At 39.1% G+C, this 144,179-nt stretch overlaps 1 protein-coding gene across 1 annotated transcript; it reads right to left on the minus strand.

Moving 5' to 3' along the window:
* Positions 1–205: 205 nt before the first annotated feature.
* On the minus strand, positions 206–62,637 carry LOC135473065 (degenerin-like protein del-10). The gene is made up of 12 exons (XM_064752862.1): positions 61,833–62,637; positions 46,784–46,951; positions 35,878–36,036; positions 29,880–29,995; positions 22,579–22,760; positions 19,597–19,741; positions 17,597–17,623; positions 16,491–16,547; positions 14,593–15,689; positions 6,660–6,940; positions 5,693–5,784; positions 206–2,263 (listed from the first exon to the last, which is right to left on the minus strand). The coding sequence occupies exons 1-12, from the start codon at positions 62,291–62,293 to the stop codon at positions 2,136–2,138; spliced, it is 2,913 nt and encodes a 970-aa protein (XP_064608932.1). The 5' UTR covers positions 62,294–62,637; the 3' UTR covers positions 206–2,135.
* Between the last annotated feature and the right edge of the window lie 81,542 nt (positions 62,638–144,179).

Here is a 144,179-nt window from a genome sequence, read left to right on the forward strand (position 1 = left end):
GGCATAAAACTGAGCTTGCATGTGTTGTTACGTGGCGAGTGGCTAAAACAAACAGACTATAATACACTGAAGACCATGCACTACATCTTGGGAGCAGGCCGTGGCAGATTGGTTAAAAACTGACCGTTCCAACGCTTGGTTTCTATCCCAAGAGTGGGACACAAACGGAAATCCCAGGAATCCCGCAAGTTTATATTTACAGGATTTTTATTGTCAAAGCCAGCTTCAATTTGTCACCTACAGATAGAACATGTCCACGCCATATGAAGAATCAATACATAAATGAGCAATTACTGAGCATACAAAAGCATTTAAAATACATGAAGTTAAATAAAATATTTCCACGGTTTAACCGTGCACATCAACAGAGCCAGGTGTAGCAAATATATTTACATTAGCATATATATATATATATATCTGAGAAACGTTGCTTAATTAGGGGCCATATATACAATAATAATAATAAATAGCACAAGTCACATAGTTATATGGTCCCTTATTTTCATCGTTCACCGTACACGCAGTACCCCGCGTCCATAACACAGCTGTATATATTTAATGTTACCAGTATTGTCGTGATATGTAGACTGTTCAGAGCCAGTCAATGAATTCGCAAGTTCAAACTTCCAGGAGGTATGGCGCTATTTTATTAATTCATAGTTCCTTTGTTTCAGCAGGTATATCCATTTACACGTCTTTAGCGAGTCTCTTCAAAGGAAAGTCCTATTTACAGTTATACATAGACTGTGTACAAAGGAAACGCATTGCATGTTACATTCATCACTGTTAGTAATCGCAAATTTTGCGCTCTGTATGAGGAAACAGGTCAGTTTCAGGCCTTCTGGGCGACTGACCAATCAGGGGAGGTAAACAAAGAATAGTCTGCCCACACCATTCCTCCAAGAAAAGTTACCCCATTTAATAATCCCTTTAATCAGGGATGCAATCGTTTCTGTCGTGGCACAGCCGCAATGTTACTAATTGCGTGAACATATATGTTCTACAGAAATTGTGTTCTTCATAGCTGTACGCTCCGTTGTAATTGTCATGAATACGCCAGACAGTTGATCGTACGTGGGATGATATGTCAGGAACCTGCAGATGTTCGTGGCTTTCCTCCCGGCTCTGCCCGGTTTCCTCCCACAACAATGCTGCCTACCGTCCTATGAGTGAAATACTTTTGATTACCGAGTAAAACACCAACCAAATAAATAAATAATGCATTCAAACAGTTGAACGTTCCTGTAATTCCAAAGTTTGTGACTTTGTCAACTTTAACTAAACTTTTCAGATGTTTAAAGTCCGCATCACAATAACGAGGAGAGTTTGGACGAAATTATATAGCGAAACTTCTCTCAAATTCTGATTACAAATTCCTGGCTATTCAACTGCAAAATTTTAAACTAGTTGCGAGTCGATTTATTTTTGAAACATGTGAGGGCGTATAATTTTATCGATCAAATGTTATGTAGGCCTACCACTGAACGCGAGATTGCAATTGCGATTTGTAGTCATTTACCTTGACAACTAGCCAACTATGCACTTTCCACATGTATTTAGCAATTGCACGGTATATCCTCTGACCGGAATGAAATGATACTGCTGTCATTTGGTGGCCGGATCCGCAATATCCGGTTAGGTTGTAACTCACGTCACATCTGATGCGCTTCCGGTTGCCACATGGTGAGCTTAATATCTGTAGGACAGAAAGACGTCTTGGCAACCTAACTGGCGAGTATTTGTTCAACCACTGTCAGAAATCCAGACAATTTGTGTCACTGAGGCCTCTCGGACCTAAGATAACTTCTGTAACCTTGGGTCAGAAACGGTATTGTTTGGTGCAACTTTTAATTGTGTGATCTTATTAACACACTCTAACCCACGGCGCTGGAGCTGCATGTTGTTCCGGTGGCTACCCCCGTTGTTTGTACTGTCGGAAGAGAGTCTGTTTACATCCTCCATGTTAAACTTTGTTAAATATTAGACTCCACATGGACAACTTGACGTCCAAAACTCTTAGACGACGGTTCCCGCCGGCAACAGCGAGTCCATTATTCCGAGAAAGTGTATTTTTTCGGCAGTAGTCTGTACGCTGCATCTTCATATCTGTCTGAGTACAGAACTTCACAGTAACCTCATAAATTCACGTCCATGCGCTTTTGGTTGCCTTTGCAAAACATAGTTCCGCAGAGGAAGTCGATAATCTCGAACAAAGTAAAGGCACTGATTCCAATGTAGAGGGCCAATGTCCCGCCAATATCGCCTGGAAAGACATACACATACAGACGGGTTAGCCAGTTTATTATATATTATTATTTTATTATAGTTTATTATCAATACTCATATCAGACAAGACACAGTTTTACAGTATATCGTGATCGTATACAGATCACAATGATCGTGCATACAACACTTGTGCTAAACAATGGGCGAGCCTTTTTCCGTGAAAACTTTGTTACATGAAACAATAGCGTGTACATAAGCACGGAGTGCAATAGCCTGAAGCCCACCTGACTAAATTCACAATATTTATATTATAAGAGAAATAAATTATGTAAGCCCTTCACAAGGATTAAAAAGGCGGTAATGAGTTTGGTTTTCAGAACACAAGGGTTTGCCACTCCAGTACAATTAGCAAATAGTACATACGTAGTTTTGTCTGGCACGGTTATTATGTACTGTAAATAAACTGGCAAACATCTTTTTAACGTCTTTGTTTTATTATTTCAGAAGAAGTTTAATGGTATCAGTATTGGAAATTCCATTATTTACAATCAGTCATTGAAAAGGTAAAGAAGTCAAGCGTTATGTCCGTCAGTCGTATACCACTCTTGGCCATGAAGTGGTGTTCTACGTGTTTAATGGCAAGTTACATTTCCAAAACTATACACCATTCCCAACGAAATATGTAAGAAATAATATATAAATAGTAAATGATGCTGGTAACGCGTATGTCATCATTTTTTATTTTCACAGGGAAGACAGCTGATAGTCATGTAGTCATGACATTCTATTCAACTTTCAAACTCGTTGTCCGTGGAAAAAGCGTTATAAGATACGGTCTCCTGGTGTTGATTCCACATAGCTATTTCTGCTTGTCAAAATTTAGAATATCATCACAACGGTTAGTTTTTGACACTGGATGTTACAATTTTGACACATTTGCCTTATGTTGACACCGATCTAAATTTCTACAGCCCAAAAATGAAAATCTGAAATTGTATTTTAGATTTTTACTTAAATTAGAAATGGTTATGTAAAATCGGCGTGGAGTCAGAAATGGTTCCATGGAATTGGCCACAGGCTGAGTAATTATTCTTTATACGATTCAGTAGGCGAACAGAAGGTTTGACTATGAATCTCATAAAACTCCACCCCGCTCGTACCAAGACGGCCCAAAGCTATGAACTCTTTCCTTTATTACGTAAAAATTATCGGGGTATGAGTATCCATAAAACAGCTGGCAAGTACACAAGCTCTGCAAGTCTTACAATCACTACATACTTTTGATTTCGGTGGCCGAACTTTCACACAGTACGAACAAATAGTATCACTTCACATGTAAAATATAAACACAAAGTTTTTATATCATTATATAGAAAATACACCTGACTTCTAAGAAAATTTAATTGTGCGGCTCAATATGGCAGATAAGTAAATGGTGTAACCATATAAGTGCTCACCAAGGGAGAATACTCTTACGGTAATACAAGGTTTTGTGAGACAGAAGATTGGTGCGCACAACGACAGCCAGATTTGAGAAATAATGAGCACTGTCCATGTCTCAGATTATTCTAGGAATAGAGACGTTATGTGGGATCCGAAACAAAAAGAAAAAACAAAAAAAAAAACACCTAAATACAGAGAACATTTGAGACTAGGCTATAAACATCTGTTGTTTTTTAGAATGTGGCGAAGGACAGTATGATGATACCATTCATTACGACGAATTCCCACGAACTGTTTGGAGGAGTAATGCTCATAACTGACCATATTCATTATAAATGTAAGAGTGCTTGGAGTTACTATCACATAGACGGTTTAGGTTCGGTTCGTGCAACCTGAATATTTTTGCTGTCGCTAAGTTCGTCTTTTTGATTCAGTATGCGAATAGCCAAGCTTGATTGGAAGCCACTAATATTTTGTCGTGTTGAAGATACTTCTTTTCCATTTATTGCTATCGAAATGCCTTCGGCCATTTGTCAGTTGCAAACTTTGCAGAAATTGTGTTTGATGTATTGGGACATGGATGGCACAAAGGTGTCAGATATCCTATTTATTGGTTCTTAACTTCCCCCAAAAGAATAGCCATGTACAGACAATCCACCACCATGGGTTGTTTTCCGAGACACCTAATAAAAACTAGCTTAGGGCCAGTGTCGGGCAATATAGCGACCATGAAGGGGACTCGAGTAACATCGTCGTTAACATGGCTATTTGCCCAACTCTGGTGTTGCGCGTATCTGCCAACACGGGGACGTCGGCGCTGTAATTTTCTACACCTCTTACACGGTCATTGTTTGAGAATGGTAGCGAAGTGACAAAAGGGATGAGAACGCCTGAGGCAGTTTCTAGGCAAAATTGGCACGGAGACGAAGAAATGGTATCTCGCACTGAACGCCGCTAGCTCAGATTTTCAATTATTGACGTCAGGTTTGCATTGAGAATAATGGTTCTTTGACGGCTTTAAAATAAGATGCAATTTGCTGGCTTTTTTTCGTCCCTGATCATCGGATGAGGACAGAGGATATTCGTGCTCACAGATTACATGGGCTCGAGGGGGGAGCTAGGGTTGTCGGTGGGGGAAGTGGAGGTAGAATTTCCAACGACTTGTAATAAAATCAGGCAAGTTGGAGCACGTGGCCTCTGGCAGAAGACAAGATTGTCTGTCAACCGGAACAGAGAAGTCCAACACGCAGCGTAATTTGCATCCAACAGGCCCTGAGATAAAACTACGTCAAATTTCTCTTCATATAATAACAATGAAATTATGAGAGTGTACATGCCCGTGGAAAAGAGAGGCAAACAATTATATTAGTAATAGAAGAGAGTGCATCATTTCTAGAAAGGCTGTCCGCAGGGGGTTAGCTTCCCTTCCTGTGAATTATAGAAATATTTCCTCCTTGAACTTTCTGCGTGTGTTGAATTATAGCGCAACAGATTATGTCATAGTCACCGACCCATTTGACTAACCGACTCTCATGGTTGGTCTAGAGGTTTTACTGAAACAAAACACGACGTCACGTGTGCACCAACGAAATGTAAGCTATTTAAATCGAGCTTGAGGCAAGGTTAGGAAGTAATATGCAACGCGCCATAGCGGCATAAGTTACGCCAGATCTAATATTATCTCGAGCGAACATAAAAGATGGGGCAAGTATCAATTTGGGTTAGTATTGGAATGCACATAAGTGAACGGGAAGCTTGGACCATTTAGATGATACCCAGGTACTGCAGACCTTCCAACAACCGAAAGGTACAGTTGTAAAGATCACTCTAACTCACTGGTGCAGTCCTCTTTTAATGAATTTCCACAATGGAGCTCACCACAGGCTATAAACTTAAAATCCTTGGTGCATCCTAGATAGAGATTAGCCTTCTGAGCGTTACTTTAAATTTTGCTTAATTAATCTGAACTTACACTCAAAGGTCAATTTTGTTCTGGTTAATATAGCATATATGTTACACTTACATCCAAAATCGAAGAGACCGTATGACTCCAGTTGTGTGATCCTGGTTTCACGCAATTCTTTGAAGTATACATCCACTTGCATGAAGTTTTGTCTGAAACATGAAAGAAAAAACGAAACAGTTAAGAAGCTAATCCTCCCAACGGATCAGTCTGTGAAAGTACTAAAGAATGCATCACTTTTGATTTATTTATTTATTTCATTGTAGTTTTAAGTTACGCCATCCTCAAGAATATTTCACTTTTATGATGGCGGCCAGTATTATATGGTGGGAGGAATCCTGGCAGAAACAGGGGGAAACCCACGAGCATCCGCAGGTTGCTGGCAGATTTTCCCACGTACAACCAGAGAGGATGTCAGCATAAGCTAAACTTGAACACCTCGACCACAGGGGTCCGTATCAAGTTCGCATATGTATATATTTATATTGATATCCATGCAATGAAATCAATTGCCACTCGCTTGTTTCACAGCCAGATTAAGTTAAGGTTTATCAGGTACCTGGCTGAATGGTGGTCGTTTACTATCGTGTCAATCAAAATAAATAGAACAAAAATAGTCCTGAAATAATGCTTATGTGACTTTAAGCCATTTTTCACTCATTTATTCTCCTGACTGAAAAGGTTGAAAACTTCAATCCTAACATTCGATTTCAATCCAGGAACGTCCCTGGATTGAAGATAGCCTGCCTATCTTAATCCCACGTTAAGTCAAACTTCAAAGTTTAGACGCTATTCATGGACCCTAGAAATTAAAATTTTCACCACCGCACAAATGCTATCTTAAGACAAATATGTCAAAATTTTAAATTTCAGTGCCCAAAAATAAGCATTTTGATGAGGTAAAATCAGCTTCAGTTTCCCATAAACTTAACCTGCATGTGGCTTAAATCAGCAGTCAAATAAATGAATTATTTAACCTAACATTCAGTCAGGACTGTTTACAGTGTAGTTAAGCGATGTTACTTACAAATAAAAGTTTCCGTTTATTTTACTCCCGGTTAAATATTCTCTCAGTTCTGATTGGTAGGCGCTGATGTCACTCAAAGTCTTCTCTACTTTCTCGGTAAGTTTCGTCACTTGGGACTTGGTCTCGTTGAACATAAGTTTGTCCAGCAGCCACTGCACTTCGCGTCGACTTTTGATACCGAAGTCTGCGATACGATCTGCGATGGGCTTGATCGATTCTGTCATGATTCGGCTGGCTTGAGTCACTTCTTTTTTCAGGTATCTCGTTTCATTGAGGTACGTCTGAAAAACATAAAGCGTGACACCTATATTACTGAATGAGAAGTCTGTGACTCAGTGAAAAAAGGAAACATACCACGCCTGAAACTGAAGATCTTATTTTCCCATCAAGTGTTTGCAATTTTGGGATTTCATGCCTTTGAAGAGGCCTTTTAAAACTGCCGTGGGACATGATAACTTCATGATGCGTAACCTGGATTGTCATTATCAATCAGTATACATAATTTCAACTAGTAAATAATCGGATGTAATATTTGTATCGGTCAAGCATTATTGTACTTCTAGAAGTATACCGACCCTAAATCTACTTAGAAACTTATTTTCACAGTCATCATGTGACAAGAACATTTTATGTCACTTGCAGTTGTAGTGGTTACATCCTTAAAAAACATGCTGAGTCATGTCAGCCCTAGTCTGTATGACTGTCAAGCTTTTCCTACAAATGCAAATGATCGATAAATGCAGTATTACCTTATTTTTCACTTTTGTCTAAAAACCTGTTTGGTAAACCCGGCTTAAGGCCTCTTTACCTGGGAGACGCGCATTGCCTATGACAATCCGCTAAGTATCAACTCCAGATCAAGCTTACATAGTACGTACGGCTTGAGGTCAACAGGTAAGTCTTTACATTTCACAAAACTAACTAAAATAAATTCCACAGTTAACAGTCTTACATGAAGGGATCTGCATATGATTGCAATGTGTTGAGCATGAACTAGACATCTGCAGTGCGTAATTTCATAATTTCAACCAAACCAAACATTTTGCCAGATTTGCACATGTTCTCACAATTATATATTTGAAAACGTATCATGTGTTATCATAAATGTATAATATATTTATCTAGTTATTTATATTTATTTGATCGGTGTTTTACTCAATAGTTCTCATTCTTCGCGCTGGTACATAACAATTAAGGACAACTGTACCCAGTTTAATTTATGAATTCTGCCTCATCAGCTTCTAAGGGCACATCATATTTCACCTCAATTTCATATATTAAACCTCATGTGAAACATCAACAACAACACTGCAAGTTTGCTTTGACGCTGGAGAGTTCCATCAGAAAATCCTTCTGTCAATCACTAGAAACAGCAGCTACGGAGAGCTAACTAAATAAAATGAAAATGTACCCACTACAATCAGTGTTTACAGAGTTATATGGATGCTCGCAGGAGATAATATTTGATCAAATCAGGGGAATTATATGAACAAATCTCCAGTGAGAAATCCATGCACATTTAATCCATTAAGATCACATGCTGGATATGGGGAGTGCCCAGTCCTCGTTGACCGTGTATTGCTGATATCCACAGCCGATTCCGCGGTATGAATTTTGATTGGCACTAACGGAGGATTTCTCCGACCTTGCTCCGATACAGGATCCTGGCGTGTCACATGTTGGCGAATGTATAAGTGACTTCTGTCCACTCTCTCCTTAATGGCATTAACTTTTCTCCGATAGTTCAGTGTATAGTTTCAGTAGCGGATGCCTCCCTCGGAAGCTCGGATGTTATCATAAGTGAAAACGTATCCACAGACTTGTGTGCCTTATTGAATCAATTTGAAGGCAAATGAAAGACTGGGTGAAATAAGATATCGGGTGCGCTGGAAAATAAACTAAATCGCGTTGGCTTTCTAATGAACAGGAGAAAAAGAGGCGTTACTTTTTTTCTTCTCATGTTCGTCTTTATAAGGTTCTTATAGGTCGCGCAGAAAGTTTCCCCTTAAACAAATAAAGCTGAACAATATATTCCAGCTGCTATTACATCCCCTTGTAACATCCGAGCTTCACTTTATTTTACCAAATTCCGTTCCAGGCACGGTTATAAGGGGTTTGTGGACAGCTGTTTCCTATGTATTTCCATGAACAGTTAGAATAAAACCCGGACAGAAGTAAGTCGACATTCAGTTCGCAATGAGTGACGATATTCCATTTGTCATCATGACATCGTTGTTTTAGTTTCTCTTTGTGCACTGTATGTCTGTTTGTATTATAGGATATAAAAAACAGAGATTAAATGATGAGTGACTTCCAATAATTATGCATTAGGAAATACGTTAATTACATGTACTAGGCACTATAAGGATTCAATTAAAGGTACAAAACATTTCTCCGCCCAGGAAAAAAACAAAACATAACATATCTTACAGTATTCGATATACACCTTCCTTTATTCTCCACTACTTTTTTTCTGGTGTGGACATAGCTTTACTAATGTGTGTTTAAAATGCTGTGATGAGCTATAGCTTTACAAACAACAACCTACCGGGGGCACAGAGGAGAAAATGTGCCCCAGTTTCCTCAACACTACACAAAATTACACACATCAGATGTTATTAAACAGACATATATACATACATACATACATACATACACACACACACACACACACATATATATATATATATATATATATATATATATATATATATATATATATATATATATATGTTATGTAGGCAATTTTTATCTGCAATATGTGCAAGCGGCCAATCGCTGGTTGGATGGGAAAAGCTTTCCTTCATGCTATGCTAGAGTTATGAGTCACGATCTGAAAAGATTTATATACTAGAACTCAGATACAAGCAATCACTGCTAACTCTTATCAGATAAAGACGCTATACTGTTTGAGAGGCGTTCAGAACTCCACAAAGATTACGTTCAACTCTCATCTTTCACTCATTAGTGAGGAGGTAACTTAGTTTGTCTATTTACCGCTTGGTGTCGCTGATAACTAGCGTGGCTTGGCGAATCTAGTTGATATTCAGACGGGTCGTCATTTTAACGGGATTTGATTAGGGTTTGATGAACAGAGTCGTTGGCTGGTTTGGACGCGTTCCCAATTTGTAGGAACTATGTGTGATTTGGCTAAAGACGAAGCCGTCCTAGAGAGCGAGAGTCAAGCCCAACGTGATTACGCGGGCCATCATGGCCCAAACTCGGCTGATTTCGGGTCGGGAAGGGCTCTTCGTTAGCCAGCGTATTGCGGAAATTGAGCGGACGGTAAAGTCCAACAAGACAAATCAATACTGTTTGTATTTTAACGACATTTGGTGATTGTGAAAAGGGAAAGCTAACTTTCATGACTGACAACATCGATAAGGCCAGACACGCTAAAATATCCACATGGAACTGTCTATATAAGTGCAGAAAAAATTTAAATTAAAGGTCACAACCAAAGCAACACAATCAACCTTTAAGTCCAGACACGCTAAAACTTCCAAATAGAGCTATCTGAAATGTTGAAATCATGAGTCACAACGAAAACAACATTTTGTAACCTTTGAACAAATTGCCAACACGAGCAAGGTCAAATTTAATAATGAACGAAGCACTCAGCGACATCCCGTTAGATTTCTATTTTGCATATTTTAAATAATTAATTTGTCCAAATGAAAAAATATATATGTTGCCTGATAATAGCTAGATTATCAGGCTCAAAGAGTGTAATGGGCGAAAAGGAACATGCAGCTGTAATTATTATCTTATCTGTTTATAAATTTAAAACCGTCCAACAACTTACACTGCACCTTTATATGGCTCTTATTCTCCCAGATCATTTACTCATTTGAATTACTGTAACATCTAGCTCGTGCTATAAACTCTCACCAACAGAACACTAAAAATTAAATATGCAGGAAAAGAAATTTATTTAGACAGTTTAGATTTGGGCTAGTTCATTGTAGCTCATTTGCTCAAAAATGATTAGTTTGATTTTTACAGGGCCCCGCAGATTATTTTGGTGTCTTGATGTGTAAAGGTTTCAAAAATAATTTAAATTTATATTTGATATGTGGTACCAAGGGCTGTATGGACATCTACTGTCTACTATGCTCCCATACATGTAAACAGTTAAATTAAAAACCTGACTGAAGTCAATGGAACAGAGGTCGTTTTCAGGCGGCATTGTGTGTCGAACCATGTTCCAGCTATTCGCACTGACGTCATAGCTTTTGTAATTCTATTTACGTTATACGTCTATTGTACAGTGTATCTGCAAACGCTGAGACCCTCAGTGCTGGGTGTACTAAGTATCCCCGGGGTCTGGCCTCCACTCATTATGTTTCATAATGTCTTTAAGGTGTGTATATTTCACAGCATTCTGTGTTTAGCTTGACTAGGTAGTGATGTCTTCTCAAATGCTTTAAATCTCCATCGTTACATACACTTTCTGTACATTTGCACGGGCATTTAGATGTAACTTGACTTGTAAACTGACAAGAGACAGTGTGTAACCGCATCCCAGTTATCACGGTGTTGTAACGGCTCTACTTACTCTCTTAACCCTCCATACGTGTATTTGTAGTGCGCTTTAGAAATAAGCTCCCTATTATTAGTCATATGATGCAAAATAATAAAAATCATGCCTATATACTCCTTCCTGTCGCCCAAGATTTATCTCAAGTGTAGCTTGGTAAATACATCATCAAATCTACAGGAAGACCTAAACCGTCTATGACATAACGAGAGGCAGGTGTAACGGTCTAGGTATTGCTCAAAACTAATTGGATTGTCCTGACAGAGAAGCTCATTTGGCACATCCTAGTCGACCAGCTTGTCGTGACACACGGACAAAGACAGTGAAATAAGCAGGACACAGCCTCTTTCACTCGAGGACAGTCCCATGGGATGATAATCGCAGATGTATAAGGAAGTCTAATTTATTACCTGATCTAATTGTGTCCACTCTTAAAAACTCTCGATCCCTTCTGTAACAGTCTGTCTATTACAAATGGGTGGTAACAATAACAGCTTCTGGCATACCATATTGTGTTTTGGTAGATAGCATCAGTGGAAATATTATTTAATTGTTTCTTAACGCCTTCGTCGGAAATAACCTTTTTATAATATGCAGAAAAGTCTATTTAACAAGCTACATTCGTTTTTTTTTTTGTTTTTTTTTTGATTGGTGTTTTACGCCGTACTCAAGAATATTTCACTTATACGACGGCGGCCAGCATTATGGTGGGTGGAAACCGGGCACAGCCCGGGGAAAACCCACGACCATCCGCAGGTTGCTGGCAGACCTTCCCACTTACGGCCGGAGAGGAAGCCAGCATGAGCTGGACTTGAACTCACAGCGACCGCATTGGTGAGAGGCTTCTGGGTCATTACGCTGCGCTAGCGCGCTAACCGACTGAGCCACGGAGGCCCCAGCTACATTCGTGAGATACTATGACAAAGGTACAGAATCTATGCGTAAAAACAGACATTTGCAAAATATCCGTCAACCAAGATGGATGTTCAGCGGCCAGTTCCCAAAACGACGTTTAGCTAAAACTACCAAAGAACTAAGAATTTATTTATTTTTTTTTTACGCGGTTCTCTCTTATGGTGGTGGGGGTGGGGGAGGGGGGGGGGGGGGGACCAGGCAGAAACCCACGACCATCCGCAGTTTGGTGGCAAACCTTCCCACATAGGGCCGTAGAGGAAGCCAGCAGATGGATTTGAACTCAAAGCGTCCGCATTGATGGGAGGCTCCTGGGTCAGTGCGCCGCGCTGGAGTGATAACCTCCTCGGCCACGGAGGACCCAAGAACTAATAAAATATATAAAGTACGACAGTAGGATCAGACGGTATCATGCAAAGAGAAGCAGTCTACAGTTTTCAATGATGTAGGAAAAAAAAGAAAAAAACATGAGGTTTGTTTCAGAAGCTTTCAGATTTGTAATCTTCCATTCACTAAACATGAACTCTGTCTTTTCGAATGTGCTGTCCTCAACATGTTAAAGCTGCACGCTACAAAAAAAAAACATGTTCCTTTCAATCCTCCCCGTAATACTGACTTCACATCACCTAGTTAATCATCAATAGTAAAGACCATAACGTCATAATTAACAGAAATGTGACACATCGACAGCAAGACCATGTTCGCTAACCGCCATTTTCGATTCGATTCAGCCACACTGTGTTGTATTTGGAAAAAGATTGTATGGAAAAAGATACTTTGTATGACATTTGGACTGTAAGCAACACGTACACGAATAAAAAGGCGATTGACAGTTTGTTTGGTCTTAAATTTTTGTTCTAATAGTGAAAAGAAGAAATTATACGCAACTATTGTAAAAAATTGAAAACCATCCTAATGTTTGGAAGAGTCCACTCTAGCAATGGATTAACGTTATTCTATATGCCAGTTTGCAAGATTCGAATGCTGTTTGAGTGGATTCGTGGCTTACTTCTTAAATACGATTTTAAGGTTTTCACTATTGCTGCGTAATGAGTTATTCAAAATTCACATTCAAATAATGAATTCAAAATTACTTTTAAGATTATCCTTCCGTGACATACAGCTGTGACACTTTGAGGACAGCCCAGGCGTTACCGTTGAGTTCCAGGTCAGTGACCGTAAAAATTCAGAACGTTCAATGCGGAAAATGAACTGGGAACATGGCCATGCGTTCTCAGAGCTAAGAAAGTCCCTGTGGTCAAACAAAGGCCACTTTAAATGACCGAAGTGTACTCGGATCGTAACAAATTCACACTGATGCACATAAACGAGTTTTAATTCGAACGATTTTTTCTTTAATAAGCCAGTGTTTGCTCACTTTTTTTTTGTTTTTAACAAAAAATACAAATCTTTTGTTATCTGCAATGCGACGGAACATGTACGTTTTTAGAATTTATCATATAAACCTTGAAACTAATAAATCATCAACGCCGACTGACAGCGGCGCAAGATATCTAATATTAAAGGTACCGTCCTTGTCACCACTGAGTGGTCACATCAGATATAATCGACTTCACGTTGCATACTTCACCCAAAAGGTTCAGTACCTGATGTAGATCTATTCTCAGTACCTCTGGCAAGTACACCAAGACCGTAGTTAGGCTTCTGGTTTCGAAGACAGTAGCAGGTGAAAAATCAGGGCTAATTTGGAGGGTTTGGCACTGAATACGACCCTGGCGCGGGGCATTTTGTTGTACGGGTTCTGAGATTTTATTACCAAGTGTTTGTTTTCTTGAAAATATCCAAACATTGTGACATGTAATATAGAACACTAACCAAAATCAACTTCAACAACTTGTACACATGCAACATGATATATGATGGACAATGTACAACTTACAATTCACGATTTAATATAATCACAAACCCACATCCACCTGTACAAGCCTATTCCGCGTTTTGCATGCGCAACGGTACTGGTGATAAAGTATGATGCAGACAACGCTTTCGTGAGTGCGATTGCACACATGCGAATAACCGGTCCAACCCTAGATACAGCAATGCATGTTACAACAATGTACACTTTGGTGACAGCCCGGAATTCAGCGTTGTTTTGTGTGTGCGTATTTTGATTATTGACCACCATGGTACAGCATTTTGATAAGCGATTTCATTCATTTGCCTACAAAAGAATCCTTTTGTCTGTTTCCAACATCAATGAAAACTGTTGACTACTTACCTTTGTACGAATCCGCCCTATTTTCATACTTCATATACTTTCTTAGTTCTTTTGTGGTTTGTGCTGAACGTTGTTTTGGGAATTGGTCTTGTGATTATTGACCTTAAGCGTCCAGTTTGTTTAACGGTTGTGATATGAACGTCTGTTTTGAAGCTTAGATTCCCAAGATTTAGACTTAAAGTATGCTTGAAACCATGTAAAGTTTTAGGTGACTCACCTAAAACACACTAAGTATTACTCACCCTCAGGCTTCTCAGTGCCTCTTTCATATCCTCTCCGTTCACTTTGGTGGCCATTTCCGTTTTCCTCAAAAACTTCTTGTCATAATTCAACCTTAAGGTGGAAAAATTCATGGCAACAAGTTCAACTTGTGAGTGCAGCCGCTGGAAGGCTGGTTTCAGGTCGGCTATAGCGGCTTTCAGTCTCTTCACTGTGGCCGTAAATGTCTTACTAGTGTTATATAAGGTCTTCCTGAATTCCACTACTTTTTTCCTGTCCATTAAGTACGTATCTAACAATTGGTTATGATCGGCCTCAAGCCGATTTTCAAATTCTTTCTTTTGTTGGTTAATATCTTCGAAAATTAAATCTAATAAATGGCCAAGTTTTCTGCCACCACTTGCATTTTTGGCAGCGGAATACTTCTCCGTCAAGAGTCGTGAAAGATCTGTGATCGTAGCTAGCATGCTGTCAGTGGTTATATTGTACTGTTTACGGTGCTGTCGAAATTCTCGGTATTTTTGTCCATACCCATTAACTATAGTTTGCTGAAAGCGCAATATGCCTTTTCGAAACTGTAGAATGGGGCTAGAGTCGGACACGGACGAGTCTGGAAGTGAGAGAATCTGTGATAACTTATCAAGAAGTCCACGAAGAGAGATATCAGGAACTGAAGATTTCTCAAACTCTATTTCGCCTAAAAGATTTCTGATCCTTCCATCCAGTGACAAAAAAGCCACGTGTGTCATTTCATCAATGTCCGAGTAGCTCACAACAACGTCTCTGTTCAGGGCGTCTAACGCATCTTGTAAACTCTGTAAAGTGCTCTCATAATCTGTGTGCTGAAAGTTGACATATTCGGCTATCCCATTGTACACATTATCCAGTGATTTGAAGGTGGAATGCAGCTTATCGACGTCATACGCGCATATGGTTTTATCTATCCGGTGGTACTTATCCCGGGCCTTCTGTAGCTTCTGCTCCAGCACATTCCTGTCTTCTAGAGTGCGGACAATGCTCTCGGCAGCGTACGCCGAAAGTTTGGCGTAAGACAGAAACGTCCTGTATTCCACCACACGACATTCCGGCACACAAAAACAGCCCTGGGCCGCCCAGTGATCTGAAAAAAAAAAGGATGCAACATGTGGTTTATCTTCATTAAGTTTATTTCTTTCGTTTCATCAAACACGACTGATATTTTATTATCAATGTCAAACATGGAAAACCTTTTCGTATTTTCGTTTTTCTCTATCAATTCATGATATTCATTCTCCTATTTCTTCATGTCCTGTTTATTAAATGTGATGGCAATCCTCTAGTGATGGATTGTAAGCAATATTACAGCATTTCCAACCTAGTTTTGCTTAAGCCATAGTATTAGGGGATACATAAGAAGCTTATATTTAAGAATTTACATGAACAGTTAAAATAATGGTTATGTTCTACCGTTTGCCAACTAACAGACTGTCGCCGATGCCCTGATTTTACTCTCCACCTTGTGGTCTTTATCACATCTCGTAAGCGAGAAGATTTCTATTCAAGACTTTGGTCAATTTATGGACAGAAGAAACCAGGCACACATGGGGCAACCATCACATTTGTTTAAGTACCAGACAAACCCTCAGACGAAGGATCTTATAAAACAAAGATAATACAAAAACTGGCAGATCATTTTATGGATACCCTAAAAGTGTGACAATCAAACTGTTTAAATAAGTCACGGCACTTTTCTCGATTAGCTGAAAGAGGCATGTACTTGTTTACAAATAAATAAATACATGGTTTGTAATGGGAGTTTTACATTTCTCCACTCTTAAGCTCATATTGTCATTTTTATTTGTTTTACTTTAAAAACTGTATATTTATTATTAGAAATAATTTGATTATTAATGTATTTTTAGATACACATTATATTACATACCTGTGATATTCATCTGGCATTTGATGTATCCTATGATATCACATTGGGGCTTTTGAACTGTAAAATGCCAACAAATACGGGCCATTTAGCATTAAGTTTTGCTAATATTATAAAACTATCATATAAAACGTTGTTTAGTCTATGGACCAGACACTTTTACTGGTCATCAATAAATGTATATCATTCAAGCCTTTAAACACCTTTAAACGATTAATGACATTTACATATTATTGATAAAAAATCAAGAAGACAAAACATTTTCAGATTTATTACAGTTACGTTTACTGATTTTCCTGTTGGAAAGCTGTGTTCAACGATATACAATCTCCCATTAATTAATTATGTTCTGGACATGTCTGATATCAACATAAAAAAAAAGATATCAATTTGCAGTAGATAGTGATGGGAAGATAATACGCCACTTCTTCAGCTCATCTGCCTGGATGAGTTTATCTGCTGCAGTCCTGCATGAGATATTGTCATTTGTTATACATGGACGCCATTTAAACGCTTAGACTCAGGTGCTAATGGTACTTTGGGAGTGACCGGCTATCATGCGTAAAAAACTCCCAACAATACCTAGGGGTTTGATCAACCGTACAAATCCATTAATCATTCATTAATTTAAAAGTGGTGAGCGGAAATGTAGACAATATTCTGAACGTGATGTTTTCAGTTAAAAAGCCAATAAACAAAGGCCATTATGACTGTCAGCTGATTGTCCACACACACGTGTTTCCCGTGTCATGGGACTTGGACACGCGCATCATTGCTGCCCTTAAGTGGACGGATTGCGGTTACAAGTGAATGACACCAGGCTGCCGGGGTTTGCATGACCACTGGAGCAACCATGGCGCATATTGCTTTTGTGTCCACAATCCATAAATTGCTCAGCCAAACTGGCCCCGATCCCCAGCCAAACTGGCCCCGAATCCTCAGCCATCTATCCCACTTACTGCCATCATGACTATTGTTTATCACTGCGGTGTTCATATTTTAGTATTCTAGGAAGATAGTAAATATGAAAATGTTAAAAGAAATATTTGTATAATATATCACTGACTCACAACTTTGAAATCAACGAAAATATGTACATTTTATCTTACCGTTCTCTCTTGGGTATCGACGGTTATCTGGAACAAAAACAACAATGAAATCAAAATTTACCTATATTATAGTCATCTTTTAATTAACTGTTCCTGTCATAATAAGGAAACCTTGGATCGTTTCAGCCTGGGATCTGCTTAAGCCATATTGCTACAAGGAGTGTAATGTTGTACTATGTATGCATTTACATGAACAGTTCAACAAAACCAGAATGAAACCTTCACTGTGGTAAAATGACAGGATGCTTAATTTCTCCTGCCACGTGTGACCAATTCCCAATTATCACACTGTCGTCGTTGCTCAGGTTTTACTCTTCACGCTGTACGTTTTTTCTTTTTTAATTATATTTAACATGAACGAATTTAGTATATACTGGCACTAGGTGGTGCATTAAGTCAAGTGTCAGAAAAGCGGTCCATTAATGTAGCACCATAAATTTGGCGGCACTAGAACCGTTGTGGTGCAATCAGGGATTGTTGGTGCATATCGGAAGTGACAATAAAAGCCACGCAAGACTAAAAAATTAAGCAAATATACTTTTGGCAAACAAAGTGATCATTTGGACAAACACCTATGACCATCTGTTATAAAGGAGGCACCGTTATCCTATGGCCAAAATACCGTTGAAAGTCATATGACACCCCAAAGGTAAATATATTGTGACAAACAAAGCAATTCCTACAGCTCGCACACATTACCATATTGCATGTCCTACACCAACTTGTTCCGCGTATGATTCTGTTCATATTGGAATGATCGTCATCTTCAATTCAGGCCCTATACCCGCTAATCATGTCATCTCTAATTGGATCCTCACGGATCTGGCAAGCCAAATCCTAGCCTCTCACTCAATCTCATAGACACAATGTGATTGCGCTCTTCTCAAAAGGTGGTTAGCTCGATAAGACCCACTGGCCAGTTCAAATATTCAGAAGTCTCCAGCCTGTCCTGCCGTTTAATGTGTAATGTGTGTCTTTATTATTTGGTCTCAAATAAGATCCTGCATCATATTGTTTTGTTTTTGATCGTGGGATTCAACACAACATTTTGAGTATTAACAGACCAGCGAGGGTCCTTAAATGCTTTTTAACACGACTTGCTTTTTTACCTACTTCTGCTTATGTAAGTTGTCCTTGGCACGATGTAAGTTGTTAATGTTTTAAACATTTGCACTTTTAAATTTTAAGTATTTTTCGGAACCAACGAGAGAAATATCATCAGTTACATGTGATCCATTTGTTAAATATCACACTGCCCTCACTGCTCTAGATTTTCTCTGCAATCATACTTGTATGTAATAAGTGAAATATTCTTGAGATGGGCTTAAAAACACCGATTAAATAAATAAATAATTACATCCTACACATGAATAAGGCACATGGGTCAATTCGTTTAACAATAACTTGCCCAGACTTTACGTTGCCAAATAATATGTTGACCTTGTTAAGTAAGAAACAACGACTTTAAACAGATTTGAAATTTTGACTTAAGTACAAGATTGCTTCGTGATCCCGAGATCAGGCCTTGAATAGACCGCATTAAACATGCATGTTAGACTATGAGACGCATTCGTAACCAGAAAACGCATTATTAAATGGATGCGCGTTAATTAGAATTAATTACTTAGGCGAAATTTTTTATTAAAGGCTGAGATTAAGAATGAAATCCCATATTTAGATACTGAGGCACCTGTGAGCTCAAGTAATTATGTACAATAACTGGTTAAACATTAGAATTTTTTTTACATGTTTGTGACTTTTCTTAAGCATTACACCATTCGTATAAAAGATGACCAGTTTATTAACAAAGAAACATTCCAAATATTACCATTCGAAAAAAATAGCATCAGAATCTTGCCTTAGCTTGTGTCAATTTAATACCAAGGTTTAACCAACGCATGCGTATCGTCTCGTTATACATAAACCTCTATGTTATAACACAGATATATAGAATTTTTTTCAACAACTATTCACCAGAGAGCTTAACAGTCTTGTCTCACCTTGTGTCAACTTAACATCAGGGTTTATAGAACAGCGACAGTGGCTCTCCTGGTAGTGTTTCTGGCACTGTGTGAGGCACTGGTCTCGGCTGTAATTATCAGACTGCCTCTTACAAGACGTGTGGGGTGGAGGGGCGTTTCTCCTCTACAAAATAATAATCATCATAATGATAACAACACATCGATGAGAAACGAGGGTTTCTTAAACTCTAAGAAAGACTTGATGCTGAGGCAGTATAGATATGTACTTTTAGAGAAAGCAGGGAAACAGTGATTAAAAATGAACCCACGTCATCCGCTTAGGGAGAGATATGTACAGCCAAATCAATCAGAAATTTGATCGGAATTTTGCGAACATTTCACTCATGCGACGGCGGTCAGGTGTGTGGGTAAAGACATAGAACAAAGTAAGCCCTTACAATCCTCCTCTCGCAAAGTAACGATCGAACAAGCTCGGGCTGGATGCGAACTCATTGCCGATCTGGTGCTGATTCCACGAAGACAGTTTTGACTTAAGTCAAAAATTTAAATTATGAATTTCGAGCTTATTTCAGAGCCCTGTAAATTGAAATTTTAACGGTCTATTTCAACTTGCATTACCAAAAACAAAACACTGTGACAACATTTTAAATTTTGACGTAGGTCAGAAATGTCTTTGTGGAATCAGCACCTGCGACTTGCTTAACTCAAAGAGGAACTAATCAGCCGCCTTGGCTAACACGGGTCAGCTTTATACGAAGCCGTAAAATTCACATATTCCGGTTTGGAAGTCATCTATGTTAAACCTCATACGAAAATGACACGCTCATGCAGAATCAGTTATGCATATAAGCCCTTATTTTACTGCTTGTGTATTTCCCAGTGATGAATTATTGCTGTCATATTTTGATTTACAAGGAAGAAGTAACCGTTGAAAGCAATGAAAATAAATCTTCCAAGAAAATCTTGGGAAAAGTACAGTTTGCCCATTGTTTCAAGTAATAAATGTTTAAATAAAAGTAATAAATACTGATGACTCTAATGACTTTTAATATACACGGTACTCTGTGTGATGAAGTGCTCATGTGCAGAGGTTCAAATATCATTGATAACTATAAACATGGGAGGCATTTAAGCTATTTGTTAACTTTAAGGCAAACTCCTTACGAAAAAAAATATTACTTTCCCGTATGGAGAAATGGTTATTTGTGAGGGAAAAAATTAGTAGAAAAAATTATGAATGAGAGAATGCACGAGAAGATCCAATGGCATTATGGGTTCGTCCATAAATTCCTTCTAACCTTAATGTGGTGGAGGTTATTCACCAGATAATAGAAAAGCTCCGCATAAATTGTAGTTTATATTGGAAGGTTAGATTAAGATGATCGACCGTACAGAGGCTAGCGTGAAATCTAATCTGTGTGTAAATTAATTATTCTCCCTGGGGTTCGTAATTAGGCACACATTTCGAGATGAGTCAGTGCAGGGTTCTAACCAGTAGCTATATCAGTTTATGATCTGGCCCAGAAAAAATAGAAATCTGAGGTTAAACCTGGTTAAATTCGATATGATACGAAGTTATCATGTGACATCTGCGTCACGAGAGTTGCCGGCCCAGCCATGAATTCCTATTTGCCAAAGGGCCGGGAGTGAACCCTGTGGTCTTAGGGTCCGACCAGAGGGTCTGTGTAATCGATAAGTAGCTTTATTGTGACACTGACGCCAGTGGGATCGGTCTTCATCTCATTATATCATATGATATTGTATTCTTGAGTGAAGGAGAAATGCGCCGAGGGGTCAGTACTGAGGGGTCCACATTTGTCCCGTTCACATTTTTCAGCCAACAGCCTAGGGATAACTCATGCATCATTTTCTCTAGCTATAAACAGACGCCAAAAAATAACATCCCAGAGAATTCTCCAGTCCCGACCATCTGCGTGCAAGCCTTCCATGAAATCATTTCGTGGAGCAAGTATCGGCGCAATTCTATTACACGGCGAGAATTTACTGCATGGAGCTACGTCATAAAACTTTCCCCTGGGACGCGCAAAGTCTAGAAAAGAGTTACGCAACGTAATTTTACATCAGCCAACAACGTTAGTTCTAACACAAATGACTCCCTGAACATAAAACCTCACAAATCCACGGACTTTTTATTTTTGTTAGGCTAAATTGGAAGGAAAAGCTAAGAAGATGAGAAATAAATTGTCTGGGTCACGGGGAATGATTTACTCTGCGCCATTAAAAGGATTGGTAAATAAAATTTAATGTCTATGTAATATCGTATGAATGATCTTTACTGCTACGCTGATTCTGACTCAAGTTTTGGCTTGTCCACATGACATAGCTGCATTTTATACCAAATTCTGCGTAATTCATGTCGTTTAGGCATGTATAAGTCGTTTTATGGAAGCACGAAAAGTTAGAATAAACTTAAATGGTTTTATCCGCATTCTTTTTATATAATGGACCTCATTGGGCGAGTACGGTGTTAGATTGGATGTTGTTTATGGCTTAATTCTCAAATTAAAAGTAGATGTTAATTCAGAACTTTGAAAAGCTATTGCATTATTTCAAAACGATATCTTCGCATTACTGAAAAATCTTTCAGCATTTATCATTTAAACGATTACACTGTTAACATAAAAACTGTCGTTTTCTTTTAAACTTCTTCAGGCTAGCAACAATTTCGTATCACTACTATACCTTTCTCAACCTAATGAGAGTCAATCAGGTTGACAAAGGCATTAGTACTGACTTGTCACCCTGAATTGCAAGTTCACTGTCTACAAAACTAGCAGCTATTGTTATCTTCTTAATGCACTCACAGGCCAAAAACACACAAACGCGTTGCGCACCAGAAGGTCATTTTCATATATAAAGCCATGCACTCCCAATAACACACATGTACTGCCAAGGTTAGATCCTGAATTCTGATTTTATTTCATCATGTACAGTTTATCACTGTACAATGTATAAACATATGCATTGTGCAGAGATTACCGTGATAGGCTCCAGCTCCACTGCCGTGTACATGCCCACAGCCAGGTCCACGCCTTTCTCCGCAACCCAGGCCACCTGACCCGGCTCCTGCACTGTGATCCGGGCACCCACCGCCGACTTTGTCCCCAGCACGTACTCATACTGCTCTACGTTCAACAGCAAGGATAGGCCATTGGCGGGACCTGACACAAGAATGAGAACAATGGCATTAATCAGATCAGAGAACGGGAACAATGGCATCAGTCAGATCAGAGAACGGGAACAATGACATCAATCAGATAAATGCAACGAAAAGCGTACAGTTTACTGTCCGATTTTCTGTAACCAGTTAAAATCGGTATTTTTTTGCGTAAGTCTAACATGGAATATTTCTCGAAAAGCCTTTATTCAAGAACTACGTACAGGTATATTGTTATGCATGGTAAATTTATTGCTTTAGCAAAACAGTTATGCTTAAGTATAAAATAAAACGTCTGGAAGTTTGGCGAAAGGGGGCAAAGATTTTACACTGTAATCAAAAATGGGCGTGAAACTGTGTCCGTAAAGGCTTCGGTAATGCTTTATCTCATGCACAGGGGTAGTTCGTCTGTGTGTCTACAGTTAGCATAACCGGTTTGGGGGCTAAAAAATTAACATTCGTTTTTGTTGGCTTCTGCGGGATATGGTGTTACTGATATCTTTAAAACAAAATGAACCATAGCAATTAATATATTAACAACCAACGCACTTTTATTTCCAGTATAACTGATAAGAGAGTTTTCTTTTACATTACGCTGGTTGCATTGTCTGGTATCTGTGTCAGTACCCATTTATTTACACACTTATTTCGATCCACTCAGATAACTACACTACATATCACCTAAAACCCATACAGTACACCTCATAAATACGGCTTGCATCTCTACTTTCAGCATTTGTCGTTTTGGCCACACTCTTTGATGTGTCAGTTAACCTACCCAAAGTCGACTTCACTATCCGTGTGATCAGACTCGAATCTATGCGTAGAAACAGACATTCGTATTCCAGCCGTCAATTAAATTGAACGTTTGGGTCAATAATCGCACGACCAGTTCCCAACAGGACGTTTAACACAAACCACCACATAAATCAGAAAGTATGTAAAGCACGAATTTAGCCCATAAAGGCCGATATTAGATACGAAAAAGAAGACCTGTTATGTACAAGAGGTTCACTTTCTACACTCTCATAATTCTTGTGCTTCCCCTGCCATTCAGTCAATGTTGTATAACTTCCCTCGTAAATCACATTGCATCATGGCGGTATGACCTAGACAACATGACTTACGAAAGGGCAAAAGATATTGGACTTCGGAATCTTTGTGAATGTGGCCCCTGATCACGAGGACACGTGGAAATCCTCTGACCTTTGCTGGGTGTGTAATATGGAGAATAAGATTCCTCCCTCTTTCTATAAAAGAGTCGAAGCAAGGGGAGCTAACCGAATTATTTTGGAGAAAGATATTAATCACAATTTCGATGATCCGAAACAAGGCGATTTTTCTGCCAAGTGGGAGGTGACAACGTGGTAGCTGTTCTATCACTTGGCGTGATGTCTCTCCACTTGATAGCGTTGTCATCAATAACCGCTCATTTTCTCAAGTTTCCACTCTTCTGGTTTTCGTCGTGCACACCATGTTGATACGGCCATGAATCTTATCAACGCTGGGGTGGCATATTTTTTTTAGCTCTTTGTTGCCAAAGGGCGCATAACAGCCATGCAAGAATTAGAAAGTTCATATACTGGGATGAGAAAAGATAAGGCTTGTGTTATACCAAGTCAGAACAAGCGGTCAAGAGCACTCGTGTAAAATATGATCAATAAAAGGACCAAGCAATAAACGGGACTCCTTTCATCTTAATTGATACCAGCAGGAACCGTTACACATTGCTTTCCAGCGAACATCTCTCTCTCTCTCTCTCTCTCTCTCTCTCTCTCTCTCTCTCTCTCTCTCTCTCTATATATATATATATATATATATATATATATATATATATATATATTGCTTAGTTTTTCAGGTGCTATACAGAGTAGGCTAGTGCTCGCATACAAATTACAAATTAGCACGGCTTAGCCAATAGTTGAGATTATTTCATATCGTTTGTGACTATTTATAAGTAATTGCCGTAACTCTGACTAAAAGTTTAAATTAATTGAGCTTGAAATGTACGTGGATATCATACAAGGGAAGCGTTGATTCTAAAAAGCCTTGGGCATGCTTTTCACCAGTTTGTCATCGATACTGACATCATATTTTGCCTTTGATGACCACGCTATTGCATAATGTCACACACGCTGATGGCTGGATTAGAAACCCATACACCGTCAACTTCCTGGAAAAATGGCAAAAACGTGATCATTATGGGTGAGGACTTAGAGCAAAAAAAAAGCCTCACTAAATAGCCGGATCGTTATAATAGCCTAGACGAGCCACTTTGTAGTGTCAGTATGACAACTTCATCAAACTGAAGAACCATTAGGGCAAGACAAACGTGTCTTTTGGAGCCCAATTTAAAGCCTTTTATCGTTGTAAAGACCGTATTTGACAGGATAAAGTGCCAACAAATGTCAACTGCATGTACTTTGTTCCTTTTATTCGTGGACTGCTTCAGTTCTTTGCCACGCGTTGTCGAACAAACGAACCGGGAACGAGTCACTGTGTAAACCTCACATTCACAAGTCGACGATTTAGGACAATTTATCACGTATGGATGTTTTTGATGACGGGCGAATAGTTGGTGGATTTAAACAGCAAGGCCAGTATCAGAAGTAGAATCTGACGGACATCAGAAGGCGGGTATAGCAGCTCCATGATGGATGATAGAGAAAGCGAACAAAGCCGCGTATTCAACGCCACTGGCGAGATTTTCTCGACCAAGGCGCTAGCATTACCGGCAAAAATCACAGCCGAGGTGCCGGGATGTCTTTGCCAAATTAGCGCCTTCAAGGCAGAGGCACAATTGGAAAAAAATGTTCTTCGCAGGACTGTGTGTCACGAGACGCATACTTTAGTGAAACAGCTATTGCGCATTAACCGCCGTTGTATAAGTGGAATATTCTTGAGTACGGCGTAAAACACCAATCAAATAAATAAAATAAATAAGTTAGGCATTAATAAAACAACGGCTTGCAAATACAGCCCTGATTACATAACTATGCTGCGTATACAACGACTCTATATTAAAGTTCGTCAATAAAAATTTGCTAACACTCCTTCCAATACATGTTGCATTACTCAATAAACATAGACAAATCGTGCCATCAAAGCACTGTTGATTTAAACTGGATGTGATAACCCAATACGGTAAGCGTCTCGAATGTCGTAGAGCAAGGTTATAATATGTTATGTTAAGATCACAGTTTAAGTTCAAGCATACCTTTACCGTGGCACCAAGAAAGTGCAGTTAACCTTCATGACTTTCACATTACATGACAAATCAGAAGCCTAACTGTCCTCCACCAAACGTCAAGTACATTTAGAACCACATATCCGGAGACTACCCGTTTTTTTCTGGTGCTAATTACGCCCTCATTGGATGAACGGAGTAAAACACAGCAGTTACATTTGACGGATTAATCCGTATTCTCTAGGGGTTCCAAAGCTCAGAAATAATGCCACCTCTCCTAATGTCATTTGCCTGGCTGACGATCAGCAAATGAAAAATAGGCAGCTGGTTCATTGGAAGACATATCGGCAGCCGGATCTCCAAATCCTTTGGGAAATTCTGAGGCCAGACGCAATCCCGGACACTTGTCGACGGACGTAATATAAGCTCACTGATTTACCGTTTCTGCACAACTCTTCTTAACTTAAGAAGGACTGGTATCAGAGAGTGTAATAAAGTGTAATGCAGAGCTACTGTGTAACAGTATACGAGGAATGACGTGTATATTCCGAAGCCAGTCCATAATTGCACTAGAGCAGATATTCAACATGTCTTTATCACAACGTGTCTCATTCGCAACGTAGTCGTTTTTATATCTTAACATCATTATTTGCTCTCTTTTGTCATGTCTGAACTTTTCAAGTAATCTTAGACATCAAATAAACTCAAACTGATTTATGAAAGTAACGCAATGTCATGATCACACTTATTATATGTTAATCCCGTGAATTATATCCAAATCCGGGTCGGGTTATACCAAAGACTTTAAAAATGATCCTTGCTTCTGTCTTGCATGGCGCTCGCCACTGATGGCGTGCCCTGCCACAATTAAGAAGACACGATATATGTACACACACCTAATACAATACGTTGGTGTTTAACGGTAATAAACTATACACGGTACTTCACTCAAGGAACAGATTTAAAATTCGGACAATGGCACTTAGAGCATACGCCTGAACCTAGACTGTTATCTAGGTCTTCCATGTTTGACAAATGTCAGCAAAACATGTTTTAGCTGATAACTGGCTACAAAGTCAACCCCTGTAGTGGGAATATTGGACTACGAGCATATACGAGAACTGGGTTGGCTTCAGTGTTGGAATCCAAGTAAAATAATGTAAACTTTTCTAGGCTAAATTGTGTTTAAAGTTTAATGTTCAAAGTGAAAATTGCATCACAGGTACTTTTCAAAATATTGCAGTTCTTGGGTTCTTTGATTCGAATCATCTGGTCCAGATAACTAACATTACAATAAATGCCTGACGCTCTGATTTGAGTCTACGTAAGTTTTTGGAACCAGCATACCAGCGATACACAGACGAAGCATTTGCTACGTAAACCCGATAATGTTTTCCTTACTTTCTTTTGTAAACAGACTAATTTTCAGTTGCCTCAAAACCGTTATAATTAATATTACCTTGAAAATGAGGTAGGAAAGGCGTTGTTCTGAACGCTGTTGAACGCCTACGCTCTGGGCTATTCTCATACAACGTTTAGTCTCCAATACGGCCCGACAATTTCGATTTAATCTCCGTAAAAGCTGGCCATGCGTTAAGGACAAACGATTACCATCAGGTAGTTCGATATCGCCATCAAGAGATCAGTAGTCTGAGCCGTAATGGGCGCCAGCGCGGGCATATTGGGCACACCCTAAAGGGGCCTAGTTCTGGTCTATGTAATTCCAACGCTTATGAAAATCAATATGAAGGAAGAGATAATAATCCGATACACCGGAGATTTGCTTTCCCGCTAGGCCCGTCTCATCGCTGTTTATTATGATCTGTACCCACGTTGTAAAAAGCCCGGGGCGATGGCTGACACAGTAGTCAATCTGAACTGCACATTGGGAATTATGAAGCTGGCTTCGAATGACTGGTATAGCCAGAGTGGAATCATCTCCCAAACTGACTGCGAAAATGATAGGCCTTCGGAAAGCTGTGAAGGCACATTGTCACCACGAAGCCATCGACCGAGGAAGCGCTGTTAAAGTACCACTGGGACAGTTGCCACGCCTCGCTTAATCCGCCGTTGAAAGGCGTTTATGACTTTGGAAATGTCCATGGTTCAACCAACACAATAGACACCGGTGTTACAATTGTCTAACACAAAATAATGTCGCTTTTTATGGCGATGGGCATTTTGCCAGTAACACAGATCTTCGTAAGAAGGGTGAAAACCGGCGATGAATGGCTAAGTTATGGAATTCATATTGGCAGCAGGATATGTGGAAGAATGAAAGAAAGTGGGCTTACAGAATGATACCCAAAAATGTTACGAAGAAAGTTGATCAATAGGTATCAAAAGAAGGAATCAAATTGGCAATATGTCAAGTATCAACGACTGTTCATTCCTTTAAAACAAGGACATCTGGTTCCATAATGTTTTGTTCCACACTAATCTCTTCATTAAAGGAGATATTTCTCAGCTTCTCGTAAGGAATATTTATGGAGTCCATTTTTGCAAACATTCTTATTGACCTTATTGACTGACAGCTACATATGTTTCGATTATTATTATGCATTATTCTTTTTAATAGGTACTTCGTGCCCTGGCTTAAGCATTTGTCAGTGTGTTATGTTGTCATACGGTTTCGCTTCCTAATGTTATATCCCTCAGATTGTAAAATGTCATCTAATTAGATTACATGTTTCATATGACTTAGATTCCGCTTAAACTCTCACAGGATTTTCTTTCAATAGCAGTGAGTACGACAATATTTATGATTTGCAACCCCCATTCATTAGAATGACGCTGTCATTAAATCCATATATACCATGAAGGAATATCAACACTTTTTGAATACATATGATGAATATTTTTTGCATTGTGTCCACACCATCCTTAAGCTACATTTCCTTTCGTCAAAGAGCCACTGATTATTGATTATAACCTGTCAGTGATTTTTGTCAGGAAATTTTCACATACCATACTAAAACCATAACTGTAGCATAATAATATTCCTTTTATAAAGTGGATCCCATTATTTTTTTACTTATTTATTTATTTCACTGTTTATTAACTAGATATTCAAGATTGTGCCTTTGTCAGTGGAATACGTTATTCTGTGCTCCTAGGGTTATGTAACTGTTACACAAACCCGGTGGAGTCGCACTTCTGGCTTTTTAGATTCCATTGTGCAATATGAGTGATTGAGTGTTTGGGGTTTAACGTCGTATTTAGCAATTTTTTTAGACGGAGTCCTCAGAGTGCATGTAATGCGCCTCCTTGTTGTAGGACGGATTTCCACCGCTCTTTTATCTAGTGCTGCTTCACTAAGACGATTTACCGAAGGCAAGTAAGCTGCACCACCCGAGCAAATATACTGACATCAGTCTACCAGTCGTTGCACTTACCCTTAATGCTAAACGCCAAGCGAGAAAGCTACGACTTCCTGTTTTAAGGTTTAAGCGGAGGCTCTACGACATCGGGGCTGGTAGTTGTGCAATACGAGCAAACATAACTATGCATGTTAAATGTTAAATCAGTTATGCCTCGTCTTTTCGTGTATTTGCTCACGCGCGTGCAAATTGAAACTATCACATCAAATATATATTTAAAGACGTACATCACTGACAGTAAAACGAGAGAAGCGACGACAGTGTGGTAGCTGGCAAACGGTCAAACGTAAATGTTGAAACACGGTCTCTTTTCAGTCTATCTCAGTCGTTGTTTTATTTTAACTATTCATGTAAAAAATAATTAGGTAATAAATAGAACTCGCATCCTCTGTGTGTTTGTAGGTCAACATTATTATGTTATTCAGCACAAAGTATATACCCGGGTGCAGGAATATTTGATCGAACTGTTTCCTGTGCAGTGTATATTTGTCCCATAAAGACGGCAGTAATCAACAGGTATCTTTGTCTGAACTGTAAACATTAGTCAACCACTTACCTGTTCCATAAACATTTCTTTTTCGTGCCCGAGGTAAAAATGTGTAACACAGCCCAAAGTCCGTGAGGGTTTCCCAGAAGTCCTCGAGATCACATGGTTCATTTTGCCACACACACCTGTTGGTGCAACAATAACATAATAGTTCCATAAAATTACATAACTGGAGCACAAATGAATGATGTTCTTGGTTTAATTAAATCAGTCATAGTACAGTTGCATCTTCAAACTCTGACACAAGATACTTTCCCGGCTACCGTGGTTTCCTCTTGGTTTCTTCCAGAACAGCGTAAAGCATATGGCTTAGTAGTGCTATCATTGGAGAGTGAATCGAAACCATTACTGTGTCACGTAACACAACTCCTTGAGTGGTAAGCTAGATAACTGTCGATGATCAGACCAATAGGTATACTAAAGATCAGGTTAATTAATGCAACTGTCTGGCAAAATTAGACCATTTATTTAAATTGTTTTAGCAACAACAAACAGTGGTTAAATAGACACTGATATGAAAATTTAGTCATGTTAGTGCGATTTACAAAAACAAAAACCGGTGATGACTAGCGAAGAAGAAAAGACTGAAAAGACAGTCATTTTTTTATTTGATTTGTTTTACGCCGTACTCAAGAATATTGTACTAATTGATGACGGTTAGCATTGTGGCGGATGTTAAACAGATGTTAAAAGTTTGTAGGTGTTGTGAATGCGAGTGTGAGGAAGTGTTGATAACTAATAATGGCTGACATGAGTGTGTTAATATCGTGAATGCGAGTATGAGTAAATGTTCATAACTGGTATTGGATCTTGTGAGTGTGCTGGTCTCGTGAATGTGAGTGTGAGTAAATGTTCATAACTGGTATTGGATGGTGTGACATGTTGATGACGTGAATGCGAGTGTGAGTAAATGCTCATAACTGGTATTGGACGGTGTGATGTGCTGGTGTCGTGAATGCGAGTGTGAGTAATTATTCATAACTGGTATTTGACGGTGTGATGTGTTGGTGACGTGAATACGAGTGTGAGTAAATGTTTATAACTGGTATTGGATGGTGTGATGTGTTGGTGACGTGAATGCGAGTGTGAGTAAATGTTCATAACTGGTATTGGACAGTGTGATGTGTTGGCGACGTGAACGCGAGTGTGAGTAAATGTTCATAACTGGTATTGGACAGTGTGATGTGTTGGTGACGTGAATACGAGTGTGAGTAAATGTTCATAACTGGTATTGGACAGTGTGATGTGTTGGCGACGTGAATGCGAGTGTGAGTAAATGTTTATAACTGGTATTGGATGGTGTGATGTGTTGGCGACGTGAATGCGAGTGTGAGTAAATGTTTATAACTGGTATTGGATGGTGTGATTGTGCTGATGTGATTGTGAGCGTGAGTAAATGCTCATAACAAATAATGGCTGGAATGAGTGTGCTGGTGTCGTGAATGTGAATATGGGTAAATGTTTATAACTGATATTGGATGGTGTGAGTGTGTTGGAGTCGTGAATGTGAGTGTGAGGAAGTGTTGTTGATAACTAATAATGGCTGACATGAGTGTGCTGGTGTCGTGAATGCGAGTATGAGTAAATGCTCATAACTGGTATTTGACGGTGTGACATGTTGGTGACGTGAATGTGAGCGTGAGTAAATGCTTATAACTAATAAGGGTTGGTATGAGTGTGCTAGTGTCGTGAATGCGAATATGGGTAAATGTTTATAACTGGTATTGGATGGTGTGAGTATGCTGGTGTCGTGAATGTGAGCGTGAGGAAGTGTTGATAACTAATAATGGCTGACATGAGAGTGAATACGAGTGTGAGTAAATGTTCAAAATTGGTATTGGATGGTGTGAGTGTGTTGGTGTTGTGAATATGAATGTCAATAGCTGATGAAAGTTTTATGATCCTGAAGGTATCGTAAATGTGAGTTCTTGATGCCATCTCCCGGTATGTCGACTACGGCCATAAACAAAATGCTGAATTTTAGATAACAGTTGGTTGAACATTACTGATACTGAATGAAGAATGGGTTCTGTTAACGAAAGGCTAACGATAACTTTGCTCGAAATTTTCCAACATCTTTCTGAAAAGTAATCAGGCACACAGGCCGAAAAGATCGGTCGATAGGTCATAGTCTGAGGAGGAATTCCTTGTTCTTCAGCGCCTTTCGCCCTTCAAGACAAAATGAACGCAGGTGGCCATTGAAGAGTCTTCGATTGTGTTAGAGGAGAATCGAGGGCGGCTTCAAGTGCTACTTGCTCTTCAATCGCCTCGGGGAGAAAACAGCCTTCCATGCTAACAGATAGGTTTGTCTCTTTCCCCACACATCCAGATTGAATGACCAGAGTCGCAAATAAGCCCAGTCACAGCCTATTCTCCTAGGAGAGAAACGACTAAACGGGTTATAATCCAAATGTTCATGCTGTGTGAATTCTGATCCCCTCAGTCACGAATTGCCCTGGATTTATTTTATTTCACACCGAGGCAGTGGAGTTAATTGTCATCGGTGTGATGTTTGCTAGACACGAAAATACGTCTTATATTTCCTGTTCCTCACACCTGCGCACTGCACGCAAGCCAGTGGTGTTCTGAAACCATAAAAAAGACCGTCTTGCTGTTGTTGTTATTGTTGGTCATTGTCTTCTTTTTATGTAGGAGTTTGTTTTCAGTTATCGATCATTGTTATTGATTTGTCTTTATGGCTTCCCTAATCCTGTATTGATAATAGTTTATATAACAAATTCGCCGATCTTTATGTTTTTTCAAATATTAAAATTTGAATGCAACCTTCGTATAAGAAGAAATGTGGTTTAGGCCAACAGCTTGCTTTAATGCCGATATTAAAGCCCATCATATCGTAGCGTATCACGAGCACATTTCACAGATATCATGATTGAAGACGAAGCCTTGTCACACGATTACCTCATGCAAATTAAAGACTACTCAACCAATCAAAACTGTTAATAAGAATGTCAAGGCCCTCGCACCAATTGTCAATTCCTTTAAGTTTGTAATGCGCCTACAGTGATCTGCTGTCCATGTGGCTGCCTCGGTGATTGGCATGCGTGTTATTTTTAAGTGATTTCCAAGATTAGAGGAGCTGTACAAATTGAGTTTTTCTCTCCAGAATAAAGGCCTCTAGAGACCGCGCCTACGGGAGACGGGGGCCAAGCCATCGTCCACAGGAAGGAAGCACCGGAGATTCACTAACTCTGCCTGTCCAGCTTCGGCACAAGACGACATGGCCACGGTAACATGGTCGAGCACGCGTTACAGCTGCGTTTGACAGCTTATTGACGTGCTGCGGACATCATAACGACAAAAGCGCTGGAAGCTAGTCGAGTTTCTTTTCAGCCGCCGTTCAGCTACAATTCAAGTCCTGGGGGCGGTTCCAGTCCGAGATTATGCTCATAGACGTGCTGTGATTGCAGATAGCTACACGTACATGTAAAAAGTAAAGCATGAGTCACGTGCTCATAATCAGAGAAACGGCGAGATTTCTTTCTTCTACATCTAACTCATTCAGCATAGGGATTTTTTGTGACATTTTGGAATAATAATATGTACACATAATTTACAGTTTTATAAATTGGAATTATTATAAATTAGTCATAGACTGTTTCACATATAACATTTGTCAATCTGACGAAAAGCGTGCGCTTATAATACATTTTAAGCCACAACAGCTCAAAAGTTGCTCGCTGGAATGAGACCAACTGTGAAACCATATCATTTCCTTCCGAGTAGGTAAACATGCGGACACATACTATTACATACTGTATAGGAGAGAAGAATCAACAACTCTTACACATCGGTATAAATACTGACCAAAATTTACGAATATTATAATATAATCTATTTGTCTTTTAACTCCGGACAGAATGAAGATACTTCCCTACAGCCAAACAACGCCTCATAACAAGCCTATTATATTGCAATATAAAGTTATAGTCTTAAAAATTAGACGCAAATACGAGATTATTACCACTAATGTGGCACACATTTGATATTTGTCCGTTAACATTTCTTATAATGTTGAATGTATGAATAGGTAAGTAAAATTGAATAAGCTTGGAGTTATTAAACGAAACTGTACAAAGCAGATAATGGTTATTGGGTGAATAAGTGGTAAGAGGAAAGTAAGTGTACTTAAGTGGAAATGAATATGCGTGGAGCTGAAATGCATAAGCGTGGTGCAATCTAGGTGATGGTTATTGGGTGAAGAGTGGGATGAGGAGAGTAAGTGTGCTTAAGTACAAATGAACATGCGTAGAGTTGATGGATGAAACTGTGCAATCTAAGTGATGGGTTATTAGGTGAAGAGTGGGATGAGGAGAGTAAGTGTACTTAAGTACAAATGAACATGCGTAGAGTTGATGGATGAAACTGTGCAATCTAAGTGGTGGGTTATTGGGTGAAGAGTGGGATGAGGAGAGTAAGTGTACTTAAGTACAAATGAACATGCGTAGAGTTGATGGATGAAACTGTGCAATCTAAGTGATGGGTTATTGGGTGAAGAGTGGGATGAGGAGAGTAAGTGTATTTAAGTACAAATGAACATGCGTAGAGTTGATGGATGAAACTGTGCAATCTAAGTGATGGGTTATTGGGTGAAGAGTAGGAAGAGGAGAGTAAGTGTACCTAGGTAGAAATGAATAATGGAGTTGATGGATGAAACTATACAAGTATATGTAATGATTATTGGGTAATTAAGTGAGTAAGAATACTTAAGTAGGAATGAGAATGAATTGTTAGGGATGTGTGCGAAATGTAATTTTGTTGAAAAAGATAAAGATAAAATATTACATACACAGAGCGTTTATAAGCCCTTATTTTGACAAACAATGTTTAATATTGCTCATGGTTGGCAGACTAGCTTTTGTTCAACTAGCCATGAGGAGACTTGCGAACCATATACAACACATGTTGGGTGAATTGGATTGGTGTTCACGTATTCGCTGAACTGGCATCTGTGCTTTGGCGCGTGGATGTAGGGAACAAGTGTGCTAGGCCTAGCTATTGTTTGAGTGCAGTAACAGATGTTTGGTGAAAGTGTGCGGGACTATAAACTGCCCAGTGCATGGGTAATTGCATGGTAATGACTGGGTGCATAGAAATTTGTTGTCAGGGGGGTTAATATTACACGAAATTGGGCAGGTATGATGAATTAGTCAATCGCTGACAGAACAGATAGGCTGATTCCATGATGACTCCATGATTGTATTGACGACTGACTCCATGCTTGTATTAACGAAAGCAACCATGATGATATTTTTTATTTATTTATTTACTTATTTATTTACTTTCAAGTATACGCTGGATTCGATTCCGCCACCTGCCTTGCCAATACAGATAATACAAGAGACTATAACAAAGACATCTTGGAATAGGCTATAAAACTTGGTTTCACCCATTTTTCATTCTGTTCATTTCACGACTCAGTGCTGATGTGTTTAGTGCACTACCTCCCTGAAGTGTCATTATGAAGGCACCAGACAGGTCGTCACGCTCACTGACACCAGTCCCTTTATGGCTTCTACAGTTATGCCCACGGTGAGCGAGAAAAAGCTATGATAGCCAATTTTAACGTCTTTGGTTTCAGCTGACGCTGATACAGTATATATATATATATATATATATATATATATATATATATATATATATATATATATATATACGCCCAGAATTCAATAACAGAACAGTGAACGTCCTTGAGGAAAACACTTAATTTGCTGAGACACCGGTACTCATCGTGTACTTCACGAGTAATACAGACAGACAATCAGAGCAGTATGCACCGAGAAGACTACTCCGAATGTCTCTTTGTCCCACTGGAATGTCTGTGCTCTAAATTGACCAAAATGAACAACCAAACGAGTGTTTGCGCAGACTAGGTTTCATCAATAGAGGCCGTTCATAAGGGACCCACAAATCACCAATGATACCACAAGAGTGGCAGTAGAAAGGAAAACAGGCGAAGCAGTTGGTTTAAGAAAATCAAACACGTTACCCTCTAATGAAGTCCTTCTTGAGATGGGAGACGTTGCGCAGATCTTGTAAATAGCTACCTCTAGGGGCGACCGTGTCTTGCCAGCTCCCCGTGATGTTTTGGCTGTTGTAGATTGCCAGGACTTCTTCCAAACGACCAATATCGGCAAGGCCGGTCAGCCTGGAAAATTAGAAGGAAATTACATGAGTGACCTGTGCAGCATACAGTTCGTTCAAATCTATTGCTACTCAACCGGGAAAATTATCTCGGTGCGGACCAGCCATACATGTCCCGACCAGGCCAGCCCACGTGGAGAGGGATTGAAGACAGATCGATTCGCTTCTCGTTAAATGTTACGCGGGACAGGGAGTTCAGATTAGGGCGTGTATGCGTGTCTGCAGCCTGCTTGGACAGGGTAGACATGCCCAAGTCGTACCATTGAAGTACAATCTGCTTTGAATTACCGTGTAGTCAGGCATGTCAGATGAATTCAATCTTCTGTGGATGGATTGTACCTAAACTAAGAGGAAACCAGCCCAACGTGTAAAGTATACATAACAAACCACGTGTAAAGTATACATAATAAAGAAACATGTAAACTATACATAATAAAGAAACATGTAAACTCTACATAATAAAGAAACATGTAAACTCTACATTATAAAGAAATGTGTGAACTGTACATAATAAAGAAATGTGTGAACTATACATGACAAAGTAACATGTAAACTATACACAATCCGGAAAACTTTGTGAGGAGATAACTAAATAATTTGCCCAAAACCTTGTTTTATCGGGTGATAAAAATAAGTTTACCAGATATCAAATGAATCTAAGAAACAGACATTCGAATACCAGATGTCAACCACCATGTGCATTCCGGATCAAAAATCGCAAGGTCAGTTAACAAATCGACATTGATTCGATTGACTGATTAATGGTTCACACCATTCAGTGTGCTACTTTGGCAAGCAGCTGACGAACGTCCCACACATACAGATTTTTACCACCAAAAGACCACATAACTAGCAATCATATGAACGGCATTTGTATATCTACTATTCAAGCCCAGACATCGCAGTCACAAGCACATCTCGACAATTCTCTGTCTGCAGTTGGAAGTCAACCAACACTGACCGGTTGAATGACATTTAAACGAAATTTTACCTAATTCTACTTAAGCCATGGAGCTAGAGGGCTTATAATTTTCTACTATTTATGCATTTACATGAAAATTTACCAGTTATCATACTGTCGCTGCTGCTCTGGATTTACTCTCTATGCTATACGTATTTAATTATATGAAAATACTTTTTACACTCAACACAACTGATTTCTAGTAAAATTGGATAACTATTTCATATGTAATATTCCCATAGTAAAGAAGGCAAATAGATGGAAATTTTGCACCGATGTGAGCCCAGTTCTTTGTAAAGCGTTGAAGGCATATTGTTTTTTTCAACTTTCATTACATGGCACAGACTTAACTGCCAACGTTGCCAATGTCATTGAGACTGTGATATATGGATAATTAACCTTGACTTCTAACATAGATTTAGAAGGGATAATAAAGTCATTTATTTGGAGTATTAGGCTCTGGCTGATCCACTGGGTACATGGGAGCGGATTTGCTCCCTGATTGAACCACCGTACACTCCCCCTTCCCCCACCATGTCCGCACAGATTGTAAAGTAATCATTGATGGGTTTGATTTCGTGATGAGAATACAAGATTGCGGAACTTGCTGGTCCAGGATTACTGGGGACTGTCCTGACACTCTCCTTGTCTTCAAAGTTGCTAGTAGGCTATTATACAACGTTGGTAAAGAGTGATTTTGAAATCGATGCACTGTTCTTTACGTTGACGTTTAAAGTGTTTGTTTTTGTTGCACTTTTGTCTTTGATTAAAAAAACATCCGCCATCAATGTGACCTACGCCATCGTATTCAGCAGTGATTAGTCAGGCGTAGTTATCTAGCCTCCACATTTACGGTTAATTTACGTTGTTACAAATTAGACTTGGTACCCTTTCTAACCGAACAAGGCGTCTTGAAAACTGCGTTTGTTCACTGATATCACTGTCACGTTTTGTAGTTCAAGTTCCTATAGGCAGATAGTGTTTCTAATGATGCTGTCCTCTTTAGTGGTTGCAAGTATTTTTTAATTTCAAATAGAGGAGGACAAACTAAAAAGACAGTTTTCCCGGGGAAGGAGGTCAAAAAGCACGGCCAAGTACACTATGAGTAAATAAGTAAATGTTTCATGATGTACTGATTGCTTGTGTAACGTTACAGATGGTCACGTCATTACTGTGCCTATTCAAACGAGTGCTTTACTTTCTGTAGTGTTTTCCAATGCAATTAGTGTAATCGGTATGCTGTTGGTGTCGCAACGGCGTTTCTCATTGTGATAACCGATAATGATCTCACAAAATGACTCCTTTTCCAGTGATGACGTCCTCTGTCCACATTAATCTAAATCCAAACGTTGTCATGGCAACTGATTAAGATCTTAGCATATAAATCAGGACAAATCTCTAAATGAACAACTGGTTTGCAATTTGGTGACAAGAACTAAGAAATCTTCTTTTATTCGATCGAATTTAAAGTTTGCTATTTGCATGATTGGCTTCCAAGTTGCAAAACTCTATTGCCCGCGTCTCTTTAGTCTCAACATATACAGCCTCAATTTCATCTCGGACCACTCTCGTTTATTTGCCACAATCACGCCGCGCGGTCTTTCCCAGAAACTAATCCAATGTTAAAGAAAATGCGATTGGGAAAATTGAATCTTCAGGAGGTTTGGATTAGGCAATATAATCGTAGGTGTGTTGAAGGCTGCGAATGTTTGATTTGATTTGACGCAACGTGTGGGGGGTATTGGTTGTGATAAAAGACAGGGGATTAGGTCCCTGGTCGAGCAGCTACAAAACCTCAGGCGGGCATATTTCAGACGAGCTTTATCTCCCAGCGGCAAGCAGCACGCTGATTACACCGTTACACTGATGACAGTTTGCCGATATGTCGGACTGAAACACCCACTTTCCATCTGTGCTCGCGAACACAGCTCTCCCGCGGACGGTGGTACAAAAAAGGTGCCTGAAGTACTTCATAAAACAGCAATTCCATAAAGCCTGCCGCTGGGATACAGCCGGTCTAGCCGGCAGACGGCTAAGGCCGTGGTAATACTGTAGGTATAGTTACATATACTCTCCTTATATTGTAATAGTGGAAAATATGTGTGTAACGTCACATCTGCACACATTATGATTATTTATCTGATTGGAGTTTTACACCGTTCTCAAGAATATTTCACTTATATGGCAGCGGCCAGCATTACTGTGGGAGGAAGCCGGGCCTGGGGGAAAACCAACGACCATCTGCTGATTGCTGGCAGACACTCAAGTGAAAATATTCAGTGACACGTTATAGCAGTTGGTTTGGACAGTTGGTTGGACACTCGTCACAGTGACAAATTAAAATATAGACAAATTGGACAACAGAAGGAAAATGACTGTACACTGGCGGAGATTGTTTGGGTCGGAAATATCTGGTCACATTTGATAGGTGTGGTCTGTATCCCCTTAGCCAAGATGGTATAGACCGGATCAATAAAATAGGTTATACTGTCCCTGACAACTGTTGAACCAATTTTATTTTCTGTCGGTAGCTATCTTTGACGATATTTTTCATGTTTATCACGAATTTGGTGATTTCATTTTAAAATATACCTTCAGTTGTACATAACCAACAGAAAACTGGGAACGATGGTCGTGGGTTTCCTCGAGGCTCTGCACAGTTCTCTCCCACCATAATACTCGGCACTATCGTATAAGTGAAATATTCTTGAGTACGGCTTAAAACACCACTCAAATAAATAAATCAAAAGTAAACACATAGTGTAAACAGAGAGCGAGGAACCAGCGCTCCCAAAACTTGAAGTGGAAACAAAATCCGACAGTCCTGCGATGTATATCAAAAAATAAAACCATAACGATCAGATGCAAATGGCCAAGCTATGTATAATAAATGAACTGATGTTTGGTTGTAGGTTCAGTGCTGATTATAACACCGCGCCCATCGGCCGAGCCTTTCGGTGTTGTTATTTGAGGTTTCAGAGCGGCCTGACCACAAGAGTTCCTCAAACAAAACAGACGCCATTAATTGGGCAACTAATTACCTTTGAAATAAGAGGATTTATTGGTGGAGCGTGCCCCAGGTACGGTATTGTCTTACTCTATTGTTGTCTGGACGATATGGGATCAATCGTTGCTGACAGCAGCCCGTAGGTGTATTATACAGTCTTGCTGGCAATTGCCACAGTCGGCAACACAATACACACCCAAGAAAAGCTTTGTAGGATTAAATGCCTGGATTACAGAAACAGCATTAACCAAATACGCATTGCCCTACGTGCAGTATCCACCACTCTCCGGGATTGTCATTTTAATACTGCCTTTGAAAGACAGGACGCCAATTAAATAACCATCGAAATATTTGATTGTCATTGTCAGCGTACGCATTCTCGTTTTAGGACCAGTGATATCTGGTGCAATGTTGTGATACGTGAGGTCGTGAGTTCGAATCCAGCTCTCTCTGGTTGGGTTTTGAGCGATACTTGGGTTACAAATGTAAAATGACCAAAGAGAAAAAAAAGGTATATGTGGACTGTGTTATTGTTTCATTTCGTTCTGTCTTAATATGCCGATGTATTTAAGTCCACCACTAGTAGACAGTTTATCTGCCGTTTTATAAAAAGCTCAAAATGTTGAAATTTAACCAAGACTTAGATGTTCTTCATTTCGTAGTATATTTATAATACACCTCGTAATTTATTAATGTTTCATGTCATGCACCTACGAATAACCTCCAAAGCAAACTAAATGCAGTTTTCAACAAGCATTCTGTTGGGTGTTTTTCCTGACAACTTTACACCTATATTTTCATTTGTCCAATCAACACAACAAACCGGCAGCGTGAACTAGTTTTACTGACGGGTGTCAGGAACAGGTGTTATGTTATATGCAGTTGCCATGGAGATCTAGGCAGGAAACAAATGTCAGGATTGACTTTCACCTGTCAAGAACGCGACAGGTACATAAATCTATGCGTCGAAACACAGAATAAAATACACACAATACTGTTAGCACGCATCAGATTTCCTCTGAACGATATACGCTGTTGCCATTAAGCTAACTACATATGCAACTACAAAATTTCAAGATGAATGCACATATTTTTCATTATTTCTGATTTCTTTGATTTATTCTCTACATATCTCTTTTTACATAAAACACACCACTGCGAAGTCATGTCTGATGTGTGAAAGGTAACATTGAGCTATGACTGCTTGAGATGTCATGACTGGTGTCACGAGCAATATCAGTATATTTTGGTTGGTTTGCCTGTTATGCCCGATGTTATGCACAAAATTTTATATTGAGCTTCATGGGTCTTGTTGGCTCGGTAGCAGTATACTGTGAATGGTTGGGTGCGATGTCTTGTTGGCTCGGTAGCAGTATACTGTGAATGGTTGGGTGCGATGTCTTGTTGGCTCGTTAGCAGTATACTGTGAATGGTTGGGTGCGATGTCTTGTTGGCTCGGTAGCAGTATACTGTGAATGGTTGGGTGCGATGTCTTGTTTGCTTGGTAGCAGTATACTATAAGAGGTTGGGTGCGATGTCTTGTGTGCTCGGTAGCTGTATACTGTGAATGGTTGGGTGTAATTTAGGCTTCACAACGGCAACCGTCAATCACAATTGGACGCTCCAGGTCAATCATCGCAAATCCATTTCCCTGGTTGAGGCGTCATGACTGGTATGTGCCTGGTATTAGTGTACACTGATGGCGTCCTGGTATGGGTATACAGTGACAGGTTGGGATGTCGTGTCTGATGTCTCCCTGGTATCAGTGCACCGTGACTGGTTCTGGTGTCAAGGCTGATATGTGCCTGGTAACAGTATAATCTTAATAGTGTGAGTGTCATAACTGGTGTCCGTCTGAGATCAACATGATGTTACTGGGTGGGTTTTTATGGTCGATGTCTGCTAAAATCAATATACTGAGACAGACTGGGATATCTCAGCCGATGTCTGTCTGGTATTAGTTAGCCGTGACTGGTTGGAGTGTCAAGGCTGATATCTGCCTCGTATCAGTGTACTGTGACTGGTTATGGTATCATGGCTGATGTCTGACTAGTATCAGTATGCTGTGACTATTGGGGTGTCACGGCCGATGTGTGCCTAGAACCAGTATTCTGTGCTGGGTAGGCGTGTCAAGGCTGATGTCTGCCTGGTATCAGTATATTGCGACTGGCTGGAGTGTTATGATTATGCCAACGTGACACACAGTGGTTGTTTAGGTGGCACGTCCGACGCCAAGTCCTGCTACAAAGTAATATGGTCTCAATGTGAATGAAAAAGTATTGCAAACGATGTCAAACCAAAAACAACCAGTCAATCAAATCGCTAGATAGTACACATTTGAAGCAAAGTTTCTACAGGCACTAAAATAATTCTTTTTGAACCGACGCTCTAAATCCATATATATAGATATCAGTCTTATATATAGACATCACGTTCATCGTATCTGTGTGTTTGTGTCAGTTATAAATCCATATAATCTGCCTTATCTTTCGGCAGCTCTTTTATCGTATCTGCCTGTTTGCATCTGCATCAATCTTTGTGATAGCTGACAACTTGCCGAAAGACAAGTAACACAAGTCTACCAAGTAATAATAACTTAATACTGTCAGTCAACTGATGTCCGGTTAAGCATTATTCGTTGGGTTTTTCCTGTGTTTGTGTCCTACTCCATGACTAAACTAAAAGATGACGCTATTTCGTGTACGGTCACATCTCCAACTCTCTCCAGTTCCATATGCAGATGATTTAGACTTGGAGTAGGGACAAAATAGTCCATAATCGTGCGCATGCGTAATGCGAATGGTAATGCCAACGAATTAAATCCACTATGCTCTTCGAATAACGATATACGGATTTTGCCGCGGATGATTTACATGACAATGGGTAACACATTCTTCCGGTTCTTTCAGAAGCGTCGCATACCCCAGATAAAGACAAGCTCCATGTTTGTGTATGGGAGATCAGCTCCCATTATGCCCTGGCATATCTCACCACGTATTAAAGGCTGATGCGAAGGTTAATATTTGCTGTGCTTTTAAACGTGCACAATCGCCTGAGATAATGATGTTTGATTTCAACAAGTCACGCACACAATATGGTTATGATGGAATACAGCATTGGAAAGCTTTTAGATGAGCAAACGCAATGCATTTAATCACGTTTACTAATTGCTGGATATTATATTATCAATTGCCATTAAAATATGACATGCTAATTTTAATATCCCATTACTGGGCGTTGTAATGCTTTGCTGCTAGATGTTTTCGTACATAGGTTTATACGCTTGAGGTTTTTATGATTTACACAGCAGATGTTTTGCAAGGACATCAATTGCAAGGCATGCTGAAAAAAACTTGTGATGTACGATGTCAATAAGCTATAACTTATTCCGTTAAATTGTCCATCACTGGTTGCACAAACCTTTCCAGCATGAACGCAAGTAGCCATTTTATAACATTTTGTAAACAAAGGTTCAAAATAAATGACAGGGAAAATATTGAACAATGACAGGGAAAATATTGAACAATGACAAGGAAAATATTGAACAATGAGAGGGAAAATAGTGAACAATGAGAGGGAAAATATTGAATAATGAGAGGGAAAATATTGAACAATGACAAGGAAAATATTGAACATCAATAACTAAGCCCGCAATCAAGAATTCTGACCAAACCACTGCTCATGGCCCTGGTGTTGTAAAAAAATAACGAGGAAAAACCTATGGCTAATTGCATGCATAGTTATTTCAAAGCGACGTATTTTGGGATTGAACTCCCAAGCTGAGAAATCAAACCGACAGAACCGTTCTCCTCTTCACCCAGATAAATAACGAATTCCCTTGAGCTGAATCTTACTCTCTGATCACTGACAGAAAAATATCCTAGCAACAGATGAGAACATTTTTAATTTTTGCCTTCAAAGTTTTGAGTCAGATATAGCAAAATGAAAACGAATGTGAAACATAATGTATCCTATATCAATGTTTTGATCTCACAAACTGTTACCTTTTGTTGCTGAACTGTTGTATCGGGAACACAAATCATGACAAAATTAAACAGTTTTTGATGTTTTTGCCGACAGCTGGTCTCGATAAATCAGACCCCCAAACCAAATTCATACAGAATGGAGATGCTATGATGTGGTATTCACGCGTAAATCGATATATGCGTAAATATGTATATATAGTTCATACTCAACAGTTAATTAAAACAGAATGGCAACTTGCATACGAAGCAGCACAGCCGCGGAGGGATTTAATTTACATACGTTCAGGCTTAGACGGCAAAATTAATTCAGCGATATAAGAAAAACAGAAGATGTCTGGAAACTGATATAGTCATATTCACAGTGAGAATTTCATACTTGAAACTTTAACATATAGCTTGGGTTTAACATATAACACGAATGACAAAGGCCATGGATTACTTTACGTATTCTACGTTTATCTATAAGTGATATCCTGCAAAATAACGAGAGCTGAAACCCGCACTTTTTTTAAGAAGTAGTAGTGTACAATCGCAGTCCAAACATTTGCAAATTCCCTGACTACGTTCTGTTACGTGAAAGTCACAATTGCAACGCTGTTATTTCCATGGGAAACCAAATAAAATTCATCCTGTGACATCGTTTCTATGCGGTATGAAGAGTTCAAAGACAAATCGATAAGAATGCTTACTTTCATTGCGCTTATCAGTCTGCAATTTTTACCTGTACCAATAATTTTAAGTATTTAATAAAATATATATTAATATTTAAATATATTTAAGAAATCCCACAGATTGGTTATAAATGTTCAATCTTTCTGTGACGTCATCATGTCACAACTGCTTTCACCAGGAATGGAACGAAAAGTAACGTTGTCACGAGAGGGGTTAGTGGGATATCGGATGTGTTGAATCCATTCATTAAACCTGTGCTGAACAAAATAGATGTACTTGCGCAATCTCAGTCCACATACAGTCCATAACATTTTTATGTCATATTAAATCATGGTGCAGTGTTTCTGCATGAATGAAACAAAGTTAATTTATGTTAATGGGTTCATGTCTGTGTAGTGTTTGAAAGAGCTCTGCTATATCAAGGACAGCGCATCCGTGTAATTTGACATAAGTTAACAGTAGAATATAAAATGTAAAACAAAGATGGCCGATATTAACGTGGGTTTGTTACTGGACTAAAAGGCCTACCAGCAACGCTAGTATATCCCCAGATAACCAACCAAAAGAACATGGGCATGAAAAAAAAAATTGGTCGCTTTGACATGAAACACATGCCACGTATAATTATAGTGCAGATTAGCATGAACGCTGGGAGGGCAGAGCTATTTAGGTCATAAGGGATTACATATCGCCTGACCACTTATCCGTAGTTACATCTCGCCCGACCGCTTATCCGTAGTTATATCTCGCTTTTGTATGGAACAGTACTCACTAAGTTACAGACGGCATGTAGACCCTCTGTATAAAGTAACATGGCCGTCGCTTAGTTACCCACAAAATTATAACTATCGAATGTTCGGAAGGCCGCAACATTTTGTCCTCATTTTAGCCGTATCAAGCCGAAAGGCTAAATCCATATTCATATAATCCCTAATGATTTTAATGCCACATCAGCGACCATATTAGATCGAACGACTTCGTCACGGCACCGAAGCGGGAAAAATGTGGCAATTCTACTGACGCAGACGATGATGAGTCCGGCATAAAGATGGCGTCCGAATGACGGATTAGAAGCGCTCCATTCTCCAGTCTTCTTAGTTCTCTGTTAAAGCCAGACATTCTGATTTCTAGCAATGATAAACATCTTGTCTGGTCGATACATATTGATAGCAAAGCCGATCTGCCAATCTGATCGTATAAAGAGTGTATAATTACAGGAGGACCTAGGAACTAGCTGTCGTGTGCCCAGACTTCAAGGCCGCAACATCCGCCGATCTGGCAGACAACTTTCAGGTTTGATATTCGTGCGCACCATCTCCTTTCTGGATTGTCTGGACACAAAAGCACATTTTACTTTAGCCTCTGACTAGATCATATACACTTTTTTTTTGGCTTAAGCAAAACAATTATATATAAGTTGCTGCCCTAGTATCTGCGATATGGAAAGCCCTGAAACTTCAGTAACTGAGTCATAACTGGATTGGGATTTTGACCTGATTTGTGGTGTTGACTATTACACAAAGTGCTGCGTCAATGAAATGATCTTAGTTTTATGTCTTAATTCATCTACATTAAAAGGGTAGACAAAAATATATAAGATATATAGTATAAAGCATATAGCATAAAGAATAAAATCAGGGCAGTATGATAGCTACCGGTTGAATCTGGCCTCTTGTCAATCCACTCCAGTCAGGGTTTTATTCCGACTGTTCATATATATGGTTAAAAACTGGCAACATAAACACCCTCGAACACTATACCTTATAAGTACAATTAGTTAAAAAAAAAACTGCACTGAAGTTAGTTGTAATTCATTAGACGTCACTGGTCTACAATTACCCAAAATATTGTGCTGTCATCAGTGATACAAAGACTCGTTTATTTTATCTCCTCCATGTGCGTCACTTTCCGTATCTGCTGTCGCATTTGTTTATATATTATGAGTCATTGAAACTAATGACGCTTTTCGATTCGAACGACTCACAGTGTCGGTAAACCCGCTGACGTGTCACGACCCATGGTGTGACGTCACGAATTCATGAATGCGATGTATGTTCAGAAATAATACATCACAAATTATAGAGAGCAATGAACCCATGGAAATATAAACAGAAGAATAACTCACCTGAACATATTTCTGTTGCATATCGTGACGGCTGGAAAGTTAAGGTTACGCACATACTGGGTTTGGATATTGACTTCCGTAGGGAAACTGATAAATAGTACAACACGATCTAACAACTGGAAGATAAGGAGTCCGAGAGCACACATCACTATGAGGAACCACATAAACCTAGCAACAAAAGAAAAACAACGATTAGTCAACTGACAAATACATTGATTCCGTCATTTCACATTTACTTTGTTTATTGATTTTTTCTTTGGAGAAACTACAAATATTGATAAAAGAAAGAAGCGCTTCTTAAAAGGAAATTGAACAACAACAACATTGTCATATCCGAAATGATTAGCAAATTATACATTCAAATTCAGTGTAATTGAAACCTGCAGTGCACAGTTCTTATTTACAGTGTTGGCGTCATAACAGTATCTCGCTTTTGTGTACATCTACGTAAGTTTATTGATGAAATTTGTTAGACTTCGTTATGTATTGTGTATTAAAGCTGTCATGGGATGCTTCCATGACATGAATTAAAATCGGGACACTTATCCATGTCAATAAAGCATATCATAGAGCTTACAGGTGAAAAAAAAGATGAATCTGTGAAAAAAGTAAGTAAAATGTTTTTGATTCATTTTCAACAATCAGTCCGACGATTATTTGTGGTTTCTTTCCTTTTAGGAGATAGCTCCTAAGCGTCTGTGTAAGCAGATGTAGTGACTTACTCTCATTGGTGGGGATATAGCACCACAATGTAAAATGTGGATCCTGATGGAAGGATTAAAATCATTAACCCATTCTACACGATCTCGCAGAAAAAAAGAAAAGAAAAGCAAACTGTGTCGAAATGTTGACCACATAGTTACGGTCGCATGACAAAACCCATATTGTCACCATGGAGCGACGCGAGTTGCCGCAACTCCCGGGCCCTTTTATCATACGGAAATCTGCACATTAAAAGCCATTATTGCTTATAGCAGTTTAATCAAAATTGTATGCTTAAGAGAAGTTGTCAGAATCGTTTTAAGCCGGATATGTTTGGTATTGAGGGCCACCTAGTCCTTCCCTGACGTCTTTTTTGAGCGCCGAATAGGTAAAGGCAGTTACGGACAATGGACCCGTTTGTCCCTTTGTTGTGCTTGTGCTCACATGTCTGCCTGTTTCAGTGTGCGCTTCAGTTGTAGCTATGGTTAAGCCGAGCTGCAGGATGAACTAGCAGATGAAGCCGCTTGTAAAATCAATAAGTCTGCCTTTGTGGGCAGTCAGGGAATCTATCAGTGCCGCAATCAGGGGTGTATTTGATAGCATAATGGAGCCAAGCCGTCACTCCTAGCCCATACGTATCTGTTTGATTTGAAAATGCGTTGGTGACGACGTATGAATTATCCCCTTGTTGGCACCATTACAAACCAGCCCGGTCGAGGGCACGTGACAATACGTGTGGGTCTGAAAAAAGATCCCATTAACTGTATTATAGCGATGTTCTCAACGTAAACCCGCTTCTCCCTTCAGAACGGTGTAAATACTGGCTGGCATGAACCATACAAAAAAATATCCCGGATCACTAAGCCAGAATAATTTAAATTACTAATACGATCAGACTACAAATAATTCCCTATTCTCCACACACGCGATGTAATTGAGAGCTATTGGACACGTATACCGTGCGCCTATTTTTTTTTCATTCCATTCTGTTTCAATAGAACAGAATAGAATATTTGGACAGCATACGTGGATATCTTTTACATCCGTTCTAATATTCTGATAATCTGTTGTAATCAACACGGAATACCAGCCTAAATGCAGGAAGAACACTATTGTGCCAATGAAACTTTAATTGCATCCGATAAAACGGGTAAACATTTAAGACAAATGCCTAATGGATTATGGGTTCATAGGATGTCCACTTGTCCAATTCCATGCAATTAGTATGAACAGATTAACAGATGGGGAGACAATAAAAAAATGCTTAAAAATACGTATATTCCCTAATTTGTCATTAATCACACCCACTCACTGTCTCTCCCCCCCCCCCCCCAAATATTATCACGGTTACATTACCGCACACAATTCAGCCATTTTCGGCTATTTGATACCGTGCATATCCAGGCATTTTTCTTGCGCGGAAGTGTCTAGTAGACGACACGGTGAAACATAATGAGGGAAGTCATCCGGAACTGAGCTGCAGCCGGCCATTATCTGGGAAGTATGTCTGATAATAACCGGAAATTACGGTATATTGTATAACAGATCGACTTATACAGCACACTGCGAACGACAACAAAGCTTACAGTTTATATCTTTTAGAGAGTCGCCTATATTCAGACATCTGTAAAAGAAGTCATACTCGCTACCAAAATTGCCCTCAGTCAGTGACACATAACACAAGCTTTACATATAGGTAAGTTTGAAAATGAAGATAGAGCACTTTTTCTAATTAATAATGTTGAAGTCCATAAGCTCCGTTTCGACCGCAAGAACCAATTGCCTCGCGTGACGTCATAATTATTAAAATATGCTTGGTACTGGGCGAAGATCAACATGTTTGGAAGCAGAGTGACACAAGTTACCTGAACTGCTGTTGACTTTACTGTAAACCCTGTTTCTGACACTGCTATATTTGAAATCGTTCGCACGTTTTAATATAATATAACCTTTATAAACGAATTTTACTTTATTTCTTGTAGTATGTGATCTCGTGGCAATATAGTTTTAGGGATCGATATTAGGAAATTAAAGCGAGCTACTTATTCTCAGAGACAATAGTGTAGGCTGTGTTATTGCATGGAGATTGTTCTTACCGCTTGTTGGTGTAGCCTTTGTAAAACAAAAAACTCTCTACACCCACTGTCCATCATTCCACTTGTCTTTTGAATAATTATGACGTGACTCGAGGGAATGAATTCTTGGTGTCGAAACTTAGCTTACGGAGTTCAACATTATGAATAAGAAAACGTATTCTAACTGCAATTTATTTGTAATAACATGGACGTCCAGCGTAACAATATAGAGCTTGGGTTGTTGCGTGACACTGTCTAAAGGCAATTTTGTTAGCGAATATGACTGATTTTACAGACAGCTGAATATGGGCGACTCTCTAAAAGAAATGGAGGATAGGTTTGGTTGTGCGTCGCAGAGTTTTGTACCAACTTCTATGTATACTTTAACATCCGTATCTACGCGCGTGGAGCCTGTAGGCGCGCGAAAAATGGCAAGTGCCCGCCTGTTCGCGGTTTAGCATGAGAGACGTGGAGAACAGAAAAGCATTCTCACTTAATATAATGTGACTGTTGTCTAAAGCCAAGATAAAAACAGAAAAAAACAACTGACATACCAAATGGAGGGAAAGCGTGAGTTTATATTACTGGACAAGATAAATAAATAAGGCGGTGACCGGTGACACAAGGAAATGAACTTTCTAAACTTGTTAACATGCTGCAATGCAGCAAGGTTTGTGGGCTCAAAACGAACGAATACCTGCTATTCCACTTACATCATTAATAATAAACGACGTGAGCAAACGTTCGCTTGACGCTGTATAGAGTATATCAGATAGTATCTATTCGGTAACACTAGTGGTTGGTATATAAAAACCACTTTTGCGCTAAAGCCTACCTCTAACTACTTCCCTTTAGTTTACACAAGCACCTTTTTGTCAGGTATTAATGTCTACTGTTCTGTCCGTGAATGACACTGTTTAAGTGTCGCGGCCGAGTTGGCCGAGTTAGAAACCCAATCCGCGTTGAGAAGGCGTGCCATGTTGTGTAATATATACTGGAAGGATTCGTATTTGATTTTAACGACCGTTACATGACGCTGTTCCTGGCAATAGAAAGGCGACAGCGCTCTGTAATCGTTGATAATGTTCCAAAGCTAAATAGCCGGAAGAGAGTTGAAAGGCACTTTAATCAGAGTACGCCAATTTTGCTGGAAGTTATGAATTATCCTCGTCACGTTTTGTCTGCAGATAGTGTTTAGCGCTTGGAATTAGCGCCTTCCCAGAGATAGAGAAAGATCATATCAAAAGACAGATAAAGCAAATCGCCTGCCAGCGATGTCATTAGTATAACTCTCAACTGGATCTGCCAGAGCAGATGTTGTCGGACTATTTTCAGTGTGGAAACCTTGCTAAGCAAAATGTATAAGACATGAGAGGAATATGTATAATAGGCGTTTTAATAGCATTCATATAAATAAATACTGTTCCTCGCAATAATAAGACTGATAATGTCTAGACGCATGGTCAACACAACAAATGGTCATATTGCAAGAAGCCTTTGAACACTATTGTTCTCATAGCACGACAACGTCACCATGTAACAGGCCTGACGCAATGCCGTCGTGTTGATAGTGCTCCTCAAAGCAATGCATGTTGGTATGTACGCTTGTATCGAAGTCGGGAGACAGGGTGTCAAACCCGGGTTGGGTCATACCAAAGGCTTTAAAAACGGTACTTATTGCGGCCTCGTTTGGCGCTCAGCACTGAGAGGTTAGAGCAAGGAAACAGGACTGGTTAGTATAATGTGACTAGAAGGGCTGTCATGTCTGATGTCTGGTGCCATATTTCAGTGGTCGCAGCACTTTGGCGGCATGAACTGCCACAAAATGACACAATATATGTACACACCAACTGACTCCTCGTCGGCATATGACTGAAAAATTGTTAAATGCGACGTTAAACCCCCAAACATACATACATACATATATACAAGTTATGTATTTCCTTGCTCTAACCTTTGACCGCTGAGGGCCTAGAAAACCAGCAACAACTATCATTTTAATGTCTCCGGTGTAACCTGGAAATAAACGTTTGAGGGGAAGATTCACTACAGCAAGGGTAAGACAACGTTTCAGGTCAATAATCGCAATACTAATTTCTAGAGCACAGCTCAAACGTGTGCTGAAAGAAGAGGATTGGAATAGAATGTAAATGTTGTAATGTTCAGTTCAAAAGATTTACAACATTGTTTAAAGCAAGAATAAAGCACATGTCATATGAATATAAGAGACACATGTTGGTATTCACTGACGTATCATTGATGGAGACATTGGCGGATTGACTGCTTGTTTGTTTGGAGTAGTCCACCGCTCTTTGGCAACTACGCAATGATCTTTTCAACATGTGATGCACAGATTTTTTTCCCTACCAACCGAGTTCAGTGTGAGCGATATTTCTGCAAGGACACCTATATTTCCAAATAAATTGCATGTAAGACTACCTCAGCTGCTAGTATGAAGGGGATTCTCTTTAAACCTATTAATTAAAACACCCATGACTACTTAATGCTTTCAGAATTTAGCATCGCTTTCTCACAATTACAAGCGGATTGAAATTATGGGGAATCTGAGAATTGTTTGAATGTCGTTCTTTGCGCATGTCTTGGTAGCATGACATCCGAGTGCCAAGAATAACCACACGGCGACAGCTTGTCAAGGAACTAAACTAAAGACGACTGTCATTTCCGCTTAATAATTGGGACTTCAATGTTCTCAGCCCCAAGGCTTTCTTCATCCAAAGAACAACTGGGAGCTAGGCGAGTGTATTTCTCTACAGATCATGTGCTTTTTTATACCAATCTACTCTGAAGTTGGGCAACATTTGATTGTATTCTCGTGGTACATGAATCAAGACAGCTGGTTCAACAGTGGTTTTAAGCAGATACCTGCAACCTAACCAATACTAGTCGCGAGTGAGGTGTGTTGTTGGGAAAATTAGACGTTTAAAGACTGTATGCAGATACTCTTTTAGCATAAGTACAATAATTTGTAGTATTTGGACTAAATCGCTAAAACGGAAACATTTATTTTTGTCTGCACTGTAATTTAACCGATTGTTTGATTCCCTTAAGAGAATAGTTTCTTTTGCATTTCTACAGACTTTGGGTAGAGACTAACAACATGATACAGACAAAAGTGCCCAAGTTACACAAATCATGCCAGTTAGTTAGCGCGCTAGCGCAGCGTAATGACCCAGCAGTCTCTCACCAATGCAGTCGCTGTGAGTTCAAGTCCAGCTTATGCTGGCTTCCTCTCCGGCCGTATGCGGGAAGGTCTGGCAACAATCTGCGGAAGGTCGTGGGTTTCCCCCAGGCTGTGCCCGGTTTCCACCCACCATAATGCTGGCCGCTGTCGTATAAGTGAAATATTCTTGAGCACGGCGTAAAACATCAATCAAATAAATAAAACATATCCTTACGGCGCACGGAGGGCTCTCTGCGCTCGCTTTATATCACTGCCACCAATAGACAGTTTTGATCTCTGGAGTGACGCAGAATCGTGTCAGGAATGCTTTAGATAAAGTGATTACCTGCAACAAGAATAAGTATTTTTAGAAACGAAAGTTCAGACAGAGGTTTAGTGGTGTCCGATATCACGTCATACCTCATCACCGTGACTACAGTAAACTTGGCGTTGTTCAAGATTTCTGTACTAAATTTTCTAGTGATGACAGTGGTGTATGAAGGGAACGTAGATATCGGCGCATGCGCTATAAGGAGTATGCCTCATACTGATTATGCCTTCCTATATTCAATAGGAAGAACGCTATTGTGGCCGATTTGTGAAAAGAGTGAGTCGGGACTTTCAAAAGACTTTCAAAATGATACATGAATTTTCTACTTTTGATTCCAACTTTTCGTGGAAATTCTGAAGAAAAAAAAACTTCGTTATATTTCCTAACCTAAATCTTGCTTCGTTACCCCCCGGAAGACCGTCGGTGGCTCAGAGGACTGGAGTAGTTATTTTTTAGATCGCTGCTTCAAGATTCGACTGTGGCTTTAAGTGAAGATGTTATCAAGTACCCCGTGATGGTTGGTGGTTTAAACACAGCCACGGTTGTATAAGTGAAATGTTCATAAGTTCGGCGACGTTAATAAACCCGTATCAAATAAATTACAGGTTAATAAATTATCCGAGTGTTGACAAGGGTATATAAGATTTAAACCCTGGGTGCGATACTTTAGCCCTGAGCCGCAGGCATAGGGTTAAAGTGTCACACCCAGGGTTTAAATGCAGATAACAATTTTGTCACTACAATATATATCAAACAGAAAACCATTCCTGCTAATATTTAAAGCTGTCTTGCTAAGAAGTTATAGTGTATGTTCACTGCAGACATCGCCGATGCATAGTGGCGTGACGTCATAACGTGAGCGATGGGATATAGCGTCACAAAGACAAATAACGTCATACTCATTTCTGCGTAATGTAATTCTGCTGCGCAGGGTATAAATTTTATAAACCCACGACGTGATTTACACACGTTACGTGGTCGTGGTATGCAGTTCTAGCAAATGTATATCTACATTTTAACCCATCTAATTAGCCAATGGCAACCAGAATCACGGACGTAATGGGAAGAACTTTTCTTTCGACATTAGAGTATATTAATACAGTACATTTGAAACATCAGTTGTACAAAGAAATCAAAGAAATTTAGATTCCTTTGAACAATCTATCTTTAAACTAAGAGAACTGCTTTTCCAACAAAATTTTGTAAAACACTCAACAGAAGACAAAAGAAAACAAATGTAATGCGATTTAAGCGCACGCCCATCAGCTGATTGTGCCATAAAGGGGGTATTTCGAGAGAATGATAGTTAATTAACGGAGATTTCCTTGCTGCAGTAAGACGTGAAACTGCCTAGCAAAAAAGCTTTCAGAGCGTTCATTGCAATAAACTAAATAGCGGCATGGAATGTGATACTGGAAGCTGCCTTGGAGCCGGCGGAATAGAACTTTTACGTTAATTACTTGCGCTGAACGCTAACACGTTTATTATGATAAAATGGCGGAGAATTGTGGTTTACCCGCCCCAAAAGACGTGCAAGCAAATCAAACAGACACAAGTTCGACACTGCTAATCACAAAACATTACATTGTGAGCTTTCTTCAAGGGAGAAATGCTAATGCTCTAACAAAAGTGAAGAAACCTCGTATTATTGCTTCTCCATATACATGTTCAGCGCGAAATAAAACAAACGTTTGGTCTCTTTCGGATCGGCATTTAGAGCCTATATAAATTTCATGAAAAATCCAATCTGTATGTCTCTTCGCCGTGAAACTTTAGTAAAAATACCGTGAAACTGACGCTGTAAGAGGAATTCGAAAGAATTCTTTTGTATTGCACCTTATATAGAAAAAAACGTCGATAAAATGTATATCAGACGTGTGAGCAAGTACATCCTTATTCTTCTAAAATATGGGGCACACATTAGTAGTGTTGAAAGCAGAATATTAAATTTCTTTACCGGCGTTTTAGGAAAAGTGAAGATATGAGTTTGTTGTTCATTAGATGGTCTAGTCATTTGAGAAAAACTTAAAATTCGTGTTAGAATTACACATATACTGGCTAAAATGAGCAGACCAGGTGTCTCAAGAAATAGGGTAATCAAAGATCATTGATGCCTGTAATGTATGCTTGAGGTTTCACGTCATTCGATGTGTGTATATATAGTGTGTCTTCTTGTGGCAGGGTGAGTTCATGCCGCCTAAGTGCTGCCACCTCTGAAGTATCATGCCATAGACTCGAGGCATGAAACCCCAGTTAGTCACATAATACTGACACCAGGCAGTCTAGTCCTGGTACCTTGCTCTAACCTCTCAGTTCTGAGCGCCAAGCAAGGCTGCAAAAGTACTATGTTTAAAGTCTTTGGTATGATCCACCCCGGGTTTGATCCTTATACACAGTGATGTAAGGAAGATATTCACCACATAAGTCAATACCTTCAATGAAAATGCATGGGAGTAAGGAGTTGTAAAATTGCTACAGCTATTGCTAACTATATTTAGTCGAACCATACCCAGATAGCAGCACCAGGCATATAGACGCTACAATATGCCTATATTATGTTGTTTTTGTAAACAATCCATTTCAAGAAAACATTTATGTCTTCATTAAATACTGAATTAATGCTATTACCAGGGTCTCTCTTACTCATTGTAAACATTACCCGAGTTACATGATAAGTATGCACTTTTATGAACGTTGTAGTGCGGATTTACAGTTAATTTACCTCTAGAATCTTATCCAAAAATAATGTGGTTTGTCCGTAATCTCATTAAAAATGTAACAACGACGAGGAAATGTAAAGATAAAATTTCCTCTCGTATTACAACGTTGTAACCACAGCATTGCATCAGCTCCGATAACACCTGAGTTTCAGTGAATGCTGTTTTAAGTATCACTGAAGACTCGTTAAAGTGGATTGTTTTCTACCGGTTACGCCGATCTTTATGGCTCGTTTATGGCAGAAAGTGACGCCTTTGCTTTCCTTTCCTGCATATTGATTTGCTGTATGAAGCTTTCAGGTGCTCGCTATGTTTTAATGCAAAAGACAATTTTTTGTAATGGGCAACGAAGCCATAGGATGTTCAACAGCCATCGATTGTTTGTGTCTAGCTTTCGCATGACGACATAACGAGAGATTGGTATTTATGAAGGATACATTACCGCTTTATGATTTGTATGATGATGACCACCAGGGCCTGCCTGGCAACATTTGCCATGTATATGTCGCTTGGACATCCGCCAACTCCCTGTGCCGCTGAGGGGATTGTCTTAAAGACAATTTTATAAGAGAGGGGAGTTTTTAATTAGACCTTCATTGATTCGCCTGAATAGTTCCTAATAATCATGTTACGGATATTTTTTTTTTGAAAGGAAACAGTAATATCCGGTTTTTGGGCAGATCTCAGGACGACCCTAGATCAGGAAACCCGGCCAGGACTATATTAATAACTGAAGCAGCTGATCCCCGACTGATTAGAGATGTCCCCTCGGCATCAGGCGTCACACGCTCGCACACATCTCGCGGTCCCAGATAAACCGTGCGTGAAATGCGAAGAAAAATTCTATCATGTCTTCGCCAGGAAGCAATTACTCACAGATCAATGTTTGTCTCTCCGTCAGAGATGAGTTGAAAAGAGAGCACTGTACTGCCATGTTCATTTCGACATCAACAAAAACAGCTCTGCGCAGAGAAAGCTGTGATTGCTCTTTAGTTTCTTCATTCTCTCACAGATGTCACAATCTCTGGATCTGTTCCCATGACCAGAGATATGAGGGGTGAGAGTGGTAACGGCCTGGACAACAAACCGATCGGTTATATTTCAGAATTATGTTCCTGTTGGACAGCTTGAATGTCTCTCCGGTTGGAGCAGGGCAAGGCAGTTGGCGAGGCAGTTTGCGCCTCATACAAACCAACCTCTATTGTTCGCCTAATATAAAGACAAATAGTGTTCCCTATAGAACCTTTTCACTGGCAAGGCCTAAGCCAGTCAAAGCTCTATTTAGGATGCATCCAGCGGCCACTGTGGCAGGAAAATGTCAAGATGGGATAAATCTGATTATCGGAAATTAATATTTGATGATTGTTAAGATATCTTATACAGGAAATTGATTTTTTCTTAACCGTCTCCAATATCTTAGCCCATGTTCGCTATGACAGCCAAAGACAAAGTTTCTGAGCGCTCACAAAAAATGACATGCACATGGAATGAATTTGAGGGGATCTTTTTTCCAATTTGACCACGGTCATTATCTGCAGGGTGACATGATGGGGTAATTATGTTTAAATCTTCACCATCGCCATGTCACAGCTAAGGGTTCGCCTCAAAGACAGTTTTGCCCTGAAAAATATGGCCTCTACTCCTGTAGAGATAAGACGTATTTTGGTTTCCACAAAACTCCGATTTCAATCTAAGACATGATCTTCTTTCGTTACAAAGCATAGGGTGACCTTTGAAACGCTTTTCACATTATCCAGTTTGGAAAAGAAAGAAGAAAACTTTGATAAGACAATATAACTTCAGCCTACTTCACTGATGCAAAATTTGAGCCTCTGTTTTCTTGTCTTAAAACAAATAGAGAAAATTTGGAAAATAAACAGGTATCCTGAATTTTTAGGGGGACAAACAAAATGACGACAAGAAGGTTTTAGGGACTAGAAACGATCACATCACTAATAAATATCAAAACATGTAACAAAATTTTTAGAACTACATATCATCTGGTCGTTTCATATTTAAATGGCATCTAATGGATTCTTGGATGACGGAGACGTTAACATGCCTTAGCATCTTTCTTCAGTCAGCAAGGTCGTCTAGTCTTGCTAATTTGATCAATCACAAAATATTCCTACGTTCAACCCCCACCTCATACAGTGTCCACTTTGGAGTAAACAGAAAGTCGAATATCCCAAAATATGGCCTGATGAGTTTACGATTCTAGTAGAATCCTATGAACATGTGTTAGACTCTGGATAAAAGAAACAACATTTGTAAAAGACGTGCTAAAATACCCCAGCTTCTACAATGACTTTTCGTTATCTGTTAGTTTGATTATTTAGTCGATGACGTTTTTAGAACCAAGTATATTATTGACAGAAACTTAAGAAAATTAGTTTTGAACATCTCTCTAATTATCTGAATTATATCCGAATTTTTATGCCTTTTGTTTGCATTTCCAGTTTTGCTTGTGTTAACTGCAAACATTCATTCCTGTATATAATCTGATTGTTGAATTTCTCTGGCCAGTGATATATAATGAGATAACATAGAATGTGGCTGCAGACCGCTTCTATATTACTGTACCAGGCGAATCCGTATAATACAAATTATTGCCTCACTACTTATAATAGTAACCCTGAACACTGAAGTTTTAGCCATCCTTGGGTAACGTGAGAATTATAAAAAAGAATAGCCTGAAGGCCTAAAAAGAATTGTTTCCTTCAACTAGATTTAAAAACTGTTTAAGATGCTTAGTTTTTGGTACTGTAAGCTGAAATTTGACCGCGTTCTTCTTAATATACCATCCAAGAGGTGGACAAAATTTTAATTTTTAAAGCCCAGAAATAAACTTTAAGATCATATTTCAGATCTTGACTTAAGTCAGAAATGGATTCGTAGAGTCGTTGCCAGGTCTATAAGACAACTAATTTCTCAAGCGTAATAAATCACATGAAAGAGGTTTTTGCTATTACATCATGGTGACAAATGTGATGTATTTATGCCAATATATAACAAAAATGCCAAACTTACTTGCTAAATGTAAGTAAGCCGAAAACGTTCAGTGTGTGCAATATTTATTTACAGCCTTGATGGTAGTTAACTTAGATTACCATTTGTAAACATACGTCAGTTTACAGCGAGCTATATCGTTTGCAATTACTTGATGAACATCACAATATCATATGGCAGTAACGGTCGCTTGGTAAACCTGATGTGACATGTATATACCCAAAGGGAAAACAGCGTTTTAGTGAGTTTCCGTTTTGCAATATTATTTTATTACCGGTCATAAACCTCAATATTTTTTATTACTATGGATACATGCGATTAGTTCAAGCTCATTGACCTTAAAACTAAGTATTAATATGTTGGCTCTCATCCAATTTCATGACTATCCATTACATTTTACTTAACACACGACGGTGGCAATTTGGAAACTTTTCAGTATTAAATGTAATATTTAGTCTAACGTATTTAATCGTTGACAGGAAATTTGTTGAATATTTTGGTAAATAACACAGAATAAGCTCTAGTTCTCCAAAGAGATGTGGCATTATCCGTAAACCTTATATTTTACATATAGACACGTATGTAAACCTTATATTTTACATATAGACAAGTATGTAAACATTATATTTACATATAGACACTTATGTAAACATTATATTTTACATTTCATCTCTGCAGTTTCCTAAAAAATAAGCTCTGTAAAAATAAATTTGTATTGAAAATACCCCGACAGCTTTGATTAAATTTGAAAATTTCATAAAAGTGCAAATTTGCCTCATAGTTTGGTTGTAAAAAATTCAAAGGGACATTTTTTGATTTGATGAAGTCAGTTCTCACTGCCAAATTATTTTGGTATCAACGCAAGTTTACGTTTACCACGCAAAGCCATTTGCGTGTAAAATTCAGATATAACTTCCGAGTTAATGAAAATAGTCATGTTTTAAATTTTTGGTATACAATGTACTCAATCCTGAAACATTGACATAAAGGTCACACAAAGATAGAAAAGTAGAGAGGATGGTCTTATGAAATTACTAAGAAGACCGCCCCTAAATTGCTGATCCGCATAAATACAAAGAAGTTTATTCCCACGATAGGAGAAAATTTATACATGTGAAAAGCTATTTTGATGCAAAGTAACTTTATACCAAAGTATGTATTTTTAATTTACTTGTTAATATATGCTGTAAAAGTGTTATAGTACAAAAACTGTTACCTCTAGAACATTTGAAATCTTCGGTATCACACCAAACAAGATTTAGAAATGTGATAAAAGACTTATCAAGTACTATACCTTTAGCGTTTAATCCTAACCATGACTGAAGATGATGAAATATGTGTTAAAAGAAAAGAAATGTTTCAAGAATGTCCGATGCATCACAAATATGCTAAAGCCTGTCATCGACTCGAAAACATGACACAGGCATAGTAAAATATATTTATTTGGTTATTTGATTGATGTTTACGCCGTACTCAAGAATATGGTAAAAATATAAGAGAAAAGAAGTTTCACAATCCAGTATAAGCCTAATATTTTTCTTTAATATTGTTGACAGATTTTATTAATGAAGATGCGTGCTCAACAAAAAAGAAACAATTTATCAAATTAATAAAACTGAGAAAGTTCGATACAGATATGATTTTTCTATACTTATGTTTTATGCTTAAAAAGCAGCTTTTTATTTTGAAACACACAGTATTCAACATATTAAAGTGCTAAGTAAACGATCCTCACTGTTATTTCACACGATGGTACTAATTTTACTCAACTGTGGCACAATAACGTTTTATTTGAGTATGATGGCCTCTTATCATTATCATTTGAGAATCAAAGACAGAAGAAATGGTTTAACTTTTGTCACCAGTATGGAAACATCCATTATAAAAGACTACAGCGTTGTCACTTCCCGTTTCTTAAATGTTGATGTAATGTTCTAAGTACAACAGCCGCCGAATTGCCTGTCATGAGTTCGTTTTCTCTCGGAGACATTTCATGTCCACACATCTGCCCTAATAAATCTTTATTTGATATGATATCCTTTGTGCCATATTCACGATATGATTCCCTGCCTGTCACTGGGCAATAAATGTTGCTTCAAATATTGCATATATTAATGCGAGAGTCGAAGGGAGTGATAAAATTCGCCGAAGTTCCGTCTCGGAGGACGAGACGTAGCGGAGAGAACGAAGTGTGAGAAACAAGAGAGCCACTTTACCGGCAGAGCTCGGGGACTCTTCCCCAACACCTCCCAGGCAATTCTGAAGTTTCCTGTCTCCAGCCATTAGCTACTTTCAGCTCATCCCAGAGCTTTTTCTCACTTTATATATGCTTTATGAACTGTTGATGGAGCCAGCAGTTGTACAGACATGGGACTGTCGACTACTGCCATATACAAATGGATGTTAAATTGAAAAAAGACCAATGCTACAGAAAATACTTTGGAATGCTTTATGCATACGGCTTATATTATTGTGCTGCATGATATATCACATATCCACTTTTTTTAGCTTCCAATCGGCCGCTAATAGTAATTAGTAATTCAAATTCCGGTATTTTGTCAGCGAAACTTGGATTTTGGCCAAGATGACATCGATGTCTGATTACGTTCGAATAACTCATGATTTATCTAGGCAAGCAAAAGATTTGCAACGTCGATCTGCATATATGTACATGCTTTCTAAGCCGTATATTTGAATCTGACGATCTTCAGAAGAAATACAGAATGGGGCAAAGGCTAAAATGTAGCAATGTATACAGTCGCAAAGTGTCTTTATAATGGCTACTTTGGATAGGATATTTTAACTGCTGTATTATAGCAACGGTCTTTTTTAAATTATTCACGTTAAATTGCTAGCGTAGTTTTGATGACGGTTCTGCTTTATACTATCATGGTTTTCTGGTCGCACACTTTACATTTAATACCGTGTGTAACGTGTATCCTGAGAGTAAGAGGAGATCACGAAAGACACGTGTGGACGTCTGTTAGTAATACATGAGGCTACAAATTAATATCGATAAGATAAGTATACTTACTTTCTAAAGCATCCAACTTTTGGATCGAGCACAAACTGTAACCTGTGAAATCCCGCTTCTTGAGCAGACTGCAAAAGGTAATCCCTATTTTCCCGCCTAGTTTCCGAATTTCGTCTTTTACCCTCGATGTTTTCGTACACAAAACTTGTCCTCCTATTATTAATGCAGTAAATCCTGTCCTTGAGGGTCTCAATCTCGGAATGCAGGCCTTGTAACATGTCTACGATTTCCGTCGTGGAATATAACGGTTCTTTTGTTGTCGGCGGCAACGAGGTCGCCTTTTCCGCTTCCCGATTCCCGTCCAGGTTTTCGAAGCTGTACACGGTGAAGTTGCTGGCAGGTGGGTCTTCCTTCCAGCTACATTTACCCCGGTAATCACAGCGATCCGGAGGTGCCGGGGGTAGAGGGGGCTGAAGGGGCTCCTTTAGTTCAGTCTCCTCTACCACGTCTAGTTTGTCCATATTCAGCGAGAAGTACAGTGTGGAATGAATTCTGAAACTTTTTCACGGCAACCACATCGATTCAAATGAATGCAAACAAAAGCCAGATAATTCGGCGACTGTTGTCCTCCCTACCTTCATGCGTTTGCATTAGGGCACCGTATCCAGACACAGTACTCTAAAAACTTTCCTATAGCGATCACACAATCCTGGTAAAAGTATTAAAAAAAAGCCGCTACAGCTTGCCACAAAGCACTTCGATAGAAGTCAGAGGGGAGAATTCCATTGATCACAGAATCACGTAGAATCGATGTTGAATTAAAAAACCAAAAACAAAGAAATGGTTCCGTTATGACATATCAAAGAACCCTGGTCACTGAATGAGTACACTGTTAAAACTTTTGGTTCTTGCTGGAAAGGCTGTTCCGCCGAACACTCACAGCTCGTGCTTTGGCGACCCGCGAAAACTGATCAGTTAACCGCAGTGAGCTGTTTGGTTGACTGCTGTAGGCCCCCTCTCATCCCATCCAAATCTCCAGATCGCTCTGTTCGGCCGACTTGCCGTGAAATTGAATTAGTCGACTGCCCGAATGCCTGTACTTCAGCTCAGTCCACCTCGCCTCGCCTTGATCCGTTTGCAAGCCGACTCCGCCCGTAATTGGCTAGGTGCAAAATTTAATTCCGCCGTGATTTATTATCACTAGCTATTGGCTGGTCTCGCTGTTCCTATTATCTGACCGTCAGCAGTGCAATGATGGAGCGTCACGCCGACAGCGCTACAGTTTCCGCAGTGTTTGATTTCGCGGCTCCTCAGCTCTATTATTACCGGCCACTTGCCGTGGAAACGCCTACTGTTTCAGACAACGGCCCGCTGCAAGGGGCGTCTAATTCTGTTTTTATAAGTATATGTAACCCTGCACATGCTTCACAAACAATGACAGCTGACGTGACTTCCGTGACGGAGAAGAGAAAATAAAACGGTGTCGACAGTTCGGTAGCGGTAGGTTTAGATGTATGTGTAGTATTACACTATATAGTTCGGTTGTAAAACCGCGCGGAGAAATTTCGCAGTACAACGGTAAACAGTGATCGAAGTATTTTTGTGTTGCCGAATTCCGTGATGAACTGGCTCATCTACACACGAGCAATATAGCCAGGGGCCAAGCTCAAATGCGCTCCGCCTGAACCACATAGATTTTACTCATTAAGTCAATTAAATAGCTAATTGCAGATGTGCTTAGCATTAAGGTTGATCGGTGGTCGCTCCTTTGCAAGCACGCCAAGCTAGTCAGAGCTTAGGCTATCAACTCGAGAACAGCAGATGCCCTCATCTAGAAAAGCTATCATAGCCTGTCCAAACACTCGATTACATTAGACATGTCTGGACTGAAAGGGTTCAATGTGCCCCTTCAGCCTTCAATAAATATGTTATCTATCAGGGCATTTCTACTCCACCGGCCCAGCCAATGAGGAATGAAGACATCTATTCGTCTGATGAAGTGGCAGTGAAATCAGGTGCGCTGGTGGTAAGGGAATGACTGCGGTGAAAACCTGATGGAACATGAGTTAAAGAGATGTCAACACTTCAAAACACAACCAACATAGGCTAGAAAGAGACAAATGCTGCAATACTGCAAGATATCAGATGGATAAATCTCTTCTTTCCTTTCACAGTGTGAAAATATCTTAGATCTTACCGGTACCAATCACAACTTTCCTGCACAGTATTGATAGTAGTCCAGGATAGACTTCTTTCATCTGAGTGGCCTGCGATTTGAATCTACTCCAAGTCCAACTGTTTTCACTAGGCAAGATAATCTAATAAAAACAGCTGAATTTAAACCGTATGTATGTTGCTGTATGTTGGCTTGGCATTTTGGTCAGGTAAATTTATTTTGAACTGTTTGTTTTCCTTTGATTGTGATTTCATATACAAAATAAAAGGCCTTGATTTTTTATATGTTTTGTACTAACCTGTTCGATTGACGTATTACATGGCTAATTTAATGGGTAATTATTCCAATACTAAGGTTATAGCCCTGACCGTCTGAAAATGGACTGACGTTTTAAAGAAGTTTGTGATAGTTTTATATCATATCGCTATGGGGGTATTTGCCACCCTGCTGTATGGAAAGGCAATACAGAGCCCACCGGTTACCTTTCACTATAAATACACTCATTATATTGCTCCCTGTAGAGGATTTACATCGCCACATACATGTGCCATGGCCATTAGCCCACATGTAAAACACACTTAATGAATATTGGTATGGATCAAAAGGTTTAACGTTATCTTTAGGGAAAAAATTGAATCAAACCCAAAATTTTACGTTGCCAAGACTTTTTCTTTTCGCTGTAGATACTATCAGGGTTATTCACATACAGTAAGCCTGCACGGTGGTAGAAGCGATCTCTTTGTGATCTACAGAGAGCAAGACTTGAATAGCCTAGAATCGCCTCATTGACGTCTGTGTAGGTTAGAATCCAAGGGCGTGAGTGAAAACACCGCCTGTACAGAGGAGACACATATCGATTGAAAATCTATGCTTTACTTCCGTGCCAAAACGCTGTCACAGTGACAAAGGCTTGGCGGTTGATTCCATTTCCGGTAGACATCAGTCACCCAAGGTAAACAAAATAGCCTGTTAGTTAGTCTTGTTCACCGCGCCCTTCACAAGCGACATGTTCTCGTCGGCAGAAGCCATGCTGGCCTCTTATCCAAGGCTTGTACGCTTTCCAACTATTCGCTATCAAAATATGCCCGATTATGGTTTGGCAACAGCACAGAAAAATTTGTTTATTCAATACACCATTAATGAAAAAAGGCGGTTTTTTTCTGGTACAACCGAAACACCAGTTGTTCTGGGAGACAATAGACCCGCTGACTAAAGCTGAGGGAAACAGGCGTGAAAAAACAACACGGAAGCAAATGTCCCCAGATCAATTAGTGCAGTCTGGCAACACCTGCTCTCTTACTCGTACTTTGTTAGCAGCAAGTACCTTTTGCTGTCTGTGCACTTAACCGCATTAGCAGACTGATTCAGCATGTGTAGTTTTTCGTCGTAAATGTTGTTTCTCGACGTAAGACTAAAGTACAAGGTATGACGAAAGAGAAGTGCTAAAATTAACCCGTAACACCAGATTGATGCTCACGTGAATGAAAGAAGCCGGCAGGATAAGAGCTAACACTAAGGGTTATTATGTTTCGAATTTTGCTTCTACTGAATGTATAGAATACGTTTTGGCTGTACTGACTATAACATGTTAATGCTGATCTGTATTCCGTAAATTAGGATCACTAAAGGGTAAAACCAGCACATCAGAACTCGATGTATCGGATCGGACAGTATGTACACTTTGTCGTGCAATTAAGTTCGTTGATCAATCATTTTCATATCATTTCATATTCAGATCATTTTCGTTTTCACAACAGTTGTTATAAGTTATTTATTGTTTCATAATAAATCAGTTATAAGTCTGTAATAGACGTTGTATGTCATCGTATTAATGGTGTACTCCCGACATCCCGAGAGTATCTTTTTCCGGACTATGCCGGTGGTAGCGGAATCGCGCTTGTCAACGGAGTTGAGTGACTTGAAAGTGGTGCTTGGCGAAGTCCGGATCAAGTTCATGTTTATAGTTACGTGATTGTCTTCATTACTCGCAAATCCATGTAGCAAAGTAATATGAAATAATAATTACTCTGTATAGAGTACAACTAAAAGGTCGAGTGCCAGTGCAAATCCACAGATCTGTGTTGTGAAAGCTATAAATTGGGAGGAAAGAAAGTACATGTAGAGCACGACAGCACAGGCCAGTGAATTACCTCTAACATAAAAATGTCCTATCATGTGTGTTTTTCTGATGCCACTGCAGCTGTTTTGGCTTTAAATAAGCCCCCCAAAAGCCAAAATACTGCCATAATAGTACAGAACTAGTTGGTTGTAACAACTCTTTTTATCGCCGAATTACTGACTGACCGTCAAGTACGTGACAGTTGAAGTCATGGCTACCTACATAAGCATTTCTATGAACACCATGGAATTCACGAAGACGAAAACATTGATGTTGTTCTTTTGTGTTATTTTCTGGATGCTGCAATAGTTTCCCTGTATCTCCAAGTTCCTCCACACTATGTGCCTTTTCCTCTAATGTGTCATATGTAATATGCTGCCGAGAACTTGCATTTGTGTATTGTTCCTTGGTACATCACGATACTCTCGGTGTAGCATCGTGTATATATGCCCCACTGTCTTCTCATTTAAGAGAGTAAAAACTTACGCTGTCTTCAAAGTTATATTCTGTCTATACTTTTGATTCAGCCAGCGCTTCATGGCTGATATCAGGTCGTTAACTTTACATACAGGTTAACACGAATCCTCCAGTATTAAGGTTTATGGGAAACGAACAACAGCTGGATTCGAACCAGATACGTCAGATGTGTTATTTATTCTTTGCTGAGGACAGTCTGTATTTGTGTATTGTTTCTTGGTATTTCGTATTTATATGACGATACTCTCGGTGTAGCATCGTGTATATATGCCCCATAGCCTTCTCAATGACAAACGAATAATTAGTTACAATATTTTCGAAGATTTTGTTCTGACTACTCTTGATTCTGCAAGCGCTTCTTGGATGATAACTCGATGATTCAGGAATCTTCGCGGATAATGGTTTATGGGAAACCAACAATAGCTGGATTCGAGTCACATCAAGGCGACAACTGAGTACGGTGTCAGCGTGGAACACTAAGCAATGTATGTTGCTTATATTCACGTTGAAGTGGGAGTACTCAGCTTTGCTTAACAAGGTAAACATTTTGCCATACTCTTGCCATTATAAAGCTGTCCACAGTTCGCATAGCTGGCATGGAGGGGAACGAAACACCGAGGCAAGGATGTAAAACTGGGTTATTTTTTTTCCTCATTATACAACAGTTATTCATCGAAAAAAAAAAACGCCGCATGCCTTGGAATCGGACAACCGGCTGTTTCGGCAGTGTCAGAGATTTTCATCTTGGAATAATTGATTTTTCTATGATTCTATAACTACAAAACGAGCCATTTTTGGAGGGGATCGGATCGGGCCCGGAGATGACACAGCGAACCGGCTGATGACCCCGTGGGGTCCTAGGGTGTCCTTGAGATTGACGAGGTACACGACAGAGATAGACCGTGTCAATTAATGTCCTGCCTCGGTGGACCTCATTCCCAAGATCGGATTGCGCCGAAATGATAGAACATATCCAACCTCTGGGGCGTGCGGAGCAGAGGTAGGCCTTAGCTAAACTAACATCACTATATTAACAGCTAATGAGAAGTGTTACCCGGAGTACACCCGGATGACCAGAGAGTCCAGCGTTGTCAGCACGCAGCAATGATGGATGACCTGTTTGGGTGGCGGCAAGTGTAAGCACCATCAAATCAGAAGTAATAGAGTTTAGAGAGATACTTTGGCGTCTCTGTCATTGAACACTGGCGAAGGTATGGCTGAGTTTGCGAATGCCACAATGTATGTGAATTCGCTGCACTGGGTCGGATGAGGGGGAACACTGTTGGGCTGGCAACTCAGTGGCCTGATTTTAATCCCGAGCTGGGTTATGCTTAAAATTCATCAGAATAAAATGGAACTTAAGTTTTATGTGAGTATGCTGTTTGTGGGTGGGTCGTTGTCTCTTGGGTTTCTGGGATAGTGTTTCGCTCAGGCAGCGCTATAAATAGGTTGCCGTTAGACCAGACTACTAAGAGGAGATACCGGAGATAACGTTTTACGCGACTTACGTTATACACCACATTATACACCAAACAACGAAAATAAATAAATATGAACCTGACAGCTATTATCACGAAATGGAATAAATAAATAAATAAGTTGACATTTCTTTTAGTACATTCCGTTTAAGCTCTATTAACCAGTAGTGACGAAACCTGTTTATTCATTTTCTAACCTACTTCTCTACAGGTTATTACCTTCAAAATGTAGATACATTATGACCTGTCGGATTCGTTATCATTACCTAATCCATCAATCAAAAAATCAGTCGAGATATTTATAAACCCAGGAGTTAGAGAGCTATTGAACTAATCACCCACGTACTTCAAAATATGCATCTACAAGTGACGATGTGAAAATTCAATTGCACGCATTGTAAATTATTTATGGGCGTTGCCCCGCGCCACTGAGAGTTGTACCCTGCTAGGTGCTACGTATTCGACCCATGGGAGTACACCATATGAATAAGGGCGACATCCCCTCGCTGATCGGTCCGCATTAAACATAGGCTGGGTAAATCTTTATTGGTTTTGCTGGCAACAGTGTGCACTGATTCTCCGGTCCGTGGGGACACAGACCGTCGCTCTGTATTCCCATCTCACTTATTACTGGCTGTATAGAATGAATCCGAATCTGCTTAACAAGATTAGAGTGATTTATCTTTTGGTGCAGCTCACTCAATCAGGGTCCCTAGCTTGCCCACAGCCAAATAACACGCTCATGGAAAAAACAAGATATGACAGAGATTGAGATGTATCGAGGCAATGTAAAAACCACGTCTCTAGCCACTCACTGGCGGTGCAAACTTACTACGCTAACTTCATATTCCAGGTTTCGTCAAAGGGAGGCAAGTCATGATTGATGACAACAGTCATCAAAATCTGAACTTTTTATTATACTCCCAAGAGTTTATGTCATTTGATGACTGTGATTTGGTAATTTTTCATATATACAACATACAGTGTGTGGTTAATTATTTGGTGTATTTGTGTGCTTCATATTCTTAAACTCAGAGTTCAGAGTTCAATACCGTACTCCGCTAATGCGATGGCAGCCAGTTTTATAGGTGGAGGAAAATAAAAGACCTGAAGTGGAAGGCTTTATGACAGATATGTATGTCGGCTTGGGTTTTTTTACGTCGTACATTTTTTCATTCATATGATGACGTGGAAGCATTCGGTGTGTCTCTCTTATATATAGTCTCTTCTTGCAACAGAATGAGTCCATGCCGCCAAAGTGCTTAAATATCATGCTGAAGACACCAGACATGATACCTCATCTAGTCACATTTTACGGACACAGGTGTTGAGCGCCATGCTGGACAACAACAAGTACTATTTTTAAAGTTTGTACTACAACCCTACCCGGATTTGATCCCAGATGTCCCGACTTAGAGACGGACGTTCTAACCAATATAGACAACTAAAGCGGTTGAAGTGGTTTATAGCAAACTTCGTGCTAGATCAGACAACAGAACACTGTTTACTACACCTTGCGAGAAAAAAATGCAAGAAGAAACGTTGAAAACTGTCTGTTTGGATTGGCTTTAAATCTTAACGACAATCCTATACGTCAACTAAAATGAACCTTCCAGATAAATAATCGCAAGGCTAATTCCCAAAACGACGTTTAACAAAAGCCACCAAAGACCTAAGAAAGTAGATAAAGTACGAAATTGGGACGGAACCATTCACAGAGAAGCAGTCAACATTTTCCAGTTATGCTGAAAAGACGCAAGGAACGTTTTAGGCGAATAAGCGAAATCAGTATTCAGACAGTGTACCTCGCTAGTACATAAGTTGTCGATAGTAAAACATATATCCCAGGCTCACTTTGATTGCAACTGCCCATATATCCAACGTGGCGATGTAATCCAACACGATAAATATAATATCCCTAACCCGGGTTAAGCGGAATCGGGGAACTCGTAAAACTCCTTCCTGCCTGTATCAAGACAGTCTAAAGCTGTGAACTCATTTGTTCTTTCCTTTATCACGTCACAATAATAGGTGCTTGTGTGCTCATAAAACCTATATAAAAACGTCACAGAAGATTGTCATTTGTACCTTCTGTGTATCTCGTCCTTGAGTCTGTCATTACACACAGTCACGAGACAGAGTACCAAGGATTCTGGACGCTCTAATCACATTTACTTACAAGAGAAGTATACTCACTGAGAGACTTCAGAAACTTAGAGTGAAGACGTTTGATGGAATAACCTTGACATACTAGTTTTGCAATAATAACTTGAGACGTTGACTGGAATCGTTACATAACACACTGTATGTAATAAATCCTACAGAGATAGGTACAGATAAGATGTAACCTCTTGAGATTATGTGGTTTCTCACTCCTCGTGTGACATAAAGATCGCATATAACAGACCTAGCGATCGGATACACCAATAACCAATAAACGTTCACCCAAACTAAGCTGAGGTAAATTGACAAGGAGTCGTATTTCACCGGTTACGTGTGACCACTTGACAGCGATCACACTGTCGTTGCTGCTCTGATTTTACTGTCTACGCTGTACGTCCATAATTGCATTGTTCGTCTATTGTACTGATATTTGTGGACTAGTTTTTCTGACATTAACGAAAGCTGATGACTGTATCAGTTGTGTATGTAATGTTTATGACGGCTGATAAAAGTAAGACGGAGTTGAGTCATAACTTTTAAAACATCTAGGCAATGAATATTTTGACTAAGTACCGGTATTTAAAAGTAAACGCCAAAGAGTAAAATCGGCCGTACGTGACACAAAAGGGTTCACGACAAGTTGTATTTTATAATAACCCCTTTTAGAACTGTTGGAGTAGTTGCTATAAACATCTCAAGGAACATCTTCCAGGAATTCGTCTGGTGCGTTCCCACATTCTGTACAGTCCATTTTAATGTGTGCCGAGACGAAATGTTTCTCTCCCTGAAGACAGAGCTTATGACTTGCCCGTATATCTTATACACATATGCCTAACACACAATCCTGGATTTTACAGTTTGCGTCGCCCTCGAGTAATGTTAGTATCGCTACCATTCATTATGAATATGATCTTAATGAACGCATAAAAGATTAACGGATTTTTATACCGTGCTATACAAAGCCAGGTGTTCGCCATCAAACTGAGTACATAAGGCACAGACATTTTGTCCCTATTGTTTTTGTTAAAGCGTTTATTTTGTAACTGATGTGATTTGATGGGTGTCTTGAGCCGTATATTTTGTAACTATACAAATACAGGTGAAAGTAAACTTGCACACTTTCATCTGATAAATCAAATGTCCCGAAAATCGCCGATAGCCTGTGTAGGCCTTTTAGGTAGTCGATCTATTGTTAACTTTATTCAGAAAGAATTTTGTAACTTCACTTAACCCGCACACGATTATTACATTACTTTTAGGCAAACGTAGAACAGAAAACTTTGAATTAATTTGTTTCATTTCAGAACACAGTATAGATAAAGGTAATGAAGAGTCTGTTTCGACGCATAGATTCAGATATAATGCAGTAAGCATTAGATATAAAAAAAAACTTCAATACGACTTAAAATGGGATGGAATAGAATGTCCATACATCGGTAACAGGATAACACTTTGTCTAGCCCACAAATACCCCTGTCCCTCAAAGAAAAAGAAAGTTCTGCAGTTATTTTAATAGTTAGGCGAGACTCTACGAGAGACAGTTGAAGGCACGTAATGGCTCAAATTAGCAACCGTTGCACTCCTGCTTCTCACCGACAGTTGTGATATGATGCCATAATGGTGAAATTACTGAGCGTTACTAAATTTACCAGTTTCAGAAAACATTGCCTGTTGTAATAGCACGAGACAACACATTATTGTTTCTTTCAAAATTGTTCATTATTTGTAGAATCCTTGAAGATACATAAGCGACACCACTGTGAAATTTATGGGATTATTGGCCAGTGGTCATTTTAATCAGTGTGGTCGTTAGCAAATATTAATATCGCCTTTCGCAGGACTTTTTATGGATAAGACTTTAACGAGGGCACGTAAACTTAGACGTTGCTTGACAGTCATGCCCTGATGTCAAATTACAAGTCTTGAGGCCCGTTGTGTTCCATCGGACCAGATCCCAAATCCCAGCAGTGAATTTGACGCACAACAATTGCCTCATGCAGTGGCTGTCGTTACAATGGCTCAATAATTTATCACTGTACTGAGCAACTTCCTTTGATTATCGACAGTACATTGATTAGTTTGCTGAGAAATTGCTGCCGAACATATCCACTGTCTACGAAATTAAGAGGTTCCCTCTAGTTTTGCGCCGGCGGATTTGCGCTTGTCCCAGCGTGCTGGACAAAACTCCAAGGCGAGTTGGTCCGTTGATGGTTAATCAGCAGTTGACCTTCGCCGCCATCATGTCCCATGTCCGTCGGAGATTACGCACCGTCCCCGGATAACAATCTCTCCGATTCTGAGACACTGTCTAATTAGTCTGCGCAAGGACATCGTCTGGTGATACCTTCACTCAGCTCGGATGTATCACTATTATGCAAGCCTGAATAAGTCTTAGGGGGTGAGGAAACCATTACTGATATATTTGTTTATTTGGTGTGTAACGCCATACTCAAGCATGTTTTAATTATACGACGTGAGTTAAAGATTTTGGTGGGATAAAACCGGGCAAGGATACATGCATTGAGGTCGATTACAACATTTGGCCGTCCGGAATAGGACGCATAAAGAAAAACTGTCCATAGCATCTGTTTATATATTCAACTGGGCTTTCCCCCGTGTAGCACTGGTTTACCCCCACCCACCCCCACCTCAGCATTATAGTGGAAGAAAACCGGGCCTAGTCCAACCACAGGTTGCTGCAAGGCCTTTCAACGTACGACTAGGGAGTAAGCCAGTTTCAGCTGGACTTGAATCTATCCGTCGAAGCAGACATTCGTATCCCACCCGTCAACCAAGATGGACGTTCCAGGTCAATAATCGTAAGGCAAATTCCCAAAACTATCTTTACCACATATTACCATAAGGTACGAAAATAAGACGCTGTTAAGTCACAGCGATCGCATCGGTGAAAAGCTCCTGAGTCATTGCTTATCACTCAGGCAACGGATAACCCAAACTGACAACAGCCTACAGCACTCGAAGATCCTAGTCCCAACCCAAGCACTGACCTGTACAGACTGACCTATATTAACATGTATGCAAAATCCTTCACATTTTTACATTAACTTTTTTTAATTTTTAATTTTTTTTCTAGTAATGCTGTAATAGTACAGCTATTTCCACTTAGAGACACTTTAATGATTGGCTCTATAAAGTTCCGAGGGTCTTCGCTGGCCGTGCGGTTTAGATCGTCAGTGTCAGGGTGGTTACTTGGTATTTGCCGACCAGATACCATATAGCCGTCTTTAATCGTAGGTTCATTACCTCTTCGTGTGCTTTATATTTAACAGAAAAAATGTTGCACATATTAAACTGTTCTAAGTGCCAAATATATATTTCTTCAGACTACATTCGGCAAATCAGCACTTTCAGTAAGCACTGAAGTCTACTTGTCTTCCACCAATGATGCCTCCCGTCTTAGGTCTCACTGCAATACTAGTAGATCACTTCTTCAAGTTAAAGGATGCCTTCTAGTCAAAGGACGTAAGCTGTTAGTTGATAATTATCAGAAATTATAGTGTAATAAATAATATTCAATAACGTGGTCTGTGTGGCATTTTACAATTTAATTCACAAAACAGACAGATTTTTCCTTGCCTTATTGTGAGGCACGAGACTGATATATACCGTAACTAAAGCGCAATGTTCTTCCTGCAGACAGACTCTAGAAGAATCCTTCCCATGATGAATTAAAATACTGAAAGATATGGAGAGCCTCTTATCTACCATTACCTCGCAACTGGAGTTATCATTGTTCGATATTACGCAGAATTCTTCATTAGACACCAGTGTATTGTGTTTAACTAAACTAAGAGAGATAAGGCGATATTATCCCTTCTGCATTGTTACAGAATTTTGACGTCCAGGCGGCACGAGAGATTTTTCGTTAAGACGTTAGAGATTTTCTGGTCTGATAACTGTCAGTTTTTTGTGGTAGGGATTGGGCAGATTCGACCTGGCACCTTATCTTCGACGAGAGCTTGTGATTAAGCGGGTTGGATATTTTGAGACGGATGGCGAAATGATTGCCATAACCTTGTGACGGCGGAGCTGTAGCTAGCTCAATACGCGATTACAGCAAAGATGTCTACACGGGTCTGAGCCCAGAAGCCGGCTCCAATCAAGGCGTCGTTGCCAAGCGAACAATACCCTAGGCGATACATCCCGTCTTGTGGAGTTACCCGTCCTCAACAGTTCAATCGCCATGCTCGGCCAATTACATGGCATGTCCGTTGCGCCAGATTGGAATTTTCGAGCCCGTCCACTCAATCAAACTAGCGGTATCCGTGGGCACTGTGGAGAGGAAAATGAACTTCTCAGCGGGTGAGGATTCAATAAGCCAGATCGCTGAAACTGTAATAGCACATCTCGGCTTGGTCTTTCTAAGCCCGAGAACATAACCTAGCCAAAGAGACTTGAGCCATCGCTTCAGCAACCCGCTAACACGGGCTTCTGTGGACCGAGACCAGCCCTACCTTATCTGCACGTTTGTTCACCTTTCCAGTCCGGACATCACGCAGGGAATTCAATGAAGTCATTTAACGGAGTTTCGATAAGAATAGTTCCACGCTGCGGGCAAAAACAAACGAACGCTGTGCGTCTGTCAAGATAAGGACAGGCGCCGAGATATTGTTCCCGAACCACGGGAAACCTATAGCGTTTAGGGAGTAAAATGGAATCACTGAGTAGTGCGTGGTTCTCATTATTCAGCTGTAAAAACCTGCTACATTATGGCCAATGTAATGGCAGCGCGCTGTTTACGACGGCTGATAAATACAGCAACTGAAGGGTAGTTTTATTATCCCGGATGATGCTACTAATATGTATCTATCGATCAAAAAAGCCGCATTATTCCACATAAAAATATTTTTATTATTATTATTTTTATGTTTTCATTTAACATCAAGTGATGTATTCAATCATTATATTGACTTATGTATTATATTATATCAATCATTATATTCGCTTTATATATACATATATATATAAATACATATATATATACATATATATATATATATATATATATATATATATATATATATATATATATATATATATATATATATATATATATATATATATATATATATATATATATATATATACTCACACACTCATGGAAATTATAAATTGGTCTGCCTTTCATTGAAATTACTGCCATTCACCGAGTTAGAAAAGACCTTTCCTGTCTTCTCCATTGGCCTACCGGAGCAACCGGAGAAGCAATCAGCTACATCAAAAAGCAAGGGTAGAATTTCGCGTGTGGTCGAGTCAGGTGTCATCCTGAAGACAATTAGCAATCGTCATCCTGGCTGTATTGATTCCTTGTTGGAGTCGGACATTACCGAGACCCTGTGGCAAGTTTTATCAGGTTGAAAAACTCGGCTGGTCTGGTTACAGAACTCGGTGTAATGTTACGCTTACATAATATCACCTTAGCACAAATCGGAAGATCATAAAGCAAGTGTAACACATGCGAGTGTCCTTTATGTGCAATCAGTGGATCATTCGACACCGAATCCCTCAAAGAAGCTTCGCATCGCGTTTCATCGAAGGAAGCCCATCATTTTCATAATCCTCAGGTCACAAGATTTCAATACCAGATCCCGTGAAACTCAAAACGAGGCGTGTGTTTGCTAAACGATTTGAAAAAATTTTCCTTCCGGTAAGTTTGATATCTGCGGGCATGCTCCTTGTGGACATGCTTTCTGCATTAAAACTAGTCGTGTTTCTAATGGGGATTTTCCATCAAAAAGGGAATGTCCTGTATACAATTTCTTACGTGTCTTTTCTGGAGGATTTTCAGTGGAGGAGGAAACCAGTTAAGATCAAACCATAACAGCTCGTTTTCCCCCACCCACATAGTTCGTTACTGTCTTACAAGAGAATAATTCAACATTTGTTTAAATAAATGAAAAAAAAGAAGCAGTGTACTTTTATTAACAGTTTCGAGATAATATAATTAAAGACGTACTGGACAGATAGTAAAATCAGAGCAGCGACTACAGTGTGATCTCTGGGAAATGGCGACACATAAACAACACCCTCTTTGTCAATTTACTTCGGTGAAGATATTATTCGAACTCTTCGCGTAAATGCATAAATAACAGCAAATTACACGCCCCCTAGTCCCATGTCCTAAGCATAATTAGGTCTTAAAAAAATGCAGCGAAGGAGGTCGAACTGAAATAAGGTCTCATGTCAGTTTACCTCATTTAGGGTTTCGTTCTAACTTTTTATGGCAATATTTAGGGATTGATATTTAGAGGCAGTGTGATAGCCGGCAAATTGTCACAGGTGTCCGGTTAAATACGACCTCATTCAAGGTTTTATCGTAACTGTTCAAGTATAAATACTTAAAAAGTTTCACTAGAAATCGGGATGAGGCAGAAGCAGAATGAGATTTTAAAAAAGTTATGTTAACTACATCTTATTAGATGTCACCATTATAGAATTATACTGAAATAGTTTATTTCAATCATATTTCTTAAACAGTAACATGAAAATAATTCAATGGGACCTATGCAGTTGATAGGTCTCCTGGTAATGCTAGTGGTTATTTTAGTTCTGTGAAGAACTCTTTGCAGTCAAGGAAGTTGTGATTTTGGTGATATTTATGATCGCTTACCGGTAGAGATGATTTTTTATTGGAATTATGTCGGTGATACTAAATAATAATGACCAATTTCGGTTCAGTGATGTCGGTTATATATGTAATATCTGTGCTTGCTTTACTGGTTAAATTAAATCAAACTTCTCCTTGTCTTTAGTACAAGACGCACAAGCATTTTGAGGTGCTTAAGCATTTTATGTTGTAGTCGATACGATAACACTGCTGCCGTCAACTTCTCTATATCAGATATTCGTAATACCGTAACAATATTTACATATAAATCTCATCTATATTGAGCTTTCTTCGCCTATTACAATCACAAATTTTCTCAAAGGACACCACAAGTTCGCTCAATATCGATTAATAAGCAGGAATTAATTAATAAGGAATATTTTTATCTCCAGCGGAAAATCAGAGACGCCGCATGAATAATTTCGCACAGAAACCAAACAAACGGAGCCTCTGATGGCTACATGTCTCTATGTCTATGATTCCGTGACTGTTGGACGTCTTCATGACGGTTTTTGTTGTTGTTGTGCGACAGATCTCGACGGAATATAGGTAGAACGCTCAATATCTCGAGTTGCCGTGCGAGATTGATCTATTTGTTCTTGTGCAGACGCCGTGAAATAACCACTGAGGAAACTGAAAATGATAGATGTAATCATGTTTACGGAGGAGATGCGGCTGCCACTGACTGCCTGGTGTGGATGATGTATGCTATATCGTTTTTCATGAATGCCATAAAACACCACAGCTAATAACCCATATTGCTGGAATTTACTTTTACCATTAACTGACAGAATCAGACAGTAGAGACAGAGTTGTAATACACAAACGGACAGTGCATGTTAAGAGTTGGAAAGCCTGATGCATTATTCAGTCATTATTGTGTGGAAGATTCACACGGATCCGAGATTCCGCTGACGTGTGTCAAACGTATACGTATTAGACGTACGTACGAAAAGACATCTTAAATCTGACAGGATTAGGAATTTGACGCCGGTTTCAGCTTCCTGATTGTGGCAGCGTGCGTCAGGAATGCTTCTGTGCGGGTAATGGCAGAATAACCCTGACTAAAAGCCTTATCTCACCGGGGGAGTAGACGGCCTAGTATTACATATGTATCCTTAATGTATGATAAGCTATATCCAAGTTACTGTCGGCTATCAGTTGTGTTGTATCATACGGCTGTCATACAGGAACAACCGTGATGTGCCGACTGTACAATAACATCCATTAACGAGAGGAGTAAAAACTTACTAACGGGTACACTACCAAGCAGCCTCTCACATATACAAGTATTTCACTCAGCCATTGAAACACTTAACAAAATCGGTCAGTCTAGTCGAGAACAAAGATTTCAGAAAAAGTTCTCAGAATGATATGCATACCAGGTAAACGGGAAGCTTCCATATCCACACAATTCCACTCAGACAGTAGAGATCTTGCCTGTCTCATTTCAAGCATCTAACCTTCTGACCAATAAGTTCGAGTGATGGCTGCAGTCTTTAGTTAGATGATTTGTAAAAGGCCAAGCAATTTTTTATTGAGGTGTAGTGATTATACCTAGGGCATGTCCAATCCTTACCCCCAAAACCTGGAAACCGTCATATTAAGAAAGACATTTTTAGTATGGCATTAAATGCCACTGAATAAATCAAGGAATACGGGTTAGTCTTTATGTTATCAATACATAGTTTTTTTATTAATGCCTATTCGGGACCAGTACAAATCCACCTTTACTCTTAAGAAGAAGTCATTTATTGTATCTACAGAAGTTTATTCCTGTGTCCAATTTTGGTTTACCGCTCTAAAAAGCTTTTGCAAAGATATTACAACGATATAATCAGAACCAAGACAGCAGGAGAATGATGGTTGTGGGGAAAAAACGTGGAAGGCAATTTCTGTCGTTCCATCATTATATTGGTGTAAACATTGTATGTTGGAGTAGCGACTGGGAAATGGGATTGATAAAAGCGTCATAAGGGAGGGAGGCCGGTGTGGAGTGGAGAAGACGTGTCTCGCTATTAGCTCAAGGATGACCTCCTTACCATTAATCACTCCGCACTCCGCCAGAAGTATTGACGGGAACTACTTAACCGGGCCTTGAATAAACTGATCTAAACGATCAGGGGCTCTAGATAATGCCTCCACTTGACTTCCTCCGTTGACCCAGGCATCTGCAGACCGGAAGTGGATCCAGTGTAACATCGGGTTGTGTGAACGATGGTCCTCCGTGATAGCGTTACAACCCGGCCGCGTGCCAGTTCAGAAACCTTATCTAGTCCCTGCACGAGGAAAGGGGCCCCTTACTTTCGGTGTTTGCTCAGTTGGCGGAGGAAGACGGCAAAAGGCGGAGCTGGGCAGCGTGTGATTAGGACTTTTCGCCCCCCCTCGGAAATGAAACGCGTGTCTTGGGTCGTTCTTATAGCGCCTAATGCCAATGAAGACATAATCAGCTGAAATTCGCTCTGACAGCCATCGATCACGGCGAAGAAAATCTCTGATTGCGGGCTTATCCAGAAGCGGTGGAAATCTGCTTCGCATTCGGTCCTGTCCCCTCTGATGGTGGAAGGCCAAGAAAGCGAGGACTCAAATCAATATGAATTACAGAGCGAGTGAATCTATTTACCCGAGTTAAGTGACAGTAAGTGACGGTTTGCAAAACAAGGCTCCGCCCTTACCTTCAGGTCTTTAGAACTGGATCCATCCACGTGGAGTAATTGAAGAATGAGTGTCACCAAACATAGCAACTCCGAACTGCTTCGTCCTTTTTGATTTACTTTGAAGACAAACCCTTCGCGTTAGAATAACAAAGGAAATTGAAATGCCACACTGTGGCAAATCTGCGTCCAGTGGCCTTCACTACATCCTGTCTATTTTAACAAAGCAAGCTGTACAAAGAAAGTAAAACATCATTTTGGGTATGGACAGCAGCCTTCAATTATGAGCTAAGTATGTCAAACCATTCCAAGGCAAATAAGAAAATATATGTTTGAAAGGTCACGCTTCACTGCATTCTGGGAAGAGCATTGGAGGATATGGAAGCGACATTGTCCGACTCAGCAGGTTTTGCTCGGTATTGTTTCTCTTAACTTCACACTTCAGTAGTTTTGAATTCATCAACATATACCGTGCTCGCTGAAATCGTATGTTATGGTTTGAAGGCTGCTATACGACTATCTATTTATACGACGGATAAAAAAAGTGAAAAGACGGAGATTTTTAAAATAGTCACCTGCTAAAAAAATATCCTCAATATTGCTTGTTGTTATGAACCTTAACATAGGAAATCTCAAAGCCTTATTCGAAATGAAACATAAATATGCCAGCGACTACTTCCTAGATGGGGCGTTTCTCAGCTGCATTGTTGTATATTTGATCTCATATAGCACAAGAGAAGTTCTTAAGAAAACCTTCAATAAACAATCATTTTCTCTCATTCTCTAACCCTAGATTAAAAACGAATCAAATTAAAAAAATATCGACTCATGACGCGATTTGTTCTTTTTATTGTGGTCACAATTTTCTGGTACTTTCATCCTACTAAACGACTGGAAAATAAAAGCAAAATCAGAACGAAACATGGTTAAAGAACTGTGAAATGCTTAAAGAATAAAAAAAACACAACAGCTACAATATAGGATGTTTATAGGATACATAGCCAGAATTATCTATCACATGGTTGTTGCGGTAGTCTACCGTAAACAGGCGTCGCCTGACTGTCGTGAAATGACGAAATACGACGCGTTATCAGCGATAAGGCAGACATCCATGTGATAGAAAAAGTCCTATATATTTCCGTGCAGCGTCTGTGTTACCTCCAGGTATGCATGGGATTGTCTGGGGACAGGGCAGCGACGACTGAGTGCTCTTAGAATCGATAAAAATCAATTCTCAGAAATCATCGAAATCCTCTTAACGGCTGTGATGCGACAATCGCATTACGCGGGCCAGAACGAGCCACGGGTACATTTTTACGGCAGATGTACGAGCGGAACGGACCAGCTTCGCGTGTCGGATCGAACTTACCCCATCTCCCAGGATAGTGTCATTACCCGGGCCCATGCAATCTTTAATAACCTCCCAGACGACTACTAGCACGTCGATGGGAACACTCCATATTCCGCAATTACACCGTTTGTCTTTTTGATTACATTATCTCTGGGATTTTTCAATTATACGGCGAAGGGACGAAAAGAGGTCGGCCAGTCTTTATGGGACAAGTGGGTTCATAAATATCAATCCGCTGATGTTGCCATATTCGGCCATTTGCAATATTTCCCAGAGGAACCGGAAAAGTGGGGGCTACAGTTGTTGAATGAGTGAATGAGTGAATCAACAGTTTTACATGTACCAGATACTGTTTTTATGTGTTTATTTATTGATTTATTTGGTGTTTTACGCCGTACTCAAGAATGTTTCACTTATACGACGGCGGCCAGCATTATGGTGTTTGGTAACAGGGCAGAGCTGGGGGTGGGGGGGGTGGGGTGGGGACGCGCGACCATCCGCAGGTTGCTGACAGACCTTCCGACGTAGTTTGTGTGTTTATTACCGGGTGTTAGTTTCCTTACATCATATGTACGACAGGTTACTGGCCCCATGACTAGGAAGGCGTTTTAGATTTAAGGCTTGCAGCCTCAGGTATAAATTGTGATTTACCTTTCGCTAATATATAGAGTTGTTTTAGACAAAATTGGAAATGACGAATTAAGCTGAAAGCTATTATCAAGAATAATACTATAACAGATTGGTAGATATCATTTAGAATGTTGATATTTTGATTGACATTGGTATCGTCATTAGAAGTTACACTTTTTTGATATAGCACAAGTTCTAGTACTGAAAACCGGTTGAAACCATTCCCAGTTTCGAACAAACGACCTCAGAGTCAGGCACCATATCACAGGATATTTGTCAGTTTAGACCACTCGACCAATGGATTTGAAGCACCAGTGGCCTCAGACAGAACTTGGACTATATTAAAAACATTTAATCTCGAAGAACGATAATATTGTTGCAGAATACCACAACTTAAGGCTTGCTTGACCTACGTCTAAAACAGCTTTGGTACGTTGGAAGGTCTGTCAGCAACCTGCGGATGGCCGTGGGTTTCGCTCTGGCGCTGCCCGGTTTCCACCAACCATAATGCTGACCGCCGTCATATAAGTGAAATACTCTTGAGTACGGCGTAAAACACCAATCAAATAAATAAATAAATAAAACAGCTTTGTGATCGACTACACAAAGACACTTTTGAATTTAAGTCAGAATTTAAAGTACAATATCTTCAACGTGTAGTCAACAGCCTGATATGTTTTAGATATGTTTTTTGTGTGATGTCAAAACAGGCATAGGCAAATCCATAAACTCTTAGGAAATTTAACTGCACCATACAAGGCAGGCAGCCTGAAAAATAGCCCTGTCATTAAATGAATTTATTTGCACTGAAAGCGTCTTGGTACAAAACCAAAACACTACCGTCATCAATGGAATCAATTTTAATAAACCCTCTAGTTAGAAGGCAACACGTTCATTGTCAGTGGGTTATTTTCATTGTCAGGCCCTTGTTGCGTGTTCGAACCCGGGTCTCGTTCCCTCGGCCGCTCAGTCAGGATGGCCATCAGGTATGCCTGTCGAAGAGCGGTGATTTACTCCGGCACCCCTGTTTCCTCTTTATGTAACACTAACCGCCGTCATATAAGTAAAAAAAAAATTTAGCATTGTACAACACCATTCGAATAAGTAAATATATACTCAGGGCCTTATTGATAACAATAATGTACATTTTCTTGAGTTTGTCATTCTGACAGGACTCAGTAATAAAAGGATAGTACAATATACATGGAACTACAGAAAATCAGCGGCCAGTACATTAAACATAGAAATACAGAAACTCATCTGTTTAATTGGAAAATTTATCATATTGCTCAAATCAATACAAATATTATCATTTGTATCTTACAAAGATTTCATTCCTCTGGAAGTTTAAAACTATGTAATATACAAGTCTACATGCCCTGGGTATGGAGATCAGTGTATATTGATACCTAGAGCAACGTTTGACTGAAGACGGCACTAATCTACGCGTCGAAATTGACATTCCTATACCATCCGTCAACCAAAATTGACATTCAAGGCCAATAAACATAAAAGCAAATTCCCAAAATGACGTTTAACACAAATCAAGAAAGAATTAAGAAACTATATAGAGAAACAGTCAACAGTTTTCAATGATCTTGAAAAGAAGCAAGAAATGTTCTAGACGTCTGAGTGAAATCAATGTTAATGCCGTAATAAAATATTTATCTCCGTAGCGCTTGTATTGCAACTGTTTATATACCCAACGTGACGATCTAATTCACCACGATGAATATACAGGCTCCAGCAGTGAATTATGCGGAATCAGACTCAATCATGAAGCAGAACGTCACACATTCTGGGCGCTGTGTCCATATTTACTTGCAAGATAATTACACTCATCGTAAAACTGAAGAAACTTAGAGTGAAGGCGTTTGATGGAATAACCTTGACAAACTAGTTTTCACAGTAACAAGATGTGATATTGGTTGAATTCACATAACACACAGGATCAAGGCGAGGTATGTACAAGACATATGAAGGACCTTTCTGTATATCGCTTTTCAAATGAGAAATATTCTATGACGGTATTTTAATTTTAAAGACAATCTATGGCAGCCTGTGCTGTTCTCACTGGTTGAAAAGATACGTCGTGACTTTTTTATGAAATGGGGTAGTGCAGAAAGTCTAGAAGTGGATGTTACGTCTCCAACAAGAGTTTAAGAGTAAGTGCATACAACATTGGAGCGTACATGCTAATAGTTGTGTTATTAGAGAGTTACGTATAGCTGTGAATCAACAACTGATTAAACGTCCCCCTCCCATGGCTGCGTTGACTTCTTTGATGACATTTGAACATCTGTGTTATGTTAAAATCGTGTGGATGATGAAATGTTACGTTGACAATCCTCATAACGTCGTCATTGAAGCCATAAGGAAAAATTGAACCAAGCCCCAGCATCCAAAATAGTTCCCGATCACTGATTTTGCTTTCATAACATATGCAATACCACAAAATTTCAACGCAGAGAAATTCCATCTCTACTGCCAACCATTCAGCGTCAACTCGCCTTTAAAGTCCCTGAAGAACTTGAAGTAATATCCAAGTCACTGTAGCTCTTCTTTGCTCTACCCATGTACACCCTTCTCCTCCCACAAACACATACACGCATTGGATCAATGCATGTTTACTTTATTGTTAGACTTTTCATGATGTAAGCCTTATGTAAGTTGAGACATTTTTCATTCTTCGGCCTTATACTCCTCACCTTTCTTCATAACCATGTTATCCTTGTGCGTACAAGCCTGTACATTCCTGTTATCGATATATTCCTGACGATGGCTACAGTAATCGAAGTTACGGCGATTTTGCTTTAAATGTATATATATGATACAAATTGAATGACAGCGTTATTGACATTGTTAATCTGATTGACTGATCAATGGACAGTTATATTGATACTGTATCATATCGTACAGGTCAGCTTCAAGGATCAAAGAAATACATTTATTTACCGTCAGTCGTACCATAAACGTTGTTTTATGTGGGGATGAGAACGTCGCTGGGCAGTAACGTGATATCTGTTTCCCTGGACGCCGGAAAGACCTTTGTGAAGAGCTTTCAATTCCTCATCAGAGGACATAATCCATAGATTTCTGAGGGTCTGGGTTATAAATAGTTTCTAGGATCCTAATGGTATATCTCAGACGTTGGGTAATGTGTTAGATTGACGCATGTAACGTCTGTATTCCAATTGATTTCCGAAAACATTTGAAGATACAACAAATATGACTTCGAGCACTGATAGTAAAACCAGAGCAGCGGTGTGATAGCTGGCAAATGGTCACACGTAACCGCTAAAATACGATATCTTGCCAGTTTTACCTCATGTATGTTTTTACTCTAACTGTTGGGCCAACCGTAGAACTCACATTTTCCATAAATCTTACAGACCTTGCGTTCGAATATTAAAGCAGCAACATACCTTTTGTGCATAAACGGCGTACGTCTATATACGGAGAACTATTTTTCGTTTGTATAATGATGGATAACAAGCGTGTACCATTTTGCTGGAGAAATTTACACGAACATAGATGACTAAGTGATATCATCTTTATCCCCCTTTCTCACAATAGGAAAGTCTACACGAAGAAAAATGAAATATAAACCCTGTGAAGTTCGATGTTATGGGAGATATCGAAGCGTCTTGGGCTCAATCAGGTACGCTGAATGTATGTTATTACTCGTCCGACATTTTGCTCCAAGCTTCACTATGTCATTAGCGGAACTAGATTGGCCTAATAATCCCGTATCGCAGAGGACCTAAGGTTTTGAATCTAGCAATTAGTACTTCCACGCAGCACATTGGCCTAGGAGCCTCTCAGGAATGCGGCCGCTGTGAGCTCAAGTCCAACCCATGCTGTCTTCCTCTACGCCATTCTCCCACCGTAATGCTGGCAGCAGTCCTACAAGTAAGATATTCTTGGGGATGTCGCAAAACACCAATGAAATCAAATCAAAATAGCGTTCCGCTCCTGCTGCTCAAAAGAAAAAAAAAGATTTTTAAATAAATTATACTGGAAATGAAAGTTCATTGCTCACTTGTCTCATAACAACAAGTTTTTTAACATCGTTTTTTGAGATATTTTAAGAACCTACAAGATTCTGAAGACAGAAAAACAAAAACTCGGCTTCTGTATTGGTCGTTACATTGTGAATCTATATTTACATCTTTGACCCGATGACCAGTGGGAAAGCATGCCGGTAAGCCTTTAGTTCACTCATTGTCTGTGCGCATGTATTATACAGACCTGTGTTAACTGCATGGTATGAGGAACTAAAGGCACAGACAGCGTGCTGGAAAGGGGGATCCATTACAGACTATACAATACAGCGTGAAGGAACTGAATATCTCATAGCCTCGCGGCGGTTTAATAACAGGAATAGCTCGTGAGTTTTAGTCCAACTTTCCGGGGCCCGTGTATTTTCTTGTATAATAAATTTGGTGAGAAAAAAAGATTTTACATACATTTTCAAATGGCGCTAAAGAACCTTAAAAATTCCTATTTTTGACAATCAATATTGTTCAAAAGTGTTTTTTTAAAGAGAGGCTTCAAGGCACCCCCCTCCCCCCCCCAAAAAAAAACGATAAAAAAGCTAAGGAAAGCTACTGTATTCTGTGGACTGTTGTGGTCAGGATCACTGAAAAAAATATCACGTGTTAAAACAAGAATGATTAAATGTGGTATGTAACGACACCACTTATTTCAACATGTCTGATACATATGTGACACAGGTACAGAGTTAACATCACATAAATAGGCTCCTCCCGGACAGCATGAAGTGTACCGCTCGAGGAAACCATGGATAACGAGGACTTTCGAAGTATAATCAAAACAGGGGTGCAAAGACAGGGAAGATTCGTAGGTAACAGAAAACCCGCAACCTGCAAAACAGCATCAGGTAGAATCAGTACACTGATACAAGTTCAATCAGAGTTAAGGCATACACTACATCTTCACCATACCTACTAACCTATTATCCAATCTGTAACACACTCAGAAAATGACACATAGGAAGTAATGTATAACACCAGAGTTCTGCTCGTTTCGACAATTAAGACTTACTTAACGTGGATGAAAACAACAGTTTGATAAAACTTTGTCTTGAAGGTCGTCTTTTTTATTGCTTAAAAAGGAAACGTGTATGACTCAAATGGTATTCTTCAGATTTCAGAATTCTAATATTTTCAGCCTCACAGAACCAGGCTAGAACTGTGGGTAATATAACAGTTAGAACCTAGCAGGTAATAAAACGTTAATGATATGTATTGCCATCGTACTAACACGTAATAAAATGTCACACTCGACGACAGTCGGGTAACAGCTCAAAGTAACGACAATAAAACCTTTTTTCGCCGCCTCAAGGTTACTTGGTAAAATGAAATAATTCAACTGTCACTTCATCCACATAATAACTCATGCTTCACCATCTGCCATGAGAAATGTACAAAATTCGTTTCAACGCCCCCGAGAAATAATCAATTTGGACATTCATGAAAAGTATTCTTCTCATAGCAGAACGCTTAAGGCTGAACAGTTAGCATTCTGAGCACTGTGGCTGTGATAGGGGACCTCTGCAATTAGCCATTTATTTTACTCCAGTGTTTTAAACTCTTGTGTGATGTAAGCGACAAGGGTAACTAACTAGATAGGTAACTAGGTCACTGTGAAAAACTGCTGTTAATTTACAGCTAAAAATGTTTCAATTTTATAACCAGTTAATTCGACTGTATATCTACAGTAGCAATGTAAAGTAAACACATGTGTGTATGTATGCTTGGGGTTTTACGTCGTACTTAATTTTTCAGTCATATGACGAAGAGGAGTTGTTAAAGCAAGTCCTGCCGCAAGAATCTGTGCTGCCGCCCAAGCAGTGTCATGCCGAAGACACCAGACATGACACCCCGTCCAGTCACATTATACTGACATCAGGTCATCCAATCCTGTTTTCTTTTTTGCACCAACCTCTCAGTGCTGAGCGACACAAGAGGCAATAAAAAGTACCATTTTCAAGGTCTTTGGTATGACCCGACACGGCTTTGATCCCCAGGTCTCCCAACTTCGAGACTAACCATAAAGAATATATACATAATAAATTGGGTTAACTCGGCACGTTTATATTGAATATAAGATGACTTACTTGGTTCAAGATTATACAATGGTTTTCACTATGTCGTTGTGGAACACGAAATGGCACATGCGACACGTCAAAATAATTCTTTCTGCCTTTCATGTTTCAACCTTAAATCAGTTTTTGTTGAAGTTTAAAATCCCGTTCAAGTCCGAAAGATTTTCTAAAAAAGTGAGTGCTGTATTTTTATCCCCTTGTCATCAATCGGTAGTAAGGGGCTTCCGTGGGTCAGTTGGTTAGCGCGCTAGCGCAACCTAATGAGCCAGAAGCTCCTCAGCTATGCGGTCGGTGTGAGTTCAAGTCCAGCTCATGCTGGCTTCCTCTCCGGCCGTACGTGGGAAGGTCTGGCAGTAACCTGCGGATGATCGTGGGTTTCCACCGAGCTCTGCCCGGTTTTCTCCCACCATACTGCTGGCCGCCGTCGTATAAGTGAAATATTCTTGAGTATGGCGTAAAACAACAATCAAATAAAATATAATATATAAGACTACAGCATGGAGAGTAGTCACGTGGAAAAATTTTTCTGTGATGTTTTTTCCACCATTTCAAACTACATCAAAAGAGCAGCGAATTGGGTAAAGCTCAGGATGACCTTCAGATTAAAGGGACGCGACTTGTACATGTAAGGGACTACCATCTTCTGAGAAGAGTTACCGTTCTTGTTTTTGAATTACATCGAAAACACTGGGCATTGAATATTGACAATGTTAAGTTGTCAAATCCTGGTACATTGAAAACCAATGCAGATTTGAAGAATATACGCAGGATAAAAGGTGTTATGGCGTCTTAGGAGTATGGGGGTGATTCTTACTTATAAAGTTAGTGTATCAAACGCTTCGGGGGCCTCCGTGGCTCAGTCGGTTAGCGCGCTAGCGCGCTAGCGCAGCGTAGTGACCCAGAAGCCTCTCACCAATGCGGTCGCTGTGAGTTCAAGACCAGCTCATGCTGGCTTCCTCTCCGGCCGTACGTGGGAAGGTCTGGCAGCAACCTGCGGATGATCGTGGTTTTCCGCCGGGCTCTGCCCGGTTTCCACCCACCATAATGCTGGCCGCCGTCGTATAAGTGAAATATTCTTGAGTACGGCGTATAACACCAATCAAAAAAAAAAAAATCAAACTCTTCCACTCGAAATTTTTCATTCTTCTAGTTCCGTAAATTTTCAAATGTATTTTTCTCTGGAGCTCATTTACCAAACACTTGTTGTGTTACATCAGGTGCGTTTACCATCGCGACAAATACGGTAACCATGTGTTGTCACGGACATTGTGCGTGGTGCAGATTACAGTTACGTCACGGACCAGGTCCCTTGTGTGTAAACACTGTGTGTCAAGAATTGATCTCTAACATTGTGGGTTATTATTGAGTCTTACCCAGGGCATGAGGATTTATATGCATGAAGTTCGCAACATAGGATACATCGAAGGTTGCAAGCCATGCGTAACTGAAATGCATAGTCTTGATTCAAGACAATTCATGAACTATTATAGTACATGTACGCGATTTGGGTACTATAATCTATTTCTTTTAGTCGGCTGTTTGTAAAATCAACTATACTCCCTACCAAAATTGCCTTTCCTTAGTGACGCATAACATAAGCCTCCATAAGCATGGTTTCAATAACAAGAACTCATTAATTTGGGTGGCGTCATAATTATTCAGAAACAAGTGGCATGCTGGGCAATGGGCGTTGAGAGTAGTTTGTTTTACAATAGCCGCACCAGCACGAACAAACCCCCACTCAGTAACGCAGCTACACTACTGTCTCAGCTAACAGACTTCATTGTTTTTTCTATAACAGAGTTTCCTAACATACAACTTTAAAATCATACTGCTATAAGATCATATTCTGCAAGAGATCATATACTGCAAGTAAAATTCATTTATGAAGGTTATACTATACGAAAACGTGCTAAGAATGTCAAATATGGCAATGTCAAAACAGAGTTTAAATTAAAGTCGATATGAGTTTAGGTAACTGGTGTCGCCCTTCGTCAAAACATATTGGACACCACCCAATACCCAGCATGCCACTGGTTTCTGAATAAATATTACGTCATCCGCGGCAATGACTTCTTGCTCTCGAAACAAGACTTATGGGGTTTAGCCATATGCATTAGAAAAAGGTGTTCTAACTTCGTTTTCTTTGCAAGAAAATGGAGCCAGTGTCGTTACGTATCACTGACTACTTTGGTTTGCGAAAATGACCGATTTTGAAGTTAAATACAGGCCACTGGCTAAAAGAGATATGTATGTAAACAAATAAATGTATGCATCTAGAACATTTATCGTGTCTTACCAGCACTATTGAAAAGGCCGACAATCACCTTAACTTGCATAGCAACGCCCTAATTTCTCACTTCATATGCTTTGTAATTCTATTAGTGATTTGTGCTGAACCTTGTTTTGGAAACTGTTCAAACTGGTTGCCCTTATTTTACCTAGTATATGGATATACATTTATGTGACTACTGACAGATTTTATCATCGTGTAAGTTCTTTGATTGCTGCTTTATTATATCAGGCCATGTCAAAAAATTTTCAGATAGTTGATGGCTGTCAGTTTAATGACCGGATTTTTGGTAAGTTACTCTTTTCCCTCTTTTGCGGCGTGCAAATCGGCACACCATATTAGAGGAATACAAGTGGTCTACGAACTGCTAGAGGGAGGAAATATATAATTCCATGATCAAGGCCGGGTTGGAACCCGCACCCCATGCTCGAGGGTTCTAGCGATTGAAAGGTAAGCATTTTAATCACTCTTACAGTTTATGTAATAATGCATTAGATATATATCCACAAAATATATATGCTAAATATAAGTCTCACTCATTTCAGTCTCCAAATATGAATCAATTAGTCCTTGGTCAGAAAAATGGTTTGTTTTGGAAACCATGAGCCATTCGATTCGAACAATGACTGAGGAGCCTCTCACAATTACGGTCGTTGTGAGTTCAAGTCCAGTTCAAGTCCACCGATGTTCCGTGGATTCCCCAGTGGCTCTGTCCGTTTTACTCCCAGAATAATGCTGGCCGCCATCGTATACGTGAAATATTGTTGAGCAAGGAGTAAAATATCAATCAAAAAATCACATGCAAGCATTACATTTAGCTTTAGCTTATGAGAGTATGAGATGTAAACATATGAGAGTTGATAAAAGCGGGACAACTCCTCGGAACATCAGGTCTGGGTTATCGCCCCTGAAATATAACCCTGTGGAGTAGCGCATAACCTGCTTTACTGTCAGTGCGTGTACAGAACTTGTCTCCAGAGGCCTGTGTTTTTGGAGATTTAGTAACAATCTGTGCCACATTTGTATCTTATTTTTAGGAACAGTTGCAATCAGAAGTGTGACTGGGAATTATCCATGGACAAGGAGTTAGAAATTTCAGATGGATATCATGTCTAGAATATTAAGCCCGGAATTCAACTTAAGATTGCTTTCATTCCAACCATTGGAATATAAGCCAAATACCTGCCCTTCCAGAGAAGAGATCAGAATATCTTCTTGAGGGTAAGATAATAGAAAACACAAAGGTGAAATATTCTTGAGGACGGCGTACAACACTAATCAAATATATGAATAAATAAATAGACATTGGTACACAAATAGTCAAGCGCAATGGACGTGCCAGACTGATACTTGCAAGACCACGTTATATGCAGTTAAATTTGCTTTGACATTGTTCGCGACCGTCGCTGAAGCAATGGATGCTATACAACTGAGTAGAATGTTGGCACAAGGCAAATTTTGCTACGATTCCTCTTACAGCGTGAAGCAGACGACATATTCTACGTGACGTCATTTTAGAATACCAGTGTGATATTTTTAGGTGCAGATCAATAGACCTATGTTGTTAATAGATCTGTTGGACACTTGCCAAACTCATACACTATTCATCTCAGCCCACGGTGTTGCTTTCGACCAGCCAGGTCGCGCTTCATGTTTAAATCATGCAGTGTGGATTATGATTGTTCATATTACAATAAAACGACAATAAAATGACAATAAAACAAATGAATGAAACACTATGTCGAAATCCTGTGCTGTTCTTGTATTAACTACTGCCGTAAACAATGCCATACAATTATTTGGTTATATTCAATCACACTTAACGGCTACTATTAAAAAAAGCTATATGAAAAATTTTTTAGCAACTGTACTTCAAATGTGCAAATGAAAGTTGTATAAACTCAACCAATCCAATATTGTTTTGTATGTTTGTTCCTTTTGACCCCTGGCCAATGAGGTAGCGGGTTCAAATCCTGCTCTTGCTTCCTCCGCTTCTGTTTTAGATCGGGTACCCGGGGAAAGACGGTGGTTCTCTTTACGGCGTTCTTGTTCCTTCTACCCATAAACCTGCCTACCGTCGTATAAATGAAGGATACACTTGTATTGCATCAAACACAAATCAAATGATTTGGAAGATATAAATGGAATTTATTGATTTATTTGACTTATGTTTTACGCCTTGCCAGCATTTTGGTGGGAGGAAACAGGACAGAGCAAGGGGTATAAATGGAACTGAAAAATGTTGAACTTAAGGTAGGGGACCAGTGATGTAAGACAATTTGTCCACTTCAGCGTTGAAGGGCTGAATCTTTTGGGCTTTGAAAGGATCTAATGGATGATATTGACCACACGTGTGGGAAAGTAGTTAACGACCGGAACATCTGAGAAGACAAATTTGTTGGAAAGAAACCCTAATGACTGAACCGGCCGGAATTATTAGGTCGTTATTCTCAATGGTTTCCTTGTTAGGGACCGGCAAACTACCAGTCTGTCGTGATACTTATGTAGTGCCTTTTCAGGTTTATCTAAATAGAGTCTTAAATGAGGCATGGCGGAGACGTCGCAGGCCATCCAGCCAGTGCTACCTCCTTACCACACTGATCAATGTCGATTTGTGATACATCTTTGTCTCCACAGGCGGTAAAATACTGGACACATCTCGGATACCGATCCATCAAACAGCGTCGTCGTATTTATCTAATTCATTAAGCGCTAGGAAATGAATCATTTGTTTTGGTCGCGCCATTGCGCCCGTGCGTCCCACGGGCGGTGGCATGAAAATTAAAGACCACGGAACAAATCAATTTAGAGTGGTGACTTGTCTACGTGTTCTGTGAACGTTATCAGCGGTTTTCAGCTGCAGTTAATGTGATGGTAATGTGCCGCCACCTTCAGCAGGCCTAAGGAGTCAACCCCTTTAGAAATGTAGATAATGATTGTGGTTTCCTTGCTAGAAAGTGTATCTACAGTCTTGTAGAAATAGTCTTTCGAGTCCCATTAGGCGTACATCGGGCAGTCTGGCAGCGTTGGAAATATATGTATGTATGTATGTATGTATGTTTATTTTAGAGGACAGGTAAACGTCAAACCGCGGAAACTCAGTCTGAGTTTACTGGCGACATGTGGGGTATGGTATTCACAATGTTTCGCTGTTCAGTTAAGCTCGGCATATACGGACGCCACTCATCTCTAATTGCCGAGGGTATTAGCGCGCCAGAGCGGCGCAATGGCCCAGGAGCCTCTTAACAAAGCGGTCTCTGTGAGTTCAAGTTCAGCTCGTGCTAGTTTCCTCTCCTGGGAAGGTCTTCAGCAACCTACGGATGGTCGTGGGTTTCCCCTAGACTGTACCCGGTTTCCTCTCAACATATTACGGCGGAGTACGGCGTAAAACACCAATCAAAGAAATAAATAAATCTACTGGTCGTACTGAATTGCTCCCAGTCGCGGGTAACCATACCATTTCAAGATTGAACTTCATAAACCTAACATTACCACGATATGACTGAAATATGGGCGAGGTGGCGTAAAGCCAGAATCGTTCACTCGTTCATAGTGCTTACGACCCGATGCAACAGTCGGGTTAAGTTGAGTTATGTCTTAAGCTCTCGTGTTTAGAGGATTGTAAAGCAACATAGGTCTGTCACATGTGATAAAGTTTGTAACTTACTTGTCAAAGATTGGTGTCTTTTTTCCTGTTACTTCCACCAGTAAATCGTGTCGCATACGCGCAATATTCATTTTGTCGGCCTACAGTGTTAAATGCCAATTAGTTAAATCAATAAATCAACAAACCCAAGAACCACTACATGAAAATGCAGTAAGAGAGTTTTATTTCCTGGCTGCAACAACTAAGAATAGTCGCGAATTACAATGAAACACACAAATTACTAATTCAGTAAAATGTGCAAGAAATTAATACTAGACTATACGTAATATAACGCTAATACCTTCCAATAGACATGTGAGCGGACAGTCAATCTGTCCAGAACACAAAGGCGCATAACGGAGGACTGCTGAGGTATGTAATCCTTAATGAATCAATCCATTAATCATTGACAGCTGGTATGGGAAACTGAAAATCTCTGCGTCGAATAATCTTACTGATGCACCGAAAAACCCAAAGGTCAGAGAAATCGAACAGCGTCTGGCCGAAGAGGAATGTCACGTGCATTTCAATAAACTCACATCAGTTGCATTAAGAGCACTGATTAGCCTATCATCCATCATGGGGCTCACAAATGCCTGTTAACATCACTGCATATGTTTTTACGTAATTCTGCTTAAGCCATGATGTTAGTAGGTGTGTAATTTGATCCTACTTAGGCATTTACATGAACAGTTGAAACGAAACCCTAATTGAGGTAAATTGATCAGAGGCCGTATTTCACGCTTTATATACGTGTCGAAATTTGTCAACTATCACAGTCTCTTACTTCTCTGGTTTCGCTCTCAATACCATAGTGTTTTTACAATGGAACATATTCTATATTTTGCTTAGCTGAACAACATGTCTTCGTTTTGTTTCCCTTGACTTATTTCCGAGAAACACCCCATTCTGGACACACCCGAAAAACTTCCAACTTTAAGAAATATATTGAACTGAAGAACATTTGTGGAATCGGGCTCTGGGGATATTGATGACATGTTCATCAATCTTTTATACGCCATATGAATCAGTGAACAGTTCCAATTGCATAAACGATATACATCAAACTGAAACCCATATATTATTTTGCCGATTCTTGCTTGAATGCTGATTTGGGTCTTGTGACTGGAATATCGATTTGTTTTGCCTTACATCACTGAAAATTGATGATGCGTTTTTACCTTTTACAGGTAAACTGTTTTCATTTATACACATGTTTCACACAGGGATTAGTTGTACTTATTCTGTACGAAATGATCGATGTTATTACAGATTTAGATTTCACCCCTAGAGTACTTGTAAAAATGTCAGACCTGATGTTTACCGTCGTAGCTTCATGTCTCCCTGTTGTATTCATAATGTTTTTATATTGACAACGAATATAATCATTTTAAGAGACATCATTCCAAAAGGCCAATTTTACCGCGTAATTTTATTTAACTTTGTTTCTTTGAGCCTGTATTTATATATTTTGACTGGTGTTTTTCAGTGACAGGATATGCATGGGAAAAAGAGTATATGAACCTTTGACCACAAGTCATGAGAAGCTTACCGTTGGAAACTGTACAAATGTTTTTTTTTTCCAAACTATCCTTCTTGTATTATCCACAACTCTTCCCAAGTTCCAATTCTTGAATGAATGTATACAGAAACACTGGTGGTTTCTAATTAGAATAAAGTGAATCCGTCTGAGATGGCCCACGGTGGTTGTAAATTATTAAAACGTTTTCAACGAGACCAATAATGGCGGCTATTGCCACACTAATGGTAGCTGGGGCCATTTATCACACACAGCATGTACTCCGACCCGTGAACTTTCCGTTTTGATCCATGCGCCTTTCCCAGGTCAAATGGCGATATTTCTACAGAGATAAAATTAGGAAATCTCAACTACACACCAGTGTGGACATTACAAAAACTCGGAAGCTAATGATCAATATGTAATCATAAAAAATCATTAAGTACTTTCGGGCGAAGAAAAAGGAGGCACACAGTTTCGATAAAAATGTTAACATGGGAAATGTTTCTTTGTGCTCTCTAATTCATCATTCATTGTAAGTTGCATAAGTAGCAGTTTTGGCAAAGTAACTTTTATATATCTAGGTCTGGTTTATGGAAGGTAGCGAATTGCTGTCTTTTATTCTCCGCGTTTTGCCCGTTATTCTTCAATCTAGATGTCCATAAATAATCAGTCTCGATCAAGATAAATCGTTTTTTTTTTTTTATTCATTTGACAATGAATAAAAAGCTAAAATGTTTGCAAACTGGGAAAAGTTTTTTGGTTTTTCACATATGTACTGGGAACCACTGGTGTGCCATTCGATGGATTCGATGAGAGCTTAAGGTTATAGACTTTATGGAAAGCTTTACATGTAAACCACTCCGAACGAAATAATAACAAAGAAAAATGGGCAATGGTATTTTTCGGATTCAGTTTCTAGGTAATTGGTGCAGAGCTATAATTTTATACTGGCTAATAATAAAATAGAATGTGACCCATCCATGCTTTAAAAATGAGCGACAATAACGTTTGGAAACTTGGTTTTTAAACTCTTGTCCACTATGTCATGAAGTGAGAATGAATGTTCTGGATACTTTCAGTTTACCATCAAGCAACATTTTCCTGACATAAGGGCCAATCGCTTTTAGCTGTATTTCACGAAAGCAGAGTGTCAAGTCTAGGAACACAACACAAGGTTAAAAGGACAATTAACTTTGCCTGGCCTGAAAATGAAACGCGTTTTGATCTGAGCTCTTGGTGTTCGAAATGGCACAAATGTTGTTTAACACACAATGAAATAATTCGATTGATTGGCAGACGACAGAAACGTCATTGAGGGAGGGTGAAATATAACAGGTAAATACCAACATGATGCAATTACTGATAATTTCCACGACTAACTTCATTGGTCTGTTGTCAGTAACAATAGACGTTTGGGTTGAATAACCTGATTAACGTAATTATGAAAATATTTTTGTCTTAGATGCAAAAACCAATGTTTTATCTTCGTTTTACTTGCCTTTCTGTGCTTCAGGATTTAAAATGTGATAAATACTTAGTTGCAGGGGTCACTTCAGAATAACAGTTATTCTAGGACATGTTAACATGAACAGACTACTCGAAAGGAAGCATCTTTCCGGATAACTCTCACACTAAGCTTGAGAGTTATTTCTACTTCATCAGGGCCCGGTATCACAAAACTCAATATCTGTTTGGGCTTAAAGAAAACTATTTTGCTTAGCTGTGCAGCTCAGGGTTTTTTTAACAGTGTTTAGCTTAACTTATTCCCAAGAAACACGTCATCCTGGACATGAACGAAACACTGCCCTTTTAAAGAATTTATTGAACTCTCGGGAAATTGAACCCTAGTGATAGGCGTAAATGAGATATATCTGTTAAGCTTGAACATACATATTATTGTTGTCATTCAACATTGAAAGCTGACCTGGATCTCGTGCCTGGCATATCGATTTCCTTTGAGCTACATCATTGAAAACTGATGACGGTTGTTTATCTTTTGCAGCTAACCTGTCTTATTTCATGGGTATGTTTTACAGGGGAATTATTTGTAAACATTCTTTAAGAAATGACCGATCTGGTTATCTGATTGAATTTCCTTTTTTGACTACCTCCGAAAACGTCAGATTTGACATTTAGATTTGTGGCTTTATTTCTCCCTTTAGTTTCGGCAATAAACGTATAATGACAGTAGATATGATAATGGTTTGATACATCCTCCCCAAAAAGCAATTTTATAACTTAATTTTCCTTAATTTTGTTTCTTTGAGTCATCATTTATATTGTGTTTGCATTATATGTATGACTATCTCTATATAGTATATCTGTATTATAAAGTAATCTGTATATAGTCTTGTATAATGTATAAACATTGATGGGTTTTAATTAGAATAAAGTGAAAGGTCTGAAATGTTTCATAGTGGCTGTAAATTATTAAAGCACAGAGAGACCAATAATAACGGCTACTGTCACACTAATAGAAGTTGGGGCCATTTATTTCGGGCACCAGTATCACACACAGGATATACTCTGACCCATGGATCTTCCGTTCTGAGGAATGCGCCTTTCTGTAGTCAAATGGTGAAATTACCACAGAGATAAAATCAGGAACTATCGCACAGCCATGTGGACGTTACAAAAAACTCGGAAGCTAATGATCAATACTTAATCATAAAAAATCAATAAGTACTTTCGAGCGAAGAAAAAAGAAGCACACGGTTTCCATAAAAAATGTTAATACGTGAAATGGTTTCTTTGCGTTCTCTTATTCTTCATTCTGAGTTCGAATGTTTGTTATTTACGAGATGAAATTAGATTGTAACTTGCACAAGTAACGTATGATGACCCAGCCTTCAGAACCTAGTGACTTGCTGTCTGGGGCACTGTTCTTTAATCCACATGTCCATACACACAGAAGTTTACCGATGTTAACTCGTCTTTATGGGAGAAACAAAACCTAGTTACAGCAAATCAACGGCTAGTGGGCGACATCCAAGTCCCGGGGATGTTAACCATGTCTGGTGCACAGACTTGTCAGATCTAAGCTGGCACGGGTTAAGGCCGTAATGATCGGTGTTTTTATTAATCGAAGAGACCCTCTGGTTTATGGCACATGCTGGAAACATTATCTAGTATATTGTCTAACACTTCTTGACAATGGTCCTTATTCCTATATTTTGGTTATCATAATCACATAATACATAAGACAACCAATCTACAGATTGCTCTTTCTTTACTGGCAAATATGTCGCCTATAAGTTGAATGTCAATGCACAATGTAAAATGCAAGCTCTACCAGTTGCTTGACTCGGAAACAAAATGCTTGAACGGCCATCTGTGATACGAGCTTAAATGCATTTCACACTTAGCTGAACGGATGTTGCTTCTCAGACATGGAAATTTTCAGAAAATAAGCTGGGCGACACCATACTGTTTTCGTATTCCTTTTAGCATGCACAAAAACGGTAGATCTGTCGGGTTTGACGAGATGTGGCCTTATTTTCATGTAAGGCACCGAGTGCAAGTGCAAATCACGAAGCAACTTCTTGAGATGGAGTAATAAACTTTAAACGCTTACTAGTCTCGTAGAAAACGTCTGTTGAGTATATTCTATATAGCATCCAACCCACAGTCTGGTATCCGAATGTTCAAAAACCTGAAAAACACACCGGTTCAAAACGAGAGTGTTTGTGAATTTTGATTGGTTTATTGGTTTCCGCACATGCGCTTTTTTATATTGGAAGGTATGAAGATGTCCAGGTGCTAGTCACACCGTTTACAGCCAACCAGAGTTCAGAAGCTTTATGTGTGGATTTTTGTATAGATTCTTTCTATTCGTCCATTACAGGACTATGATATAACATATTTCACATGTGGGAAGGTTTCTCACTTATTTGCCAATAATCGCTGGTTTACTCCGGTTCCGTTAACCTGTATAACGGACACCCGTCGTATCTGTACACTATTCTTTTTTCTACAGAGCGGTGAATGCTAATTAATCAAGCGAGTTAAATCAATAAATTAATAAGCACCAGAACCACTTAAAACTGTGATAAGAAAGTTCGATTTCCTGACTGAAACGAAGAATTATAGTCGTAAATGAAATTAAAAACACTCAAAATTTCTACAATAAAAAGTTTGTAATATATGAATATAAATTATTTTTATATACCTCTTGCTTACCAACAGACTTGCAAGCAAACGGTTTAGCCGTTGTCTGTCGAGAACACGAGGGTGCCAAAAGGCGCCTAACGGAGAACTGCTTGATGTATGTAATCCCTAATGAATCAATCAAACAATCAATCATTGTCAGTTGGTATAGGAGAGCCTAAACCTAGGAAAAGTTGATCTACAACAGAGAATCTCCGAGACTTCGGAATTGCACCGTCAGTATGACGAATAATCTGCAAATAATTGAAAGTTTCCGATTCCATTCCGCCCTCTTTCTCGGTTCACAAAGTTCACAGCAATTTGTGGTACACACAGCACAGACAGCTAGAGAAAGCCGGCAGAGTCCGGCCGGAGAGGAATGTCACATGTGCATGTTAATAAACTCAGATCCTCATCGTTAAAAGCACTGATTAGTCTATTATTCATCACGTGGCTCACAAATAGATCAGTTTAAGAATGACTATTTACATTTTCACATATGTTTTTGGATAATTCTGCCAGAGCCATGATGTTAAGAGGTGTGTAATTTGCTACTATTTATGCATTTACATTTACAGTTGTAATAAACCATAATTGCGGTGAACTGATGGGCCCTTTTATATGGGTGACTATTTGCCCGTTATCACATTCTCTTTCTGCTCTGGATTTACTCTCAGGACTTTAGTTTCTTTACGATGGGACATAGTTTATATGTTGCTTAGCTGAACAACAGCTCCTTGTAGTGTCTAGTCTATGTTATTTCTGAGACACACTCCATCCTGGACATAGTCAAAAAAATACCGAACCTATTTATTGAACTTTTTTGAAGTTTTTGGAAATCAGGTTTTGGGGCGTTGATGTCATATACGCCAATCCTTTATACACCATGTGAATAAGCGAACAGCTCAAACTGCAACGTAAACGATAAACATCAGACTTAAACCTGCATATTATGTTGGCGATTGCAGTTTGAATGCTGACCTGGGTCTTGTGACTGGGACATAGTTTTGCCTTAGATAATTGAGAACCGATTATTGTTGTTTATCTTTTACGGCCATCGGTCTCACATACAACGTGTACTCTGACCCGTGAACTTCCCCTTCTGAGGAATGCGCCTTGCTACGGTGAAAATACGATATTGCCACAGAGATAAGTTGAGGAACTCTCAACGACAAAGGCATGTGAACATTGCAAAACTTGGAAGCTAATGATCATAAAAAATCAGCAAGTACTTTCGCGAGAAGAAAAAAGACGCACACGGTTCAATAAAAATGTAAACATAGGAAAAACTTTCTTTGTGCTCCCTAATTCTTCATTCAGACTTCTGATTTTTGCTATTTACGAGACAAAATTAGATTGTACGTTGCACAAGGGGCGGTCTTGGCACAGAGTTCTTTAAATGTCGAGGTTCTGTTTAGAGAATCCATCGACTTGCTGTCTGGTGAGTTTTTGTTTATCCCAAGTGTCCATACATAGGCATAGTGGCAAAGACTTTTGAATTCAACACTTGCGCTCCAGTTGTTGTTGGGACTAATGTGGTAATTGCATCCTGGTGATCGCCGATCTCGGTGTTCAATAATGAGGTATAAATTCTAAGAAATGAGTTGAAAAAGTACGTATCGCGTGAACAATTTTATCTTTGTCATTCAAGGTGACATATCTATACAGAACTGTCAATAGATGCTGTAGTGTGTAAGTTGTTATTCACATTATCTCAAATATCACCACTGGTGGATCCCAGTGAAGATTTCTTCATTTCACTGAACTTGAGGGCCCCCTCAACCTCCAATACTCCTCCCCCTCCCATCTTTCCCCCGTTTCACTCCGTCCGTCCAACGTGAAGGATCTCTCCCATCGTAGAGCATGGAATACTGCGTCACAGCATAGCCATTTCCTATGAGCAAACATTGCAGCTGTATACCAATTCCACTTCTCCATTGCTGTGGGATCTATCAATGGAATGAATAAATAAATAAAATCATTCATCAGATCTGAGTCTATTCGAACGCCCTCTCTATTCGAACTCCACGCGGCAACAACGGCTAATGGTCAACACAGAGACTGACATCAATGTCCTGGGGAAAGGTAACCATGTCTAGTGCCGAGAATTCTCGGATCTGAGGTGGCATGGATTCAGGTCGTAATGGTTTTGATTTGACAAGTAAATGATGAAGACGTACTTCAGGAAATCGTCTCTGCCCTCTTGGAATCAGGGGTCATGACGAGTGGTATTGATTCCTATAGTTCGATCATCATAATGACATAAGTTTCTAGACACGTCATTGTTGGCACTTCGCCTTGGGAAACAGACGCCGGTATTCCGTTAGCTGTCAATTACCTCTCTGGCCTGCAACTCTTCTTGGACGTTGACCCGATGGAACGGAATTTACATAGATAGCACCATGATTATACGGCCATCTTTGTTCAGTCGTCATAAAAACTCCAATACATACACGTGAACTCCTTCATCAGGAGCAAATCGTCTGCTCACCAAGCAGATTACACTAAATTCAAGATTATGGCCTTCAAAAGCAATCACCATACAGTTTGCAGAACAGTTTTTATACTTACTGCCCGTTTATAATCATTTTTCTAATTAGTCCTCAATCACTAGAAATGTAAACAATGGCGACGATAAATGAATCAAGTAATGAATTTTTGACCCAGTCAAGCACTCTGATTTGATTATTCATAGGCAACTGATATCCGATTATCAGTCTGATATGATACTAAAGCAAAAAAAAAAAGTGGAAAGAAATTTAGCTCCTGAGGCTTATTTTGTAAGACAAAAGTGTCTAAAAATAACAACAGGCGAGACATTACCAAAGCGAAATAGATATTGATCTGTTAGGAGATGCACAAAGGACATGCAGAACAAAGCTTATATGTCGATAATTATCTGGTTTTGTTTCATATTTATCTAACAAGTGATATTTCAGTTAGGTTTAATTTGTGCTTCAGTGCAATCTATGCTATCTGAATGCACACAGATTATCACCAAAAGTGCAGCCCTTTTACGTAGAAAATTCTGATCTAAGACCGATTACTTAGACTGAACTAAATTGATGGCTGGTCTGGAAAACTGAAACTCGAAATGTGTTTCGCGTAAATCTATACTACTGTCAACATATATTTCAGTTTTAGAAAATTACAGTTTTGGGCTGATCTTTGGAAAATAGCTAGCGTCGTTTCCCACGTGTGACGTACATTACAATTGTGAAAGGCAACAAACCTCAGGCAAAGCTGTTGTTAGACCAGAGGAGTCGGAATCGTGCACTACATTTTGCACCAAAAAGCCAAGAATAAAGTGAGTTAAGACCTACAAAACAATGTTTGCATTGATTTATCGATTGATCATTTGACAAACAAAATTTGGGATCATAAATGTACTTCAATATACAACTAAGCCCTATTTTCTTGATACGAGGCCAAGCGGTTTGTGTTCCAGTTCAAAAATGTTGGATGTCAGTTCAACACACAACCTACGCTTACCATTTTACGGTATTCTTCGTCACCAGCAGAGAAATTCAAATCGGTTCTGGTCTCAACTCTTAGCTTTTGAAATGCCATTAATGTTAACTGTCACAATCCAATAATTTTCTAGTGGGCTAGACCTGATCACGATTGAAAGCCATTTGATAGTAACTTCATGTATGGAGTGTAACATTTCACAGATAAAATATCATTATGGTACATGTATTATTAACCTGACGACACAATTTTTTCAGGGTGACTTATTTTTCCTTTTTCTGTTAAAGGTACTCTCGATGAGACATTCCTTCGTGTTTTGTCGAAACGAGAAAAAAAGAAAACACCCCCAACAGAAATTACCTTCAAGCCCTGTCATTTGTACAGGACCATGCTCTGAATGTCCGCAAACTCGCTTCGCTTGTCAAAGACTATCCTCTTTACATAATCCTTGTAACCCGGTAGAATATTCTGCCCCCTTAATCCTCATGGGAACCTCCAGCAGTATGTCTCTTCCAGACGCCAGCAAGTCCCCGTGTTAAGTTGCCTTAAGGGTTAACCAGCAGGATGGGATCATCGATCAAATGAGGAATGACAATCCCACTACCCAAAATACAGTTTTATTTAACGTATTGGTGATGCTTATTCTCACTTCATTTCTAATAAAGTCAACGAAAAGCAGATTTCCTCAGGATCTTGTGCACCAGTGTATCAATATAAGTGGTCAATGTAGATCGTCAGATGGAAGAATTCTGACCTACATGTTAATTCCTTTTTGGTATAGTTTTTTAGCAGGATTTGCAAATTCTGGTCAAGGGAATAGTAAATTTCCTAATATGCTATCTACGTTAATTATACATGCATGTAAATTCTATCGAGGCATATTTCCTGTTGTAGTGTTTGGTCTGTGCTGATGTTCTCTTATTGTATCGTGTCATATATAATTTATGTTCTAGTAAGAGATTAAGATTGACTAAAAACGCCATCTGTAATAAGTATACGTTATAAATTCAAATCGATGAGAGCATTGCAAAAATCCTTTCTTGTCGATTTACTTACTGGTAATCGTTTAAGGCGCCATGTAAAATGAAACTGTGTCGGAATAGGCAGACTTCCGTAAAATAATCTGTTCCAGTTTCCCAATGTCGCATTTGTGTCATTCCCCGAGATAGTGTGTTAACTCAGGTTAATATTATACACTACATCGCAGTACTTCCAGCAGTAAGACAATGTTACCATGCAATGTTATAACACATTATCTGATCTATGTTCAGATATAGGTAATAAAATATTATGTCTGTTTATGACCTGTGAGATTTATTTCCCTTTCTCTGGGGCTTGAGAAGCAGGAGATGTTACAAAGTGGGATCGATTAGCTTCTCGGCAAGCTGATATAAAAACACGCAAATTGTTACAGGTGAACAAAAAAGCGAAGCGACATCGGCAAAGATCAATTACCGTGAGCCCTTTTTAGTCTCCTTTGAGTCTTGCCCTAAGGGAGGGATAACAAGGACTGATAGCAACGGAATATAACCAATTAAGCCACGAATATTGACAATGGATTTCTCATGACGTGTCCCTTTGAACCTGCTAAAATGGTTATCTTACTCCAAGTCCGTGCTCAAGACTCAGTGGATGTCAACAATGTGAAAAAGTTAAACAGATTATTGTTAAAATGTAATCCAGTGGGCGTATATAGGAACAGTTAATGTCATACTGGCTTTTGGTTTACTGCTTTGACATGATTTGTAATATTTAATATTCAATGAATTTTTAATATTCAATGAGTATTTAATATTCAAACTTATTAATTCTTTTCACTGAAGAAAGTAAACTAAAGTAAGAGAAGGCACTTTAGATACAGTTTTATGGAATATTTGATAATGACAAAGCATATTCTCTTGATTTTGGAAGCCAAAACTATGATAACCAAAACAGCAACACGCCTGTGCATAGTGACACATTCACCGTTTTCAGTTAAATCGCCGTGTAAAATACAAGAACAGTTGCAATCAAAGCGCCTCTGGGCGATATATTTTGGTAACATATATATTAGCATGGCCCACGATTTGAATACTGATTTCACTCGTACGCCTCATATGCATTCCTTGCGTGTTTCCAATATCATTGCAAAAAACTGTTGACTGCTTTTCTTTCCATGATTTCGTTCTAATTTCGTAGCTTATATGTTTCCTTAGTTTTTGGTGGTTTGACGTAAACGTCGTTGTGGAAATTGGTCTATGTTGGTTACAGCTAATATACAAATGTCTGATTCGAAGCGTAGAACCAGCAGGAAACTTCACAGTTAGACCAGACATTTACATGCAACAACGACTAACTAAGTCTGTGTAGTACATTACTTTCCGAGCCAATGATTGGTCCAACAGCGTCAATAATTTCATTACTGTGTAAGTTGTTTCTGATACTACCACATAAGATGAACAATTACAAAATGAATAACCCGTTGTATGTAGTTCAAAAAACAGCTTACATATTGCCCAACATGTAAAAAGCAATAATGGTTGAAGTCTCATGAAATACTCCTCCTAAAACGAAACCATAATCGGTCGATTAAACGTTCTCGGGAGTTCGATGCAAAAGATTATTCCTTTAAAAAATTGCTGATGGGGAAAAAAGGTTGACATAAAAACCCTGTGTATAGTCATGTCATGTCAAGCGGTCATTGAACGAATACAGTTCTTCGAATCATTTACAGATGGTAAGCATCGATTACAATGTTATCGCCTGTCATTTACCGTAGACAACGTTGACAGTCAGGAACGGTGATTTGTCAAGTTTTTTTTCCAAGAATCGTTTGAGTTGCTGCTCAGTTCAATGGTGTTTTTCTCGCTAGAAATAGATCGTTATTCAGCCTGACAGACATCGTTCCAATACCGATTCCCTTAGCAACGATGTCTGCTTTTAGAAAACATTTTCAAGTAAAAATGTCATATGAACGATTCGAGAGAAGGATTGGGTCGATGAGAAACAGATGCCCCTTAGGTGTCCCAGTGTTGGCTCTCTAAAAAATTCCTTCTGGTCCAAGGACTACTGAAGCGTTAATATAGACAAGAATCGGTTATTTTCTTATTTTCTAAGGGTTTGAAACCATCTAAATTGCATATAGGCTGTCTTCCAACAGAGCAGTTTTAGTCTACATGCCTTTTGCAACAAAAAAAAAACACTCGAGGCTTTCGAAGCCGGCATATTTTTGACTGAATTGAGATGAGCACACAGATCAGCCAGCTGAGAGTCTGTTTTTACTGACCGATGGACAAACCTTCCCGCTATGATATTTCACCATATTCTTAGGCTGTTACCCTTGTAATACAGAGGCAGGTTACTTTTCCGTACAGGATGGCTGTACTCGCTATGCATTCTCCGAAAATACTTACTACTTTGGAACTAATATCGGATATTATCGGACCAGTGCAACATCACTAAGTGTTGAACAAAAAACACATTTAGTGTATTCATTTTAACAAAGGAAGCTTGATCTCCAAAGCTTACGGATACGATATAACTTTCGACGAATTAGGAATTAAAATTACTCATAGTGATCGCGATTCCAAACATTTTTGCTTCCGCATCAAACATTGTTCACACTGTCACGGTACGGTATTTATAAATTCAAAGTTTATTAAAAATATGACGTATCTTCCTTGTGAAAATCCTCAGTTTTAAATTTATTCAATGAAACATTAAAGCCATGTATTGTAGATAATTTTATGGGATATATTTTCAGGAAAAGCAGCTGTTGGAAACATATCAGGATTAATGAAACAACGTCATACCTGTAACCACCGACACAAACACAAAAATCCACAAAGAACGCAGATTAACAGAGTTACAGTGCAGTACTTTCGGAACCAATGATAATGTAAACTCCATCAATAACTACACTATGCTATTTCAGATGATTCTATGCGTCGAAGCAGACATTCGTATACCAGACGTCAACCAATAAGGGAGTACGACGTTAAACCCCAAGCACTCACTCACTCAACCAATAAGGACGTTCCGGATTAATAAATCCCAAAACGACGTTGAGCACAAATTACTAAAGAACTAAGAAAGTATATAAAATAAGAAAATAAGACGGAATCATACAAAGATACCATACAGTATAACTAACCATACAGGGAGTAATAATAAGTTGTATATAGTCCAGAAACAGAAGAGCATACTAATGACATAGAAATATATAGATTTCTTGACTGAGGGAAAATTATTGCATCTCTTAAACCGGAAGGCATCTTCACCAGTAATCAAATCATTCCAAAATTATGTCCAAAAAATATGTCATCTTTAATGTCAAGCAGGCATTTAGTAATTACGGGTTCTAAATCAGTTACAGTTGGTTGTCATCGATTAAAATGTTATCACCTGTCATTTAGCGTAGAATCCTGTGACATCTTGATTAGTGATAAGTTTATTCCCCAGAATCATTCAGGGTGTTACTATATTCGAAATTCAACATGACAGCTCTTTTAAGTCGTCCCAATACTGAATCCCTGAGCTCTGATGTCTTATGATCTTTTCTGGGAGCAGTTTCACAGATTCCCCTTGCAAAAAAGAAATTTTCAAATAAACTGTCAAAGGAAATTTGCTTCTAAACGCTCCAATGAAGAAGAACAGGGTTGATGAGTGCAAAATCAGCGCCGTCAACTATAAAACAGGTTTTTCCAGTCAATTTCGAAGGATCGACTGAAAAGATATTCTCGAGCCGATGGAGATCACTAATTCGGAGAACAGATAAAAAATCACCACTATTAAACTCTGTGTGTCTGCAATACAGTCAACGAAAGTTAATCTAGCCATTTTATCATCAAATTTCACGAAATGCTCGTGTGAATCTGCACAACTATCACCAAGTGTACTTCGCTACGTTTATGAAGTACACGGTGATAACGGAAAGTCAGGGATGTATATATATTACAGTGTGATGGCTGGCAAATGGTCACACGCAACCGGTAAAATACGCTCTCTTCTTAGTTTTCCTCAATCAGGGTTTTATTCTAATTGTTCATGTAAATGCATAAGTAGTACCAATTTACACGCCCCTTAGCACCATGGCTTACTTAGGTGACAAAAATGCAGTGATGATAATTGCAATGTATTAGAAAATGTATTTTCTAACTGGACGCACAGTACCCAATAAACGTCGTTTTGGGTATTGGCCTTGCGAAAAAGACCGGAACGTCTTTTTTGGTTGACGGCTGGTACACGAATGTCTGTTCCGACGCATAGATACAGATCAAACTCAGAGCAATTAAATGGTCACACGTAATAAGTGAAATACGGTCTCTTGTCAATTAACCAAAGACAGTGTTTTATTCTAACTGTTCACGTAAATGCTCAAATAGTAACAAATTATACCCTGCCTAGCACCATGGTTTAAGCAGAATTAGGTTAAAAATACAGCAATGTTATTGCCATTTATTTGACGTTACTGGTTTACGAAGATATGAAGATTCCGTTCTTTAAAATATGAGGACCTCACAGTTAGAGATACTATATATACAGTAACCGCAGTTCTTGCGCTGTTCTTCTATTAGCCCCAGCCTCTAATTCAGTGCGAAAATATGCGCCATATTTAGATCAAATTGCCAAAAACGTATCACATTTTGTCATCTTTGGAATTTTACTCGGCCAACCCTGAGATTCTACATGGGATTTGAGAAAAAAAAATGCATAGATTCATTTTAGGAATCTTTCGTTTTCCTTTTTCTTTTAGCTGTCTGTTCATTATTGGGTCATTCATCATCTTAAAAACTACATGAGAACTATTCCATAAATAAAAGAAGGCTTTCCTGTCTTCATGTAGTTTTACGCTGCTGCGCAAAAACTTTTACAAGGTTTATAAAAAGAGACAATATTTCTTATGAAATGTTATGCAATTTTAGATGGCAATTTATCTGTGGCCATTGCTTAAGGCTACTTGTGGACATGTCAAGTGTCATTTCAATCAAGTAAATAAATAAATAAATCACTAAAATCAAGAATATATAGCTATGTAATTAGTATAAATTATCCCCGATAGCTTGTGTTATGTATGACTATTTAACGTTTTCATGTACTGTTAGTCTGCGGACCTTTGTGAAAGCATAACAGGCCCTGCTATATGTGTACAGCGCGGACCGGATCGAAAGCACCTTGTTCAATGCTTCGTTTATTTCATTGGCTGTTAATTCTGTGTTTAAGAATAGTTGAATCCACCTGGAACGTATATAAGCCGTGCTTTCTGTGCAGAGAGGAGGTATTTTTGCTGCATCCACTGGGAGCCAGGAGAGTGTGCGACGCTCTCGTATCGAGTCCATTATATTGATATGAGCTGGTGATGCCAGTTTCGTTTGGGAGGACAGATTTGTATGCCGGCACCGTTTGTGTACCACAGTTGTACAGATGTCTGGTTTAAGTGAATTTCTGCGGAAGTCACGTTTATTGGTGTTCGGATCTTTATTATGATTATACAGTGCTGACTGTATAATTTGTTTAACACGCTGACCTCACCTGACCGACAAGGTCGTCACGGACTCTAAACTGAAGTTTTCAGTTTTGCAAAGGGCGTTCGTTCTGCCACAAGGTGACATTACTCTACGTCTCTGAACGGCTCGTTTGTGAGTTTCTGCGGGAGCTGTGACTGTTCTAAAGTGGATTATACCTCCATGCCTGTATTTACCCTGTGTTGTGCTCTGCGGGTGTGACGTCATTCAAAGGCTTGACTGTTCCAGTTCTGTGTAACCTGTGTACTGTGATCGCGTTCGCTAACCAAGCGAAGTACCTGACTGGGACAATTTGTGAATTGTGTGTTTATCCCATGGTCTTTACGTTGGATCTCCTGGAATACGTTCCTTGGGATGCAAAGGTGAACTGGAAACTTTTAGAGACCGGTAACACTGATGTGTATGTTTTTTTTATGTTGTTGTTGTTGAACTGTCTGTAAAACTGTACGTCTCATTTTATATATAAATCATTGTATACATTGTAATATTGAGTCACTGAGTCTGTTTTCTGTTGCTGTTTTCAATACCGTAACACTTGTAATCAGTAATATTTAATGATGTGACACAGAACACCCACTTTCCATCTCCAAACTTCTTAGCTGTGCCAGTTTTGCTTTTTTAATAATATGTAAACTGCCAATGGGAAAAGCAAGGACGGGCTACACAAAAGTTCAAAATCGCAGTAGCACACATCTTTTTGTTCTGTGACGTTGCAGTCCTTCTGTATTACATAGGTGTTTTATGAACACACATACAACGATAATTGGGACAAAATAAAGGAAGAACAAAGCAGTCCATTGCTTTGGGCCGTATTGTTACAGGCAGGAAGGAGTTTTACAAGTTCAACATTATGTAAAGAAATTTCCCCCATTATATAAAGAAACACTGTTACTCCTAATACCCACACTAGTTTGAATATATTTGCTCCAGCTCTACGGCGGAAAACAAACTTATTAAGCAAAACAACGACTGATGGACGTCGCACAGACTAACATCATTGCCACGGGGGAAGGTAATTGTGCTTGGTGCCAAGACTTGCCAGGTCGAAGATGGCACGGGTTCACTTCGTAATGGTCGATGCTTTGATAAGCCGTAGAGACGCTGAAGACGTTCTGAAGGAAATCGTCGATCCCTTCTTGACATCAGGGCTGATGACGGATGGTATTGATTCCTATAGTTTGGTCATCATAATCACATAAGAAGTCTCTGGACGTGTCCCTTTTGGCACATCGCCTTGGGAAACAGACGCCGATATTCCGGTAGCTGTCAATTAGCCCTCCCCGACCAAATCTGACCTGTAATTTTCCTGGACGTTGCCCCGATGAAGCGGAGTTTACATCAATACCATTATTATTTATTTCCTTGAATTTATCCGTCGAAATAGTCATTCTTATACCAGACATCTACCAAATGGACGTCCCGGGTAAATAACAGCAAAGCTAAGCGACGTTTAACACAAAGCAGCAAAGAACTAAGAAAATAAACTAAGCACAAAATTAGTGGGGGGGGGATCTTTTAAAGGGAAGCAATCAACATTTTTCAGAGATGTTGGAAGACGCAAGGAATGTTTTAGGTGCATGAGTGAGATCGTTATTCAAATCGTGCATCATGCTAATATGTACGTTGTCGACAATCAAGACGTGGTCATTTGCTCTTTGATCTTGACTTTTCGTACATCCAACGTGGTGATCTAATTTTTCACGATGAATAGACAGGCGCAATCCAGGGCTTAAGCAAAATTATGAAGCAAAGTTAAGAGATTCTGGATGTTCTGCCCACATTTATCTACAAGGGGATCATACTCATCATTCTAAAGCTTACGAAACTTAAGCGTTAATGCGTTTGATAGAATAACATTGCCACACTAGTGTTTGCAGTAGTAACTTCTGAAATTGGCTGAAATCAAATCAGTCTCACAATACACAGGATTCAAAAAAATGTTTCATGGTAGGATATAGATGTATACACATGTGCCAGACTCTTCCGTATGTTGCTATTGAAGTAACGATAAGTTACAATGTCAAGATCAAAACTATTCTTCTTGTAGTCTGAGAAGAAGAAGAAACCATTTTGGTCTTCCTACAAATACGGGTCGACTTAGTATGTACCGTATGGAGAGTCTGTGTTTTTCTTTAAACGCTGCGATCTCGTCTATATCCCTTTGTGACATTTGTTAGATCCTGTGTGTTGTGTGATGATTTCAATCAATGTTATTACTGCAAAAACTAGTGTGTCAAGGCTATTCCATCAATTCTTAAGTTATACAATGTGTATAATTTTTATTTAATATGTAAGTAAATAAGGGCAGATCGTACGGAATCTCTGGAGCTATTCTTCATGACTGTGTCTAATTCCGGAACCCTGGGCTAGAAGATTTATACCCATCGCGTTGAATTAGGCCGTCACATTTGTCGTATTAAAAGTTGTAATAAAAACTTAACTGATATATTAAAATCAACAACTGATATTCTAGCATGATACACGTATTTAACACAGATTTCACTCAGTCGCCTACATACCTTGCGACTTTCCTACATTATTGAAAAATGTTGACAGTTTACCTTTCCATGATTCTGTCCTATTTTCGTACATTATATACTGTCTTAGTTTTGGGAATCAGTCTTGCTGTTATTGACATGGGACGTCAATTTTGTTGACGTCCGGTATTCTAATGTCTGTTTCGACGCATACATCTATATGCTTTCGTAGTTCTTTGGTAGTTTGTGTTAAACGTCGTTTATGGGAATTGGTCTTGCTGTTATTGCTGTGTTGCTCGACGTCTTGTATACAAATGTCTGTTTCGACGCATAGATTCAGACATGTCAAAGTTATTTCACTAATGTTATTGGGCCTGGGAGATAATTTGGAGATAATAAGATGTAAGAAAAGAGAAATATTGATCTATGTTTGAATACAAATGGGATTTGTCCATATATGCACCGTACACAGCCTATATAAAGGTCAAGGTAATTCTATTGTTTAAATTCACTTCGAATCAAACTAGTCACTAATTCACACTTAAAACACGTCTACGCTTTAATGTAATTTCTGCTTTACAAATTCAAACATGTTAGACACAGAGGTACCCTTGATATTAATTCAAGTCTCCAGATGGCGCCACTTGGTGGCAGAAGGAGTCAGTATTTCGTCTCTGAGCCGCAGCTAAGTAAATTAGCAGGATGAATGTGTTATGGTTGGCGCTTAAAAATGACCTCATATTTACCACACAGTTTGCAAGGATCTGGATCTGTAAACTTGTTTTGTGTTACGGAAATAAAAAACAGATCTGTGAAATGGGTATAGGCAAATGTTGATAGGATGAAATTGTAGAATCCCGTATGAGTTGGCCTGCCACAGTACACGGCTTTGAAGAAAAATTTGAAAAAAGGAAAACCACAATGAGAGACAGAGAATTTGTTATTTTGAAGTACCTAAATATACTTAAATTCAGCTAAATTGACAGCTGTTCTATAACACAGAAGCTCCATTCAGATTGCCTTAAAATCTGTACCACGTAAGATTTGTAAAGTTTTTTTAAAATTACATTTTTAAGGTATTGTTTTGGATGTTACAAGCCCAAATATTTCACTGTGAGGGGTAAAAAAAAAACAAAAGTAAAATAAAGAACAATGTTATCGTTAATAATGACATTCGTTATCAAACTAGACAAACGTTTTCTCCAGCGACTTTAGCGTTCCCGATTCCGGTCTCAAACACATATACAAGATTTTGTAAGATAGACTGTGAGTGAGTGCTTAGGGTCTAATGTCGTAACAATTTTTAATTATATGACGACGCCGTAGAGTGCAGGTAATGCGCCTACTTATTGCAGGACAGATTTCCACCGCTCTTTTATCTAGCACTGCTTCACTGAGACTTGCTCCACCACAGCTATTATACTGATAGGTGTCACCCAGTCCTTGCACTTAGCCCTTAACGCCAAACTCCAAGGAAGAAGCTTCCTCTTTTAAGGTCTTAGGTGTGACGCGACCGTGGATTGACGCTGGATCTATCTCCCCCGAAGCGGGCGCGCTACCAACTGAGCCATTGGGCCGGTCAAATAGACCTTGAAAAGTGGGGATAAATGTAAATCGCTTGTTCCTTGAGCTATTGATGGCGTTTTTAATCCACGGAATACGCGCTATAGCAACCTGAATTATTCTTGCTTTTCAGTCCGCTTTCTGCAGCTGTATTTAATCGACTGTAGAAGTTTTAATACACTGTTGTCTTTTTAAAAAATATTTGCTCCCTCGATTACACATAGCTTAATTTTACACATTTCCTGTGCATTTTACATTATAGTACCTTTTCGACATTAGATGTAGGCGTCTGCAATTGTATACCAAATATATTCAGTTCTTTGTAATGGAGACATTTCATGGGGCAACTGTGATCTCGTCCATACTACTTACCCTATTATTCAGATCGGCGTACCAAGAAATTCCCTTCTGCAAGTAGTTATCTCATGGAGGAGTCCACCGATCAAACTTTAGCACTTAACTAGCCTAGATAAACGATCGTTGTTGTTGACGCTTAACCACTTCTTCTTACACCGCAGGGAGTTTTAAGCGAGAAGGGAAATGCGCACTTAAACATGTTAAAAGGGAAAAAATCATTAAGAATATCAGATTAAGAAATGGTAGAAATCAACCCTCCTCTAGTTACTGTTCACTCAAGAGGAAATGACAACAACTGAACAAAATCTAATCAGTTTTAAATCACTTTCCCTAATTAGCTTTATATTTGATTACATAGATCAGTCATTATATTTTTCCTGGCCATTATTGTAAGAAATTAATTGGAAGGTAACCGACTATATGAAAATGGTTGCATGAACAGGAAAAAATAGTTGGTATGAAGCCTGACTGAATCTAAGGAATGTTATATAATACCAATTACAAATGAAAGTTCTTTGCCATTTCCATATAGTCGATTTAGATTTGAGTTTATTAGAAGCGAGACATTTCACTAAACATCTTCAAAAATGACTCGGTTCGGCAGGTAGATCCTGCATCAGTACATGTAGAACACTTTTGGAAAATGACTGCTCTTGCTACCACTGGAAACGACCAAATGCATAAATAATGTGTAATACAAGCAGTGGCCTCGTGTTATGAGGTCCACATTTCCCGGCATTCCCATGAACTGCAAGTACATAAAGGCATATAGAGTACTTTTGGGACGAGGACACTAGTACCAATGGTAACAGCAAAATACAGGGAGCGGAATATTAATGCTGTTGACCTGGTTTTATATAAAAGAAGGACGAAGATTGAAGCGGACTCAGTAATATTGATTATTCCTTATTTGATTGGTGTTTTCACCAATCGTACTCAAGAATATTTCACTCATACGACGGCGACCAACATTATAGTGAAAGGAAAACTGACAAAGCTTGGACGTATCCACTAACCATATATAGCACCGTTCACTGACTCTCACACAAAACGGCCAAAACAACTGCTTCCAGATATTGCAAAAGTCGACTGTATATGTGTACACGAGGAAGTCACACATTATTCTCATTTATGAAGAACCGTTTCCAATGCAACGGCAACAGCACGTGCCAGATTGTTTCCCGGGAGGCGTGTCCTCGATGTTGGCGGTGACGGGGAATACATGTACATCTCCTTTACCATTTAGGACGACTTTATCTTCAACGCTGATATATATTCTGCATTACTTACCTCTGAATATACATTTCAGTGGTATCTCTTATGATCAATGTAAATTTTCTGACAACTATTTCAGTGTTGCGGATGATTGTTCAAGTAACTTTATGGAGAAGTGATGCGATTTAATTTAATGCTTTCTTGCCATTTTCCTTATTCATTTACATGTATGTGATAAAGCAGAAGCTCACATCATGCTCGTCATCGCATATAAAAGTTAAGAAAAAAAAACTGAGAAAATTTGGTTTATTTGCTCGCTCAAGTTTGTTTGAAACCATTCATTTGTGATGACCACCAGAGTGATGCCCTGTATATCTGCTTTGTGGTGTTAGTTTTTAACATGTTAAGTGCCTGATGATATGAGGTTTCTCTTATCCAAGCCCATGTCCTGGTATTCTGAAAAATTATTGGAAACAAGCCGTTGAAGAGTTGTTCGTTACTAGCCTTCCCTCCAGTTCATGTGAACGAAGTGTTGGTGAATAGGGGTCACGGGATGAGATGGGTAAGTGTGACCGAATAGAAAAGAGATTCCTTCGTTAACGCCACTATTTCCCAAGATGTGTGATAGGCTTTGCGTATAAAGCTAGATCCAACCTGTGACATCCTTCAACATCAGGCTGGTCACACATAAACGTGACATTTCAATCTCATTTTAACAGCAGAACGACCGTGTCACTATACGACACAAGAACAACCACACAGATCTGGAAGAATGTTATAACATCATCAGTTCTAGCTGAAATTTATGCAAGTATTTCCTTTGATGCTCAGTTCATAACCATGCGGGCATCATACAATGCTCTCTCACCAGGACGTTGAACCAGCCAGTGGTGACGCCAGACAAAATCTAATATTTCTAATTTTAGACAGTTGAACCTCTTGTGCCTGTGATGTTTAACTAGCTTCACAAATATCCTCTCTGCCGCTATGCTGACTCCTACGAAGTAACGTCACTTCGTTATCTCGACAAGGCTGGGGATGGTACACTGTCATTTTCAATATTGCCCCGGAGCTAAATTAGGCACTCTCTCCCAATGAACAGATGAACCAGCTCCTGTTGGTTGCATGGCTTATTGGACCCAAGCTGAATTTCATACCATATAAGCATGCCGTCATGAATAACGAACACATTTGATACCGGACCCATTTAGCGATTTTGACTTCTGCTTAAAACGAAACTAATTATGGTATATTTGGGCCGATTTATGGGAACAATTTAAAGTAGTATAAAATTTTGGGATAATGCTTGTTGTTTCAGAAGTTCAGCGCAAACCAGTACAATATGTCCTCTACATAAATTTAACTCTGAAAATTTTCTGCTCATCAATTAAAATGTATTAAATACAAAAAGTATAAGCAAGTTGCTTAAGATGAAATTGTCAGACACCAGTCTTGTGTCATCTGATCCAACAGAGGCTGTGACTACAGAGAGCCTATAACAATATTTGCCACAAAATACAAACTAATCAAGGTAGTCTGTGTCCACTTGGGTCCATTTGATGTGCTTTTGTTCTATCCCTGTGACATTTTATTTTGTCATAGAACCGTGTGGCACTCATTCATCATTCGTTTGCAGGAGCCACTGTGATCACACCCCGCTTGTGTCTACAGTAGGCCTTACTATTCCTATCGTCCTGATCAACAGTGACTTCTCTTTTTCTATTACATGTATTATTCGCCACAAGAGTAAACTTTAAGATCTAACTAGGCTAAATAGCCCAAACACTATGTCGTTTGTGTCGAGGGTTAACGGCTAGTTCTTGTACTGCTGAGCGTAAGTTGAGTTTCCAGTACAGGACAGATATGTGTACCTAAAAGTGAGAAACAACCAACAGAGATATTGAGTTAAGAATTAGAATAAACAATAAGATATGCGGGAATAGACAGCGAAAAAAACGGAATAAGTAAAATAATTGATGCAATGGCCGGGTTATGAATAGCATTAATGAAAACTGGGATGTTTGAGGCAGTTTCTGTCTCTTTTAAAGTCTTAGGTGTGACTCGACCCAGGATTGATCTACCGCTCCCGAAGCGGACGCTCAACCAACTGTACTATCCGGGCCGGTCACATTACCTAGAATCGTTCCATGATCCATGTACCTGGATGTATAGGAAGGACGGTGCTCATACAATACAGTGTTAACTGCAAATGGACGTAACCTCGTTATTTATTCATTTATTTGGATTGGTGTTTTATGCTGTGTTACGACCCAAACTGTCTGTATTATAAAGAGATGGCTTGTTCGAAATACACGACAGTTTAGCCGCACAAAAAAGTAACCAAAACCAGCAGATTTTATTTTACAACAATTTATTAGCTTAACAAGAACAGATACTAAGACTTATACAAATACTAAAGTACTTAAGTTTAACAAGAAAGGATAGCAGTAGCTATACAAATACTAAAGTACTTACGGTGTCAAGTCCAAACAGACGCATATATTCCACAATATATACCACACAGGCATAAATGCTCAGAGGCAAATTGGGGCCTCCGTGGCTCAGTCGGTTAAAGCGCTAGCGCAGCGTAATGACCCAGGAGTCTCTCACCAATGCGGTCGCTGTGAGTTCAAGTCCAGCTCATGCTGGCTTCCTCTCCGGCCGTACGTGAGAAGGTCTGCCAGCAACCTGCGGATGGTCGTGGGTTTCCCCCGGGCTCTGCCCGGTTTCCACCCACCATAATGCTGGCCGCCGTCGTATAAGTGAAATATTCTTGAGTACGGCGTAAAACACCAATCAAAAAAAAAAAAAAAAAAAAAATCAGAGGCAAATTCACAAGAGGGAAAATCCACAGTATAACTGAGTGTATGACGAAATATACACTCAACTCCACAGACAGGGTCCGTGTACTAATAAGCACAAATTAAACATACAAGTGCTCGGTGAAGATAGGATATAAAAAAGCCAGAGGCTATAGAGACACCAAAATTCAGCACAAATGGCCTACTAAAGTAACACACAGCGAAAGCATCCAAAAGTCTCAATCATTCTCATTTTCTCCGTTCTCTCCGTCTCTCTCCGTTTGACCTGCTTTCATAGGTCTTATATAGCCTGGTGGAATTGTCCAGAATAAGAAAATTCCTGAACACTTGATGTAAACAAACAGGCACCGAACTGAGCGTATTCTGGAATATTCTAAGGTAGAGGCAGACAGCACTCGCTGAACTTAGCATATGTAAACAGTGGCAAGCTATATTTAGAAACTGACGGCAGTCGTGCACATAACACGCCGTACTAAAGAATATTTCACTTTTACAACGGTGGCCAGCAGGATAGTGGGAGGAAACCGGGCAGAGCATGGGGGAAAATCACGACTATCCGCACGCTACTATCAGACCTCCCCACGTTCGGCAGGAAAGGAAGCCAGCATGAGCTGGCGCGCTAACCGACTGAGCCACGGAGGCCTCATCAAACCTCGTAGTAACGTCTCTAAGTAATGTGGACCTGGTTTTATTTCGAAGCAGAGCATTTTCTGATGATGTTCTGAAATTATGGAGAACAAGTCGTTGATGAGTTGTTCTTTACCAGCTTTGATTCGGATGTAAATAACGTGTCGTTTCTTTTCATGGCAGCTATCTCATAATGATAACTCAAAATTGTTCGGGTCGAATACCCCATCGTAGCACTCTTGCTCATGTTGAATACCTCGTGGTGGCATCGGTGTTCATTTCGACTTCCTCACGCTGCCACTAGTGTTCATGTCGGCTACCTCATGGTGGCACTAGCGTTCATATCGAGTGCCTCATGGTGACACAGGTGTTGATCTCGGCTGCCTCACGGTGACACCAGTGTTCATATCCACTGCCTCATGGTGACAGTGCTCATATCGACTGCTTCTTGGTGACAGTGCTCATAGCGACTGCCTCATGGTGTTCATATCGACTGCCTCATTGTGACACCGGTGTTCACATGTGCCTCCTTGTTGGTGGCATCATAGTGTTCAGCGTAAATTAAATAATGTTTCCTCATAAATAAACGGGGGATAAATACACGCTCTAAGTCTCAGTACTTTTGATGACAAATACAGACCCTTAAGAGCTCTAATATGGACCCTTAACAGCAGCGCAAAAGTGGATCAAGACACAAACGCCTGTTTTATCCATGTGATGATTATAACCACGTTCGGAGATGATGAATGGATCTGCAATGAAACTACAGGAGCGGAAATGGCAAATAAACGATTCCTAAATAGAGTCGATGCAATTATTTTCAAATCGTGCGTATGAAACACTGATATGCTGGATTATGTCCTATTCCTAACTTGAGAAATTGTGATATGTTTTTTTTTTTTGTTCGATGTGATCTGAACGCATAATCCTGCTCTGAACTACAGAGGCTGAGGTTAACGAGAGAGTAACGGAGCACTCAGGTTACGATATGGCCGCTTAAATCTTGGAACAATGAGGTCCTCTTACTTAAGCTAACGGAATCTTAATACATTTATCGATTATTCTATTACCCAGTCGCCTGCGTCAAAAACTAACTAGAGCTCTGAGTCATATAAAATAAGATTGTTACATCAAAAGTATGAAGACAAAGCCTTTAAGTTTAATAGTAATATACAATATAAACTCTCATAGAAATACTTCAACCTTCTTCTGCAAGGGAACTGCAAACCAGCATCATAATGGACAGTTTTTGTGTTTTTGTTCTGTGTAATATTTGTTTTCTTTCACGCGTTTTTATATGATACATAAAGTTAACAGCATATAATGTGTACATCAAAGGCATAGCGTTGTAGCTGTGATAATGGCTGCACAGATTTACACCAACATCTAGTAGAGTGTCATGCTGATTTGACCAACGTTCACTCGCTGTATAGCAGATATATATATATATATATATATATATATATATATATATATATATATATATATATATATACCTTAACAGTTGTTCTCGTTCCTCTTAACCTTTTCTTTCGGCTCGAGAAGATAGGCTCTCAGTCGACAGATCTGTGTTCTTGGCCGAACTTGCTCTAACTTTCTCGATGTAGAAAGACGAGTATTTCTTACCATGGGTGTAGACTTTACCGTAATTAGTGCGTATTCTTGAAATACTCTCTAAAGGAAGGCAACCAATGCCAATTTACAGGGTGTGAAACGCTTATGAAATAAAAATAACTATTCTTGACTTTACTAAATCCTCGATCATCTTGAAACATTAGGGAATTTCTTAGAGATTCTAGCATTCTTTGACTCATAGTTCTCACAGTACAGGCCAGCTATCACTTAACCTATTTCACTGGGCTGAAACCAAGCAAGAGGTATCAATTAAGATATGTTTTAGATCATAGTGTTGACCCTGCTGGGCTTTGAACCAAAATCTCATGCTTATGACATATCCTACTAACTTGTGGCCAAAACTTCTTAACTTTAGACATTAGTGATAGTTTTCTACATTCTCCTACCTTAGCTGAACGCTATCTAAGGATACTAGAGTGGTTGTTCTTTTTTTCAAATCCAGAGAATGTGGTCGCCTAACATGGCAACATGGCGTCAGTCAAACTCCACTGGGCTCTCACTGGCACTACTCTTCTTTTCTGAAATTTAAAGGGAAATTTCTCAGTTTTATTTGGAACTGCCCTTCCTTTCTGTGGCTCTTTTCCACCAAAAAGGTTCTCATCTCACGAAATCAGTAATGAAACCGCTTTAGCAAGATGTATATTATACAGAGTAACGATCTATCAATAGCGGGGGAAAAACACTGTTGAGCAGTGGGACTTTGGGCGAAAAAAATACTGACAAATCACTTTTCAGACTGTGAAAGTTGTCTACGCTAAATGACAGGTGATAGCATTTAATCGATGCTTACCATCTAAACGTTTTGGAGAGGCGTAATCTGTTAATGGTCGCTTGACATGGCATGACTACACACAGCTTTTTTTCTGGAGATTTTTTTTCTCTGCATTTTTTTTCAAACGAACTACTATTGACATGTTTTCAATAAAACATCTTGCAATTATTACACCAAAACGCCCATCATAGTTGACGGCTGGCATGCGAAGGTCTCTTCTTGAAGACTATATTTGAAATCATTCCATCGGCCTGTCAGCCATTTTAGAAAAGATGTAGCTATTTCACTATCGACAAAAATTGCTTTTCATCTGTTTGGTGTATAGTATACTGTTCTCTTTCTGGGTTACATATGATTTAAGTCTGACTTTATAATTGTTCATCTTGTCTGAAAAAATCTGCAATTGATATCAGTGATGATGATGACTTCTTTTGCTGTTGTGGTACATCTGTAATTACGTTTTGCTCAAAGAGATTTTTTGACGATGTAATGTATGGTCGAATTCAAAGCATATACTGCAACATAGCACGGTTTAAGTGCATCGTGACACCTATAAATGTTTGCCAATAAGCAACGTTATTTGTTGACCTCTAGCCACGTAGATATGCAAAAGGTGACAGTCATGTTCTGGGTTGAGCGTCTTGTTTCATTGCTTTGGCATGGCGTTCCACTGAGACAGCGTCAACAGTTTCTCATCAATTTCTGATGTGAATGCTGAGATCTATACAACGTCACAAGAAAAATAAAGAAGCAAACAAAACATCGATAGATAATCACTAGAACTATAAACCATTATATTAGTCGTTTTTACTCAGAAATTATTACTGTCTTTGTGTATTTGTAAAGATGGTATATGAATATAGTTTTTAAAGATACAGAATCGTTTATGTCGAAATACTCTCAAATATCCGTAAATAGAAACTTGGCCTTAAATTCATGTACACACGCAATCCTCCAATCTTAACGCTGACAGAAGATTTAGCGGAAAGAAATCCTCTAGTCTATCAAAAAAGAAATGTCTCGAACTGTGGTTGGCAAACGCAGGCCGAAAACTCAAAGGCCAAATGACATTTACACTTTCTTTATACCCCTACAATTTACAATAATCTGTTTTAGTTTTTCCCCTTCATGATATCCAAGGAGCCTTGACCACGGACTCAGAAAAGGATAACGGTATCGTCAAGTTCAAAGGGACACGTCATGATGAATTCATTGTCGATTTTCGGCATAATTGGTTATGTTCTGCTGCTATCAGTCCTTGTTATCTCTCCCCATAGGGCCAAACTCAAAGAAGCCTATCTTAGAAAGGGTTCCCCGTCATTCATCTTTGCCGACGGGGCTTCGCTTTTTTTTCACCTGAAGCAATTTGCACGTTTTTATATGGCAACTGTAAGTTATAAAGGTGAAAACTGAATCCAAACCTAGGTCAGAAAATGTTTTAAAACATTACAGGGCAATTTTACCAAGCAATATTTCAGTCTTTTAGGGATGCTGAAATGGGGTGTACAATACTGACGTTTTTTGCGGGATGAATGTAATACCAAAATGACAGATTACTGTACTTATTCATTCGATTTTTCTCTCTCACAATGCTGTGTGTTATATCTGCTTGGCCGTAATTTCTTTTGGCCATAATACAATCCACATGTACTTCATATATACTAGAACAGTATAAAGAAATACCAGCACAGATGGAACATCTAATGGAATGAAATAGGATATGCTTAACGGAATTTACAAATATAGAATTGAGGATCATTAGTATATACTGACGCAAAGCTTATCTGCGGTTAGCAAGGATATGCCGTCAAACGCTTTAAAATCAGTTTTCTTAAATTTTATAGTGAATATTACTCTTCTTGACAGATATGGACAGTGTTCAGGGTTTCTATCTATTTCTTGATTTCCCTATTCAGGTCTATTACAGCAACACGTTCCTACTGCATACATCTCCAATCAACTGAGACACCTACATTTGTTTTTAACCTCGCCGTTCTTTCGGCCACGATTTGAATTGGCTGTTATAGCTGGAACATCGACCGTATTTCCTGCATTGTTAAAAACTATGAGGTATTCTCTTTTACATGTTACCATCTTTAGTTATCGCTTATATATTATTTCTTAAAGAATCGTTGTCTCATTTGTGTTTTGTAGATGTCTTGCGGTATTCGTCTTCGACCGCCCCTTCAGTATATACAAATGCCTGACCTGACGCGTATAGATTTTCACAAAATTTACTTTTTCTCCAATGTGAGAAAGAATCCGAAACTTGGTAGCAAACTTCTCCAAAAAAATCTTGTATTCTGAACCCGTTAGGCGGATTGTCATTCCTCATAGGATCTCGTATCTCATCCCGCTAATTAATCCTTATGACAACTTAACATGGGGACTTGCTGGCGTCTGAGAGAGGCATGCTGCTGGAGGTCTCATGGGAATTACCGAGAGAAAATGTCTTATTACATTATAAGGATTATGTACTGAGGACAGTCCATAACAAATAGAGTTAGTCTGCTGACATTTCGAGATGTAATGGTATACAAAAGACCGATTTAAAGTGTGCGGGCTTTGGGATTCCTATAGAAAAAGTTACGACGCTAGTATATAGTTTACAGGCAACTGTTTTACCAAGAATTTAACTAAAAGTTGCCTTTAGTCTAAACACTAGGTACTTTTGAAGGTATTTTTGAAACAACTAATATTTATCCCATTATTTATACGGCAGTGGCCAGCTCTAGGGTTGAAGGAAAGCGGACAGAGACATCGGATGTTTGAAGCCCACGCGTTGATCGGAGAGGTGAAAGGTAACTTTATACAAACAATTTGGGAATACTGCTAATACATTGAATTATGCCAAAGTAAGATTATGCATTGTGTAATCATACGTCGAAAAGGGCATTTGAATAACCATTTTCAACCATGAACGGTCTTTTAAGTCAATCTGTATGGTCAATCTTTACGTAATTCAGATAAAAGACGATAGTCCCAAGGCGTCAGTCTGAAGTAGCCCCTTATTTATCACACAGTATGAGAGCCTACACTGTTTAACTGTCAGTCCTGCAGCCAGGAAAGGCGCAAGGAACTTAGACAATTTTTTTGCTCTGAGATAATGCTCTTTCATAATTAGATAACTCCTAAGAATTTGATTCCATCCAAGACCCTTGCAACTGACAGCAAAACATCGAAGTTCGTTCTTTCGTAAACGACCCAAAAATGTACCATGTTGATATTTTATCTCTGATATTTTCCTCTCCAGGATGAAGTTACTGCCGTCTGGCCATCAATCCTCCTAAGGCCACGCCACCCACAAAATTATTTGATTATGGCAATCAACTTTTATGGCATTTCGAGTGTCAATAGTCGAGATAAGAGCCGGTTTTTCTGTTTTCTCTTCTGGCAATGTAAAATAACGTAAAATGGTTAAGTATAGTCGGTGTTCCGAACATTGGCACTGGGCACTTGGTGGATTGGAATGCACGTCACATGGCTTGGTGTCAAGATGGGGGACTCTGTTGTACAATGTAACCACTCAGTGGATTCCCTTCAGTTTCCATTATTTGTTGTTGTATCATCAGAAAATAAATCAATTAATCAAAGTATTTTGACGTAGCAATTAAGCTGGAGGCATTTGTATCCTTTCCTATTATCACAGCATTATCATAACATTTTAAATAACGTGACAGTGAGTAACAGCTTTCTTTCATACATGTACAGACATTTCGGATCTTTAAGTGGGCATCAACACATTGAATAAGTGTCCACGCAACTAGGATCAATCCTTCAGGCTGTAGAGAGTTTGAAACAAGGAGATATTTAAACTTTAAATTATTTCTTTATTTGACTGGTGTTTTTAGCCTTACTCCAGAAAATAACACTTATATGTCGACAGCATATTTTGGTGGTAGGAAATCGGACACAAAAATTTTAAACTTTAAAAAAGTGTGTTCCTTGTGCTAACCTGGGTGATGACAAGTTCAATACTTACTGAATCCTAGGTACAACTAGTATTCATGGCGGCACAAGTGTTCATATCGGCTACATCATGGTGGCACTACTGTTCATATCGACTACTTCGTGGTGACACTAGTGTGCATATCGCCTACCTCCTGGTGGCATCAGTGTTCATTTCGTCTTCCTCAAGTTGTCACTAGTGTTTATATCGACTACATCATGGAGGAACTATTGTTAATATCCATGACCTCATGGTGACACTGGTGTTCATGTGGACTACCTTACGGTAGCATTATTGTTCATATCGACTACCTCATGGTGGCATTTGTGTTCATATCGACCACCTTATGGGCAATTAAATGTTGATATCGACTACCCCATCGTGACACTAGTGATCATATCGACTGATTTATGGTGACACCAGTGTTCATATCAACTACCTCTTAGTGACATTAGTGTCCATATCAACTAACTCTTGGTGACACAGGTGTTCATATCTGCTACATCATAGTAACACCAGTGTTCATATCGACAAATTCTTTGTGGCATTGGTGTTCATATCGACTACCTCATGGTGACATTAGTGTTCGTATCGACTTCCTCGTTGTGACATTAGTGTTCATATCGACTTCCTCATTGTGGCATTAGTGTTCATATCGACTTCCTCATTGTGGCATTAGTGTTCATGTCATCACGGTGAAGCCACAGAATTCTGCGTGAATTAAATAATGTGTCCTGCAATAATGACCCTTAAGAGCTCTAATATGGACCCTTAACAGCAGCGCAAAAGTGGATCAAGACACAAACGCCTGTTTTATCCATGGGATGGTTGTAACCACGTTCGGGAGATGATGAATGGATCTGCAATGAAACTACAACAGCGGAAATGGCAAATAAACGATTCCTAAATAGAGTCGATGCAATTATTTTCAAATCGTGCGTATGAAACACTGATATATTGGATTATGTCTTATTCCTAACTTGAGAAATTGTGATATGTGTTTTTTTTTTGTTTTTTTTTTGGTTCAATTTGATCTGAACACATAATCCTGCTCTGAACTACAGAGGCTGAGGTTGACGAGAGAGTAACAGAGCACTCAGGTTATGATATGGCCGCTTAAATCTTGGAACAATGAGGTTCTCTTACTTAAGCTAACGGAATCTTAATACATGTATCGATTATTCTATTACCCAATGGACTAACTAAAGCACTGAGTCATATATAACAAGCTTGTTACATGCCAACTATTTAGATAAAGCCTTTTTGATTAATAAGAATAGAAATAGATACTCACAGAAACACTTCAACCTTCTGCAGGGGAACTGCTATCCAGCATCATAATGGATAATTTTTTGTTTTATTTTTGTGTAACATTTCCGGTTTTTTTCCACACGTCTTTATATCGTACATAGAGGAAACATTAGCGGTATATTTGGTAGTGTTATATCCATGATAATGCCCCTACAGATTTACACGAACATCGTGTTCAGTGGGCTTGAGTAGCCTCCGCTAACTCTATAGTAGAGATATATAGTTTAACAGCGGTGAGTTTTTCTCGTTCCCAGAAGCCAAGGTTCTCCTTCGACTCGAGAAGAAGGAGATCCTCGGCTGATCGATCTCTCTTCTTGGCTCAACTCACACTAAATGTCTCGACGTGGAAAGCCGGACAGTTTTTTTAACTTACCAAGGATGTAGACTTTACCGCAATTAGGCGAGGTCTTGAAATACTCTCTAATGGAAAGCCACCGATGCCACTTTAAAGGGTGTTGAATTCTTCGGAAATAAAAAAAAAATAACCATGCATTCTTGACTTCACTAGATCCTCGCTCGTCTTGGAACATTAAGGAATTTCTTAGAGATTTCAACATTCTTTGGCTCACAGTTCTTAAATGAAATGTCTAGAAAAAGCACTTTTTTCCAGCGTATTGACTCATGCTCATGAAAAAATGCAAGTGTTTCTTTTAGTTGAAGATTATTGCATGTAGTAGCTTAAGAGTACCAACTTGAAGCTAAGAAGCTCAAATACTTTTCTCCCCACAAGTCCAGAATGCATATTGGTTGATGAGAGATAAATGTGGGTCAATGATGTGTTGTACATTATTCTGCCTTCTCTGACGGTAGAAAGTTTTCTGATCAACTAACCTACAGTGTGTCAAAAATGAACTCAGAAGAAATGTACAGAAAAGTCATTTATGTGTGTAATGTTTACTGAGGAAATGATCACACCTAATGAACTGAAAGTCTTTTTTATAATTGACCTATTTTATTGTTTTAACGCTATGCTCTTAAATATGTTGTATAAAGCAATGAATGTCAGTATTATGGGTAGAGGAAACCGGAGGGTCCGTAGTCAAAAATCGACAATGGACAAGTTACTGAAAACCTTCCTATACTCCACAATATGTTTGTTTTGTCAAGATTTAAGGTATTTGTAAATTTTTTTTTCAAATGTGTCTAGTTTGTTTAAACTGGCCCTAATGAGTTTACAGTTCTTGTCTACCTAGATCATGACGAAGACAACATACTTGATGCCAAATTTACTCCAAACCAGGCCAGATATCACTTAGCCTATTTCCTCGGGCTGAAACCAAGCAAAAAGTATCAATTAAGATATCCAATGTTTTAGATCTTAGAGTTGACCCTGCTGGGTTTTGAACCAAAATCTCATACTTATGTCATCTCCTGCTAACTTGTGGCCCAACTTCTTAACTTTAGAACTTAGCAATAGTTTTCTACATTCCCTTATCTTAGCTGCACGGTATGTAAATATGCTATAGTGATTGTTTGTTTATATAAACTTGGCAACATGGCGACAGCAATGCGCAATCTGGGTCTTATCGACAATACTCTTCCTTTCTGAAGTTTACAGGAAAATTTTCACATAGAAGATTTTTCATCTCAGGGAATCAGACTTGAAACCGCTTCAACAATATGTTTATTATGCGGAATAACGATCTATCAATAGCAGGGGAAAACACTGGTGAACAGAAGGCGAAAAAATATTGACAAATCACATTTCAGACTGTAAAAGTTGTGTACGCTAAATGACAGATGACAGCCTTTCATCGATGCTTACCATCTAAACGTTTTGGAGAGGCGTAATCTGTTAATGGCCGCTTGACATAGCATGACTACACACAGCTTTTTTCTAGAAATTTTTTTGTCTGCATTTTTTTTCAAGCGAATCATCATTCACGTGTTTTTGATAAAACATCTCGCAATTATTACATCAAAACGCCCATCATAGTTGACGGCTGGCATGCGAAGGTCTCTTCTTGAAGACTATATTTGAAATCATTCCATCGGCCTGTCAGCCATTTTAGAAAAGATGTAGCTATTTCACTATCGACAAAAATTGCTTTTCATCTGTTTGGTGTATAGTATACTGTTCTCTTTCTGGGTTACATATGATTTAAGTCTGACTTTATAATTGTTCATCTTGTCTGAAAAAATCTGCAATTGATGCCAGTGATGATGATGACTTCTTTTTCTGTTGTGGTACATTTGGTAAAAGCGGATTAATACGTTGATACAACAAACATATGTAATTACGTCTTTGCTCAAAGAGATTGTTTGCCCATGCAATGTATGGTCGAATTCAAAGTATACATTGCAACATATGTAGCACGGTTTAAGTGCATCGTGACACCTATAAATGTTTGCCCATGAGCAACGTCATTTGTTGACCTCAAGCCTCGTAGATCAGCAAAAGGTGACGGTCATGTTCTGAGTTGGGCGTCTTGTTTCTTTGCTTTGGCTTGGTCACAAAGTCACAAGAAAATAAAGAAGTAAACAAACCATCAATAAATAAATTACTAGAACTATAAACTATTTTATTAGTCGTTTTTACTGACGAATTATTAGTGTCTTTTTACATTTGTAAAGACGGTATAAAAATATACTTTTTAAATATACAGGATGGTTTGTGTGGAAATACTCCCAAATATCCGTAAATAGAAACTTGGCCTTAAATTCTTGAAAACACAAGATCCTGCAATTTTAACGTCGACAGAAGGTTTAGCGAAAAACAAGCCTCAAGTCTATCAGAAAAGAAATAAGTCTCGAACTGCGGTTGGCAAACGCAGGCCGAAAACTCAAAGCCCAAATGACACTTACAGTTCCTTTATGCCCTATGGTTCAACTTTTTAAAACAATAATCTGTTTTAGTTTTTCCCCTTCATGATATCCACGGATCCTTGACCACGGACTCAGAAAAGGATAACGGTATCGTCAAGTTCAAAGGGATACGTCATGGGGAATTCATTGTCGACTTTCGTGGCATAATTGGTTATGTTCTGCTGCTATCAGTCCTTGTTATCTCTCCCCATAGGGCCAAACTTAAAGGAACCTATCTTAGAAAGGGTTCCCCGTCATTGATCTTTGCCGATGGCACTTCTCTTTTTTGTTCAACAATATCAATTTGCACGTTTGTATACAAGCTTACCGAGAAACTAATCCTATTTAGCATCTCCTCGTTCTCGTTCCTCAGAGAAGGGGAAGTAAATCTCACATGTGATCAACACATGGTAACTGTAAGGTGTTATTGTAACTGTAAATTATAAAGGTGAAAACTATATCTAAACGTAGGTTAGAAAATGTTTTAAACATTACAGGGCAATTTTACCAAGTAATAGTTTCAATCTTTTAGGGATGCTGAAATGGGGTGTACAATACTGACGTTTTTTGCGGGATGAATGTAATACCAAAATGACAGATTACTGTACTTATTCATTCGATTTTTCTCTCTCACAATGCTGTGTGTTATATCTGCTTGGCCGTAATTTCTTTTGGCCATAATACAATCCACATGTACTTCATATATACTAGAACAGTATAAAGAAATACCAGCACAGATGGAACATCTAATGGAATGAAATAGGATATGCTTAACGGAATTTACAAATATAGAATTGAGGATCATTAGTATATACTGACGCAAAGCTTATCTGCGGTTAGCAAGGATATGCCGTCAAACGCTTTAAAATCAGTTTTCTTAAATTTTATAGTGAATATTACTCTTCTTGACAGATATGGACAGTGTTCAGGGTTTCTATCTATTTCTTGATTTCCCTGTTTAACTCGCGGTTAGCGTCTGTATACACATTCAGGTCTATTACATCAACACGTTGCTTCTACATACATCTCCAATCGACTGAGACACCTACATTTGTTTTTAAACTCGCTGTTCTTCTGGCTACGAGTTTAAAATTTGAATTGGCTGTTATAGTTGAAACATCGACCGCATTTCCTGCATTGTCAAAACTTATGATATATTCTCTTTTACATGTTACCATCTTTAGTTATAGTTTATATATTATTTCTTAAAGAATCGTTGTTTCATTTGTGTTTTGTAGATGTGATTAATCGACTTCCACCGCTCCTTCACGGTAAATGTCTGACTTGACGCTAACAGATTTTCAGAAAATCTACTTTTTCTCCGACGTGAGGACAGAAATTATTAGATTCTTGACGTCATAAAGAAGCAAGACTTGGTAGCAGACTTCTCCAAAATAATCTTGTATTTTGAACATGTTAAGCCGATTGTCATTCCTCATAGGATCGATTATCCCATCCTGCTTACAAACCCTTAAGGCAACTTAACACGGAGACTTGCTGGAGTCTGAGAGAGGCATGCTGCTGGACGTCTCATGGGAATTACCGAGAAAAAATGTCTTATTACATTATAAGGATTATGTACTGAGGACAGTCCATGACAAGTAGAGTTAGTCTGCTGACATTTCGAGATATAATGGTATACAAAAGACCGGTTTAATGTGCGGGCTTTGGAATTACTGTAGAAGAAGTTGTCACGCCAGTATATAGTTTACAGGTAACTGTTTCACCATGAAGTTAACTAAAAAGTTGCCTTCAATCTAAACACTAGGTGCTACATGAACTTTTGAAGGGTTTTTTTGAAACAACTAATATTTATTCCTTTATTGGAAGGTGGAAGTAAAGCGGACAGAAACTGGGGAGCCCACGTGTTTGTCGGAGAGGTGAAAGGTAACTTTATACAAACAATTTGGGAATACACATTGAGCCATTATGTCCAGGTGAAATTATGCATTGTGCAATCTAAGCGTCGAAAAGAGCACCTGATTAACACCTGTTCAACGATGAACGGTCTTTTAAGTCAATCTGTATGGTCAATCTAAACGTAATTCAGATACAAGACGATAGTCCCAAGACGTCAGTCTGAAGTGGCCCCTTATTTATCACACAGTATGAGGGCCTACACTGTTTAACCGTCAGCCCGCAGCTAGGAAAAGCGCAAGAAACTTAGACAATTTCTTTTTATTATTATTTTTTTTTGCTCTGCGATAATGCTCTTTCATAATTAGATAACTCCTATGAATTTGATTCTTAGACCCTTGCAACTGACAGCAAAACATCGAACACCCAAAAATGTACCATGTTGATATTTTATCTCTAATATTATACTCTCACAGAATGAAGTTACTACCGACTGGCAATCAATCCTCCTTAGGCCTCGCCATACAGAAAAATATTTGATTGTGGCAATCAACTTTTATGGCATTTCGAGTGTCAAGAGTCGAGATAAGAGCCGGTTTTATTTTCTCTTCTGGCAATGTAAAATAACGTAAAATGGTTAAGTATAGTCGGTGTTCCGAACATTGGCACTGGGCACTTGGTGGATTGGAATGCACGTCACATGGCTTGGTGTCAGGAATGTGGGACTCTGTTGTACAATGTAACCACTCAGTGGATTCCCTTCAGTTTCCATGCTATTATGTGTGTGTGTACCATATATAATCATATAGAAAATCAGTCCAATAATCATATTAGTTTGACGTAGCAATTAAGCTGGAAGCAGTTGTATATGCGTTGCATATGCCCTATAGGCCTTTCCTATTATCCTAATAACGTGACCGTTTGTAACAGCTTTCTTTCATACATGTACAGACATTTCGACTCTTAAAGTGGGCATCAACACATTGAATAAGTGTCCACGCAACTAGGATCAACCCTTCAGGCTGTAGAGAGTTTGAAACAAGGAGATATTTAAACTTTAAATTATTTCTTTTTTTGATTGGCGTTTTTGCCTTACTCCAGAAAATGACAGCATATTATGGTGGTAGGAAATCGGGCACAAAAATTTTAAACTTTAAAAAAGTGTGTTCCTTGTGCTAACCTGGGTGTTGAAAAATTCAATGCCTATTGAATCCTAGGTACAACTAGTGTTCATAACGATACCTCATGGCGGCACAAGTGTTCATCTGGACCACCTTATGGTCACACTACTGTTCATATCGAACAGTAGTGGTGACACTAGTGTTTATATCGACTACCTCATAGCATCACTAGTGTTTATATCGACTACCTCGTGATGACACCAGTGTTCATATTGACTTCCTCTAAGTGGCACTGGTGTTAATTTCGAGTACCGCATGGTGACAACTGTGTTCATATCCTCTAGCTGCTCTTGGTGTCATTGGTGCTCATATTGAACTACTTATTGGTGGCACTAGTGTTTCAAGAGAAACACAATTAAAGCCCATTTGCGCCATGGTACCGAGTTAAACTTGATATTCTGCGTAAATTAAATAAAAGATAAACAAGGGATAAAACACGCTTCAAATTCATTAATTTTGATGAGAAATACTGACCTTAAGAGCTCTAATATGGCCCTTTCATGGCAGTGCAAAAACTAGATGAAGATGAAACGTGTGTTTTATCAGTGTGATGGTTGCAACACTGTCTAGGAGATTATGATTGGATCAGTATTTAAACTACATATTGTAGCGGAATTTAAGGAAGAAGGATTTAAGAAATAAATTTAACGCAGGGAAGTTTCATATATTCATTTCTTAATGAATTTTCACGGAAGTTTTGCTAAGATCGTTATCTGAGGCCATACTAATTAATTTACAAAGTCAATATTTTGACAATATAGCGTTTATTTATTCTCGTAGGAAGTTTTAAATTTACGTTTATCTGTTTCATGGACGAGTGATGTTGTTGTTGTTGTTGTAGTATCGGCGTTCCTACATATTTGGGATAATTATAAGTATTTTTCAGCAATGTAATGATGATAATGTAGAAGTTACGAAATTCTATGCCATTGCCTTATCTGGAAAGTATTTGCCTTCTATTTTCGTTCCTGTTTCACACATAAAATATGATATGCATTGTCCTCAGTTCAACCTCGAAAGCAGAAGTTTGTGTTACCGCCATTTTTGTACATTTATGGTCATTAGGGTGTCTGTAGAACCCGCACGTACAGGCTTTTAGAAAGCGGACCAGGATTTTCCCACCACAGTTTGAAAAGGAATTTATCATTTAATACCCTTGTGTGGAAATTGCTTATTCTTTTTGAGTAATATGGATAAAAATATGGACTTTTCGGACACTGACATTTACATTTTGGCTTCAAAACAAAGCCATTATTTTGGAGTTCTTGGTTGCGATCGCGATGACGTCATCGTGTCATCTGTGTTTACAAACTGTCAAAAATGTCTCTTGTGACCAATCAGAGTCTCCTGATTCGGTTTATGGCTCCTCCCACACCATGTGGAAATGTATAAATAGGCAGATTTTTCAGCGTCTGCAGATGGCCTTGGAATTTGCCGAGAGTAGTCACCAAATTGCTGATAAGCATTCGCAGTAAGTAGCTATTTTATTAAGAGTGGGAAAATTCTTGTACCGTGAATTGGGAAATAGTCCCAGTATCAGGAAAAGTGATTTGTGATCCAGTTTGAGAATTCAGAGACAGTTGACACTTGGTGGGAATCAGTCCCAGGAAGCCGCGAATACAGTGTCAAAAATCTGGGAATTTTCCCAGTCCCAAAATTCTGGGACTCATCAGTCTCACGATACCTGAGAATCCAGCTCCAGGCTCAAACAAGTGGAACTTGTCTGAGATATCAAAAGTGGACCACAGAGACTATATACCAGAGTAAATCAACTGAACTTTGGTACCATAATTTGAAGCAGAAGTCTCATGAGACTTTTCCCAGTCCCAAAATTCTGGGACCCTCCAGTCTCGCAAAACCTGGGAATCCAGCTCCAGTGCCATGCAAGTAGAAATTATCTGAGATATCAAAAGTGGACCACAGTGGACTATATACCAGAATAAATCAACTGAACTTTGGCATCATCAATTTGAGACAAGAGTCTTGTGAGACTTCGTCTCATATGACACTCATCTGGGACTCTGTCCCATATGACACTTAACTGAGACTCTGTCCCATATGACACTTAACTGAGATTCTGTACCATATGACACTCAACTGTTTGGTACTTGTGTCAACTGCTGGTTCCTCCCTCGTCATAATAAATATTCATCATCTGATTCACTGAAAATCTGTTGTTGGAGAACTTTCATTTCGTACAGGAAATTCAAATCTCATGCGTAAGTCACACTGGATAATAGCCCGAGTTCAGGGAATGTTATGAAATCGGATCCAAATAGTATCGGCGTCTCCGAGTTCAGGGGAAAGAATCCTGATTGGTTTGCTTCGCTCGGCACGTTAATTATCAAACAGGATTAAAGTGATTGAATGGTGTCGCACTCATAGGTACCTGCATGCTTGAGAAGACATCATAAGAAACAAAAGCACATAAGACAAATACCAACAACATCTGAACCGCTACAATATATACAGCGGAACGAAAATGGAAAATGAAAGATTTCTAAAATGAATCGATGCAATTGTTTTCAAATCGCGAGTAGAAACCCTGCATAAAACACGCCTGTGGTGGATTTTGTGTAATTCTTAATTTGAAAAAAATGTGACGAGCTTTTGTGTAGTTTGATCTGAATCTGAAAGGCTGGGGTCATTGTGAGCACCCATGTTATTGTACGGTTATTTGGCTCTTCAACAACGAGGTTCACTTACTTCTGCAAACGGAACCTTAATAAGTCTATCGAGTATTCTATTACCCCCATTGACTGTGCATCAGAAACTAACTGAAGCATTGATGTAAATATACCAATATTGTTACATCCAAAGAATTTTAGACCTTGAACAAACTCTTTCAGATTAATAATTCGAATTATTACTTGGTGTCAATTAATTAACACTTCAAACGTATGCAAGGGAACTGCTATCAAGGCCAATAATAGATACTTCTTTTTATTTATTCTTTTTATTGCTTTGCAATATACCTTTTCACTTCTTCACATATCTTTACAACTTAGATTTAACACTTTACATTGTGTGTGTCATATACAGCTGTGATAACAGCCGTACACATTTACGCGAACATCTTGTAAAGTATCATGTTCAGAGAACTTGAGTAAGCCGTACACACTCTATAGCAGATATACAGAGCTTAACAGCGGTGAACTTTTCTATTACCCTGCTACTGAGGTTGACCTTCTCGGTTCGAGAAATACGAGGTTCTCTGTTGATCGATCTGTGTTCTTGGCTGAACTGTCTATAAATTTCTCGACGTGGAAAGCTGGGCATTTTAAAAACTTTCTAAGGATGTAGACTTCACCGTAATTAGCAGAGTGCGAGGTCTTGAAATAGTCTCTAATGGAAGGCAACCGGTGCCAATTTACAGGGTGCGAAAGGCTTGGGAAATAAAAAAATAACTACTTTTTGACAATCTCTATCGTCTTGTAACATAAAGGAATGTCTTAAAGATTCCCGCATTCCTTGGCTCGTATTCCCCGAAGGGAAGTATTTTCAAGAAGTGCTTTTTCAGGCAGACTGGCTGCATCTTTAGCCTCATGATTATTGGTGAAAAGAGCGCAAAAAGAGAGTTTCTTTTAGTTGAAGATCAGTGCATGCATTAGTTTAAAAATACCATTATGACTTTACCAAAGTATGACAAACTAATCGTGTAGATCTAAACGTGGTGCTAAGCCAACCAAATACCCGGCTGCCCACAAGTGCAGAGTGCATGTGGGTTGATGTATACGTGTTGTGCACTACGTGTTGTCCACTATAACGCCTAGATTTGAGATCTGTTTCATTCTTCCCAGCTTAGCTTTCAGAAATACAGATCTCTACATTTACCAACCTGGAACTCGGCCCGTTCGCGTGGGCTGTCCTCAACATTGCAAAGCTGTACGCCACAAAAACATGTTTCCATTGATCCGTCGGTAATTCTTACTTCATATCACCTAGTTGTGAATAATACAGACCATAACGTAACAATTCACAAAAAATGTATTTTGTGATATGGGCACCTGTGACAGGTTCAATTTTCTAATCAACTAAGCGACTGTGTTTCATACATAAACCTAACAGAAAATTCTCGGTTTCCACGTACCGTAATGCTGCCCACAATTGTTTTGCCTGGGCAATTGTGTAACATTGCGGATATCTTTACATAGCGGGGAAAAAATAGCGTGAAGGCTATGCCGAAGACAACAGATATAATACCAAATCTACGCAATACAAAGGCCAACCATCACTTTGCCTATTCCCTCGAGTTAAAACCAAATCAGAAATATCAATTCAGATATCCAATGTTTAAGGGTTGACCCTGCTACGATTTAAATAGACATATCCTACCGGCCTTCTTGCTAAACTGCTTAACTCCAGACATTACCATGACCGATAGTTTAGATATTTGTTTACCTTATCATCAGGTGAGTTACTGGCAGTGGTTGTTCCTTTAACAAGAATGTGGTGGTCTCCAAACTTGACAACATGGCAACATCTAAGCGTCACCTTAAAAATTTACTGGCAACATTTCTCAGAGAGTTTTATTTGGAAATGGTCTTCCTGTTTACAAGAATCTGTAGCACTGTTTTCACAAAAAAAAGATTTCTGATCTCAGGGAATCAGTATTGAAACTACTTTAACAAGATGTCTGTCATGCGGAATAACGATCTATCCGTAGCGGGGAAAACATTATTGAACTGAGCAGCAACCCAACTCGAGTGATGAAGCTATTTTCCATATCGACTAATATTGCTATTTATATCTTCACTGTCTGGTGTGCTGTTCTGTTTCTGAGTTGCACATACCTTTATTTTCACTTAATAATTGTTCATTATGGTTGAAAAAAAATGTGATACAACACTTTGGTTAATTCTGTAGTACAGATAACCATTGTTGTAGAACGTAATACACTGTAAACCTCGGGTAATCGTTGTTACATGTACACCTGTAACTACACTTGACGTTGTTACCAATGTGACTAGTCACAGATATTTTTGCAGTCGTCAGGAAACGCTTTTCAATCACAGCTACCAGGAATACTTTAAAAATACAAGGCGAGGCATAATCATCATACATCTCACAAACCCTATCTAACATGCCTTCTCTTTGTCAATAGAAAAAGTTAAAGATAAAGGATTCACTTTGGCGTCATCGACCCGCAACAAAATGAGTACAATACAATAGGCACATAGTAGATTCAAATGCTTAAATGTATTTATCAGTGATGAAAATTAGGGAAAAATAAATTAGACACAATTCCTGGTGTTATCACTAATGACGATGACGTCTTTTGATATTTTGTTGCATTTGGTCAAAGAGGATGAATACGTCGATACAACAGATCTCTGTAATTATATTTTTCTTAAAGACAATCTCTGACGTGGTGAAGGATGGTGAAGTTCAAATTTTACAGTGCACAATATGTGGTATAGTTTAAGTGCAAAATGACACCCATAAATGTTAATCCTTAACATCCAGCTTGAGCAAAAAGAATTGCTCGGTGTCATTTCAAGTAAATAATAAAAGACGTTTCATCACTATTAGCGCCAGTGAATGCTTTTTCGTGCAATATTTGCATAACTGAAAATAATACGTAGTATGGTTGATCTTTCGTGACGGTGTTACATGAAGTTTTAGCACAACGCCGTTAGAGCTTTTAACCAATGGGAGCGTTGTACTCTATGTAGGTTTGACCGGCCCGGATAGCACAGTTGGTAGAGCGTCCGCTTCGGGACCGGTAGATCCAGGATCAATCCTTGGTCGAGTCACACCTAAGACTTTAAAAGAGGAAGTTGTAACTTCCTCTAACTTCCTCGCTTGGCGTTCAGCATGAAGGGGATAGTGCAACGACTGGTTGACCTGTATCAGTATAATGGCTCGGGCGGGGCGGCTTACTTGCCTTCGGTAAGTCGTCTCAGTGATGCAGCACTAAATAAAAGAGCGGTGGAAATCCGTCCTGCAACAAGGAGGCACATTACACGTGCATGCACCCTAATGATTCCTTCGTCGTCATATGACTGAAAAATTGTTGAAAAATTGTTGAGTAATTGTTAAACCCCAAGCACTCACTCACTCACTATGTAGGTTATTACTTGAGCATACACTGGGTATGTAAGGTTATGGACGGTGACTCGGTCTATGATTAGTAATGCGGGAAAATAAATCTGAATTGATTGAAGCTTGCATATAATCTGGCGAAGTCTGATAGTAGATTACACAATTTCTGTGACATTGACATATCTATGCCTCGAGATATCCAAAATGTTCGTAATCAGAATGCCAAAAATTAGATCTACCAGTTAGCCTTGGCACAAACTCAGCTTTGCTGTTCATATTTGTTCCTCACAGTATTGATGACGCCACTCTGAGGGCGAAGAGCGAAACTGTTAGAAAATAAATTTCACATTGATAAGAAACGGACAGACCCTTCATATATAGCATTCCCCCTCGCAACCTCAAAACAAACGTTTAAAATCGTCTAGAAGGAGAAGGTTGTATGTTTTTCCTGAATAGCTCAGTGAGATATTGCAACGTTTTAAAGTGTTGTGTTCGTTGGTTAGAGTCCCGTCTACCATACACCAATCGAAGGCGCACTCAATTTGTACAAGTAGTCACTCAAACCACAAACTCGAAATAATCAACTGCGCAGACAATAGCGTGACGTCACAGGAAACGTTTAAGCTTAAATAAACGCTAAGCCACAAGCAAAGAAAGTAGCAAACAGAAAGTGAACAAAAAGAACTTGACCTGATTTAGTTAGACGTTTTTACCGTTTTATTTTAGAGTCCTTCTGTATCTTTAAAGATGATATATAAACATCATTTTAAACATACACACCAGATTATGTAGACGTGCTAATTGCATTTCAACATTCTTGTATCTTTTAAATATCATTGAAAGTGTTGACTTCTTCTCTTCGCATGATTCCGTCTAATTATTGTACTTCATTAGTTCTTTGGTGGTTTGTGTTAAACGTCGTTTCCACGCCCATTTTGGCTGAGGGCTGAAGACTGGCATAAATTCTGTGATGCATATGAACATAACATATGATACTAAAAGTCTTTACGCTGAGTCACGAAACGTTTAACGAGGAAGCATCAAGTATATTCAAACAGAAAAAAGTTTACTCGAACTGCGACTGACGAACGCAAGCCTAAAACCCAAAGCCCAAATGACATTTACTATTCCTTTACACGCCGACTCACTGGAACACCTTTCAAGACAATAATCTGTTTTACTTTTTCCCCTTTCTCGTTAGGGGAGTCTCAAACGCGGAACTAAAGGCGGATAACCTTATTCTCAGGTTCAAAGGGACACGTCATGAGGAATTCGTTGTCGAGTTTTGTGCCCTAATTGCTTACATTATGCTGCTATCAGCCCTTATTATGTCTCCCCTTAGGACTACACTCCAAAGAACTTATCGTAAAAAAATATAGAACTGTCATTGATCTATCGCTTCGCTTTTTGTTCACCTGTAACAATTTGCGCGTTTTTTATATCAGCTTGCCGAGAAAGTAATCGATTCTACTTTTCAACATCTCCTGGTCCTCGTGCCTCAGAGAAAGTGAAATAAATCTCTCATGTGATTAATACATGGCAACTGTAATAAACAATAAAGGTAAAACCTACTTCTAAACATAAAACAGAAAATGCGCTAGAACATTGCAAGGCAACTGTACAATGCAGAAGTTCCCTCCTTCCAGGGATGCTGAAATGGGGTGTACCATATTGACTTAGTTTGACAATATTGACATATTGACTTGAAGTTATCATTTTTTTCCGACCAAGAAATGACAGACAAATCCATTCCTTGTCATTTTTTTTCACTGAATTTTGCCTACAAAGAAAGACAAGGAATGTTTTGTTTTTTTCTCTCAGCTTTGTTTCCGGGTTGAATTTTGAGTCCGCGTGTGAGAATGTCTTTTTACCAGAATTAATTTATTTAATTTCATTGGCGTTTAGCGCCATACCCAGGACTATTTTACCGATACGATCGCAGTCAGCTAATATGGTGGAAAGGATTCGCAGGTTGCCTGCAGACATTTCCAGCTACAACCCGAGAGGAAGCGAGCATAAGCTCTTTTTTTATCAGAACAGATTTCACATATACTACATACACAGATACTACAGCTGAACAGGAAAATACTGACACAGATTAAATACTTAATGACGTCAACACAAGATATGCTTATCGAAACACATACTAGAAAAAGATCATTAACATATTCTGGTACAGAACTCAATTACTTATTCGGAAATAACACATAAAACATAAATTCCCTCCTCTGACGATCAAGGATTCATGCGTCGAAACGAACATTCGTATTCCAGTCGTCAACCAATATGGGCGCTCCAGGTCCATAATCAGAAGGCCAGTTCCCAAAACGACATCGAAAACAAAACACTAAACAACTAAGAAAGTATATTAGGTACGAAATTAGGACGGAATCAAGCGGAAAGCTGTCAACAGTTTCCAATGGCGTTGAAAAGGCGCAAGATTTGTTCTAGGCGATTGACTGAAAACAATAGTCAAATAAGGCACCATTTTACTACATAGATTGTCGATGATGCACAATACCTGAGATTCTGGATGCTCTGTCCATATTTACTTACAAGACAATTATAATTGTAAAACTTCCCGCTTTCCAACATCACTGAAAACTGCTGACTGCTTCTCTTTGCATGATTCCGTCGTAAATTTGTGCTTTATATACTTCCCTAGTTCTTTGGTGGCCTGTGTTAAACGTCGTTTTGGGAACTGACCTTGCGATTATTGAACTGGAAATCCTTAATACTCTATGGCTGGTATACGAATGTCTGTTTCGATGAATAGATCGTAGAAACTAAAACGTGGTCTTTAAACCAAAACACTAGAATGATACTTTTCGGCCTATTGTATTTTACAAAGGGACGCACGTTCCAGTAGTGATTAGAATTTATCTCAGTGTTAGTATGGTAACTGGCGTAATTTTAAACATTTTCTGCTCAGATTCTTGAAACCACAAACATATGTACAAATATATATGTGAAAATATCGGAATACGGTTTAAGACGCGCAAAATACTAAAAACAAATTAAGATAATAATGCAGAGAGATTACAGCATGCTACTAGTTATTGACGGGATGCATTCAGTACTACGAAGGTATGTGAGGGTCTCATGGAACAGGACTGCGGTACTCTTAAGGCAGATTCTCTAGACGAAAGGACGTAATCAACCACTACCAGTTTTCCCTGGTCGTGGACTGAGAAATGAAGACAAATGTATATTGGGATAGTGATTGACTCACATGACAACTCGAGAAGAATTCCAAAACAGAAGCAGTTCAAAAGAAAGTAAATAGTCCCGAGGCGCCAGTCTAAAGCGATCCCCACAACTAAGCATTTATCACACACAGTACATGATTTAACGGTCTAAATTTCAGAGGCACGAAAAACGCTTGGAGCAAAGACAAAACTCATCGATTTTTTTTAGTCTGCTGTAATGATCTTTCATAATTAGATAACTGTAATTAGATAAAGAAAGTCCACTGTCAGTGATAGCAAAGCATAAAGGTTAGTCTTCTCGTAAACTACTCATAAATGTACCATGTTGATATTTTACTCTCCCAGAATGAAGTTACTACCGGCTGGCCATCAATCCTCCTCAGGCCTTGCCAGCCAGAAAATTATTTGATTGCGGCAATCAACCTTTATGACATTTAGAGTGTCAAGAGTCGAGATAAGAGCCGGTTCTATTTTCTCTCTTGGCAATATGAACTGTCGTAAAATGGTAAGTGTAGCCATGTTCCAAGCTTTGGCACTCGGCGTTCGTGGATTGGATCACTTGGCTTGGTGTGAGAAATGTAGGGCTATGTTTACAGTGGAAGGACGCATTGAATTCCCCTTTCACACCCATGCTGTTATGCTTGTTCTCTCATCACAAAATAACGGAATTAATCAATAAAAATACTTAGTTTGAGGTAGAAAAAAGGAACGTTATCCTGGAAACAGTTCTATAGGTGTTGCATATGACTTTTTCTATTAAGGAATATCATAAAATTTTAAATCACGTCAAAATGTGTGACCGTTACCGGATGTGTTTTATATATGCAGATACTTTTCCGATGTTAAAGTTAGCACAAACATTTTGAATAAGTGTCCATCCAACAAGCCGAATGGACACTTCAAGCTGAAGATAATTTCTACATAACATTCCAACAAGGCAATATTTAAACCTTAAAATGGCTGGTGTTGTGTCAATCTGGTGGTGAAGGATTATACGTTGATTCGGCCTCAGCTTACTCCTTATGTCAAGGCTTGTGCTACTCGATGGGGGAGGAATTCAGGCTCACAACTTTCTTAGCGAATAGCTGACATGACATAGATCCTTTCTCTATTCGGCCACACCAACCCAATTCATACGGTGGCTCTTTTCCAACCCTTCGTGTTCATAACTGTTTAGCATGACATTCTTGAGACGAAACCAAACGTGCTTCCTACTGTTATCTAACGAACTTCAGAAGTGACAAAATTTAGTCTAGATTTACTCGGTGCTTTGCTTTTAGTAGACATTAAACAATCGTTAGACATAAAAAGTACAACATCTCATTCATGCAATGCAGCAGTTTTGTGGACATTGAACATGTTGTGTGGTATAACACAATGTCGATATGAACATTGGGATATCACGAGGTAACCGCAATGAGGTGAACACATGCGATATTTCCGTCCCTGTGACAACTGGTAACGAACGGCGTTTTGGCGGTAATTTGAGAATACCATCCGGAAATCAATTGCCCGGGTCGGATAAGCAGAAACATCATATCCTGAGGTAGTTTTAGTGTTAACTTTTTTCAAACTACCGCATTGGGACAGATAATCAATATTATACAGTGCGTTTCAATATTTGCCCTACTTCTACATAAAACCAGGTCAGAGGTATTTGGAGACGTTACTACGAGGGGCTGCCATCACGTACATTAGTTTTAGTATCCTCCTCCGTAAGGCGAAAAAAATATACTTGATAAAACGACAACATTTCTTGTTTGGCATGCTGCCATGCCAATTCCCTTCAGTTGGCAACACCCACTTATGAAGTTATCGCCCTTCTCCCAAATATACTAGACACGTGTGCACCCTCTTACCCTCAAGAGATGTGCCTGAGGTATAATTGACGTGTGTCTGAAGTGTACCACTGAGGTGTATCGGGGTTCATGTGTATCTGAGATATACTTGAGTTACTATAGAGGTGTATCGGAGGTACTGCGGCATAGCTATGATATAGCTGACGTAAATGTAAGGTGTGCCTGTAGGATGAGGCATGGCTATGGTATAGCTAACGTAAAGGTAATGTTTACATACTTTTATACCATTTAATTTCAAGAACACCGATCACCAATGTTGCGTATAACCGGGGACAGGAAAAATAAATCATCCTTAACAAAATTTTTAGTGTGATCTAGAAATGGTCTAAGTAATTTATCCGTAAGATGGTTTAATCTTTGGGTTAGTGAAGACGGACTAACTGAATTTGGGTCTGAATTTTAGATCACTGGGATGGAGTAGAATAATATATTCCGATTTCTGACTTTTAATAACATCTCTGACTTGCTTAGATTTATGAATTTTTGGCAAGCCATAAAAATTGCTGCTTTTGGATTCGAACTTGGTTAAGTAATCCCTATCTTTCGTGAGGAGGTGTTCGTGTTCACGAACTAACTTACGAAAGTTCGTTAAAATGTGACTATCAAGATTACTTGAAATTTTTCTGTAACTCTCCTTGTCATTGAGTATTTCTAGAATTTATCTTTAAAGTAACTCCTGCCCATAACAACAACAGCTTTACCCTTGTCTGCTTCTTTTATGATGATGTCTGGTTTGCTATAAAGACTTTTAATTGCAAGGTTTTGAGAGTATTAAAAATTAGATTTGGCCTTTAATGTTACGATGATGCTAGAGGTAGGTTGATTAAAATGTCTATAAATAGTTCTAACCGATCATCTCTAGTTCTAGGTTTGAAAGCGGATGGATTAAAAGTTCTAGGTTTGAAGGCCTAATTTTAAAATGTTCATTTGTTCTTGACTTAAAGTAGCAGTTGACAAATTAATTATCTTGGATATTGGCGATTTTAACATCGATTCCGCTCCGTGGTGCGGCAATTGCCTAAAAGCTTGATTGTTAACATTGTCTAACTGCCTCTTTCGATATTGTCCAATAAACAATGTACCAAATGGGTATTCATTCCCACTGACCCCTGGAGGTAATTGGTTGGAGCCAGCTTGACGTCAAAGTGGGTTAGTTCCTTTGTTCCCTTTACTGGCGTTCCTGTGGTTGGGCGACTCTGGACTATGATATGATCATTGGAGGTTTCTTGATTAAACCTGTGAACAGTCTTCGGTGGTTTTCGGCCACCTGTTGGCCTTACAGTCACGTTGGCATCAAAACGTTTGGGCTCCGTAATATCTGGATCTGAAGACTGAC

Source organism: Liolophura sinensis, chromosome 8 (genome assembly GCF_032854445.1).
Source record: "Liolophura sinensis isolate JHLJ2023 chromosome 8, CUHK_Ljap_v2, whole genome shotgun sequence".
Taxonomy (NCBI): domain Eukaryota; kingdom Metazoa; phylum Mollusca; class Polyplacophora; order Chitonida; family Chitonidae; genus Liolophura; species Liolophura sinensis.

Excerpts from the sequence above, each read along its gene's own strand:
- LOC135473065 (XM_064752862.1), bottom strand. The coding sequence starts at position 62,293 with ATGGACAAACTAGACGTGGTAGAGGAGACTGAACTAAAGGAGCCCCTT. Across the intron at positions 36,037-46,783 it reads TGCAACAGAAATATGTTCAG|GCTGACCGGCCTTGCCGATA; the intron begins GTGAGTTATTCT and ends CTAATTTTCCAG. Across the intron at positions 15,690-16,490 it reads ATGCCAGATGAATATCACAG|ATCACTGGGCGGCCCAGGGC; the intron begins GTATGTAATATA and ends TTTTTTTTTCAG.